General features: G+C 58.1%; 2 protein-coding genes and 1 long non-coding RNA gene across 6 annotated transcripts; 1 reads left to right on the top strand and 2 right to left on the bottom strand.

Annotated features, from left to right (window-relative positions):
- Nucleotides 1-30934: 30934 nt before the first annotated feature.
- Nucleotides 30935-35828, bottom strand: SOX8 (SRY-box transcription factor 8). Its single transcript, XM_027961341.2, has 3 exons — nt 35260-35828; nt 33776-34002; nt 30935-33084 (listed from the first exon to the last, which is right to left on the bottom strand). Exons 1-3 carry the CDS (start codon nt 35679-35681, stop codon nt 32345-32347), a joined length of 1389 nt encoding a protein of 462 aa, XP_027817142.1. The 5' UTR covers nt 35682-35828; the 3' UTR covers nt 30935-32344.
- Nucleotides 35829-47334: 11506 nt separating this feature from the next.
- On the top strand, nt 47335-98734 carry LMF1 (lipase maturation factor 1). 4 transcript variants are annotated; one of them, XM_015104000.3, is made up of 11 exons: nt 47335-47529; nt 53239-53548; nt 57182-57192; nt 73852-74000; nt 83820-83885; nt 86453-86620; nt 96405-96588; nt 97010-97166; nt 97313-97496; nt 98094-98206; nt 98516-98734. In XM_015104000.3, the coding sequence occupies exons 1-11, from the start codon at nt 47337-47339 to the stop codon at nt 98688-98690; spliced, it is 1710 nt and encodes a 569-aa protein (XP_014959486.3). In that variant the 5' UTR covers nt 47335-47336; the 3' UTR covers nt 98691-98734. The 4 variants fall into 4 exon arrangements, with proteins under 4 accessions (XP_014959486.3, XP_027817133.2, XP_042096455.1 ...); XM_027961332.2 differs by having other exon boundaries at nt 47341-47529; nt 97013-97166; XM_042240521.2 differs by lacking the exons at nt 47335-47529; nt 57182-57192 and having other exon boundaries at nt 53342-53548.
- LOC132658554 (uncharacterized) lies at nt 73851-112409 on the bottom strand. Its single transcript, XR_009598364.1, has 2 exons — nt 112297-112409; nt 73851-84966 (listed from the first exon to the last, which is right to left on the bottom strand). It is a non-coding gene; the product is annotated as an uncharacterized LOC132658554 (long non-coding RNA).
- Nucleotides 112410-139562: the final 27153 nt, after the last annotated feature.

Here is a 139562-nt window from a genome sequence, read left to right as displayed (position 1 = left end):
AGACGGCATCACCAGGTGCATCCGAAATACCATCGCTGCCGTGTGTAATTAACGCTGAAACTATTAATGTGATGGCTTACATTTTCCTCATTTATTTTTCTAAAGATTTTTTGAAGTGGACCACCTTCAAAGTCTATTTGAACACTGCTTCTGTTTAATGTTTTGTTACTTGACCAGGAGGCATGTGGGATCTTAGTTCTCCGACCAGGGATTGAACCTGCACCCTCTGCAATGGAAAGCAGGGTCTTGACCACTGGGCCCCCGGGGAGTTCCCACAGATGTTCAAACCAGTTTTACTGAGATATAACTCACATACCATACAGCTCACCCACTGAAAGTCTGCACTTTGATGGCTTTTAATATATTCAGAGCGATGGAGCCATCTCAATTTTATTTATTTTTTACTTTTTAAATACTTTGTTTGTTTGGCTGTGCCGGATCTTAGTTGCGACCCACAGGACCTTACTCACCAGGGATCGTACCCAGACACCCTGCACTGCGCTCTGCAGCGTCTCAGCCAGTGGACCACCAGGGAAGTCCCTCCACAGACAGCTCTGGAACATCTTCATCCCCACAAAGAGCAGCCTTCCCCAGAACCTGCTCCCCTCCCAGCCCCGGCACCACTGAGCCACGCTCTCCCCTCATGGACACGCCTGTTGTCGATGCTTCCCATACGTGAACCGCAGTCTTCCGCATCCGGCTTCTCTCACTGAGCGTCGCATCTTTGAGGTTCACCGTGGGGTAGCCTGTGTAAGAGCTCCATTCCCTCTTCTGGCTATGTAATGTCCCATCACGTGGGCTGCCACTTTACATTCTTGCCCTCGGTCTTGCAAACCTGGTGAGCATGTCACACGGACAGTTCGTCTTGATGTGGACAGGCCACATCGCGGGGCAGTAGCCGAGTGGCCCCTTCAAGTTCTGACTGTCCAACGGCTGACCATGCTGTGCCTTAGACTGCACCAAGACGAGGCGAAGTCAACAGCTCCTGTCCTCGAAGAGGTTCTCCGACTGGCTCCTTGCCTTTGGTCTTCTAATGTAACAGCTTGCGTCTCTGGGGGCAGGTGGGCGGGAAGCCTGTCGCGTCCTTTCAGGTGAGGGGTCCTGACCACATTGCCACGCTGCTCGAGAGGGGCTGGGGCACGGGACGGTGCGCCTGGACCAGAGGCCACTGCCCTGTTCCTGAGAGACACGGATACTGCCCACACCTCTCCTCCGAGGGCACCCCCTGGGCCTCAGCCGTGTCCATGGGGACATCAGCCTCAATGCCCCAGGGACGGTGGCTTCTCAGGGGTGCCTGGCTTCCCGGTTGGTGAGCTGATCCCAGGTAAGCCCTGGCCCACAGAGTCCCTTTACCTGCCGGACGCCAGCATGTCCACCCACACACCCTGCCTGCAGGCAAGGCCACTGGAGCGTCCGCATCTGGCTGAGACCCGGGGGTGCGCACACAGATCCTTTTGCCCCTGGCCCCCCACCATCCCAGCACTTGGGTCTCCACTGAGTCTGGATCCCATACTGGCCCGGGGGCTGGGTGCTGGCGCCCCTTTTACAGACAGGGAAACTGAGGCTCGGGGTCAGGTCAGGGTCACCCCCGCTTGGTGGGGCTGCACTGACTCAAACCCAGGGTGTTTGGCTCCCATCTCCTCTGCCTCCCGATTAATACTCATTGTGACCACTCCTCACATGTGGGGTCTTGTCCTGCCCTCAGCAAGGCCAGGGGTCGGTGCGGCCACTTCACATCTGAGGACTGAGGCTCTGAGAGACCCGAGGCCCCGGGGACCACCTAGGAGGCGGGTCCCCGCCAGCTCCCCGCCAGCTCCCCGCTCGGTGGATGGACAGCCCGCACTGTGGGGCGGGGCACATTCCACAAGGAGGAAACCGAGGCCTGGCGAGGACCCTGCAGTGCCCAGCAGGCTGGTCTCCCCTGACATTAGCCTAAGCCACCCCTCAGGGCAGCTCCGCAGCTCCTCAAGGAGGCCTGATGTCTGCAACCGGTCCCCTACTTGGCCAGGCAGTGCACAGGTTCAGCGGCCTCCGGCCCCAGCCAGCGTCTCAGGGCTGAGGGACAAGGAGGGTCTTATCTGAGGCCCCTGCCCAATCCAGACACCCTGGGGTGGGCCTCCGGGCTCCCAGCTGCACCACGCTCCCTCCAGGAAGCAGAAGCCTGGGTCCCTGGCCCGGGATGTCCTGACGGAGGGCCCTCACGCACCAGGAGGGGCTGCCTGCCCACCAGCTCTGTGTCCCCACCCCCAGCCCCACAGAACTGGGAGCTGGGCACCCGTGAGTCACCCCATGGAATTCCACCGCACGTCCAGCAGGGTGGGGCCGCTGGGCCCCGCTGCTCTTGTTAGAAGCAGAAGGAACGTCGGATAGAGGTGCCCCGGCTGCTTGCCAGCTGGACTCCAGGGTGTTTTCCAGGCAGATTAGGAAGTGAAATTGCTCCTCATGCAGCCCTCTGGGGCTGGATCAGGGGAGGCATGGCTGGCCCCCAGGGAGGGAAACGAGAGCCCCCCATGGACTCACCTTTACTGGGGCCCACTGGCTGCACCCCCTGGACCCCGCTCCCAGCATCCTGCTGCTAGGAGCCGGGTGCTGGGCAGTCAGGAAGCCCGCCACACCGCGCCTGGGCAGGAGGGACAAAGGACACCTTCCAGAGTGAGGCCCATCTGGGCAGAGCTGAGCCCAGGCTGGAGCAAGGGTGGGGCGGGGGGAGGAGGAGGTCGTAGGTCAGACCCTGAGGGAGGTGCAGAGATCCCAGTTCTGGGGGCAGGAACCTAACCGATGAGCTCAGGCTGAGCTGAAGAACCACGGAGGGATCTGAGCCCCCTGACCAGACCTGGAGGGCTGGATAGGGTGCAACACAACGCCCACTGCCCATCCCCCAAGGCGGCCTTGGCCACCAGAAACCCCTGCGCACCTTGCATTCCAGCCAGGAAAACCCCGCTTCCCTCTCTCTGCTGGGGTTTGCCCAGAAGCAGAAGTGTGTTCAGGTCACCTGGGAGCCTGGTGAGGGTCACGGCGGGGTGAGGGTCATGGCAGGGTGAGGGACACAGCCTTCTGCACCGCGCCCCCGACAGGCCCCTGGGCACAGAATTCACTGCTGGAAGTTCAGGGAACCCCCAACACCACGGCTCAAAGTGAAACCCGCGGGTCTCGACGGCAGAGCCGATTCATTCTGGGTGGAGGGGACACGGGTCAAGGATCAAGGTCTCCATGTCTCTGAACCTGCGTTGGCCTGCCTGCAAACCCTGGAGTCCAGTTGGCTAACTGGGTCCCTCTCCCAACTTGGGGGCAGTGTCTGCTGGGTCTGTCCTCTACTCCCCTGGCGCCAGGCCTGCCTGCTGGGGAGGGGCTGCGGCCAATTAATCTATCAGTTCCTGGTGTACCCTGGCTCCAAGCCCCAGAGAGGCCAGTAGCGGCTCACGTGGAGCCCGCGGGTGGGCTGATAACCCAGCCACTTCTGGGACGACCCTGCCAGCGGGCTGGAGCCGGGGCCAGAGTTCAAACTCATTAGCACATGCAGAGCTCAAGGCGGGGCCCAAGGATGCCCTAGAGCCCTGACCTCCCAGGTCTCCTTGGGGAAGGATCGAGGCCCTCCTCTCCCCTGCAGCCCTCCTCCGAACCCCCGGGTGCGCAGGGGGTTCTGGTGGCCAAGGCCGCCTTGGGGGATGGGCAGTGGGCATTGTGTTGCCCCCCTTCCAGCCCTCCAGGTCTGGTCAGGGGGCTCAGATCCCTCCGTGGTTCTTCAGCTTAGTCTGAGCTCGTTGGTCAGGTTCCTACCCCCAGAACTGGAGTCTTTGCACCTCCCTCGGGGGTCTGACCTATGACCCCCAGCCCCACTCTGCCCCACCCTTGCCATCAGGCCCTGGGGCCCAGCCACCCTGAGTATCAGCCCCGCCAGCTCATGCGGCCCTAGGGGTGAGGCCAGAACGCGGACCAGGGCTGCCCCGGGGCCCCCACGGCTCACCCCCCAGCCTCCACCCCCGCGCCTGGAAGGCCCCCCAGAGACGGTGCTCTCAGACCCAAGGTGGCGGGAGATGTCTGCACACAGACCACCCCCCCAGCTGCTGGTCCGCCACACGGCAGCACACACACTCCACACGCGTGTGCATGCCCTGCTCTGAGCACAGGGTGGAGAGGAGCTGCCGAGACCCGCAGACCAACACCCTGCACCCGCCTTGGGAGTCCCGGTGCACAGGCTGTTTCTCTGGCCAGGCCAGGGGGCCTGGCGGACGGGAGGTGGTGTGTTGCCCCCGACCCAGTGAGGAGCCTGAGGGACAGAGAAACTGTCAGAGCACTGCCCTGGGAGGTGAGCCTGTACCTTCAGAGGGTCTCTAACCCAGGGCGGGATGCCCTCGCAGGCTGGCCACGAGGCTGCCTGGGGCTCTCACACACCCTGGCCCCAGACCTGTCCATATGCAGGGCAGGGCAGGTGTCGGCCACACCCTGGGGAGGGCTGCTGCCCCCACAGACTTCCAGGGCACGGGGAATCGCGGCCACGCCCCCGGAGGCCGCCCCAAGGGCTGGTCCAGGACAGCTGCTGGCATCCCTCAGGCCGTGTCTGCAGGTGGGCCGGCCCCGCCCTCGCACACCTGGACTCCAGGTGACCTGATTACCGAGCTCACACACCCTTGGGGGGCGGGCCACTGGGCTCCACTGTCTCAGCCAAACCGTGGTTCCTCCAGACCACAGTGAGACAACCGTGAGCATCTCAGGGGCCCCACCAAGAGTGGCAGGGTCCCCACAATTCCTGAAGATGCAGTTAGAGAGAAGGCTGTCCAGGCGGACCCCAGCCCCTCCCGCACCTTCCTCCTGGGACTCAGATGGCTCTGCCGTCCATCCATGTGGGTGCAGACGGCCTCAGCTGGCAGGCTGGGGAGTGGGGAGACTGTGGGCCCAGCCGTCGGCACGCCGGGGGCCGAGACGCCAGCCCGGCCGGCCGTTGCCCTGTCTGTCGCCGGCCCACGGTGCGGCACGCTGGGGCTCAGCTGCCTTCTGAGAGCGGGATCCCCTGCTTGCTGGTTTGTGGCCGCCTTAATCCCGCACTAATTAGATTTCTGCGTTGGTAGTGAAAGGGCCCCGTGCGTGCCAGCCCCTGGGTAGCCCAGCCCGCGGCTTGTTTTGCACAGAATTTTAATTGTTTCCAAATTAATCCTCAGACTCAGTGAGCTCAGCGCAGATAAGCCGTCGCAGGGAGGGAAGCGGCCGCCTTCCCAGCTCCCGGCTGGGGCTGGCTGCCTCCAGCGGGGCGGCGAGGGGAGGCCGAGCCTCGGACATGACGCGATCACCCAGAAATGTCCAGGCCTTCTCTCGCCTCCGCGTCCGAGGACACGGCTGGGCTGCCCGGCCCGGGGACTTTTCCTTCTGTTTGCTCTTGGCTCAGCTCCTCTCCTAATCCTATTTTCGCCAGTTTCTATCCAATTTAATACAGCTTCTGTAAGTCAAAATTAATTACCCTGTGTGCTTCCAGCCCTCCGTCTCCGCTCGCTGTTCCGGGGCTAGGCTCAGAAACGAGGGGCTTGGAGGGCAGGCAGGTGCGGCAGAGGAAGACAGCCCCACACCTGGAGGACACTTTGGGGCCCCACTTCTGCCCCAGGGAGCTCCGCCAAGCTGAAGGGGCCAGGTCCCAAAGCTGCATCGAGAAGGACCAGCCTCTCTCTCCAGGAAGACTTCCCTGACCACCTCGGCCTCCCTCAGCTCCGCTGACAGCCACGTGTGCCAATACCGAGCCTGCGCTCCCCACTACCCTCAGGGAAGGACCCACGAAGGACTCACCTTACAAAATGTGTCCATTACAGTCGGATTAAAAGGAATAAAGATGCCAAAAGCATAGAAGACAGAAGAAAAAAACAGATAAATGACTTCGGCAAACTAAAAACTAGCGTGCTGAGAGATCCCTGGCGGCGTAAGAATCCACTTGCCAATGCAGGGGGCATGGGTTCAACCCCTGGTCCAGGAGGGCACCCCGCGCCACGTAGCAGGTAAAGCCATGCCCCACAACGGCTGAGCCTGCGCGCCGCAGCTACGGAAGCCCTGAGCTCCGCAACAAGAGAAGCCGCTGCAACGAGAAGCCTGTGCACAGCAACCAAGAGCGGGCCTCACTCACCACAACTAGAGAAAGTCTGGGTGCGCAGCAATGCAGACCCAGCACAACCGGAAAATAAATACGCTAAAAAAGCAAACCACTTGTGCTGCAAAGGCACCACCAGGAGGAGAAGGCAACCTGCAGGTCAGGAGACGCTTGCGCATCAGGTTTCTGATAAAGGAGTGGTAAAGGAGTCTAGAATACACAGAGAGCTCAAACAACGCAACAATAGGAAGACAAACCGCCTACTTTAAAAAATGCGTAAAGGATTTGAACAGACATTTCTCCAAAGGAGATACACAAGTGGCCAGTGAGCAAATGAAAAGATTCTCAACATCATCACTCACTCAGAAAATGCAGACTCAAACCACAACAAGATACCACCTCGCACGCACTAGGAAGGCCAGGATCAAGAAACAAAACAAACCAACCCCAGAAAATGACGCGTGTTGGGGAGGATGTGGTCGTGGAAGCCTGTGCCCTGCTGGTGGGGACGGGAACGGCGCGGCCCCAGGGAAGACAGCTACGGTGCCTCCTCCCGAGGACAGACGCGGAGCTGCCATGAGACCCACGATTCCGGGTGGGCACCCGATATGATGGGAAACATGTCCACGCAAGAACTTCTGCACACTTGTTCATAGCGTGATTCACACCAGCCCAAGTGATACAATCCAAACGTCCAACAGAGGAGTGGGTGACCCTAAAGTGGTCCATCCACACTGTGAGTCTGATTCAGCCACAGAAGGAAGCGCTGATACACACTACGCGCAGGTGATCCTGAGAAACATCCCACTCAGTGACACAAGCCAGACACAGAAAGACGCATACTGTGTGGCTGCCCCTCCATGAAATGTGCAGAACAGGCAAGTCCACCAAGACAGAACCCGGGCTAGTGGTCGTCCAGGGAGAGGGGCTGAGGGAGCGCCGGCCGGGGGTGGGGGCTCTCCTCCAGCGAATGAGGAATCGTTTCGAAACTGGCTGTGATGCTGGCTGCCTGAATCCAGGATCTGTCCTGAGTGTCAGAACCACTGAGTCTTACACTTTAAACTGGCAAATCTGATGTAGATGAAGTATGTGTGCGTGCGATCGTGTCCAACGCTTTGCGACCCCATGGACTGTAGCCCACCAGGCTTCTCTTTCCATAGGATACTCCGGGCAAGAGTACTAGAGTGGGTTGCCAGCCCTCCTCCAAGGAAATCTTCCCAATCGGGGAATCGAACCCGCATCTCTTGCATCTCCTGCATTGGCAGCTGAGCTCCTGACCACTGCACCACCTAGAAGCCCACAGGTGAAGTACATTAATAAAAGGATTAATAAGAAATGAATAATGAGTGGAGAGAGGAAGAGGAAATGTTGAAAGAAACCAACACGTTCAGGGAGTGCCCAGAGGCCCCCAAGGCAGGTTGAGCTGGGTCACACCCTCTGCTTGGAGCTTCCTGGTGGGCAGGGCAAAGACAGAAACACACTCACAATGATGCCCTTTGCTTCTAGGCACTTCTCTTGTGACGGTCAAGTCTGACCCCAGCAGAGTGGGCAGGAGGCTGGCTTCACAGCTGAGAACCCCGAGGCACACCCAAGGTCACGAGCTGGCCAACAGCAGAGTGCAGGCAGGCACTCCGCACAGCCTGCAGCCGCCCCACCTGCCCGCTTGTGTCCATGGAGGTGTGCGTGGTCACCACCAGCAAAAGGTGCCACATGGGGCCTTCCCAAAGGGGGTTCTGTAGCCTGTTCTTGAAGGAAGTGGGGGGGTCCACCCCTCACAGGGTGACCCACCGGGACCAGCCCAGTGTCCTTTGCACAGAGGGCAGTGGTGGGAGCACCTCCAGGGCTCATTACAGATGGCTGCTGGCCAGAGAGGCTGCTCCGGTCACCACCGTGACTAAAGCCTAAAGAATGCTTGAAGCCTTGAGGCTTTTACGAAACGACGGCTCCCGAGGGTGTTTGGGAGCGTCTTGGTCCCTGGGTGGGGAGACCCTGGCTCCTGAGGTCATTGGCCGGGCCCCTCGGACGTGCACACAGAAGGAGAGCAACCCATGGATCTGAGCAGCCCTCCAGACGTGGCTGTCTCTCCAAGGCCCCAGGCCCTGGGGGCATCTGGGCTTGTGGTCTCAGTGGTGTCTTCCTCTTCACCACTTTTCCCTGGCAGAGGCGGGAGCGGGCGCCAGGAGGCCACAGTTCCCACGGCCAGCGGCCCCTCAGAGGCCTCCCCAGAAGCCCTGGCTGGGCTCCCCCAGAGGGGGAGACTGGGGTCCCCACAGTCTGCACTTCGCCCGCTCTCTTTACTGGGGCCCTCAGCGCAGGACTCTGCCCCATCTGCAAATGCCCGGCTTTGTGGTCCCGCAAGTGACGAGCTGACCTCAGGTCTCCAGCAGGGCTCGGCTCAGGGGCAAGGGCCCCGCAAACCCCAAGGCCCTTTGCCAAAGGGAGCCACGTTGCCGCCTGCACCCCGCTTCCCCCTATAGGACCGCGGCAGGAGGGAGCGCCCAGCCCTGCAGCAACCCCGCCTGGAGTTTAGACAAGTGGTCAGGCCTGACCTCTGATGACCAAGCTCTGAAGGGGCCCCCAGGGTGGACGGGAGGGCAGGAGGCTCCCCAGGGTGCGGCAGGGTCTACCCTGGGGCCTGTCCAGTTGCTGGTGGATCCCGGGCGCCAGGCTATAAGCCCCAGTCTCCCCACATGCACCATGTCTACAACCTTCGCCAAGGATTCCGATCCCCTGGGTTAGGGTCCACCCCATTCAGGCATAACCACCACTTGGCTTCACTATTAATGCAATGACTGTGTTTCCAAATGAGGCCCACCTGGAGGTCCTGGGGGTCAATGCTTCAGCACAGGGATTCAGGGACACAGTTCAGCCCTTAACACTCCTGCCAGAACCCCACCATCAACACGACTTGCATCTGGGGAGTGGCGTTCATCCAACACCACTGCCGGCCTGCGTGCAGACTCTGGGCGTGAGTACAGCTCTCCCAGGCTTGGCGTGGGGAGCAGGGGGCGGTTGAGCCATGATTCCTAGGGGTGCCAAGTCCCCATGGGCCACACTGGGACCAGAGAGCATCTGGGTGGGCTCAGTGTCATCTCAGGGGTCTTCAGACGTAGAAGAGGGGGACAGGGAGACGCAATGCCGTGAGAAGGACACAACGGGCCATTTCTAGCTGTGAACGTGGAGGAGGGGCCGCGAGGCAGGGACGGAGCGCCTGCAGACGCTGGAGAAAGCAGAGCGCATGTTCTGCCCTGAGCCTCTGAGGAGCCTGGCCTGTAGACACTCTGACCTCAGCCCCTGAGGCCCAGGTGGGGCTTACGACCGCCAGCCTGGGAGAGAATGAGCTGCCGTCCTAAGACACTGAGTGTGGTGGTTTGTTAACCAGTGCACCCCTGCCCACCGAGGCCCCAGGATCCCACAACCGGGCCCAGAGCCCTGAGCTACCACGCAGATCCAGCAAACCAGGCTCACAGCATTCTGAGTGCCGGCCGAGTGCCACGGACAGTTCCGCAGAAGGACAGCCACACCCCTGACGCCATGGAAGGCCAGGCCCCGTGAGCGCCATCTCGGTAAGGACAGTTCACCTTGCTGGTGACAGCGGCTCTGAATGTACCTGTCGTGGCTAGGGCCTGGGGCCGCTTTGGGGGCCCTGGAGTTCATGGGGCCCATGAGATCCCGACAGGGCTATGTGCCCTCCTGTACCACCCCGGGCCCTGGAGGCCTCTATCCTCCACCAACCCTGGCCCAAGAGCCAGCCAGCCCAGCTGCTCCGAGCAGATGCGGCTGCAGAGGGTGGGCCCAGACCCAACACACATGGCCCCGAGCTCTGGCCATGAGCAGCACCCCAGGGCAGCGGCCACCAGCAGGCAAGGGCACTGTCTCCATCGCTGGGACTGGCGGAGTCAAGCTGCCCCAAACTCTAAGCTTGGGAAGCATGCGCTGTGCTGCAGGCCAGCCCCCTGCTCAGACAGGAGACTGAGGCTCACAGGGGCCACCAGGTCAGAGGTCCACCCCTGAATCCCCAGCCCCAGGGACAGCTCAACCATCCCCTCATGTGGACAGACTCAGGGAGCGGCCACGAGGCGGGGAGACACCCACAGTGTTCAGACTGCTACTGGGTGGGGTGTCTGGACCTCGGCCCCCACCTCCCAGGAGCTGGAAATAGCTGCCCAAGAACTATCAGGCCTGGAGGAACCCCAGGCCCCTGGCCCGTCCCCAGGAAGCACAGCTCGGGTGGGTCTCCAGGGCCCACCCCTTATCAAGTGAGCATGATAAGGGGTCCTCTCCCGGGGACCCCTCCAGACAGCCACTGCCCATTCCCACAGGCCTCACCTGTCCCACTCACCACCCCGTCCTCCTGGGTAAGGTGCCCAGGGCCTTACATTGCTCAGAAACAGAGTTTCACCCAGACCCAGGGCCCTCCTCCCAGCCCAGCTCCTCAGAGCCCAGCACACAGTAGGGCCCCCTCAACACCTGTCACACGCAGGCAGAGGGAGGGTCTCCTGGCCGCTGGGACTCTGAGCAGAGCTGGACTGCTCCCCTGGGCCCCACCAGCCTGTGCTCCCCGCCATCGGCCAGCTCCTTCTGGAGCCGCTGGAAGTCAGAACAGCCCAGGAGAAGCCATTAGGGGTCCAGACACCCAGTGGGTCTGGGGTAGGCAGGGCATTCGAGTAGGAAGACTCTGGCACCTGCTTCACAGGCAGAGGAGGATGCAAAGGGAGTCACGTTGTATCTGCTAACTGCATGGGTCCCTATGTGTGTGTACATGCGCGTGTGCACGAGAGCACGGCACTGTGTGTACACACGTACGCAGGCGAGTTCAGCACCGGATCTAACTTGGGAGTGCTCTGGAGAGCTTTGGGAGCCATGGAGGACCCAGCCCAGCCCCAGGATCCCCGTGGGCTATGCCCACATGTCCTCTGTAGACACTGCTGGTACCTAGCCCCTGGCCTGGGGTGGGCTGGGCGGGCCCCTGGGCCCTCAGCCCCTCAGCCGTCCCCCTGCCTTCTCTGTGGCTGTGGGAGGGCCTGTGGGGGGGCAACAGCACAAACAAAGCCAGGGAGGTGGGAGCCAGCTCGGCCTGTCCCAGGACCGGGCATGTGCTTCCGTCCCAAGACCCCAGGTGGCCCCTTGCAGCGCTCTGCGGCGATCCCAGGCTGCCTTCCCAGAATGTGGATTCCGGAGCAGCTGTCCAGCTATCAAATCACCTTGGGAAACACAGACGGAGGCTGCCAGGCCGTGCCGGTAATCTGTGCCTTCCCAGGGACATGGTGGCCACCGGGGAGCCCTGAAGACTGATTTTCCACTCGATTTAACCAGCCCTCATCCCTCCCAGCGTGGCCCCCACTGTGCTCAGGCAGAGCTGCACTGGGCCTCCCCAAACCCGGCTCCGCCTGCCTGTGGGGGCTCCTGGGTGTCAGCAAGCTACCCTCACCCCAAATGGGCCCCATGCTGAGCATTCAGGGGCCTCCGTGAGAACCCGACTGGCCAGCAGGTCTGTGCTTCTTGCAGTGTGTGTGGGCCAGAAAGAGAACTCCACCAGCGTCATGAACCACCTCTGGAAGACTCCTTTCTAGCAGCCTTGAACTCAAGTGGACCATCTCGAGGACAAGCAGGTCCCAGGCGGCCATGGGTCCAGCAAGGCAGACAGCACTGACAACGTCCCCCTCGAGCGAGGTCACATCCGAACAGGTGTTGGGCAGGCAGATCAGGTTCACTGGCGTCTTTCAGCGCCTACGACGCTCCCAGCTCCGTGCCACCCCGTGAGCAGCTTCAGGCAGAGAAGCATGTCATCCCTGAGGCCCAGAGGCTGGGGTCCCTTCTGAGGTTGGGCTGGGGGCGGGGGCCAGATGAGCCCCCAGATTTTCTGACCTGGGCTGGAGGGCGAGTGAGGTCACAGCCCAAAGGGGAGGGAGCCAGGCCCCTGACCTCACGGATGCCCAGCCAGTCAAGCACGGAGATGGCTTCTCAGGCTTCTGCAGAGCCCTCGGGGGCCAGGTGCCTGCTCACCCTCCCCCAGCCCTGGGGCCATGGGAGTCAGAACAGAGTCAGCCCCCCAGGAGCCTCCCCTGCCGTGCGGTGCGGGCAGGGAGCCGGCGACAGACAGAGGCAGACTGCAGGGATGCGGCCACCAGCCAGGAGCACCACAGACGTCCCAAGACCAGGCAGCTGCAGGAAACCAGGGCAGACGCGGGCCAGGAACCCAGGATCAGACAGGCTTAAAACGGGAACATACTCTACTGCACTCTGGACGCCAACTCAGAAATCGACGTGTCAACAGGGTCGAGTTCTTCTTGAGGCTCTAGCAGAGAGTTCTCCCAGCTTGTCCAGCCCTGGTGGCCCCTGGTGGCCACGCGGCCCCAGCCTCTGCCCCGCCCTGACGCAGCTGTCCTTCCTGTGTCTTCACAGCGTCTCCCGTGGCAGGTGAGCCCGGGTGGTGCGCTGTCCTGCGCAGACGGAGCCCACTGCCCATGGCTCTCAGCTGCTTGCTCGCCAGCACTCCAGGGGTCACGGTCCTCCTGGAATCCCCGTCTCCAGAACCAGGCTGGGATGTGCTGGGCTCAGACCAGCTCCCTTGACACCTGGAGACCAATGAGGGGAGATGCTGGCTGGGAGACACACTCAGAGCTCACTGGCCGCACCTTTCTGATCCCTCTCCCATGGAGGGGAGGGTCTTCTGCCCGCGGACAGGCCACGTGGACACATCACCGCTACCCCAGAGCGGAAGCAGCCGGGGAACCCACCGCGCTGCGCGCTCACCCACATGCTTGAGAGCACGCCCGCGCGGTGGCACTGTCAGGCGCAGGAGTGTCCCAGGGGCTGCCCTGCTGGTTAACAGCCTTGTTTTAAACTCAGGGTTAATGCTACAGTCCAGCACCCGACACCTCAAACTGACAACAGGAAGTGCTTCAAGGTCCCTCCGCGCCCGGCCTTTCTTATGGCCTCACACTCAAGATGCTGGATGCCCCTGCCCGCCCCACCCCAGGGAGGCCAAGGCGGGTGGACATGCTGGACCTGGACGCAGGATGGGGCACTGGTCGCCTGGAGACCCAGCCTCGGCCGGGCCGTGCTGGCCGTCAGCCGTGCCTGAAGCTGCTGCTGCTGCAGCCTTGTCAGGTCTGGAGCAAGCCAGTTGGGCGCCCCGCAGCCAGGCCAGGGCCCCACCTGGACAGCCCCATTCCTCCCTCTGGAAGGACAGGAGACCCGCCTGGTGGGCGTTGCGCCCACCTGTTCCTGCACAGGTGCCCCAGGCCCGGCCCTTGACAGTCCAGCAGTGGGCACATGACCTGCAAGTACGTGGAGGACAGGGCTCAGACAGACGCAGCGCCCCTGGGCTTCGGGTCTCCCTCAGCCAGCATCAGGGTGTCCTCTCATTCCCACAGAGCCCCTTCCACGGCTCCTGTCTGGACACCTGCTGGGCATCCAGCCACAGACTGGGCGTGCACACGCGCCCCAGGATGCCTCACGCCCTCCACGGGCCTCCTCTGCTCAACAGGACCCATGACCCCCCCTGCCCTCATCCCCGGGGGGGAGGCTCTGCCCTCAACTTCCTCTCCTTTTATTAAAAGCACAAGCCAGGGAATTCCCCAGGGGTCCAGCAGCTAGAGGACTCTGTGTTTTCACTGCTGAGGACACGGGTTCGATTCCTGGTAAGGGAACTGAGATCCCACAGGCTGCACAGTGAGGCCAAAATAAATAAATAAATCAGGCCAGACCACTTGCAGAACAGGCTCTGGGTTTGCCATCTGCCCGGTCCATCAGGAGCCCCCAGTACCCCTGGGAGGCAGCTCCAACCTCACCTGGGGGTCCTTCCTGCCCACAGGCCCCAGTGCCCCTCAGAGCAGCCCCTGGCCTGCCCTGAAGAATGGTCTGTGAGCAATGAGGTCCTGCCTCCCTTGGGCAGGCTGATGGGGGTTGCGTGGGGAGAAGGCAGGACACCAGCCAGGATGCCCCGGTCACAGGTGGACCCGGTAGCCTGGGGGACGGGTCCTGCGGGACCAGGATGAAGACCCGTGCCCAGGGTCTGCAGGCCCAGGTGGAGGGGACAGGAGACCCTGGGGGCTTGGGGACCTGCAGAGCTTCATGGGTCCAGGAGCCCCCCCAGGGCCCCAGGGAAGTGGGCAGTGGGGCCAGGTTCCCTCACTGAAGGCCTGGAAGAGCCCGCAGCGGTGGGAGGAGGGCGTGAAGCCTCCCAGGGAGGATTGGGGATGGCCAGCTGCCCCCTGTGGGCTGCACTTGGGCCAGAAGGGTGTCCCCGCCAGGCTCTGGTTACCTGGCCTGGCAGAGCTGCCCGAGGCTCCGGGCACGTCCATCCTGCTGGGCATCCACGCTCTCCTCCCTGTGCTCGATGCCGCTGGAGCTATTTCAGGCGCCTGGTGAAGACATGAGCCGTCTGGCCAGACGGAGCCATGCCCCCGCCCACGGGGCCCTCCCTGCAGGGGCGTCCTGGCCTGCGTGCTGTGGTGACTCACGCCCGCCATCGGCCCGCTGGCCGGCCCCCAAGAGCTGCTCACACAGGCCCACAGCAGGGAGTCCCCAGTGTTGAGGACCACCGGGCAGAGGCCACCAGGCTGCTCCTCTCGGGGTCCCAGGCCCAGCCTTCTGCCCCCAGGCACCAACACACGTCCCCAACAGATAGAAGAAGTCATATGTGCAACAACATTCTTCATGCTCCCTCGGAGCCACCCCCCACCCACGCAGCACACCATCTTGCTCTGGGCCAGCTCTCAGACTGCCCCCCAGTGCTGGGGGATTGAGTGAAGGGCCCACCGCCAAGGTCCCAGAGGCCAGGACAGCCGTGGTGAAGCGTCCCCTTGGATGAGGTGGGCGTGGCCGGCTCCAAGGCCGCGGCCACAGCGGGAGGCTCGGGCACGGAGGCTGGCCCCCAGCTGGCCACCGCGCCCCAGGGGCAAGGCCGCAGACCACCAAGGCTCTACGGCCCTCGGGCCAGTGTGAGCTCACATCGGCGGTCCCAGGACCCCAGCCCTCACGGGCACCTGGCCGGGAAGTGGGTGCGGGGGAAGGGCCCTGGGGCTGAATCTGAGGTGCCACCCTGCAGGCCAGGCCCTTCCCCACACACGTGCCTGCTCCCTTCAGAGCGACCCTGAACCCGAGCTGGCCAGAAGCCCTGAGCTGGGTGCTGCGGGCACCAGCACCTCCGATCCCAATGAGGGGTTCTGTCCATAGCAGAACTCAGAACCCGCACCTCCCCCATCACCTCTCCTTTCTCCCCACTCCGTTTTCTGAGACTTCAGATATGCACAGAAGCCAGAAAAAGAAATTTCTTCTGCCCAATTCAAGCTGCAGTTCCCGTCCTACCCCTGATGTACCAGTTACTGGAAAGCAATTCCACAAACGCCTTTCTGTAAAGGACGTGTTTTTGGCCAGTTTATACAGCTACCCTTGTTCACCCAAAAATCTGGAAGCTGCCTTCCGCGAGCTGGGCCCTCCCCCTCGGATACTCAGGGAGGTGTTTCTGCGTGAAATACGGGCCTGCTCTGAGGCAGAAGACGAATGGGCGCAGTAAATTCTGGGGTGGAATTTGTTTAACCTATCACCCCCATCACCACCCGCCGGCAGTAAGTGTGACTCTGGGCGGCTGGAGCACCGATGTATTTTTATGACACTTGGCAAGGCCACTCGGGAGGCTGGAGAAAACGCGCCAATCGGAGCTGCCGCAGAGGTGGGCGCGCTCCCCAGCTGGGTCCTCACCCAGAAAATGTCCTGAAGCCTCACAGACTCTGCAGCAAACCTGTTCATTCATTCATGGCCGACTTCCCTCTCTAGCCAGGCAGGCTGCTGCTGCTGGACAGAACCAGGAAGACACTGCCCTCAGCCCAGTTCCCCAGCCCCCTGATGTGATGCGACAGGCCCCAGCAAGCGGGAACTTTAGTAACAGCCCAGCAGGAAGGCTGGAGGAAGAAGGAGGGGCCTGCCCTTCAAGTCATCCTGCCAGGTGCCTTCACAGGGAGTGAGCCCCCTGTCTTTGGTTGTAAGGAAGGAGAAGCTGGGGAGCCCAAAGAGCAGGCTGGGCCAGGTGAACCTGGGCCTCTCCAGAAGAGCCCTGTCTCGCTGCTCAGACATGGCGCACTGCACAGGCCTGTGTCTACAGCCATGGGGCAGCGCTGTGTCTTCCTGCCCAAGGCCAGGACTCAGGAGATGGTGGGCAGGCTGTGAAGGTGGGAATTTGACCCAATACACACATCCATGACCCTTGCCAAAAGGCCCAACTCACCACCCTACAGCCCTGGGTCTCGTGAGACAGCGACTTTCAGCTCCAAAGCACAGTTCAGGCCTGGGTGACATGGCCTCCAGTCCCCAGGGGCTGCTGTGGGGCCTGGACCCGCAGGGCACTCAGGAAAACGGGAACAGTTTCAGCTCCAACACCCTCCAAATATCGATGTTTAATCATCTGAGTCTTAACTGAAATAAATTAGGAAAATTCTCCCCCACTTTGTTTTGCAGAGAAAAGGAATCGATGGATGTGAGATGGGGGAGGGGTGCCCCATGCAGGTGCTGCAGCCCCATTTCTGCCCAGCTCAGAGCCCCCAGTTCCAGCTCAGAGCCCCCAGTCCCAGCTCAGAGCCCCCAGTTCCAGCTCAGAGCCCCCAGTTCCAGCTCAGAGCCCCCCACTCCAAGTTCAGAGCCCCCAGTTCCAGCTCAGAGCCCCCAGTTCCAGCTCAGAGCCCCCATCCCAGCACAGAGACTCTTAGCACAGAGACCCCCATCCCAGGGCACAGACCCCCATCCCAGGGCACAGACTCCCCATCCCAGGGCACGGACTCCCCATCCCAGGGCACGGACCCCCCCATCCCAGGGCACAGACCCTATCCCAGCTCGCGGACCCCCCATCCCAGCTCATGGACCCCCATCCCAGTTCATAGACCCCCCCATCCCGGGACACAGACCTCCCATCCCAGTTCACAGACCCCCTATCCCAGCTCGCAGACCCCCATCCCAGGGCACAGACCCCATCCCAGCTCACAGTCCCACATTCCAGCATAGAGACCCCTTCTCTGCCCAGCCAAAGGACTCTGTCCAGCTCAGGCCCGGGGCCTCTAGCAGCATTTGCGTGGCCGTCCTATGGGCTCCCCCTACCCTGAAGGCCCGCTGGGCACCACCTCTGCTCTGCATCAGTACTGACCCAGGAGTGGGGGCCCTGGCGGCCCACAGGCAGCTTGCAGAGCCACTCACGCCTGCCATGCTCCCTGGGCCCCTGAAATGTTTATGGAAGACTGGAACCCACTCTGGGCTCCACATTTACATCAGGAAAAATAACTTTTTTTTTTTTTCTTCATGAAAAGTTCGTTAAGGGCTTCTGGAGGAAAAGAAACCTTGAGTCCTTGGTATTCAACTCACCAGGGGTGTGAACCGCACCGTTGTGCCCGCCACGAGGCCCGACAGGCATCGAGCCAGGGCGGAACATTCCGGGGCGGCTTCTCCTGGAGTCCTGATGCCAAGGTCTGGTTCGGGGGAGGGCCAGTGTGAGACCAGGCACCGTGTGTGTCCACGCCAAGCTCCCTGCAGGGAGAGGGGGGCTGCACAGGCAGCCTGGAACCCCGATGGGCAGATGTCAAGGTCACAGAAGCTTCTGGAACCCCTCCCAGGGTGTGGACACAGCGGCCTGTGTTATGCTGTGCTTGACCTGCAAGTATTTCAGTGGCTTCTGCTGGCTCAGGCCGCCAGAGCAAAGCCCCACAGATCTGCTTGACAGCAGTAGAGTGTCTCCTCCCAGCCCCGGTGCTGGGCGTGGAGACCAGGTCGTGGGCAGGGCTGGTCCTCTGGCGGCCTGTCCTCAGTGAGCACAGGGCCGCCTTCTCCCTGGGTCCCTGGGGTCTCCCCTGTGCCCTTCTGCGTCCTGACCTCCGAAGGACACCGGTTATGTTGATTAGGCCCCCCTAACAACCCCAATATACCTTCTCCACCTCTCTAAAGGGCCCGTTCTCCCAATACAGTCACGTCCTCGAGGAACGGGAGCCAGGGATTAACCAGGAACTTGAGGGACACGCCCTGCCCATGAGCGCTTCTGTCTCTGACAGTCACCTGGGGAGGTGATGAAGACAAGTCACGTCTCGAGGACTTCCCTGGTGGTCCCACGCTTAGGAATCCGCCTGCCAATGCAGGGGACACCAATTCGGTCCCACCAATTTGATCCCTGGTCTGGGAAGATCTAGATGCTGCAGAGCAACTAAACCCGTGCACCACAACTTCCTAGCCTGCGCTCTAGAGCCCCTGCTTAGCAAGAAAAACCACAGCAATGAGAAGCCCACACTCCGCAGTGAAGAGCCACCCCCGACCACCCCGCTCACCGCAACTAGAGAAAACCCTGCACAGCAACATAGCAACAAGGACCCAGCACAGCTGCAGATAAATAAGTCGTCACCTCCTGGGTGCTCAGAGCTGTGCAGGCGCGTTACCCCCTCAGCCCTACCAACAGGGCACCAGGATCCCCCACGCCATGGACATGGGGACACACTCCCTTGTCCAGGGGTCCCGGCCCTCTGCTATGGGAATCCCAGGGAACAGGCAGGACCACAGGGTGAGGGAGAGACTGGAGATGACTCTTAACTCACTCTGTACCCCCGAGGATTTCTAGGGCCTGCGCCAGGTGCCACCCCTCTCTGAGCCTCAGTGTTCCCATCTGTAAAGTGGGTGCAACCAGCATCGCCCCACCTGGAGGTCACAGGCATAGGCGCTTTGGCCGGGGCTGGAGAAGGTTTCCTGTCTGGGGCACCTGTCATCACCATCATGGATCAGGAAATCACATCCAGGTGCAGAGGCAGGTGGACAGCACGCGGCTCCTGTCAGAGGCTGCACGCAGATGGCTGTGAGTAACCCATGCCCTGGGAAGCGGCTTCTCCCCAGGAGGGCTGCTGCCTGTGCCCACCCCTGCCACACAGGCCCGGCCCGTACACCACAGAGGACGGCCTCCCAAGATGTCACGGGCTCTGGGCTTCCAGGGGCCACTGCCTGGGGCCAGCGCTTCCCTGGGGACCAAGGCCTTCCCCCATGGAGCTGCACCCGCCTCTGCCTGTTACTGGGGTCTGACAGCCAGCACGTGGTGGGAGGGGACGCTCTGCGTGGGGCCCTTGGCGGGAGGCTGCCATGTGCTGCTGTCTGGGGAGCCGGGCGAGCGGGGCTCCGGGTGACCAAGGGCCACTGCAGTACCTTCTGGGCCAGTGTCTGGGCTTCTAGCCCTGCCTGGCGGTGCGAGGGGCCCGTCTCGGACTCCTGCCACCGGCAGCACTTTCCATGAAGCCTGGGAGTCTCCCTGGGGCCCACCCCTGCCCCAGAGAGTGTGCGACTCGGGAAGTGAGCTCTGGGACCCACGGGACGCGTGGACGAATGTGGGCGCAGGGGTGCCCGAGGCCCTCGGGGCCGGACGTGGAGACTCCAGGGTAAGGGACTGGTCTGGCCCCAGCCCCGCACTCTGAGCCGCATCCTTGGTGCTGGGCAGGATCCCTGGGCACTGGCCGAACCCGGAGAGGCCAGGCCCCTCGTGCGCCTCTGCAGCCCCCTCTCCACGCTGGCTTCTCCACACCCCCGGCCTGGCCCAGGCCCCCGGCCCCTCCTGCTGGGCCCAGCTCCGACAAAGACTCACTTCTCAAAGCCGCCCCCTGCCCTGGGGTGGCCCAGCCTGCGTCCGCTGCTTGGGGGACAGAACGCTTATGCTCCAGTTCCCTCCTACCTTGGAGGAACCCCTGCGTCAGGCCAGCCGGGCCCCTGCTCAGCCAGGGTGCTTCTCTCCTCCCCAGCCCAAGCAACCTCACTTGGGTCTTTCAGTCTGTGGAAAAGTTCAGATCTGTCTTTAAGCGACCACAGTGCAAGCGCTCCGGGTGAGTCAGCCCCACACCTGAGTCATCTTGGCTGCCACGAATCTTTCTAATTTATCGAAGTGAGATTCCCGTAACACAAAATTAACCATTTACAATGAACATTCTTGACGTGATGCGGCCACCACCTCCATGCAGCTCCAGGACATTCACGCCCTGCCCTGCCCAGCCCCCGGGGACCACGGACCCACCCTCTCTGCGGATCTGCCCACCCTGGACGCTCCTCGTTCAGGAATCTCTCACCATGCGGCCTTCTGTGTCTGGCTTCTCTTGCTCAGCATCGTGTTTTCTAGGCACGCTCCTACCATAGCAAGTGCCCACGCTCCCTCCCCGTTCGGGGCTGAGTGAGGCTCCGCGTGCAGGGGGCCACACGTCTCCCCCTTGGCCTGGCCGGTGTCATCCGCTGTCCCGGGGCCACGGCAGTGCGCAGGGCCGAGCCTCCCTGCGCGGTCCTGGCCCACAAACCCGGCCGGCGTGCACCACGTGTCGGCTTTGCGCCCGTTTATCCTCCGCACGGGCTCTCCAAGAACAGGCTGGATTGGAATCATTTTAATCAGCCCCCGGTGAGGCGTATCAGGGCTTCCGAGGTGGCTCAGTGGTAAACAATCTGCCTGCAATGGAGGAGACGCAAGGGATGAGGGTTCAGTCCCTGGGTGGGAAAGACCCCCTGGAGGAGGGCACAGGAACCCACTCCAGGGTTCTTGCCTGGAGGATCCCATGGACAGAGAAGCCTGGTGGGTGACAGTCTCTAAGAGTGGGACACGACTGAGTGACTGGGCACACACACACACACACACACACACGGTGTATCGGGGTCCTGAGGGCTGTACTGGCTGCTCCGCTATGCAGAGACACCGATTCTCTGCCTGCAGAGGCCACACATGCCTGCTGTCCCCACCGAAGGGCAACCCTGGTCATTCCAGAAGCAGGCTCTGAGTCCTATCACCTGATTCCCAGGGAGCCCCCAGGTGAGGAGCAGGGCCCAGACAGGCCGAGAGCCATGTCCAAGGCCAGGCAGCTGGCCGTGAGCAGAGCTAGGAGGTGAGCCCCCAGCCCGCCCAGCGTCCGGCGTCCCTCTCTTCTCTCCTGAGCTCGGCTTCCAGCTGACCATCTTGCTGGCATTCCAAGGAAAATCAGACCCTCCCGGGTGGAAACAGCGTCTGTCCAAATGAGTTTTCCGAGTCTGGTTTACAGCACTCTGAGAAGCTCCAGGAGAGAAAATGTGGTTTTGATTTTCTGGGGCAGCCAGACCCCCGAACTCAGCCCCTGCAGCCCGAGAGTCCCTCGCTACTTCTCAGCCAGACGCAGTCGTCACGGGGGGAGCTGTCAACAGGCAGCCCCTCCCCGGGGCCTGGGGCTCCTCCAGCCCCACTTCAGACAGAGCCAGCAGCTGAGCTCAGACCGGCCACTTATCGAGGTCACTGAGAAACTGGGGCAGGGAAGGAGTTGACCCCATGGGGCTTCCGGGAGGTCAGGCTGGGGTCAAGCTGCTGCCTCCGGCCTGGGACAGCCTGGCCAGGTGGTGAGCTCCCCGGCACAGGCAGGATGCCAGGGCAGCCGGGCGTGAGGACAGAGGGGAAGCCCTCCCAAGGACCTGTGCCTACTCTTGTCTCATCTGAGTTCAGGAGGTGTCGCTTGTGTACACCTTTGGCTGGAGGATCCCAAGTCCAAAGACAGCAGGAAGGGTCTAGCCACCCAGAGTCTATGTTGGTGTCCCCAGGGGTTCCTGCAGACTGTCCCAGGCCAGGCTCTTGGAAGCCCACAGGAGCAATCTGGGGGAATCCGGTGGGCTCCTGGGACTAAGGTCACAAGAAAAGCCCTCCTTCTCGCAGGATCAGTCCCCTGAACCTACATCAGCTGAAGGGCAACTCAAGAGGCCTCATCAGGCACTTTGTGGTGTGAGACCCCATTCCCCATCGACAGAGCAGGCAGACCCCCGCCAGGCAGGGAGTCTGAGTGATGTCACGAGGGGCGGTGGCCAGAGCTCAGCCCGCGGACCTCCCACCCAGATGCTGTCCCCGGCCCACCCCGATGGTCAGCTCATGTGCCTGTATGAGGCGCTGAGGTCAGCAACGACCACAGTGGGCTCCCCGCCGCCCTCTCGGGGCGCATGGCGTGCGGGCATGACGGAGTCCCACCCTTCCTCCCGGATGCTGAACACAAACAGGTAGCCCCCTCAGTCCCCTTAGGTCTCCTGGGAAGCGGACATGAACATTCTGGCTCCAGCTGAGGCAGCTGGCTTCCTGCTCCTCCACCTCTGTCCTGGGTGCAGGGCCTGCGGGGTGCCCGTTGGGCTCTCCCTCTGGACTCACCCCCCACACACACCTCCTCCGCCGGCCCCGCAGGCCCCGCCCACCAGGCCAGGCCCCCTGCATGCCGCTTGATGCCCAGTCGGGAGCCAGTCCACACAGCAAGTTAATTGTTTCCACGGTTAGGAGCCCCCCTTCCACCAATCTCCCTCAGAGAGCCCCCCAGCCTGGTCCAGCGCCTCCAGGACCCGCGCTGTCTTCATTCCGCCGGCATTTCTTGAGCTTCCTCCCTGGGGGGCCCCAGCCTCGCTGTGCGGGCCCCAGCACCGTGGCTCTGGCCTCTCCACCCTCTACGACTGCGCAGGAATCTCACGTTTTAGTCCCGTTTAGGCTCCGTGGGGCCCAAGCCTCTGCTCCTTCAAGCTGACCACCTGGCTGCCCACGGGAATATCGCTCCTCTCGTCCCCTGGTGGCTCCCTCGGCCCCCGCGGTGCCCAGACAGGTGGACCCCGGTGCCCATTGCCCAGATGAGTAACCGAGTCTGAGCCTCTGGGACACCCCCGGCCCGGGGCGGGGGGAGGGGTGCGGGGGGCGAACCAGCAGGGAACAGAAGCGGCCTCTGGCGGGGGTCCCAACATCCTTCCGGATGGCGGGGCGGACGGGGTGGGGGGGGGGGCTGCATTTTGCAGACGAGCTTCAGGGGCTCCACACCAAGGAAGATTTGGGTGGGGCCTCTCCCGGGCTTCATGCAAATGCGCCTCCGCCGTGCTGTTTAGTACCGGCGCGGGGAGCAGCCGCGCCCACACTCCGGATCTGCCGCGCCCGCCGCCGCCCACGCGCCCTGCGGAATTAGCTCGCAAATGGGAGGAACAGGTGACGGGCGCCCGCGTGGGGGAGCAGCCCCGCCGAGCGCACACACGCTGTGCGGAGCTGGAGGCGGGAGGGGGCGAGGGCCCGCGACCCCATCGACCCAGCACCGTCGAGAAGGAGTTGGTCTGCTTTCCAAAGGCACCGAGCGGGCTGCGTCGTGCTTAGCAAGAATACCGCTTCCCTGCCAGATGGGAGCAGGACGCCCGCCTCCCGGAGCCCCAGCGCCGGCTTCCTCCGCGACAGCGCCTGCTCGCTGCAGGCGCTCCCGAGGCGATGGAAGCCCCCGCTCGGCCGGCCTGCGACTTCCATCTGCCCGCGGGCGGCCGGGCTGGTGTTCCAGGGGAGGAAACACTGCCGCCGGCGCTTCCCGCTCGGGTACTGGCGCCGGGGCACCTCCCGCCGGCCCGGCTCCAAGTCCCGCAGCCCTCGGTGTGCGCCCCTCACCTGGCCGGCTCCCAAGGGCCAGCCTGAGCATCCAGACGTGCCCACTGCGCTCCCGGGGCATGCAGAGGGATCCAGAACCTTCTTAACTAAGACACCAAGAACTCGTCCCCTGCGGGTGATGCCAGCGCAGGGGGCTTATGGGCAGGGGCACCTTGGGTGGGACTTAGGGAGGCCGAGCCTGGGAGCAGCGCCTTGGCCCACAAGCCCCTCTGTCCAGCTGCCGGGGCGAGGGCCCTTCCCCTTCCCAGCCGGCCAGGGCCAGACAGCCCACGCCTCTCGGAGTGCAGACGGTGCAGCGTCCATCTTCACAGCAGCAGAGCCTGGCCTGTCCCGCCCCCGGGGCCTGCCCCACTTTCTTCCTCTGCCTGGGGCTTGGCCTGGGCGGGCCAGCAGGGTGCCTGTGAGGAAATCACAGACCCTCAGGCCTTGGCTGAGATGGCACAGATCCGCCCAGCTCACCTGGATGGTGGCGGCTGTCCTCACGGCCCCGCCGCCTCCAGCACACCCGCCTGCCCCCCAGCCCTTGTGAACGGACACTTCCCCAGATCCTCACGCAACAGAGCGCGGAGATGTCGTCCTTTCACGGGACCATGCTCATGCGGATTCCTCTCTGGGGCCTCAGGCAGCTGTGCAGGGCTCCCGGCCTCCCCAGCCCCCAGCAGAAGAAAGATGCCCGGGACACCCGGGAGTGGATAACAGGTTCTCCTCACCACTACTCACCTGTCTTCAGCGTAGTTTCTCTCCATCTGCTGAGTAGAGTGGAACCTTCCAGAATGTGGAGACTTGGTGATGTGGGCTCCCCAACTCTGGGGAGAAAAATTTCCAGAGACCCCACTTCCCATAGAGAGGTCAGCAGAATTTGGGGTTGATCTTGGAAGAAATCCTTCTGTGTGTTTTTCTCACTGCCCTGCCTTTAAAAACAAGAAAGCGAAAACCCTCATCCTGGAAGTGAACGGAGTCTTGCGAGATCCCTGCCTCTCGGGGCCCGCCCCAGAGGAGCCCGACTCCTTGTCCTAGCTGAGTTAGACCACAACGTGTGGAAAGACATTCCCTTCTTTACTTGAAGGGCATGTGGGAAGCTCCCCGTCTACCCCGTTAGCATGAGTGCTTTCCTCGGTGTGCACATGCCTGGAGCGGGCTGCCATGCCACAGGCTCGCTGCGGGAGGATGGAGCCCGTTTCAGGGGATGAGGCCCCGGTCCCCATGTCCTCTCCAGCGCTTCATGTTTTCCCTTCTCTAAATATTGGCCTTTCTGGCAGGTGCCCTCCCCACCCTTGCCCCGCCATGGCCTCTGGAGAAGGGAACTCAGCACCTGCTTAGATGTCTCTTGATCATTCGAGGTCTTGATTATCAGTGTTCCTCACCATTCTCTATTAAACAGCTCAGAGCAGGCCAACCCCCTCCCCCCAAAACAACCACTGTGCGAGGACCACCAGCCTACCACTCAGGGATGGGCAGGGTTCCCAGGGTTCCTTTGTGTCTCTGGCCCCATCAGCCACCCCTTTTCACTCCCTGCTAGGCCTGTACAGGGAGCCGTCGTCTGAGACGTATTGAAAGAGAAACAGCCTGGCTTCCTGCCCTTCTAGGGCCACTGGGCATTCATCTGGCTTCAGGCTTTGGAGAACTGAGACTTGCCCCATCTTCCCCCATTCATTCATGGATTCACAGTCAGCAAACACTCCCTGAGCATCTGGTCTGTGCCCAGAACAACCTAGGTCAAAGGTGAAGTTCAAGCACAGCCAAGGCTCTGACCCTGTTGAGCTCGTAAGGCCACCCAGGGGCTCACTGCCCGTGTTGAGATGGGGTTACCCCTCTCCTTGCCCCCATCCACACTCCGAAGTGTGTGTCTTCCATAGCAGGGCAGTGCGTGAGCTCCCACATCTGTCTGTTGGGTGACCATTGTTCAGGTTCTCCAGGGACAGAGGGCCTCCTCGGACATGTGACAGTCAGTGTTGGGAGAAACCGGGATGAGTTGAGACCCAGAGCTGTCAGGGGCTGCGCCTGAGTCCTGGCCGGGAGATTTCTACCTGCCCCAGGCATGGCTTGGGGCTGTGTCTCCTCAGTGCTGCTGCCCACTCATGCCCAGCAAGAAAAGAACCAGCCAGATGGGCCCCTGGCACTGAGTGAGTGTGCATAGGGTGGTACCATTTACAGGGCCAGCCCTGCCCAGCAGGCTGAGCCCCTGGCTGAGGTGTCATCCTAACTTCACCTCGGATCCACTCTGGGGGATGTGTTTAGTGGCTGCTCTGAACCCAGTCCTGTGCTAAGCACTGTCCACGTGCATCTCCCATGCCTCTGAGCCCTGTTCTTGGGGTGGTCCACGTCATCCTTCTCATTTTATAGCGGGACCGCAGAGGCCAGAGAGGCCCTGGGCGGGGGTGAGGGGCAAGCTCCCTGACGCCAGGCACCGGACCCCGCCGTGACGACCCTCTCTTCCTGTCTGGGGAAGGTAGACGCCTCCAGTTTCTAGAGCCAGGGTCACCCAGGCCCTCTCCACGTTCATCTCATCCCTCCCTCCCCCTCCTTTAGTGAGCCGATTTCTCAGAGGACCCCAGTGGCCCCAGAAAGGGGGGAGAAGGGAGAGGAGGCCCCCTTTTTGGGGTAATGCCCAGAGGGTCCAGGCCACCTCAGTCCCACACTCATGTCAGAGGGGACACACATCTGACACGACTGTTGTTGGGGGGGGGGGTTGTCCAGAGGCCCTGCCGCCGCCAACAGGACCAGGTCATCTGGAAGCAGGTGTGGCCTCTGCTCTATGCAGCCCTGATCTGGCAGAGCCCCCACCCTCAGAGGCAGCCAACACCCCACCTCCGCCTGTGCGGGGGCAGGGGGTGTGGCAGGGGGCTGACCCTCCCTCCTGTGAAGGTCTCAGGAGCCCAGGAGCGCCCCCCCCCCCCCCGCCCCCCGGCCCGGGCCTGGGCTTGAGTGCTGAGACCAGGGACGCAGCCTTGGGCTTTCATTCTCCGTCAGCTGGATCATGAGCTGGGCAAGCGGTCCCAGGGTGGTGCCACCTGTCCCTTAACATCCAGGGGACAAACACTTCTGGCCCCCCACACTCCCATCACCTGCGCAGGGAGACCCCTTTCTTCCCACCCCTGAGAAGACACCTCACGAGGCACAGGCCATTCTGTGAAGGAGCAGGGGGCTTCTAGCAATTACCAGCTCCAGACCCCTGGGGACCGGGTGCATGGAGGGGCCAGCTAGCCTCCTCCGCCCTCCCCGGTGCACTCCTAACTCGCAGGCTGTCTGCTTTGCCCTCCTGGAGCAGCTCAGCTTTTCTGGGTGGGAGCGCTGGGTCTGTAGGTGGCACTTTTTTTTCCTGGTGACGTCTGAATAACCATGACAGCGGCAGCGGGCGCTGGTGGAGCCTGGCTCTCGGGAGAGCTGCTTCTGGGTTTTCCAGGCTCCCTCTCCCCTCCGCGCTCGCCCCCTCTCCTGTCTTTTCCCCCTCCTCTCCTCACCTGTCTCCTCCTCTTTCCTCTCCTCTCAGTCTTTCTCCTTCTCCCCCACCCCCACCTTCTGCTTCTCACAGTGCAGGGAGTGGGATTCACCCCCTGTGCTGGCCTCTGTCCCCTGGGCCGGGAGTTGAGTCTGGAGGCCAGGACGCCCACCCCAAAGTCCCCTCTCCCGCCAAATATTTACGCTGTGTCTGCACACAAAAATTAATACATCGATTTTGTCAGCCGATTCCCACTGCCCGCGTGGCCACCACGGCAGGGCCCACGATGCCGCCCAGGCCGGCTGGTCGCGCATACAAAGCACCCGCCCGGCCATTATGATTCCGGAGCTGAAATCCACCCCTGCGTGCATCTCATCGGTCATTCAGCAGCCCTTAATGACTTGTCAGTTCCTTGCCCTGCCATTTTCTGTCTAATTAATTCTTTTATTGTGCACCGGATAAAGCAAGACAAAGGCCTCCCGGCAATAATGATTCATTAAAATGCAGCGCCTTCGCCTGCTCTTGGCCCCGCACCAGCCCGGCTGCGCTCCACCCGGCCTCCAGCACCTTAACCCTTTGCGCGGTCCGGCGGGGGGCGCCCTGGCCTGGGAGTGGGTGACCTGGGGAGGGGCCTCGCGAAGAGGTCTGTCCAAGGACCTTGTGCTTTCCCAGGGCAGCTGGAGCCCCGAGACCCCCACGTTCTGGCCTCAGCACCCCTGGGACAATGGGCTGAAGAGAACTGGGGGGCGCAGGGGGACGTCTATGGCTCACCGGACCGACCCCCCCCATCCTGGGACAGCCCTGCCCAGGCGGGCGGGAGGCAGGAAGGCGTCCTGGCATCCACCAGCCGGTCTGGGGCAGAGCTGAGGAAGTCACTGGGTGCCTGTAGGGGGATGAGGGGAGGGAAGACCCCAGGGGCAGTATGTCCGCAGGAGGGGGCTAGAGGGCTCTGGTCCTGTTTGTCCACACGCTGGCCCCGGCCTCTCTGAGTGCACCCTCAGGGCACCTTGGCAAGGCCGTCGCCACCACATGGTCATGGGCACAGAGGGCAGAGCTTCCAGCCCCCGCACAGCGACCTCCCTGCAGGCACTCAGAGCAGCAGGAGGGGTCCCAGAGGCGGGGGCTGGGAGCGGGCATCCCAGGCCCCCCGCCTTGGAATGCACATTCTCTGCCCATTTCATTTTCACTTGATTTTTTAAAGCAGCAAATCTGCCTTATTCTGCCGATGAGCATGGCGCCACATGGTGTGACTGGAGGTGGTAATGGCTCCAGAGGCCGCTCTCAAGCGTCCGCTCAGGCCCCAAACTTGCTGGTTCTGCCCAGCACGTCAGGATGTCACTTCCATCTTACAGGTGAGGCTGGAACCAGCTGGAAGAGGCACGAGAGAGGACAGCCTCAGAGCCTGGGTACCCGGCACGTGGTCCGGGATGGATGTGCTGGGCCCTCGGGACCAGGCCGCGGCGCTGCTCCCTGCTGCAGGACTGTCCTCGGTGGCAGCTGGGCCGTGGCCCCGGGTGTATTTCTGCCTTCTGCTCCTTCCCTCCATGGCTTTTCTCCTTGGAGGGCCCCCATGCCCTATCGGGGTCAGAGGCCTGAGTTTGGGGGCGGAGTGTGGCTACACGCCTCCTTCCTCGAGAAGGAACCCTCACCCTAAGTGCCTGGCAGAGCACCTCGTCTGCCCTGTCTCGGGTCTACACTGGCCCTGGGGTGAGGGGGTGGTACTTGGCACTGCTGGCTTTGTGGCGTCCAGACTGGGTCGTGGTCAGCACGGGTTTTCCATGAAGCCTGCTGGAATGTGTCCATGGAGGCCATCCACACAGGGCGTGAGGGCTTGCCCGGTGCGTGGTGGCCCTAAGTCACCACCTGGAGACACTGTCTGCCCCCGCCCCTGCCCCACCTGACGCCATGGACCAGACGTCGGGGAGGAAAGAGTGGCTCCACACCAGGCCAGGACCCTCCATCTGTAATGTCCCGTTCAGGCTGCTGTCCCGTTAAGTGTGGCCCGAAGTCACAGCAGGCTGGGTGGGTCCCGAGCCCAAGCCTCGGGATCTGCAGGTGAGCAGGCCTTCAGGCCTTCCCCAGACAGCCGCCCAGAGGGCCCAGGCCTGCCTGGGAGCTGAGGCCACATGGGCTGTGAGCTCCCATCCAAGCAGGAAGTCTCCTTCTGAGAGCCGATGTCATTCCAGGAAGGGGCCTTCCTACCTCACCTGAGCAGGGTGGGGTCGTGAAGGCCAGTTCCCCTTTCTCCTTTCACAGGGCACTCTGTTCAGCCGACACCAGAGGCAATGCTCTCGCTTCTGGTTGAGGAAGTGAAAATAGAGGAACTTCTGCCAGGCTGGCCATGGGGTGGGCCAAGGGACCAGCCTCCCGAGAATAGGACTCCGGACCAGCTCACAGCCTGGCTCTCCTGGACTCAGGGCAAGGCCAGGCGAGGCCAACCTTGAGGGAACGTTGTTAGCCAGGCTCTTGTCAAAAACCCTTCACCAGGGACTTCCCTGGGGGTCCAGTGGTTAGGACTCTTCCTTCCACTGCAGGGGGCTCGGGCTCCCTCCCTGGTGGGGGAGTTAGCATCCTGATGCCTTGTGGGATAGCCAAAAAAGAAAAAAAATTATTCTCCAGCCTGAGAACCAGGACAGGCCAGGGACCCCTCCCAGCAGCCCTGACCTCTCGGGTGTCCACCCTGGATGCCTTCTCAGAGTGTCACTGAGTGGTCCGGCATTTGGGGAAACAAAGATTCCCATCACTTCCAAGGCCCTTGGCTGTGGGCTCAGCCTGTGATGTTGGAAAATGCTCCCGGCGGGGGTGGAAGGTGAGCCACCAGCCCAGCCCCCAAAGAGGGGAGGGGGCCCCTGGAGGGGCAAGGACACAGCGTCTCCAGGCCCTAGGCCAGGCAGGGGTGGGGACTCACCTCTGAGCTTCCGGAGCTCAGAGGTCTGAAACTCATGGGAACCCCGCCCAGGGTGAGTCGGCAGGAGAAGACCAGGCCCTGGGGAGTTAACTTGCAGGAGCCCCTCCAAGTCCAGACAAAACCAGCAGAGCCGCCAGCCCTCGGGAACCAGGGCTGTTCCAGAGTAGCACAGGGGAGGCCTCCTTTCCTCTTGTCAGCAAGCTGGACGCTGGGGCCTTCCTCAATTTGGGGCATCGGTGTGAGGGCTTGGAGGGCCATATGGACTTGGACAGCCCTTGGCCGGGCCCAGGCCGGGCAGGGTTGGCTCCGTGAAGGCAGCCGGCTGTGAAGGCCGTGGGCATCCGTGAGCCTGGCTTTCTGCAGCCCCTTCCCAGACCCGCCTCACCCGGGAAGCTTGGCACACACTGGCCTCACGAACCCTCATAAATCCGGGCAGCTCTTCCCAAACGCTGCTCTTGGCAGGCCCTGGACGCAGCTCCCCAGCGCGGGGCGAGGGACGCGCCCTGGACTGCAGCCACGCGGGCGGCTGGGCTGGCAAGGGGATGGGGTGTGCGCCCCCCTGCCCGCGCCGCCCCATTAAAATTACAGAGGCAGCTGCCTGGCGTATCTCGGTTCTCATGAGAAGTATAATCTCCCTCTCAACCCTCTCAACCCAGCCGAGTCTGCGCAGCTCAGAAGTGGGCGCCTCTGGGCCTGCGAAGCCCCCACACGAGCCGCGTGTACGGGAAAGACCCCTCGCTTGTCGTCGCTCCCACAACCGTCTCTGCCTAGAAACCCTTTCTGCCCACCAGACAGCCCTGCCCAGAGCCTGCGGGGCGGCTTTTATCCAGCTCCCGGCCTGGCTCCGAGCCAGCACCCGAAAAATGCCGTCAGCCACCCAGAGACCAGCTCTGGGATTCGCCCGGGAGGAAACCGCCGCCTGAATCTGGCTCATCTGGACCGGTTTTGCCTCCTGAGGAGCCCCCCCACCACCCGCAGGAAGATGGAGGGTGGTCTGGCCAGCCGGCCTCTCCCCGGGGAGCCTGGGGCTAACCCTCACAGAGCCCCCCTTCAAAACGGGACCCCCTCGGTCTTGGAGACCCACAGCTCCCAGGCTTACAGGAAGCAACACACAAAATGCAGCCCATGTAGATAAAAAGCATTTTTTAATTTTTATCAAATCAATCTGTACAAAAGTTAGCGTTACTTGGTCAGAAAGGAGCGAAACACAGCAGGTAAGTGACAGCGAAAGTTCAAACTTGACACCAAAAAATAGATTGCATAAAAACGAGTTTGCTGCAGCCCCCTGCCCCCACCCCCAGGAAGACATATGCAAAAGAAAAAAAAACTTTCTGTTCTAGAAAAAGGTAGGAAAAAGTAGAAAAAGTAAAAAGAAGCAACATCTCAGATGTACTTAAATTTACAAAGTTTTAAAGGCACAATTTTCCAGGAAGTAGGCGGTTATCATCGCTCAGCGCACAGCGGAAGCAGAACAGGTAAATCCGGCATTTTTCTTCTAAAACTAAGAATCTAAAAACGCTTAGTGGAAAAGGTTCTAGTTTCACAGCTTGTAGGTGGCGCCTGGTTCCTAAGAGCCGAGATTAATGCGTTTCTGGAGCCACCGAGTCCCAGGAAATCCCCGCCTCCACCACTTGGCACGGCCGCTGGCAGGGATGAAATTCAGTGGCACTCTGCCTCCTAAACCTTGACTTAATGCCCGTGCCAGGGGTACCCTGACCTGATCAGAGAAACCACAAGACAAGCCCCTTCTCCTGCCTCGGGGCTCCGGCCATCTCCGGGGGACCCGGAGCTGGGGCCCTGCCACTCGGAGCAGGGACCCCCACCCTCTGCCCCGCCCACACCTCACCCTCAGCTCTCCGGCTTCTGTTTCATCTTAAACTCTACTCTCTGCACAGATTATTTCATTAATTAAAGATAAAATAACACAGAACATAAATACATTTTAACAGCTTTCAAAACAAATCAAACACATTGAAGCTTCAAAAATAAAAATTAAAAAAAATAATAAAATAAAAAGAGAGAAGTGTTAATCACAGCCAAACCTTGCTTGGAAGAACCCTAACTACAAGGAACACCTCCAGTCTAATGGGCTGGTCCCAGGAGGTGATCCCTCAGACGCCTCCCGGCCACGGGAACGTCATCCGTGGGCCCTGCGAGTTCTCAGTACCAAGGCTGGCCAGGTTCTCGGAGCTCGGGGGGCCCGGAGCCCCCGTGCCTCTTCCCTCTTTTTGTCTTTTGTGCCGTGGCTGCCACTTTGCAGCCACAGAGAGGCAACACCCAGGCTCCCATGCCTGCTTCCAAGCCGCAGTCCCCGCAAAAAGAGAGGGAAGGGAAGGAGGGCTTTGTCTGTGGATGGGGGTCTGGGAATCTGGAAGCAGAGGGGGCTCATTCACACAGCCTGGCTCCTCATGGACCTCGGCAGGCACTTGACGCAGCCGCGACTCCTGCCCTCGCTGCACCTTCCGAGCCCCTGGAGGCCTGTGTGTCTCTGCCGGGGCGAGGAGGTCCTCGGCTGGCGCCCCTCCCGCGGCCGCACCCTCAGGGTCTGGTCAGGGTGGTGTACACGGGCTGCTCCCAGTTACTGGGGGGGCTGTGGGCGGGTGGCACAGACAAGCCCCCGAGCAGAGGCGAGGCGTAGGGCCGGCGGGGCGAGTGGAAGTATGGGTACTGGTAGAGGCCAGACGGGTAGCCAGGGAACGGGCTGTAGTAGCCGGGCGCCTGCAGGTCGGTGTAGTCGCACTGCGAGCTGGTGAAGGAGCTGGCGGCCGCGGCGGGGGCGGCGGTGGTGACGCTGGCCTGCGCGCTGTAGGAGCCGTAGTCGGAGTGGCCCGGGGAGCCGTGCGACTGGTCCCCGTAGTGCCCGGGGCTCAGCTGCTCCGTCTTGATGTGCGGCCGTGGGGGGCCTGCCTCAGTGGGCGACGCGGAGGCCGATGGTGTGCCCTTGTGAGCCCACACGGGGGATGCCCCGATGCTGGCCGCCCCAGAATGCGAGTAGGACGCGCCCCCATAGGAGCCGGCCGCCGCGGGCTGGCCAGGCTCGGCGGGCAGGGCCGAGTGGCCGTTGAGGGGCAGGTACTGGTCGAACTCGTGGACATCGAAGGTGTCCATGTTCCCGATGACCTCACTGCTCAGCTCGGAGATGTCCACGTTGCTGAAGTCGATGTTCTGACGCCCGCTGTCCACCAGGCGGCGGCCTTCCAGCTTCAGCTCCTGCTTGCCCCCATGGTGCAGGTCAGTCTTGGGGGTGGTGGGCGGGGTGGGCGGCCCGTGGGTCTGCCCTGGGGACAGAGCACATTTCAAGGATGAATGCCCCTTCTGTAGGGGGCGGCTGGGCTGGCGACACACACATGGGAGGAAAACCCGCCCCGCTAACTGCCGCAGGTAGGAATCAACGGCTTTTTGTTCCCGTATATTTCCCAGAAATTCCAGCAAAGCCAGACCCAGACCTCACTCCGCAGCCAAGGAAATTCCGTTAAGCACTGTTCTAGGGGAAGACCTGGGGCCAGGGAGGCCCCGTCGTGACCACCAAGGTGGGGGTGGTGGGGAGGAGAGGAAGCGCCCAGTCCCCCACCCATGGCAACCACAGGGTCCACACCAAACCTGTCTCCCCAGGCCCACTGCTTTTGCCAGCTCGACTGAGACTGCTCAGCTGGCCGGGATTCCACCCAGGTCAGTCTGATCCTGAAACTGAGCTGCTGACCACCAGCCCAGCAGCATGAGTGAACCCGAGGTCAGAACCAGTAAAAAGGCCAGGGGAGCAGAAAGGCCTTCCTGAAGGACAGAAAATGCCCAGGTCACAGGGCACTGGGCCAGGATGAGCTCTGAGGCGCCCAGTGTCAGAGGAGGCCGAGCAGGCCCCGTGGGTGTTGGAATAGCTGCCTCTCGCGGCTATGGGGCTTTCTCAGGGGACCCGGGGAAGGCCTGGTTCTCTTGAGGGCTGTGACCTGCTCACTGGCCCCAGGAGCCCACCTGTGTGGTCACTGTGATGGTGCGCGTCCCCCAGGCCGGCGTCGGTCTTGTACACGCCGCCCGGGTGGTGGCCCAGCTCAGCTCCCGAGTCCGAGTCGCTCTGGCCAGTCTTCACGCTCTTCCTGCGGCGCGGCTGGTACTTGTAATCCGGGTGGTCCTTCTTGTGCTGGACACGCAGCCGCTCCGCCTCCTCCACAAAAGGGCGCTTCTCACTCTCACTCAGCAGGCTGCGGGACAGAGGGCAGGGGCGGGATGAGCAGGCAGCCGACACCGCACCGATGAGCCTGGGAGGTCCAGGGGAGCTGTGTGCCTGCCTGCGCCTCTCTGGGGGTGGGGGCCCTAGGCCGTGCGCCCCTGCTCCGAGGATGGGCGGGAGTAAGCCCGGGGCGATCGGTGGAATGAGCCAGGAAAGACTCAGGTCCTCTCGCTTCCATCTTCCCCCTCTTACTTCCCCTCCCTGAGCCTGTTTGTTCCCTCCCTTTGGGACTTTCTAAGGCAGGCGGGTGCAGAGGCCAGGACCCAGCTGAGCATACACTTGGACAAAGGGAGGCTTCCTGGGAGCCAAGCTGAGACTCCGGACAGCTTGGCTTCCCAGGGCTCCAGAAACACTGGCATGACCCAATGGTCCTCACTGAGGCTCACACACCGGCCCCTCATACCCTTCCAGAGCTCCCCTCTAACTGCCTGTGGGCCAGGGTCTGGGGGCACAGCACCAACTGGACAGGGGCAGGAGCACAGAAGACACAAACACAAGGTCTGAGTGCCCACTCGCAAGGTGAGGGGCAGGAAAGGGGACCAGTGCCCTGACCCCAAAGCCGTCCACTGTCAAGCCCAATAGAGAGCATTTGGTGGGGGTGGGCTGTCCCGAACCAACAGCAGTACTGTCGCCGAGGCCCACTACCGCCGTAGGGCAGCTACTTTCTACAGAATGGCCAGACTCATCACGCCAGCGCGGGCAACCGCGCTGAACACCCTCTGAGTTCTCCTCTGCCCCCGCTGAGGGTGCAGAGGTTGAGAAGAGGGAGAAGCTGCAGGGAGATGCCGGCGGGCAAACCACACCCTTCCATCTGCCTCTAGACTCCTGCATTGGGGTGGTTGTGGCGTCATTACCAAGGAGAGGGCACCTCCAGAGATGGGTCCTGCTTCTACAAAGAGGCCACTTCCCACTGGGAGGGACAGGCCTCCAGGCTCTGGGGCCATTCACAGCTGAGGTCCCCTAACGCAGCCTGCCAGTCATGGCCTAGAGGGGCTTGTTTCTGGACTCCGGGCATGTTCTCCGGCGCACACTCCTCCCGCTGCCCTCTGCCTGCCCAGTCTGTCCTGTACCCCGCACCCGACCCGGCTGGCCAGATCGGGTTTTTCCACTAGGACTCGCCCTGGGAACAGCCACTGGGAGAAGGGCCGAGGCCGGGCGCTGCGCCACCTCCCAGCTCCAGGCACCCCAGGGCCCGGTCCCCGCCCCCAGCCTGAGGACAGGCACTCACCGCCACAGCTTGCCCAGCGTCTTGCTGAGCTCGGCGTTGTGCAGGTGCGGGTACTGATCCGCCAGCTTGCGGCGCGCCGCCTGCGCCCACACCATGAAGGCGTTCATGGGCCGCTTCACGTGCGGCTTGGCCTTGAGCGCGCCGCCGCCGCCGCCACGCACGGGCATGGGCACCAGGCTCCAGTCGTAGCCCTTGAGCACCTGCGACACGGCGTCGCGGATGCAGGCAGGGAAGCGCTCATCCGCCGCCTCGGCAGCGTCGCCCCGGCCGCCGCCCCCCGCGCCCGCCGCGCGGCCCAGACCCTCGGAACCGGTGGGCGAGGGCGGCGCATCCGAGTCCGAGTCCTCCACGTGCGACATGGAGCTCGCAGTGCCAGACGGGCTGCAGGGCGGCTGGGCGCGGGCCTCGCTCATGTCCAGCATCGGGGCCGCGCGCGGAGAAGCGCGCACCAGGGAGGCGCACCGGGTCGATGGCCGCTGCGCTGCAGCCGCTCTGGGATCCGAAGTTGCCGTGCTGTGACCCGACCCCAGCCCGCTCACAGCCGCCACTGCCGCCGGAGATCGGTCCCCGCGGGGCGACCCGCAACAAGTTTCTTTAAGCAGCGGCCACAAGGCTCCGCCCTCCGCCCGGCTCCCCATTGGCCGGCACGCACCCCACTGTCGCCGGGGGCGGAGCTTGGCCGCCCCCCGCCCCCTCCCCCCACCTTAAAGAAAGCGCCGCGATTCCCGCGGCGCCCCCGCCCGCCCCGCCTGGCGCCGCACCACGTGGGGCCGGCGCGCCCGGCAGCCGAGGATCGGAGGCCGGACTGTGCATCACGCCGCGGGCCCCTCTTCCAGAAGGGGAGGGAAGGGGAAGGGGGCAGCGGCGGGGAGCGCCGGGCGCTCGGGGCGCCCTGGGCCTGCCGGGGTGCTCGGCGGCGCTCCCTCTGCTGGCGCGTCCGGGCCCCGGGCCCAGCCCCCAGCTCCCTGCCCCCGCTGCCCGCTGCGCGAGGAGGCGGGCCCTCAGAAGCCGCCCCCGCCACCTCCCTCCCAGGCCTGCGTCGAGCCCCGACGTCTTGCCCACAGGCCAGAGGCGCCGGGGTCAACTGCCCGCCAGCCTGCGGCCCAGGGCGGTGGTCGGCTCCCCGCCCGCAAGGCCGGCGCGAAGTGGAGGAGCCTCCCGCGCGCCAGTCTGCACGCCGCGCACGTCCAGGTAACGCGCGCTCAGGGGACACGGCTCGGAGCTGGGCGACCTCAGGACCGGTCCCGTCCCGGCGTGGAAAGTGCGGCGGGGGCGCGGCCGCGGGAGCAGAGGCGGCCAAAGTGGGCGGGAGCGCTGGGCGGGGCCTGGGCTGACCCTCGCTGCCGAGTCCCTAGGGCGGCCTGGCGGATGGCGTGGCCGGACGCGGGGGCCCAGGGCCTTTCCGGACGTGATCCGGGGGTTGGGGGCACCGGGGCCGTCCGGCGGGGCGGTCCTGGGTGGTCTGGCGGAGGCGGAGGTCGCTCCGGGCGCCTGGAGTGGAGGAGGTGGGCGCGCCAGCCAAGGAGAGAAGGGGGCGGGGTGTGCCGCCCTGGTGGGGACCGCGGGGTCGGAGAGGGGACATTTCCCCGGAGGCAAGCGCCGGGCCGCAGCTCCGAGTCCCCGCCCGAGGCCGCCCCCGCGAGTTGGCGGCGGGCCCGGCGGTCCCCGAGGGCGGCTCGGATTCTTTCGCCAAACCCGCCCTGAGACGACGGACCAGCCGCCCAGGCTTCGCCAGACTGCACCCCTTGGGCAGCCAACTCTGAACGCGCCTGTCTCCGAACTTGGGGCCCGCCCGACCCGAGTGACCCAAGGCAAGGGTGCCCAGTCCGCAGCCACGCACCTCCAGTTCGGGTCATGATTCCCTGACTAGCAGCGGTGCAGCCTAAGGAGTGGAAGGGGCTGGCGGTTAGCTCCAAATTGAAAGTCGGTGATGCTTTTACCAATCTGAGGGCTGCCGCTGAGCCTCTGACCCTTGCAGGGAGAGCCTCTTGCCCTCTCCCCACTCCCTTAGCCAGACGGTGCCCCCAGTGCCTGGTCCCTCCCCCTTCCTACCCACAGAGCCCGAGCATCTGGCCTGTGACCCCCTTAGAAATGAGGATTCTGCACACTTGGCCTTGGAGAAGACCTAGTTTCAGGCAGACGCCAATAGGGCGCCGGGGGCTGCCTGGACCCCACAGCCTCACATCTGGAGCCGCTGGCACTAGGGCCCAGAGGCAGGTCCCCGCCACCTTTGGGTCAGGGACGGGCTGCCCCACTTGACCCGGGTCAGTGACCCTGACCTCCAGTCTCCCAGGAAAGCACCCTGAGTGAGGCGCCTTGCTCTAAGGGCGCTGGAGAAGGCCCCAACGATGGAGGGAGAGCCGGCCTCCAGAGGGGCCTGTCCCTGCGCTTCCCCTACCGTCGCCTGCCCATCTCTGCAGAGTCACATTCCGCTTGTCATGGTGGCTTCCCTCCTGAGGCCCTGCCCTCCTCTTAGGGCCCCACCCTACAGCCAGAGGCCCAAGCCGGGGGGTGGGGGGGGGGTACCCCAGGGCAACCGCTGGACTTCTGGCCCATAGGGACCCAGGCACCCTGTAGACATGGGGTTGACGTGGGGGGAAGGCAGCGGGGATGACAGACCTGCCCTAGGAACCGGATCCCACCCCCCTGTACTGGGTGTGCCCTTGGGCACCAGGTCTGTGTTTCCATGAAGAGGAGAATGGAGCCCAGGCTGCGCTGGGCACACTGGGCAGGGTGGCCTCTCTCTGCTCCCACCGACCCGTGGAGGGGCGCTGCACAGCTAGGACACAGACCAGTGACCACTGGGGCCCTGGAGGAAAATAGTCTGAGCTAGAGGAGCCCAGTGCCTGACCCAGGCCACGGCATGTGGCATGTGGCCACCCTGGGCGCCCCCGGGCTGCAGTGGCCGGGACCGACACAGTGCTGTGGGCAGCTTGTCGCGTATGTGCAGGTCACCGTTCCCCGTGACGGGGCAGCAGACCCCTGCCCAGGCTCGGCTCGTCCCGGCTGCTGACGCCCAGGAGTGCCCCCAAAGCCCCCTGGCTGGCGTGAAGGCTGTAAAATTCTCCGGGTGCGCTCCAGCCCCACCCATGGTGCTGACCTGGGTTCGTCTCCTGAGCTGCCAGGCAGCCCCTGAGTGGACCCGGGATGAGGCCTGCAGAGGAGGCGGGGCCACAGCTGGTTCCTGTACTGATGAGGCACCCACTGTGTGCGGCGGCCTTTCTGGGCAACACACAGTCCCAGCCCAGAAGGTGCTGGCGTCTGAGAAGGGCCAACACACCAAGCTTCGAGAACTCACCATGGGTGGGCATGGGTGTGGGCGGGGTGGTCCAGGAAGGCAGCTCTGAGGAGGTGACAAGTTGAGCCCTGAAGCTTCTGACTGATCAGAGAGGAAAGAACATGATGGGGAGGGGACACGGAGCATGTGCCAAGGCCTCGGGGCAGCAAAAAGCACCAGTGGTCTGTGAACACAGCGAGGTGGGGGCGGCTCCCAGTTCCCCTCCTGGCCCCCCGCCTTCTCTTAGCTCTTCCTTCCTGTCCCGCCCACCCCAGTCCACACACTGCACCTTTACGGAGTGGGCTGTGCCGTTTCAGGGAGATGATCTGAAAGGCCAGGTTTGGAGCAGCACCCTGACCCTCGACCACCAGCCTGGGAACACTAATGTAAGCAAGGTTTCTGGGCCTGCATCCCCTGGCAGAGGCTCCAGGGCCCTGCAGAAAAGTGAATGTGGGCTGCCACGCGCCCCCGTGCCTATGAGGCCTGCCAGCGGAGGGCTGGAGAGCTGCAGGGCAACCCCTTCCAGGTCCAGAGACCCCCCCAGCCCACCCACCGCAGCTGCCGGACCTGCTTGGGAAGTCCCTGTCTGAATGGGCTGCTGAGGGTCCCAGGCCACTGCAGAGAAGGGCACCCTGCCTGTCCCCGCCCATGCCCTGGCTAGCTCTTCTCGCCGACGGTCAGGGAAACCATGTCTGTAGTTGGCCTGGGGGGCCGGCCATGTGGGCCCCTGAGCTCCAGCGGCCGTGTTTCCTCTGTGTGTCCGCAGCCCCGGCCTGGGCCTCCTGGCAAGCGGCCCGAGGCAGTTGGCATGCCATCCTGAGAACCCCAGCTGAACCTCAGGGATTAATTGGTACTTTTAATTACTGGCCGGGCTGCAGACACCAAACGCCCAGGCCAGATATGAGGGGGCAGCTCTGAGCAGAGGCCTCGTGGAGGCAGCCTCATCCTAGCCCACCAGGTCCTGGAGAGAGAAGACAGGCACCCCAGGGCTCCAGCATCCCTGGTGACAGACCCTTGGAGCTCGGAGCCAAGACTTATGCTCAGCCCCCTCCCCAGCATCGTTGCCAACTGCTGTGGAAGTTCTGGTCTGGGTGGAAACTGACCCCTGGGTTGGACTGGTGTCCCCCCGGGGTGGGTAGTGGTGGCCCTCGTCACTCTGTGTGGAGGACTCGAGAAGGTCACACCTGGATCTTCCCGTCTCTGCCCATAGGGTAGGATGTTCGGGGCTTCCTGTGGTTGGCGCCAGTCCTGAGCAATCGCTGCTTCCGACGGGCACCTCTTCAGGTGCCTCCCGGCCTCCAGGCACAGGGCCCAGCCCAGGCTACCCCTCTGTGCCTTGTCACCAGCTCCAAGGCCTCCTGAAGAATAAACCCACAGCATCTGGGTGTGCCTGCCAGCTGCCAGTGGGAGCCCCGTGCTGTGGCCGTTCTTCTGTGGGGAGGGACGATGCTCAACCCAAGGAGATGGGCCCCCGCGCTCAGTGTCTGCCCGGTGAGATGCGTGCACAGGTGTGTCGGGACAGCTGCGGTCTCTGCTCCGCCTCCGCTCACCACCCCCCAACCCTGGGTCCCCGAGCCTCCGGCTGTGCCCGTCCATCTCTCTCCAGCCAGCAGGCTTGGAGCTGGCTCCATCCACGGCCGTTAGGTCTCCGATGGTGGGAAGAGGGTGATTCTGCTGCCAAAGCCGCCTTCAGGCAGGGTCCCTGGGGTAGAGGGAGCCCCAGGGGGTCTGGCCAGGGCCGGCAGCATCTCTCCTGGAGTAACTGGGCGCCGAGGAGGCATTGGGATCTGCCTGCCTCTGGACGGCCCCTCCCATCAGCTGGTAAATCTACCCCCTGTCCCTGCAGAAGGGCTCTGCTTGCCACTGGACTCCTGGATCTCCGGACCCCAGCCCTATTCTGGGCCCTCGCCCCTGGGACCCCAGAGATGGGACTGGAGGGACTTCCTCAATCCACCTGCAGGAGGGGACCAGTTGAAACTGACTTCAGAAAAACAGCTTTCTGAGCCCAAACAGGCTGCCAAGAGCTATGCTTTTCCCTCCAAGCTTGACTTTCTGATTTAATGAGGCTTCTTGTCCAAGTTGGGCTTCCCTTGAGGCTCAGCTGATAAAGAATCTGCCTGCAATGCGGGAGACCTGGGATCACTCCCTGGGTTGGGAAGATCCCCTGGAGAAGGAAAAGGCTACCCACTCCAGTATTCTGGCCTGGACAGTTCTGTGGACTGTATAGTCCATGGGGTCACAGAATCAGACACGACTGAGCGACTTTCACTCACTCACTTGTCCAAGTTGGGCTTCCCAGGTGCTTCAGCGGGTAAAGAATCCTCCTGCCAATGCAGGAGACCCAGGAGATGCTGGTTTGATCCCTGGGTTGGAAAGATCCCCTGGAGAAGGAACTGGCAACCTACTCCAGTATTCTTGCCCGGGAAATCCCATGGACAGAGGAGCCTGGTGGACTACAGTCCATGGGGTCACAGAGTCGAACCTGACTGAGCAACAGAGCACGCACTTTGTCCAAGTTGAGCCGCTCAGCACCAGCCTGTGTCAGGTGAGCCTAGGGTGGGCCAGCATGGCTGGAAGTAGACACGTCACAGAGAAAACCCCCTTTCCTAGTAAGGGGCTCCTGCTGGCCGGGCCCAAGACACCTCTGGAAGTTTTCACAGACCCACCAGTGTCCAAGGCAAGTTAAAGCACACTCTGTCACAGATTTTCACTCAGGTGTTTGTCTTTCTGAGCACGGTGAAGGGGGTTTAACCACGGTGTTCTCCAGAGGAAGATGCTGGGGGGTTGCGGTTCTCCTGCAGGGAGATGGAAGGTGCTCAGAAGCGGGCGAGGCAGAGCCTTGCCTCTGGGGCACCAGGCTGAGGCAGAGCCCTCGGGGCGTCCGGGTCTGGTGGGGCAGCAGCCGGCTCACCCACTTCCTGGTGGGACGCATGCAGGATACGAGCGGCAGCCGCCTGCTCCTGTACCCGGGGCCCCAGGACTGCGAGATGGGGGCCAGCTTTGCTGCTCACACTGGTGGTCACCGCCCAGTCACCTGGTGTCAGCTTGAGAAGGAATCGGCTCCCTGGCCAGGCATGAGTGGGGTGCCAGCCAGTCATCAGAGGAGGTAGCTGGAGGCCCGGGGGCAGATGGATCGCAGCCTCCTAACGGCTGGGCCGCTGCTCCCTCTCCGAAGCCCCTGGACACGGGGCCCTGTGCAGGCTGTGTGGAGCTGAGTGCCAAGGGGCCTGGATGCACCAACTCCGCAGGCTTTGACCATGGAACCCCTGGACGTCCACTGGAGAATCAACCTGAGAGGTTAGAGGCAGTCTCCCGCAGCTTTCAACACTGTTGTTGAGAAACGGAGAGCCCCCGCGGCCACTGAGCAGGTCTGTGAGTTTAGATCGGGGTGAGTGTCTTGTGTTTCGTCACAGTGTTTCTGCAAACACTTCCAGGGCTTCCAGGCCAGACCTGCGTTGGTGCTGGGACAGCAGATGACACTCATGGGGTCGGCCCTGCAGAGGCTTGGCCTGCGAAGCATTCCAGGAGGTGTGGCTGGAGATGTTCCAGCCGGCCTGTGAACGGGAGCTGCAGGCTCGTCCCCGCCCGGCCTCCTGCCCTGGGGGGCTGTGGGGCTCCCCCAGGGGGCATCAGGGGCCCTTCAAGGAGGGTGCTCCCAGCCACAGGTCCTGATGCCATCCTCTGGCCTCTAGCTCGGGCAAGTTCTGGAATTACTCTGGGCAGCACGGGGCCCGTGACACCTGTGGGAGTGACCCTGCTCCGTAGGATGCTGGGTGTGCCGCGGACAGCACGCCACGTGTCTTGCGTCCTCCCTGTGAACTCCGTCACAGGAAGCTGGCTGCTCTCCGGGCACGTCGCCCGTGGGCAGGTCCACTGGGCGTCCTGCAGGAGAGCCCATGACAGCAGTGCTGCTCGCCCCTTCCAGAGATGCAGACTCTTTCACCACTGGGCGAGAGTCACAGGAAGGCACAACCAGGCGAGGGCTGGCCCTGGACACAGGTCCCCCCACCCAGCCCTCAGCACCCCAAGGTCTGGGCCACATCAGGGGCCCTGGAGGCAGGTCCCTTCAGGAGCCAGGCAGGGAGGTGGGCGTGGAGGCCGCTGTGGGGGAGGCTGTAAGGCGCCTGAGCCAGGCGGCTGGGGAGCCCACTGACAGTGACCTGTGGCTTTGAAGCTGTTTGTTATGTGGCATTACTGTAGGGTTTGGTAACTGATACAGTCCCATGGGCCAGATTCACCTATGGGGGTCCTGATTGTGACCTTGGAGGTTTCCAAGACTTTTTCCCATTCAGAATGTGATTCCACAAGAAGAGCTTAACTGTCTGTTCTCTTCCCTCCAGGGCTGTACAGCCAGAGAGGGTAACTTTCTGCCCATTCTGCCTGGCAATAGTCATGTCCCACCGCCCTGCAGGGCCGCCCAGGGCTGGGCTCCTCTGGGGGTGCAGGGTAGACTGCCCGAGCCACAGGGACGGGAGACAGCAAGCCAAGCAGAACAGCCGCCTGTGAGTCACCGTTCCAGAACCACCACAAATGGCCCGCACCTGCTCGCCCACCCCTTCCCACACCTGCCAGCCTCACCAGGGGCTTTTGGCCGCTGGACACAGTGGGGCTGGCGCACACTGACCACCTCCAGAAGACAGTGACAGATGTCAGCGCCAGCAAGTCCTGCCCCTCCTGTCAGCAGATGTCAAGATATGAAAAATTGGGGTAAATGAAGGGTGCACGATTAGATTCGGGTGCAAGCTGGGTTCTTGTGGGTGCCAGAGACAGCTGCAAAGGCATGTCAGGGACAGTTGCCCTGATGCAGTGGGGGCTGCCCAGCCCGGGTGCCCGGGGACAGCTGGACGAGGTGCCGACGTGGCCCGCCCTCCGTGGAGCCGCCCTGCAGCTGCTGGGAGCACCGCCAGGCATGAGCCTTGTGCCCCGGCTCCGGGCCCACCCCAGGGTTCCCAGGACCCCAGCCTATCTCGAGCTGATGGCTCTTCTCAGGGGGCCCCTGTTCTCTTCTCCCCTTCTTTCTGGGCCCTTTCTGGTTCTGTCCAGGAGGGGTTGGCTCCAGATCTTCCTGCAACCAGCCCAGAGGGCAGTCAGGCCTCTTCTCAGCACCTCTGGCCTCTCTCGTATCTTTTTGACTTACTTTCATACAGTTATTTGCTTGTAAATGTGGGTTCAGGAGCCTCTCCAGGCCCTGGCTTTGGCGAGCTCCATCAGTGCTCGTGCAGGCGTGAGCTGGAGAGCCAGAGAAGGCACCTCAGAGCACCATCCAGCACCAGGCCCGCGGCCTGGCCCGCGGTGCAGAAGAAGGTTTGTTTTTGAGTGGGTCACAATAATATCTAATATCATTTTACAACTGTTAGCCACTCCCAATACTTTGGCCACCTGATGTGAAGAGCCAGCTCATTGGAAAAGACCCTGACGCTGGGAAAGATTGAAGGCAGGAGGAGAAGGGGACAACAGAGGATGAGATGGTTGGATGGCATCACCGACTAGATGGACATGAGTTTGAGCAAGCTCTGGGAGTTGGTGATGGACAGGCCTGGTGTGCTACAGTCCATGGGGTCACCAAGAGACACGACTGAGTGACTCAGTAACAACAATATAGATCAAGATATGTTTAGTATAAATGACAAGACCTATTGTGACTGGTAAAGCAGTGCCTTTTTAATTGATTCTGAAACTAGGACCAGAGCAGTTTTTTTGTTTGTTTTTGTGAAACCCACATAGTGTAGAAGTAAGTATGTTTAGGCACACAATTCAGTAGCATATTGTACACTCGCCATGTTCTGCACCACCTCTCTATAGAATGTTTCCCTCATCCCACAAGGAAACCCTGCCCCTGTGAGCAGTCTCACCCCCCACACCACTCCCTGGGAGCCCCTGGTCCACTTACTTTCTCTGTGGATGGACTTCCTCTGGGCGTTCCATATGAATGGTCTCGTATAATACGTAGCTTTATGTGTCTGAATTCTCTCACTGCACACATTTTCAGGGTCCGTCTATGTTGTAGATACACCAGTACCTATCTCTTGTTTTATGGCTGAATAATACACCAGTGCACATTTTATTAAATTCAGGTTGAAACAGGCGAGAACTTGACTCTGGCTGGCCTTTCTACGGCCAGGTCCTGCTCGACAACGTTCATTCCCATGGAGGTTCTAGACTCTCAGATGGACTGGACCTCTGTGGTCAGCTCAGGAAGGAGGACCCTGGAGGGGACATGAGAACATGAGCTCCAAGAAGAACTCTCTGGTGGCCTCGCCCACCCTGGGCAGACCCGAAGAGGGAGCCCAGAGCCCCGGGAGCTGGAGGCTGGACAAGGGGCCCTTTTCTGCTCTGCACAATGTCCCATTGTGCCCTTCTGAGGGGGGGGACAATGCAGCGCCGGCCAGGGTAGGCTGAGGACAAAGAGCCCTTTGTGGTTCCATCCCCACCTGAAAGGCAGCGCCTGGGGTCCCACCTGACAGCAGCGTGGCCCTCCTCGCCCCCGGCCCCTGCGCTGCTCCCACCGCTCAGACCCCTCGGTGAGGACCCAGGGACGCTGGACCCTCCCCCGCTCTCCCCAGATGGCTGCATGGGCTCATCGCCCACTGCGGGGGGTGACAAGGCAGGATGGGGGAAGTGCTGTGTGTGGGTTCCTGTGGAAGGACCTGGAAGCAGGGCCTGAGCAGGTCCTCGGGCACGCGCTTCCCTGCTGGGCGCTTTCCACCTCGCGGGTGACTGCACCTCTGTAGGAACTCTTAGAGGTGCTACTCTACAGACGAGGTCTGAAGGCTTTTCATGGAAAAGAAAAGGGAGCCTTTTAAAAGAAACACACACGGTAAGGCGCACGTGTGTACGGACGCTCAGTCATCCAGTTGTGTCCAGCTCTTCGCAATCCCATGAGCTGTAGCTCCTCTGTCCGTAGAATTCTCCAGGCACGAACACTGGAGTGGGTAGCCATCTCCTTCTCCAGGACATCTTCCCAACCCAGGGATTGAACCCGAGTCTCCTGCATTGCATGTGGATTGTTTATCACTGAACCACCAGGGAAGCCCAGTTCAGCTCAGTCGCTCAAAATGCTATCAACACCAACAGTGGAGGCTCGGGCGGCGGTGGCGGGGGGGTGGGGGGGGGGCGGTCCAGAAGTTGCTGATCAAGCGTATCTGGGAGAGCCTCTGTTCAGAGGCAGCCCCTCTCCTCATGGAGTCCACATGATGGGTGGTGAAGATGGAATTAAACAAGCCAGAAAAAACTGGTCATTTGACCACATAACTATTGGTAACACACCAAACACTAGGAACAAGACATAAAAAACCCTGAATGAGCATTTGTAACACACATAGAAGAGGATCTTTCTTGACAAAATTCACCACACTCATCTGGGCATGTGTGGGGGGCATTTCACATGGTATGACTAGGTGGTTGTCCCTCCTCGCCTAGACTGTGAATTCTTTCAAGATCAAGACCTGTTTCATATTTACCTTTGAATTCTCAGTGAGCAACACAAAACTGCATATGCCCAGGGAATAATTAGTTACAATGAGAGCCATACCTCATGGACTGTGATCTGTTTATAAATTGAGGACACTGTTCTACTTCCACTTCGGAATGGAAAGATAGTCTAAAATAAAATCTCAAGCAATATGTGTGTATGTGTTCGCCACTCAGTTGTGTTTGACTCTTTGTGACCCCATGGACTGTAGCCTGCCAGGTTCCTCTGTCCATGGAATTCTCCAGGCAAGAATACTGGAGTGGGTTGCCATTCTCTTCTCCAGAGCATCTTTCCAACCCAGGGATCAAACCTGCATTGCAGGCAGATTCTTTACCATCTGGGCCACCAGGGAAGCCCTAAAGAGGATCTTTAATACATAAAGAGCTCTAACAAGTGAGTAAGAAAAGCCCACACCTGTCTCAGTCGTTTCAAGTGCTCCACGGTTTGCCCAGTAACCCCAAAGGCTCTACGCCTGCCCTTCAGCACACCTCTTATTTGCTCTGAGGAACGCCTGCGACTCCACCTGCTCAGAGGCACCTCTCCTGTGTCCTCAGAAGGTAGCATTGCTGCTGTCCTCACTGGGGTGATGCTTGGGTCATTCACTGGTCAGTAAGTTCTTCCCTCCTCTGAATCCTCAGCCCACCACTGTCCCCTGTGGCTGGAGGGCCAGTAGGAGCACTGACTGTCTAAGGGGGCTTTGCTGTCCAGTTCAGAGCTGTGGGCTTGGGGCCGGGGGGAGGGCAAGGAAGCTGGAGGGTCTGAGATTATTAGGGTCAGCCGCAGCCCACACTGTCCCTCACTAGCTGTGTCAGGGTCCCCCCAGCGCAGAGACGGCGCGCTGGGCAGGAGACGCCTGTGCCGCACCTGTACACACCCCTGGAGCCCTGGGGCGAAGCAGCTGCTCCAGTCGTCCGCACACAGCCAGGGCCCGCGGCGGGAGCGCAGGACCCACCGGCAGCCTCCGATGCCCACATCTCAGCCACTGAGGACGCGGACCAGGCCTGCGGTCAGATTCGTGCTTTCCAGTCACCTTTTCCACGTTGCATTTCTGCTTCTGAAGTGCCTTTCTGCCCTCTCTACCGTGAGGGTCCCGGAGGGCGGGCGCCTAGGCAGGGGACTGCCCAGGAGGCCCCTGCAACGGTGGCCGAGGCAGTGAATGAGCAGGCGGGTGGCGGGGGTGGTGCCCAGCTCTCCAGGCTCCCACGCGCTCACGCTGCGGGGCCGGGGGAGCGCGCTGCAGCGGGTCAGGAGCTCGCCCCCGGCCGGCGAGCCTGGCCTCAGGTGTGGGCGGGGCCTCGCGGCGGGGCGTGACTCGCGGCGCCCCCGCGCATGCGCCGTGCTGGCCCAGCGATGGCGGCGCCCGGGGAGTCGCTGAGGAGACGCAAGGCTGGGGCTGGGGACCCGGAGCCCGAGGCTTCGGCGGGGCAGGGGCGCGACCTCAAGGGCCGCCCGGCCCGCCTCCGCGCGGGCACTTTCTGGCTGACCAGGATCGTGCTCCTGAGGGCCCTCGCTTTCGTTTATTGTGAGTCCGCGGGGCCAGGCCCCTAGCGTGGCCCCTGCGCGCGCGCCCGCCGCCACGCCCAGGGCGCCCCCGGGGCGTGCTCGCGGCCGAGCCGCGGGGTCCCCCCGCCGATCCCGCGCTGACCGCAGCCGAGGCGGTGACTGCGGCCCCGCAGCTTTGGTGCCGGGGCAGCAAGTGTGGACTCACCTGCGGGGCGCGGCCCGGGCCGGGCGGGAGCAGGTGGAGAGCCGCGCGCCCCGCGCCGGCCTCGCCCACAGGGCCGCCCCCAGAGTGCGGCGGGGCGCCCGGGCCCCCCAGCGTGTGTGCGCGCCCCGCCCCGGGCCCCGCAAGCCGAGGGGCGCAAGCCCCGGGACCAGCAGTGGCCCCCGCCGCCAAACTGAGCTCGCGAACGAACGTGGCAGCGCGGGGCCGGCGGCGCTGGGGGCCGCCGCCGGCAGAGTGGCCTCGGCCCCTGGGCACCCCGGTCCCAGCGGGTCCGGAGGGCGCTGGGCACCGGGCGTCCCCGCGTCGTTTCTGAGTCGCTTCCGCACACGCCTTCGAAGGGGCCGCGCGTGCCGCTCTCTGCCCAGCGACCTCTGCCAACCCGAAGTGGGCACCTGGGGCCCGGTCCGAGGGGGGGCGGGAACTCAGCCGCGACTCTCGTCTGTTCTCCAGTGCTCTAAGTTACTGTAAAAATAGTTCTTGCTGCTATGCTCTATCCTCCACGGGATTAAACAGGCATTCTAAACGTTTGAGCTGTCACTTAGGGAAAGATGAAGTCAAGACAATGTTAATCTGCCAGGCTTTAATAGACCTTTAAACCGGCGCCGTTAACGGTGGGAAAAGCCCGCTGGCTCCTCGCGCAGAGAGCACAGCTTATAGAACCAGCTCTGCCTCCAGGGAGCCCGGCTGGCTTTGAAGGAAACCGTTCTGAACCGCTGGATCAGGCAGATAATTTAAGCCTGGCGCTGAGCACAGAGTGAATTGCTTTGGCACATGAAATTTTTCTCCACCTACCTTTTCTCACTATGTGGAGTAGTATTGGAGTTTGTCAGCCGCCCTAAGGAACCAGTTTCCCATCCTCGGCGAGGAGGGTCCCTGGTTGAGATGGCTGGCAAGTAGGCAGCACCCTGGGTTGGTCTCTTCTGGAGGCTGCAGGTCTCCTGGGGACTGCCAGCAACCTCAGCATCTCTTAAATCCCAGGAACTTCCCACAAGGCCATGGGGTCCACACCTTCCACCTGATGTTGAGTGTAACCCACCAGGAGGCTCAGTGATGGGCCTTAAGCTTCCGTACCCCCTGCACAGCTGTCGGGGTTCTTAGTGCCGTTGTCCTGCCTGTCTGTGCGTCTCCGTGGGAGCTCCTGCAGTGGGGATGGTGTGTAACACCTCTGGCCTCTGTCTTCCGGGAGCGGCTTCTCCTCCATAAACTTCCCTTGACTGTTTTCAGTCTCTGTCATTGCTCTGTGCCACCGCAAGATGCTTTTCCACCTGTGTGCTCACCCCTGCACTCGGCACCCCAGCCCGTGGGTGTGACACTCAGGTCAGAGACTGCCCACCTGCGAGGCCCCTAATCTAAGCCCCAGGAACCGGGCAGCACCTCACACCTTCTAGCAAAGGGAGGGCCACGCCTGTCCTGGCTCCCGGGTCACCAGTCTGCTCCTGCTGGCGGGTACACCCTGTGGCCAGCCATGCCCCCTACAGGCAGCTCCCCCTTCTTGGCAGCCCTGTCTTAGGTCACGGCGGTCCGCAGGTACCCTGGGAAGAGCACGGGGAGCCGGCGGGCAGCTCACCTCCTCCAGGCGCTCGATGTTGGCCTCCAGGCAGGGCGTGCAGGACCTCAGCTCACTGTTCTCCTCGTCCAGCTGCTGCAGCCTGGGCACAAGAACTAGGCTGGGACCCACGGAGCTGTCCCCGACCGCCACACACGCCCACACAGGGGCCAGAGCTCCTCACAAGCCAGGAAGGCGTCCACACCTCAGGTGTGGGGAAGCCTCACGTTTACAGAAAAGCTGTCACCACCGAGCGAGTCCCTGGACCCCGAGCCCCTAGCGGCTTCTCGAGGCGTCCGTCACACTCACACCGGAAACACGGGTGACCAAGCCACGGCCTCGACCCAGCCTCCCCCTGGCGCCCCTTCCCGTCGGGTCCCCGCACCGCAGCGCCGTCACGGCTCCTCTGTCCCCTCGGGCTGCGGCATCTCTGGGCTTCCCCGCTCTTCGTGGCCTTGGCGTTCTGAGCAGGCCTGGCCCTGTGTGTGGTGGATGCCCCTCAGGCTGGGCTCGTCTGGGGTCCTCCGGTGACTGGACAGGCTGCGGGTCTGGGGAGAGCCCTCCTGGGGCCGGGGAGGAGCTCAGCTCCTCCCCTGAATCCTCGTTTAGCTTCAGGCTCTGGCCTGAGCTGGGGGTCACAGCGGGTTGGTGATTCCCACGGGGTGCGTGTTGGGCCCATCGGGGGTGTCTGCACAGACACGGGCCTGGAGTCTGCAGCCTGGGCAGGAGTCTCACGTCTGAGCCTACCCCACTTAAGACTCCGGTGTTTCTCTACAGAGCCCTTTGTCTTTGACCTTACATTTCGTAGCTTTTACTCAGAACGATTCCCAAAGTCAATCAGGCCAGCCCTCCCTCCTGCCGTCCATGCCGCCCGGCCGCGTGGTGCGTTGGCAACAGAGTTGCACTCGCGTGTCCTGCTCTGCGCTCTAGCCTGGCATCCCCTGGGGTCCTGGCTTGGTTGTTTTGATAGTTTAGATGAGGTTCCTGTTTTGTGATGTACAGTTTTATGGGTTTTGACAGATGCATAGTCGTCCATCACCCCAGGACTGGACAGAACAGTGCCATCCCTTCAGAGTCCCCCGGGGCGTGTCACCAACTGCTCCCCACACCAGTGCCTGGCACGCTCTGACCGTGTTTGGCCCCGGGGTCCGCCTTTCCCGGGAGCCTTTGGGTCTGCTTCCTTTACTCAGCAACACGGCCTGGAGGTCCTCCCATGCTATTGAGTGAATCAACATTCCATCGATGCTCCCTAACGCACCACAGTTTGTTTACGTATTCCAACACTGAGGGACATCTATGTTTCCAGTTTTAGCAATTATGAACACGTAGGCTTTTGTGTAAATCTAAGTTTTCAGTTCACTTGGGTGAATACCTAAGAGTATAATTGCTGGGTTCTTGGTAAATCTGTGTTTAACTTTATGAGAAACTGCCAAACTGTCCTCTAGAGTGACTGGACCGTGTGTGTCCCACCAGCAGGGAATGAGAGTTCCCCTTGTTCTGAATCCTCTGGAGCATTTGGTATTTTCAGTTTCTCGGATTTTGGCTGTTATGATAGGTGTGTGATGATATTGCATTGTGGTTTTAATTGGCGTTTCCCCAACAGCAAATGATATTGAGCATCTTTTCATGTGTTTATTTGCCATCTGTGGATCCTCTGTGTGAAGCAGATGACTTTCAGCCTCTGCCCAGATCTTCTGCCCTTTGGAAACCTGGGTTGTCTGTTTGCTTGTTGCGTTTGAATGGCGCTCTGAGTATTCTGGACGCAAGTCTCTCATCAGATGTGTGAGCTACAGATACGCTTCCTAATCTGCAGCTCATCTTTTCATTCTTTTAGAAATACCTTGTACAGAGTAAAACTTTCTCAGTTGGTAGAGTTTACTGGCTTTTCCTTTCATGGATCATGGTTTGATTGTTCTTATCTAAAAACTTATTGCCAAACCCAAGTCACGTCCATTTTCTTCTATATTTTCTTTTGGAAGTTCTATACTATTATGTTTTACACTGAAGTCTCTGGTCCTTTTTGAATGCATTTTGGTATAAGATGTGAGTTATATATCAAGGTTCTTTTTTTTTTGCACGTGATGGCCAGTTATTCCAGCACCGCCTATTGGAAAGACTGTCTTTCTCCATTAAGCTGTCTTTGCATCCTTTGGGTAGGCCTGCTTCTGGGCTCTGTACTCTCTTCCATTGATTTATATGTCTGTACTTTGGCTAATACCACACTGTCTTGATGACCGTAGCTCTGTAGTAAGTCTTGAAGTCGAGTAAAATAAGGCCTCGAACTTTGTTCATTATCAGAATTATTTTGGCTATTCCAGTTCCTTTACTTTTACAGACACATTTTAGATCCGCTCATCAGTGTCTGCGAGAACTTTACTGGATGTTTTGATTGAGATTGCGTTGAATCTATAGATCAGATTGGGGAGAAATGACTGTAATAATGCTGACTCCTCCAGTTCATGAACACAATGAATCTTTGTATTTATTTTGATCTCCTTAGACTTCTTTCATTATGTTTTGTAGTTTTCCACATACAGATTCTGTGTATATTTTGTCAGTGCTTTTAGTCTAGACCCTGTGTTTGGTGGCTGTTGTAATTTTTTAAAAATTCAGATTACAGTAGTCCGTTGTTGGTGTGTAGTGATACAGCTGACTTCCGTTTGTCAGTCTTGTATTCTGTGACTTTCATAAACTCACTTATCAGTGCTATGAGGGCTTTTTTTCTTCTTTTCAATTTTGGTTGATTTGGGGGGATTTTCTACAGAGGCAGTCTATTAATAGAAATAGTTTCCTTCCTTCCTTTCTGATCTATATAACTCTTATTTTTTATACTTGCCTCATTGCCCTGGCTAGAATTTCCTATGGAGTGTTAATAGGAGTAATGACAGAAGAGATAGTCTGGCTTTGTTTCAAGGCTTCAGGGAAAAGTATTGCCATTAATCTCTAAGTGTGAACTTGGGTGTAGGTTTTCTGTAGCCATCATTTACAGACTGATGAAGTAGCCTTCTATTCCTAGTTTGCTAAAAAAAAATTTTGTCACGAATGAATAAATTCTTTCGTGCACTTTGCTGTGTGTCTGTTGATGCTATCATATGGTTTTCTTATTTAGCTTGTTAGTATGGTGATTACATTGGTTGCTCTTTGAGAGCTGAACCAGCCTTGCATTTCTGAGATGAAATTGGTTGGTTATGATGTATTATCTTTATTTCTTCCTTTGTGAGTTTTGGTAGTTTATATATTTCAAGTAATTGGTCTGTTTCATCTAAGTCATCAAATTTCGGATCTAAGATTTGTAGTATTCCTGTATTATCTTTTTGTCTGTGAAATCTCTAGCAGTGTCCCTTTTTTCATCCCTGATATTGGTGTCTTCTCTCCTTTTCTTGGTTATTCTGACTAGACTTCTATCAATTATATTCTTCTTATCGAAGAACGATAAAATTTTGATGGTTTGATTTTCTTTTTCCTGTTCTCGATTTCATTGAAGTCACCTCTTTTTTAAAATTTCTTTTCTGATGTTTGTTTTCTGTGTAGTCTCTTTTTTCTGATTTCTTAAAGTAGAAGTTTAGATTTGAGGCCTTTCTACATTTCCGACGTGTTTTAGTGTAGATTTTCTTTAAGCAAAGTTCATTCTGGGACGGTTACCTAGCCATCCCACGCAGCCAGTCGCGTCTTTCGTATGACGCGTGCGTGTTGGACATGCACATACGCATCGTGTGCAAGCAGGAGCAGCACACACAGGCACGTGCACACGCACCTGTGCCCTGTGACTTTCCGGGTCGGGTCTTCGACCCTCTCCCCAGGCTTGTGGAACACCCAGACCCCTCGAGTCCACACTTTGATTCTTAACCGCTGCTCAGACCCTGCCCAGCCTCCTCCCGTGGCCAAGCCCCGCACGTCCAGGAAGCGTCCGCAGACGGCTGTGCTCCTGCTCACGCTGCTCCGTCTTCTCTTCCTTCCAGTTGTGGCATTCTTGGTGGCCTTCCATCAGAACAAGCAGCTGATTGGAGACAGGGGACTGCTGCCGTGCAGGACGTACCTGCAGAGCGTGCAGCGGCACTTCGGGGGGCGAGTCAGCTGGGACGCCCTGAGCTACGCCCCCACCATCCTCTGGCTGCTGGACTGGTCTCACATGGATGCCAACCTGGACGCCCTGGCTCTCCTTGGGCTGGGCATCTCCTCATTCATCCTGGTCTCCGGCTGCGCCAATATGGTCCTCATGGCTGCCCTCTGGGTCCTCTACATGTCCCTGGTCAACGTGGGACAGATCTGGTAAGAGGGTGGATGGGGCACCTGGGAGGCAGGCATGGTGACTTGGGGCCCCAGGGGCGTTATGCGGAGCCTAGCAAGGCCTCCTGGCTCCAGGAGCGAGTGAGCAAACTGTCTTCTTATATGAGTTCAGAAAAGACCACCTGTTTTCTTAGGCTGTGGGGGCACTGTTGATCGCATTCAGCCCAAACCCAGGAGCCTCCTGCTTTGGGAGTAACTTTGATTCTGTTGGGAGTATCACGGCCGCACCTGAGACCATGTTGCCCTCCTCCTGTGCTGGGGGACTGTGCGATGGGGGGAGTTGAGTGTCCTGGGGATCAGGGACACTGAAGAGACGCAGAGCCAGAGCTCAGGGACTTCTGCTGTGTAAAACACGAGTGACTCACAGGGACTGACCGGCCCAGTGCTGTCCTGCTCAGATGCATGGGAAGCCTGAGTTGTCCCTTTGGCCCCAGGCTTCTCGGTTAGTGTCAGCTCCTCCAGAGGCTGGGTTTCTGGTTCTGTTATCTGTGCTTGGCTGTGGCAGGAATCCTGAAGGGCTTCTTTGTTGTGCTTAAGGCGGCGTGTGGCCACCCTCCCCGCTCCCCATCTTCCCGGCCCCCACAAGGAAGAAAGGATTATCTCTGGAAACTTGGAGCGAGGTTGGGCGCTCCGGGAGTCCCTTCCTGCAGAGGAAGCCGCCTTGGCACTCGCCTCTGGCAGAAGGGACGAAGGATCGACTTCAAAGGGCTGGGAGCTGGTGCCCGAGGGCTGCAGAGGTGCGGAGGGACCCCTGCATCGTGGCCGCTAAGGAGGAAAACTTTATCTTGGCCTGAGATGCCAAGACATCCAGGCTCTCCTGCCTGCAGCCCCGGTGTAGATGGATTTGATGTGGAGAAGTGGATTTGATGCTGTGGATTTTTGAGGTCTGGGCAGCAGCGCAGTGCCATCCCCACCGCACGGCTGTGCAGCGGGGCCCTGTCCCCATGGGCCTTGCGGGAATGGTGGCTCCCCACTGCCCGTGGTCATCGGACGTGGCACGAGCCTTCTCTGCTCCCGCCGACGGCGCTGGACGTGGCCTTCTGTGCCAAGGTGACTCCTGTGTTCCTCGGCCTGGGGAGGAGGGGCCTCCACCCACTGGCTACGTGGCCAGGCTGCTGCTTTAGCTCCTCTGGCCTCCCCGTCCGGCGCTGCTCCTGTTCAGCTGTCTACAGGGGCGCTCACAGGCTTAGCCTGAAAGAACCCGCTTTGTTAGAAATTCCCGTCCACCTGCTTCCCGAGTGGAGAAGTGCTCCTCTGCACAGGCAGGAAGTGGGAAAGTTATGCAGATTCAACGCGGCCCCCCCTCGCCCCCTGCCACCAGCCAGGGGAGAGCAGATAAAATATTTATCCCTGATGCCCTCCTACAAAGTGAAACATCGCCGGGAACCCGGTTCAGTGTTCCAGTCACCTGGCGCAAAGGCCTCTGGGTGACTCGAGGCCAAGGGCTGCATACACAGAAGTGGGGTTGGGGGCTCCCGCTCCACAGTTCTCTGCCTTCCTTCCCGTGGAGATGAGTGGTCAGTGGCCTGTGGGCCACCTTCGGTGGCAGTGGCAGTGTTGTCTCTAGCAGACAGTTGGAGGTGAGGCGCTAACACAAACCATTTGGGAGCAAAATTGGAATCTCTTAGAATAGGGTGCACCTGAGTTTCTTTAAAAACCAGAACAATAGACCATCCCCCAAACTCGTTCTGTGAATGGCCACCTCTTCTAACATAAGTTCCAGCTGTTAAAAATACAGTAAAAGCTGTAAAAGTCTAATGAATACCTTTTATCTTTTCACGTAATTAGATGTAACTACCTATATTTAAAAACCTTGTATCAGGCAGCCTTGAGATTTAAAATTCAGAGTAGGTGCAGATATGAGAAGGTGTTTCCTAGCGCCCTCAGCAGAGGCCCGTCATCAAATCCACAGAGGGCTGCTGCTCTCGCGGCCAGGCTGTGGGCGGGGGCCGGGCCGGCCAGCGGCCCTGTCAGCTCCCAGGCTCCTCCAGCTGGTTCTGAGGGACACCGCTAGCGTCCACTCTGTGAGGTTCGGACAGTCAGCCCCTTCCTGTCCTCTGCTCACCAGTGTCACTTATTGGGAGAACTTACTTCTTCCATCAGGCGTGTGACTGGCTGTTGTAAAGGGTTTACTGTGGAAGCTCAGGCTCCTGCTCAGCAGAGAGCTCAAGCCGTTTCCTGTCTTCCTCCTCCAAGCGGTGTTCCCTGTGGGAAGCCCGCCTCTCTCAGGCTGGATGGATGAGCACCCCAACTGCCCCTGGCCTCATCGCGTGCCTGGTTGCCAGGCTGATGGGGTCTGTGTCCTACCTTCTCTGGGGGAAGGTGCCTGGTGTAGGAAACAGGCGCTTGGGGTCCCCTCGGACCTGCCCTCCCCTTATTGGGGGCTTGCAAATCTCGGACTCCCTGTCCTTTCACGTGTCAGTACTTCATCGAACAAATGTCTGTCTTAAAGCATCTCTATTTACAAACCGCGAAGTGTGACCATTTAACTTGTGCAAGAATAGCCACCATCTGCCTCTAGAACGCCTCCTCAGCCTGCGTCCCCACCCACCCTCGGCACCGCTCTCCGTGTCCTGTCTGTGCCTCACACGGCTGGGGACACCTGTGGCCTCCGCGTCTGGCTGCCACCGCCGAACAGGCGTGTGGCTTATCCGTGGTGCAGCCAAGGCCAGTGCCTGGTCCTCTCACTTCCTGGGCCCTCGCTGAGCCGGGCAGTCGTGCCCTTTATCCCGGGGTCTGCGTGCTGGCGTCGTGTTGACTGGAGGAGAGGATTCGTGGTGTGAGGAGTGTCCTGGGTCCACTCATGTTACATCGTGGGGCTCCCTCCCGTGACCTGGGGCTCACACACGTGTGTCCTCCCCAGGGCCCCAGCTCCCTCAGGGAAGGCATGTGTGACACGCCCCCCCTAGGGCTGCCTCTCTGATACTCTGCTCAGCGGAGCGGGCTGTCATTTGAAGTGAATGATTCTGGGATAGGACATTTTCATGGTGCTTGAAGGAAATCTTTGCAGTGAAACCAAGCGCAGGTGATCTTTGAACGGGGATCAGAATTGCATGCGCCCCGTCTACACAGGCTTCTCACCAAACCTCTAAGAAAAACCACTCCACTGCAGAAGCAACAGCCCAGCTGGCGCCAGCTTGTTCCGGGGTGAAGAGCGTTACATGTACTTCTCCAGACATACTTACTCATCCCCTGCTGTGGGCACAGCCCTGCAGAGCGACTGTGCGGTGGGGCCAGTAAGAAACTCCTGTCAGTGACGGTTACCTGGGGACCTAAGGTGTGCCCCAGGTTCAGTAAACAAGGGCAGGTCTCCCCTCACCTCACCTGCACTCAGACGCCCAGGGCAGGTGCGCCTCAGCGAGCCCTCCACTCAGACACTTGAGTGCAGACTTTCCTCAGGTTCACCTCCACTGAGACCTCTGAAGGCCGCTCTCGCCCCAGCTGCCGCTCCGCCCTGCCACCTGAGGGCCCTTCTTCCTTGTGGCCCAGTAATGTGACCTCTGACCTCTGTAGCCTATGCCCGTTCTGTTTGGAGACGGGGTCAGTCTTTTGCAGCTAAGGCGATGCATTAATCAGAAGCTGTTTGGTGACAGCTTTTCTCCTCTTGTCTTTCAGGTACTCCTTTGGTAAGTGGCGGTCACATAATCTGGGTGTCGGCTGCGCACGCCGGCGGGTCTCGTCTCCCGCGGCTGCACCAGCTGCCTCGGGCCTGTGTCCTCACCCGTGCTCTCTGCCTGATGAGGCCAGATGCCGCCTCGCACCTCCACCCATCACGCCTCCCGTGCTGGCTGAGGGCACCCAGCGGGCGTCCAGGACGTCGGCACTGGTGTTCCTGCTAGTGACTGGAGGGCCACAGTGCCCTGCAGGCCGGCCCTCACTCCCCAGCGTGCATGGAGACACCCCAGAAGGCGCAGGATTCCTGGGGCCTCACGGGCTTGGGTCTTCCTGGGTTTCTGCTGGGAGACTGCAGGTCCTGCTGTGCTCTGCGGGTAGCACCACCCCACGGGCCCCTGAGTTGGCAGAAATGCAGGGCTTGGGGAGTGCGGCCAGTCTGGACCCCAATCCTCTGAGCTTGGGAGCAGAAGCAGGGGCTCCCTGTGGCCCTGAGGCCTGCACTGGGTGGTGGTGGGGGCGATCTCCTGTGCTGGCCTCACCTCGGCATCCAGGACCACCCTCGTCATGCTCTCTGTCTGGCCTCTGTCGGAGGTCAATGTCTTCAGCTTCACTCCTCAAAGGTCACTCCCTCACCAGCAGAGCAGGGCCACCTGCGATGAGCAGGACAGGGGACCTGGAGCTTGTGGCCTCGAGCAGGGACTGCATATGGGCTCCCTGGACTGTCTCGCAGCCATTACTGGGACATAGTAGCACCCAGCGTCTCTCTTCAGTTCTGTGTGGGTTCCCTTTGGGTTCTGTCCAGTGGGCTCCCAAGGGAAGAATGGCCGTGGGGCGGGGCCGGCGCTGGACAGAGGCCCTGGGTGAGGATGGAGGCGGGGGTGTCGGGGTGGAGACGTGGGTGGGGTCTCTGTGAGTGTGAGCGCTTCTTGAAGGCTGGCGTGGGCATATGGTCCTCTGAGGGAAGCCTGTCCTCCTTGGTTCTGAGGATCCAGGAGGAGCTGGGTGTTGGGGGGAGCCGGAGGAGGAGCCATAGATTCTTCTGTGCACTCGGGCCAGTCCTGCTGACCCCAGGCCTGCACACGCATGTACAGGGGACACCAGGCTGCCCAGCCAGAGTGGACTGCCAGGGGCTGCCCGCACAGTTGAAACAACAGACGTGCTCTCCCATGGGTGTCACGCCCTTACCCACAGCAGGGTACCAAGCACAAGGGGATAAAGGACCAGGGCCGCAGGGGAAAAAACTACAATGTCTGGAATAAAAGCTCACGGGTAGGGCTGGATACAGGGGGCGGGGTCAGGAATAAATGGAGGAGGAGCCACCAGGCCAGGGACCTGGACTGAGGAGCAGAGCCCAGCCTTTGGATGGGGGGAACAGGGAGCCTCTAAGGGCGTTTCACCTCGGAGGACAGGTGCAGGGGGCCAGGGGGCACTATTTGTGGAGGCGCATTCCAGGGGCAGGGGTGGCAGGAGGGGAACCAGCCATGCCCAGGACACAAAACCTGTGTTTCCTCCTCTCCTGCTCTAAAACACAGGACAGGGGCTTTCTTGGTGGGCCAGGGGTACAGAATCCACTTCCCAATGCATGGGACATGGGTTTGATTCCTGGTTGGGAAACTAAGATCCCACATGCCTTGGGGCAGTGAAGCCCATGCAACTGGAAGGACTGATGCTGAACCTGAAACTCCAATCCTTTGGCCACTTGATGTGGCTGACTCACTGGAAAAGGCCCTGATGCCAGAGAGACTGAAGGCAGGAGAAGGGGACGACAGAGGATGAGATGGCTGGATGGCATCACTGACTCAGTGGACATGAGTCTGAGCAAACTCCAAGGGATGGTGATGAACAGGGAGGCCCGGCGTGCTGCAGTCCATGGGGTCACAGAGTCAGACACAACTGAGAGACTGAACCGAGCTGACTGCAGCTAGCGTCTGTATGCTGCACCAAAGGTCACAGCCAGATAAATAGATTTAAAAAATGAAGTACAGGAAGGTTTAAAGCGAAAGTAGCCACGTGTCTCGCAAGGAGGCGCCTGTGACAGGCAGGGTGGGGGCAGGACCCTCCCCCTCTGCGGAGCGACTCGGTGTGAACTGCGGGTAGTTTTGAGAAGTTAATGGTGGACATTGTATCCCTACTAAAGTGTACTTGCAGCCGGGGCACCAGTACTCAGCGCCCATCCAGGGGATCTACAAGGGCAGGACGGGGAAGCAGGGACAAGACTGACGTTTACAGGGAGCAGGAAGTCAAGTGCAAACTAACGGGCGGTGCAGCAGCCGTGCTGAGGCACTGGGCAGCCTGCGGTCCGCAGGGCGGCGGCGCGGGCCACAGCCCACGGAGGGGGCGCGCTTCTGGGTGATTATTTTTACCACAGTAGCTGCTGCTTCTCTACACACAGTGTTTGACACCATGAAAGATACTGGAGATGCACAGCCCACAGAAATGGGCCTGCTGCAGAGTGGACACACCTGAGGAAAACACCAGCAGCCCTGAAGATGTGGGCCTGAAAGACAGTCACAGCCTGAAGGTGGGAGTCACGCTGTATCAGGCGGGAGTTTCTAGGACTTAGGCCCAGGAGGCAGCATCTCTAGTAACCCTGAGAGAACGCCTCCAAGGGGGCCAAGGCAGTAGCCAGGTTATGTAGAAGTTCTGCAACAAAGGGCTGGTAGTATAGCTGAGAAGAGGAGAGAAGCTAAAGGCAAAGGAGAAAAGGAAAGATATATCCATCTGAATGCAGAGTTCCAAAGACTAGCAAGAAAAGATAAGGAAGCCTTCCTTAGTGATCAATGCAAAGAAATAGATGAAAACAATAGAATGGGAAAGACTAGAGATCTCTTCAAGAAAATTAGAGATACCAAGGGAACATTTCATGCAAAGATGGATTCAATAAAGGACAGAAATGGTATGGACCTAACAGAAGCAGAAGATATTAAGAAGAAGTGACATGAATACACAGAACTATACAAAAAAGACCTTAATGACCCAGATAACCACGATGGTGTGATCACTCACCTAGAGCCAGACATCCTGAAATGCAAAGTCAAGTGGGCCTTAGGAAGCATCACTACAAACAAAGCTGGTGGAGGTGATGGAATTCCAGTTGAGCTATTTCAAATCCTAAAAGATGATGCTGTGAAAGTGCTGCACTCAATATGCTAGCAAATTTGGAAAACTCAGCAGTGGCCACAGGACTGGAAAAGGTCAGTTTTCATTCCAATCCCAAAGAAGGGCAATGCCAAAGAATGCTCAAACTACTGCACAATTGCACTCATCTTACCTGCTAGCAAAGTAACGTTCAAAATTCTCCAACCCAGGCTTCAACAGTATGTGAACCAAGAACTTTCAGACGTTCAAGCTGGATTTAGAAAAGACAGAGGAACCAGGGATCAAATTGCCAACATCTGTTGGATCAGAGAGAAAGCAAGAGAGTTCCAGAAAACATCTATTTCTGCTTTATTGATTACACCAAAGTCTTTGACTGTGTGGATCACCACAAACAGTGGAAAATCCTTCAGGAGATGGGAATACCAGACCACCTTACCTGCCTCCTGAGAAATCTGTATGCAAGTCAAGAAGCAACAGTTAGAACTGAATATAAACAACGGACTGGTTCCAAGTAGGAAAAGGCTGTATATTGTCACCTTGCTTATTTAACTTATATGCAGAGTACATCATGAGAAATGCTGGGCTGGATGAAGCACAAGCTGGAATCAAGATTGCCAATTGAAATATCAATAACCTCAGATACGCAGATGACACCACCCTTATGGCAGAAAGTGAAGAGGAACTAAACACCTCTTGATGAAAGTGAAAGAGGAGAGTGAAAAAGTTGACTTAAAACTCAGCATTCAAAAAATGAAGATCAGGCCATCCAGTCCCATCACTTCATGGCAAATAGATGGGGAAACAGTGGCTGACTTTATTTTGGGGGGCTTCAGAATCACTGCAGATGGTGACTGCAGCCATAAAATTAAAGACGCTTGCTCCTTGGAAGAAAAGCTGTGACCAACCTAGACAGCATATTAAAAAGCAGAGACATTACTTTGCTAACAAAGGTCCATCTAGTCAAAGGTATCGTTTGTCCAGTAGTCATGTATGGATGTGAGAATTGGACCATAAAGAAAACTGAGCGCCAAAGAATTGATGCTTTTGAACTGTGGTGTTGGAGAAGACTCTTGAGAGTGCCTTGGACTGCAAGATCAAACCAGTCCATCCTAGAGGAGATCAGTCCTGAAGGACTGATGCTGAAGCTGAAACTCCAATACTTTGGGCACCTGATGCAAAGAACTGATTCCTTAGAAAAGACCCTGATGCTGGGAAAGATCGAAAGTGGGAGGAGAAGGGGACGACAGAGGATGAGATGGTTGGATGGCATCACCGACTCAATGGACATGAGTTTGAGTAAGCTCCAGGAGTTGGTGATGGACAGGAAGGCCTGGCGTGCTGCAGTCCATGGGGTCACAAAGAGTCAGACACAATTAAGCGACTGAGCTGAACTGAGTCTGAATGTCAGAAGATTATTGTAAACTAAAGAAAACCAGATATGCCGAGTTCAGCGCTTCTCTGTGTGGGAAGACGCATGAGTCTGCACGCACGGAATCATTCCTTGCTGGGCACCTCAGCTCTTAGCGCCAGTGTCCCGAGTTTCCACATCCTGAGTATCCTCGGGGCTCACCAGCTCATGTTGAAGGGGTGCAATCGGTGAGGACTGTGGACAGCCTTTGTTTACTGAGCTGGCAGGAAATACTCCATTTCTCAGTTTCCTCTTCTTGATCTGGAATTTGACCAATATTTGGGAGACATTACATGACCAAGTTTTGTCCCAGGATACTGGAGGCTCGTCCTGAGTCAGGCGAAAGTTCCTGTTGAAAGTTCCAGCTGCTAATTTCCAGGTTAGGCCCTGTTGATAATTAAAGATTCTCTGGATCCTCCGTCTTATTACTTACCACTATGATCCAGGAAATGTTTTCCCTTGTTGCTTCTTCCCGTGCCTGGGAATCACACTATCACAATTATTTTACATGAGTCCTAAATGTGATCTGGTTCCCCAAGCTGTTCAGCCGTCCTCAGTTTTGTTGGCGTCCAGGCTACACAGTGGGTGCCATAAGAGACAAGGTCCAAGTAACGCCACCAGCACCACTGACGAGTCACCGTGCAGCAGGGAGACACGGAGCACAAACAGTTTGGACACAAAACGATGATTCGTGTAACTAGTTAAAATCCAGTCACGATAAACCATGAAGTCCACAGGAGAGCCAGCTGGAAAGCGAATTCTGGCAGGATCAAAAAGAGAAAGATAAAATGTTTTCATCTTTGTTTACAAAGGCATATTTTATCAACTTGTAGTAGGTCACAGCATAAGAGAACAGGCTTTACTGAGAACAAAGTTTTAAGCTGGTGTGTTTTCCACGACGGAGCCGACGGGGGTGAACCGTGTGAGTTGTGCCGTGTGTTGTGCACGTGAGCTGAGAGCACAGCGGATCCTCCAGGCAGCATCTCAAGTGGTGAGTCGCAGTGTTTAAAACAAACACAAGTGGGCTGTGCCGGAGGCCATAGTGGGGCGGGCAAGGGTCTGGCGGGGAGCCTGGGCTGCGGACCGGCTGAGTTGGGTCACCTGCCGCTGGGTATCTGGTGCAGAGCAGCGCCCGCCCTCACTCCCACCTGTTAGGTCTGCCCCCAGGCTGGCCAGGCAGCCGCAGGTTCATGTGGCCTGGATGCTTGACCCCCGTTCCGTCACAGCAGCACTTCCCGCCAGCCGTTGCAAATTAAAGGCTCCCTGTGACCCTTACCTCTCTTAAATTCATGCTTTAAAAACAGCTTAATGAGGGCTTTACTGGCCCAATTGGAAGTTTGTATTAAAACCCGTCGGTGCTGGAGTGGAGCCTGCCTGCAGGAAGCGATTAGCCAGTCTCGAGTTCAGAGCTGCTGTGGCCACAGCAAGGCCACCAAAGCGTTTCCAGACCCTTGCCAGCCAGCTCAAGCTTTGCCTGCCCCTCACATCAAGCCCCATGTCCCAGAAAGCAGTTTCTTGTGATTAAATTTCCCAGGATCAGAGGCAATTGAGGACACCCTGCCATGAGCTCGCTCTTCCAGGGAGCCCTGCCTGCGCTGTCCCAGCCCTCTGACCTCCCAGAGATGTGGGTGCTGCTGGGCTGTGTGGTTCTGGCCTCATGTCTGGTCGAGTCCTTGGAAAGGACTGAGAGCCTGGGTCAGGTGACTCGGGGCCGCCGTGGACCCAGAGGAGCTGGTGGTTCCCAGAGGGAGGCAGGAGGCGCCACTGTGTCCTCACCGTGCGTGGCCGGGAAGGGGCCCTCCTCGCTGGGGTCCCAGCACCACCTGCCCATCTGGCCTGAGCCTCCTCAGGCTGCTCTGGGCCTTGCTCTCTCCTCTGTGTCCCCTCCCGGCCACGGGGAGCACAGTGCGGGAGACCCGCTGCCCAGGGGAGGGGCTGGGGTGGGAGAACCAAACTCTCCACCCCATGTTCAGCACCTGCCTGACCTCCGGCCTCACCTGGAGCCCGCTCAGCTCTGCGCGCAAGCGTGGACACAGCTTGTTGGCGTCCCCACACGACCGTGTCGGGTCCCGCCTTTCTCTTTTCTCACTTGGCAGAATCTGGTGACTGTCACTTAGTGGAACCAAGAAGAAAATATATTTTGAAGGCTTTTTTCCTTGTTCACATAATTATTGAGGCTTTAGTTTTTCTGAGTTTCTCCCGTTACATCTCGTTACCCGTTTGTTTCTAGAACAGAAGCAGAATTCTAGAATATTGAAGAAACCCTGAATTTGAGGGCTTTTGTCTAGAATCTTCTAAATTGCCTCGTACTTTTATTCAGTCGCGTAGATGTTGGGCCAGTGTTTCCTTTTCAGTTCACAGTATAGCTGATGATGAGCATCGCGATGGGCAGAAGGCTCCTGGGTGCCAGCGCCCAGGCTGTCGAGGCAGGCTCATCGGCACCTGGTTCCTAGAGGCCTGTGTCTGGTCTTGCAGCCCCAGTATGCTTGCTGACCAGCCGCCCTCCCCCTGCCCCCAAGCCCAGCCCCACGCGGCTCTCCCGAGACGACCAGAGCCTGTGAGGCCCCTCCGCCTCCAGTAGCCATGTGGCTCCTTTCAAAGAACTGGTTTTATTTATCAGATTTTTTAAAATGTGTTCTGGCTCATTAAATTTTACTTTTTATAGGTCGCTTCCTCCTGGGAGGAAGGAATTTAGTATTTTCTAAGATCTTGAGTTGATTAACTCATTATTTGTCCATTCTTCTTACCTGAAATGAAAGCGTGGAGACAGGCGGTCACCCCCCTGTGACTGGTCCTGGGCCTCTGTGGGCTGAGGCGCGGTGTCCCCGACAAGGGGCAGACACACAGCTTCATAGCCTTCAGGTGTCGCTGCCTCTTTAGCCCAGGTGCTGTTTAAAGAGGGTCAGAGACTCCAAACGCTTAAGGCTTTGTAGGTTATCTCTGGTTGGTCAGGTTTTGATTTCGTTACACTGCAACCAGAGTATGGCCTGAAGATCGTTCTTTTCATTATTTTTTAAGTTAGGTGTGTGAGGGGATCAGAAATTCAGGATGTATTACACAACCTGTAATACAAACAGCTCACCGTGGTTTTCCTGCGCTCACCCCATCCTGTTCTCGGGGTGACTCCATCTCCCCGAGCAGTTCTGCCTTTTGGGTTTCTGTTGGGTTTATCCAGTATTGTTTCCGTCGGGTTTACCCGGTCGTGTTTCTGTCGCGTTCCCGTAGGGTTTCCGTCGGGCTTGCCCGGTCGTGTTTCCGTCGGGTGCTTCTGCTGCGTCGCCTCTGGACGCCGTCCACGCACTTCCCGCTGCTCTTCTCCCACCTCCCTAGCGCTCTTCCCCCATCTCAGGTCAGCCGTCACAAGTGTCATTACGTTAGTATTTGGTCTTTACATCGCAACCATGTAAACATTGTTGAGTGCTAAGCTGATAGTGAAGTATAATAGTTTTCTCTAGTAACTTTTTTTGCCGGGATCCGCACAGCTTGTGGGCTCTCATTTCCCCGGCTGGGGATTGAAGTTGGGCAGTGAGAGCCCAAAACCCTAACCACTGGACGGCCAGGGCACTCCCTGCCTGGCTCTTCCTCTGCTTCTTCATCTCTGATCACGCTTCACTCAGCAGCTCTTCCACACTGGCCAGCGCAGCGGCTCGGCCTCTCCCGACACTGTTTATCTCACTGTTGTGACACAGGAGAGCCTGTCAGCGCCCCTCAGCCCACAGAGGCGTCTGCTTGCTCACTGTCACCATTTGGAGCGCGAACTTCCAAGGCCTTGAATTGGGGTTGTGGGCAGCTGGACGTTCTGTCCGACCAGGCACCACTGATGACTCGCTGCCCTGTTCATCCCAGAGCCCTTGTGGTCTGGGGGCAGGAGCCTCACTGTGCCGGGGTGAGGCCAGAGGCGCAGCACGTCCCCACCGCCTCCTCCCCGGGGTGTCTTGGAGTGCACCCTCAGGGTCGTTTTTAAGAAACCCTTTCTTTGATCAGATTTGCACAGAACAGCTAAAAGCAGCTGGCGAGATGGCCCTTGTCCTTGTTTCCTCAGCATTGATCGTCACCTGTCTGAGGCGAGGCCAACAGGCAGGCTTCATTCCCATCACCCCAGTGCTGCTGCCGTGCCAGGGACAGGCCTGTGTCCTGAGCCTGGAAGGCTCTGAGGAGCGAGCGAAGGCTTTGGTCTCAGTGAGCCCACTGCGGCCTGCAGAGAAGGCCCTGGTCTCTGAGCCCACCGCGGGTGCTCCAGTGTGTCCCTGGAGCATCTGGCTCCACGCCCCCGTTGTTGGGCGCGGGAGGAACACAGCGTCGGCAAGCCTGCCCTCCGCCAGCGCAGGGAGAGGCGTTGTTAGGTCGGCCTGGGTTGGCAGTTGTGCACCAGTTCCTTTTGATATCTTGAAACAGCGATTTTAAATGAGGAAGCTGTGCTTTGCTGCTGTCACAATAGCAGCTCTTGTCTGGGTGGGCCCGCTGAACGGAGACCGGCGCCAGCACAGTTTCCTCCCGTGAGCAGCTCCCAGCGTGTCCAGCAGGCCTGGTGGCCACAGCCTCCACTTACCGGGGAGGGGCCACCTCCTTAACCCAGGGTTCTGCACTCATCATGGGATGCTGGCTCGTCTCCAGTTCATGTCCAGTTGATGGTTTTCCATTTGGCTTCAGCCTCAACGCCTGTCTTTTGAGCATTCAGAAGACAGACTGGATTCAGGGGTGAAACCTGCGTGGTGTCCATGGACCCAGGTGGGCCTCAGCAGGGACTGCTCTCCCCCTCTGGCCTCCACCCCCACTACCTGTGACGTAGGTCTTTGGTGGGTGCCAAAACCCTCCCCACAGCGCGTCAGCCTGGTTCCTGCTGGAGCGCGTCTCAGCTCCGAGCCTGCAGGGGGCGTGGAGCTCAGGTCCTCTGAGTGGTCACGGGCAGCAGCGGGCAGCCCCCTAGACAGGAGCCTCAGTGGGGCTCCGGGCACCTGGCTCAGAAGCCGGGCTGGTGGTGTGCTTGTGCGTCATGTCGAGAGCCCCGAGTCCTCGTGTCCTGAGTGTCTGTGGAGCAGCTGCGCTTGCCGTGAGGTGTCCGGAGCTCAGGGGCTGCCTCGAGCTCTGCACAAAGGCCAGGTCTTGGGCTGGACCCAGATGGAACACTGGGTGGAACCCCTGCAGGCAGAGCCCCTGAGCAGCAGCCCAGTCGGCAGTGGGATGGGCCACAGCCCCAGCCACGCATTGTTGGGGGGCGGCTGAGGCAAAGCCCCCAAGTCCACCCTCCAGGCAGCTTATCCTGATGAAAAGCGTCAACACGGCCTCAAAGAGATCTGACGTGGCTTCCCCGTCTGTTCAGAGTCCCTGGAGACTTCCGCCCAGCCCCTCCATGGACATCTTACTGAGCCAGCCCTGGACACTGCAGCTGGACTGGAGACTAAATTGGGCTTGTCTGCTGTTTTCTCAGGACTGGGCAGGCTGGTGGCCGCCCCTTTGGAGCACGTTGTGCACCTCTGGTGGCCTGCCCCCCAGCTCCTGCAGCAGGACCAGAAGGTGGGGGTGGGCGCCCCACTTTGGGGGCGTCAGAGGCTCCGGTGGGGAGCTGGTTGCATACACGCTGCTTCTGCTCTCGTTACTCCGTGATAAGGGTCGCTCAGCACAGTGCTGCTCAGCGTGCAAGGCCACGTTCTCGCCGTGTTAGGCAGTGTGCCCTCTATTCCATCTTGCCTCTAGAAGCTGTTTTGAAATCCATGACCAAGGAGTTAACCAGACTTACCTCTGGGTGAGCAGGTCGCTTCCTGCTTCTTTCTGGTTCTGAGTTATCTTCGCTAAATGTTTTTGCTTTCTGTTAAGGATGAATATGTTAGTTTTAGTAAGTTAGCTTTAATAAGTGAAATCAAAGGTGAGTGGATGTGAGCTGGGCCAGGGTTATCCACAAGAGCTTCTAAAAGCCCTGTTGGTGGTTGTCCAGGCTGAAGGAGTGTCTTCACCTCACAGGAGGGGCTTCATGCCCTGGAGCGAGTCTCAGAGTCTCAGCAAGGAGGCGAAGGTGGAGCGCAGGCAAGGTTCGGGCCCCACCGGGGTTTGGGGCGGGGCCCAGCATCCTGGGATTTAGGAGGGTGCAGGTCTTTGGGGCTGGAAGGTAGCAGGGTGTCCACCCACCAAGTAGGACCCGTCTTTGGCCAGTCCCAAGGTTGGCCTGCTCCTGGGACCGCTGCCTGGCAGGAGGTGCTGCCCAGGGATGCCTGGATCCCACAGATGGGCCATCCTCCCTGGGGACAGCCCTTACAAGAGAGCCCTCTGGGGTGGAGTCGAGCAGGCAGGATGGGGCTGGGACAATCTCAAGGTCCGAGCTCCCAGACACCCGGCAACGGGCGCAGAGAGCTCCTCACCTGGCTGCCTCCTCCTTGGTGCCCGAGGCCGGGGCTGGGGGCAGGGACCACAGGGACCCCGCCAGGCACTTGGCGCTGCATCGGCACCCGGTAAACTCAGTGCTCTTTTGCCTACGCCTGTGCCGTCTGTCGGAGAAGGCAGTGGCACCCCACTCCAGTACTCCAGTACTCCAGTACTCTTGCCTGGAAAATCCTATGGACAGAGGAGCCTGGTAGGCTGCAGTCCATGGGGTCGCTAAATGTCGGATATGATAGAGCAACTTGACTTTCACTTTTCACTTTCACGCATTGGAGAAGGAAATGGCAACCCACTCCAGTGTTCTTGCCTGGCCCAGGGACGGGGGAGCCTGGTGGGCTGCTGTCTGTGGGGTCACACAGAGTCGGACACGACTGAAGCGACTTAGCAGCAGCAGCATGCCGTCTGTGCTGTGTCTTGGGTCTGTCCTTTTTGATGGTGAGGAATCTCCTTTCATCTAAGGAAGAGCTGTTTGAGCTCTTTCAAGAGCAGCAGCGGTACCCAGGGATGGAAGCACAGAAGCTGGGCCCCGACCTGCAGGCAGCCCTCCAGCTGCAGGCCTCCCGTACCCTCCGTGGCTGGGCCCCTCCTTCCTGTGCTCCAAGTGTGTGTATGTGGCTTTGTCCGGAGGCTTGTGTGGTGGTCTGTTATTGATACATCCATGCATCTCAGGCCTTAACTTGGTGAAAAGCACCGTCCAGAGTGGAGGGAGTGTGTCTCTCCGTGGCCCATTACACACGACAGTGAGGTAAGGGCCGTGCATTCCCTCCCACCCCCACCGCTCTGCCACTCGGTTCAGGACCCGCAGTTGGGACAGCCAGCACCAGGAACGTTTGGCTCCTCTTCAGTAACTGGAAAGCTCACTTCCTCTTGTTCCCTTCTGAGAGTGCCAGGATCAGCCTTGCTGTCACAGCGCCCGTGGCGGCCTGCACTGGAAAATATCGGGGTGTGTGAGCGGCAGCAGTTGCTCTGGTCTGGGAGCCGGCGGCCCTGGGCGGTGCCCTCTGTCTCACCTGCACCCTGAGCTGGAGCAGAGCCCCTGCTGTACAGAGAACGGAGCGTGCCCCGGGCCCTGCCCTCCTTCCCGCGAGCCCCCGCACGGCTGTGCTCTGGGTGGGGGGCTGTGGCGTCGCACACTCAGGGCAGGCTCTGCTCACACCTCACTCCCGCCTCTGGCGGCGCTGGCACTGCCCGAGTGGAAACACAGTCAGAGGCGCTCGTCACCCCACGTCCGCCTCCTCACGGAAGCCATCGCTCTGAAAAACATATCTCTTGCTTTGTTCTGGAATAAGTTTTGTGTTTAGAGTTACACCTGAATACTTTGTCCAGACTCAGCACCACAGCCCCAGGATGGTGACTTGCAGCTGTCCCGTGAAGCGGACACTGCAGATCCGCGCCGACCTCCTCCAGCAGCGTCTCAGGGCGTCGGCCCCGCTTGGCCAGCGGGCCTGGCCTGCCCAGGCTGGAAGCGGGTCAGAACTCGCCTCGTGTCCGGTGGCCCCAGTGTAGCACCACCCCCCTCTCGCGAGGAGTCTGACACGGCTCTCTGAGACGAGCTCCAGCTAATTTCCATGCACAGGAAACAAAAGACAAAGAAACAGTAAGGCACCGTGCCCTCCAGCCTGATATATGTTAAATGTTTGGAATATATTAATCCTGAGAAATCTCTGTTGCCAAGTCTCATTTCCGGTGACAGGAAGCATTCCTGTGTTTACCCCAAGCCTGCAAAGCCAGCCAAGGTCATTACTATGGATCTTGTTTTGGGCTGGCTGGTGACACCTGCATGGACCAGAGCAGCAGGGGACACCTGGGGCTCTGAAGTCTGGTTGCCACAGCAACCGAGTATTAACCAGCACCATGACCAAGTGTAGCGAGAGGAGGGTCACCGCGCAGGTCACACAGGTCACTTCCTGTTCCTTGCAGCGCCCAAGGATGTCCGTGAAATACAGACTGGAAATTTGCTAAATGCTTCCTAACTGGGAGCATGCAATTTAAAATTATTTTACTTAAAGCGTGAAGCCTTTAACCAGTTCTTTCAAATTCACCATCCAATCTCTGGCTGAAATCTTCACAGATGTGAGAAGTGACCAGGAGGCTCCTATCCCAGGAGACCTGCCCAGCTCACCCTGGCTCCAGAGGATTCCTGAGCAGATGGGGTCCTGGGGGTGGGGGGACTAGACTGGAGGCCAGGCCCAGCTTGGGGCAGTGGAGGAAGGGGGAGTGAGCAGGAGCGGCTGCACATCTGGGCAGGCAGTGTTAGTACCTCTGGGGCCTGACAGTGGCCCAGGCTCCCCAAGGACAGGGCATCTTTGCCGGCAGTTCCAATAGCTGGAGGGGTCAGCGGACCTAGGCAAGGCCCCACACAACACGGGGCCTCTGGGAGGGGTGTGAGGTAGACGTGAGGGGCTCCTGCCCTCACTGGACAGACTCGCAGCCGCCTGGTGCCCCATCCAGGCAGGAACAGACAGACACGCGTGTCCCCTTGACATGCGACGGCTGGCAGCTATTTGTAAACACCAGCGGGAGACTTTCCCTCAGGTTCTGTGTGGCCTCCCTTGTGCTTTTCACCTGGTCTCATTTTGTATTTTGTCTCAACTGAGAAGGGAGGCTTGTTAGTCGCGTGTTGGGCAGGGAGTGCTGAATGGACGGCGGTGTTGGCAGGGGTCCCGTCTAGGTGAAGGGTGGGTGGACGCTCAGTGTCCAGCCAGCCGCCATGCCACCCACCCCCCTGGCCAGACACTGCACAGTGAAGCTGTCCTTCACTCCGGAACTGTGCTCCTCAGGGGGGCCCGCCTGCTCCAGCCCCTCCGTCTCCCGGCTGACCTGCAACCCCGGCCCCCTCCCTCCATCCCCTCGAAGGAAGTGTGGCCTCAGGACAGAGGAGCATCCTCAGGACGTGTCCCAGGTGTGAAACGGCCCTTCCTTGGCATCAGTGGCAGCGGACGGCTGCTCTACCTGGAGACCTGCAGCCCGGCGCCCCAGGGAGGTACCTTCGCCGTCTCCTGCTCCTGACCTTGAAGCTAATGGGCTTCCTGCTCACCCCACGGAGGGCACTGTCATCTGTGAAGGATCCTCACCTGCTGCACTTAACTCCTCTCCTAAGTAACTGTCCTAGTAAGTTCCTAGGCGGCTGTGAGGCTTCAGCTGCTCTCGGAGCCCTGGGGCAGCCGTGGCCGCTGAAACCTGCTTTAGGTCACCTTTCTTCCCTGTGTGTGCTGCCGGTAACCCTGGGTGACTGACCACAGCACCCAGGAGCCCCCTCTGAGCCCCCGATGGTCAGCAAGCATCTCTCACAGGAGCAGCCTCGTCCCACCCATGTCTGTCCTCCAGCGCGATGCCCACCCCGTGGTGGCCGTGTGCTCTGTGACGCAGGCCACACGGGGGCAGAGTTTCTGACCCTTGGTCCTCAACATAAGAGGCCTGGAGGACAGGGCTGAACGCTGGCACTGTATCCAGGAGCAGCTCTTCGGGGAGCACGTGCCCCAGGCGTGGGGAGTGAGGTTGGCCGAGAGGCTGAGGGCCACATTCAGCCCACCGTGGGCCTCCCTTGGCCGCAGGCAGCCCCGGCAGGCATGGGCCAGGAGAGGGGCACTCAGAGCTGCGGTCTGCCCACCCACAGCCAATCTTGCCCCCAGGTGCCCACAGCTTGCAGGGCAGGGAGTGTGTCTGCACTCAGAGCTGGAGACCACTGTCAGCGGCCGGCCTGAGCCCCGGTCAGGACGGGGCGGGATGACACCACGTGTCCCTGTTGGGCTGTCCCTTGAGACGGTGGGTAAGCGGCTCCTTGGGAAAGGGGGACCACGGAGCTGCCCACACTCTGCTCTCCCACGTGCAGGGTAGGGTGCCAACCCTCAAGCTCGCAAGGACACCTCCCACACATGCTGGGCCAGCCTGGGCCGCGTCCGGGAAGCGAGCCCAGAGCCACAGCGGTAGGAGTGTGAGCTGCGGGTGGTGTGGTCAGGTAGGTTCCTGGCCGCTTGCTCACCGCAACCCCAAAGCCCCTGGCGGGAGGTCCCCTGCTGCAGGCGGAAACTTCCAGCCCTGCGACAGGCCTGCGCTCGGCGAGGGGCGAGGGTGCGCATCTGGAGGAGGGCTGTCCCGGGCTGCGGAGAACAATGGGGCTCCTTGTGTGCGCCGCAGCTGCTGACCCGGCAGAGGAAGCAGAGCAGGTGGGTGCCGGCGAGCACTGACGGCAGCAGGCCTCGGCCTGGAGGGCGAGATGGGGTGCCCACGCCCCGCAGGGCGAGGCAGGTTCCGGGAGCAGGGAGCAGGCGGGAGGGCAGGTGACACGTGCATCCCTGGGGGGGGCAGCAGGCCCGTCACCTGCTTCCCGGCACTTAGCAGCTCTCTGGGCGCCGCCGTTCGCACGTCGCTTTGATGGGTGTCACTCAAGCAGCACATTAAAATTCTGTGTGTCGCGTTTGTGCAAAGTGAGGTGACAGGGAAGGCAGGCCGGGCTCTGGGGACCCCCTCCGCCCACCCACGTGGGCTCTGCGAGCTGTGGAGGGCCTCCAGGGAGGCGGGAGGCGAGCCCCTCAGGTGGGCACGCGCTCCTCTGGCCTTGCCCTCTCCGGGGTCTGCCTGCTTGCTGGGCCGAGCAGAGGCAGGTGGGGCCGAGCGGCCTGTGAGGGCCCTTCTCAGAGTGAAATCCACCCAGAGCCACGTTACTGCCACTCCACGTTCTGCTGCTGTAAACCGCAGGTTATAAAATGCCCCCGTGGCACTGGAAAGCAGTCCAGATTTAATGATCACAGCCTCTCAGGACTACACCAGAGAGGCTGTTGAGAAAGGGACACTTCGTGCGTTGAGAAGTGCAGGTCATCCGTGTCCACGAGGAGGACAAGACCTGGACGTGAAGTGGGCGGCTCCGGTGTGCAGACCCTCGAGGTTCTACACGAGGAGGCCCTTCCTGCCATCCTGGCTGCAGCACCCGGGGGGGCAGCGGGTCCCTCTCCCCTTGGCCAGTCACCCTGGGCCCCGCTTTCCTCTCCTGATCACAGAGCCCCCGTGGGGCTCCGGGGCCAACCTTGCTCAGCTCCCTCCTAAGAGCATGCCTCCCCAGCACCATCCAGGCTGCTTCTGCTTCTGGACTCACCTCCAGATGGCGTGGGGCGCACGCTGCTGTCCCCAGAGCTTGCAGAAGGCCTGGCTGAGGCGGGTGGGGCCGCCCCCCAAAGCCCGCACCGCCTCTTCCAGGTGCCGCTTTGCAGCAAACTCGCCCACTTCATTCCAAGAGGAGAACTGAGTTTCAGAAATCCACAAAGCGAATGAGAGTCAATGGGATTTCTGCCTCCATATTTTACTAGGAAAAATTTCAAGCTGCCAAGTTTCAAACAGTTGTGCAGGGAAAACCCACAAACCCACCAGCTCCACCTGCCCTGGCTGGTGCTTTACTCATTGGCGTCGCCGTATCTGTGCGTTTCTCCTCTGAACACTCAGTGCGTCTCAGAGGGAGCAGCGCAGACGCCCAGCCCTGAAGGCTGGGGTTCAGAATTCATTCAGGTTTGTCTGGGTTTTGAGAAAGATGTTCACAGACACTGAGCACTCGGGCATGCTGCCCACATCCGCGTCCCTCACACGGGCTCCCGGTGGGAAGAGCGACCATGCCCCCACCCGGTGGGACCGGGCTGAGCCACGCAGAGCCTGGACCAGCCCACCCCCAGCCGGCTCCCCCCTCCCCGGGGCAGCCCGGATCGCGGTCTGCTCTGCGCTCAGCACCTCACAGGGCCGTCCAGTCTGGGCTCTGCCGTGGGCACTCCAGGAAGCTGCTGCTCACGCGCTCTCTGTTCCTCAGGATGGGAGTCCCAGCTCCTGGAGACGGGCTTCCTGGGGATCTTCCTGTGCCCTCTCTGGACGCTGTCTGCGCTGCCCAGGGGCACCCCCACTTCCCGGGTCGTCGTGTGGGGCTTCCGGTGGCTGATTTTCAGAATCATGCTTGGAGCGGTGAGTACAACCTTCACCCGTTAACGTCCAGGGGGGACGTGCTCTCCTGCCACTTCCCTGAGGTCCACGGGCCTATTTCTGAGCCTGTGACTCCCCTGAGGCCCGGGGGACAAACAACACTCAGGGAGGCCCCCGTCACCCCTGCCTCCAGCCCTCCTAGGGTGTGTGGAGTGTCCGACCCCACCCCAAGGAGGCCTCCCGTCTCTCCTCCCGACCTGCCCGTGTGGCTGGTGTTGCTTCCGAAGGCCGCATGCTCAGCGTCCCCCTTCCTGCCGCACGCTCCTTGTGGCCCTCGGACCAGGCCCCTGCCCGCCACGCGGCCGGCAGAAGAGCACGTCTCGGTTTTAGCTACACCTGCGAGCTTCCAGAAGCGTAAACTAGGAGTGAGGGGACTCACCAGGCAGAGGCCGCGTGGCTCTGTGGTTGGTGCCTCCCTCCTCTGCCCTGTTGTTCTGCTAGAGTCACGCCGTCCAGACGGGCTGGCGTCTACCTGCTCCAAGCTGTTCCTCGTGGGCAACCACGTGCCTGCAGGGAGTGGGGCCCGTGCAGCGGGCGCGTCCCTGCCCCCTGGCCCTGCAGGCCCCCTCAGAGCCACAGTTCTCCAGGCGTCAGCAGCCGCTGTGCCTCGGCGGGACTCCGTGCCCCTCCTCAGCCGTGTTCCATTTACTCGAGGGCGTCTTACACGAGAGGGGCCGCATCCCTGCAGCACAGTGTCCTCCACGCCCTCCGTGTCCGAAGCCCTCGTTCCTGCCGGCCGCAGCCAGCGCCGGTCCTCCAGCAAGACGTCATGCCCCCAGGACGAGGCCCACGCTCTCAGCTCCACACCGCCCCAGCCCCGACACCAGAGGGCTGGCGCGGGCTCCTGACCCAATCAGGTAGGAGCGGCTGCGGCACTGGGGAGCCCGCGTCGGGTGGCTGTGTGTCCAGGCCCCAGGGTGAGTGCGGTGCTTCTCACCCACACGCACCTGGAACGTGGACGTGGCCCGCAGGCCCCTCTGATGGAACGGGACCAGGAGCCATCCTGAGCGCACAGGCGTTCTCAGCTTCAAGTCTGTTGAAGCAGTTCCTTGCCCACCTAGGACTCGACTCTGGCTTCTCTCTCAGCTGGCTTTAAAACGCATGAAAACGTACGCAGCATTTCAGAGGCCTGTGTCAGGATCTCCTATGATGGCAGCCTCGTGTGTGGCACTGAAGCCAAGGGCTGGGGTGGAGCCCAGCCAAGCGGGTGCAGAGCCAAGGGTGGCGGAGCCGTCAGGCCGCTGAGCACAGCTCGCTGCTGAGCAAACTCCCACGACGCCTCGGAGGCGGTGAATTATTAGCATGTTGTAAAGCACCTTTTATGGAGTTTTGATTGACAGCGAGCACCAGCTGGATAAAAGATTATCAGGTGCACTAAAAGTTTTAATTAGTTGACTCTATCTGTACCCTGGATATTATTCGCCGTCCTTTGTAGGAAAGCAGAGCGACAGGGCTGGCTTAATGCAAAGGAGGGGCGGCAGCAGGGGTCTGTCCGTGGGAGCTGGGCAGACCCGGTGCCTTACACCCCGGGACCAGCCCGGCAGGTCGTCCTTGACAATCCTGGTCTCTGCCAGCATCTCGAGGATCCACGTCACACCGTGCGGTACAGCCTGAGGAGCCGTCAGCCAGGGCGTCCGTGGGAGGCTGCTGAGAGCCGGGCGGGGCTGAAGCAGCAGGGACACGTGTGCAGGTCTCCGTGCCGTCTTTACAGCTCTCCTGAAGTCTAACGTTTTCTTCAGAATACAGCGTTAAAGAGAAGTAGCATGAGTGGCTTTGTGCGCGGGCAGTGGGCACTGGGAGGGCCCAGGGGTGGGTGTGCGGCACTGACGCGAGAGGGCCAGCGTGGCTGAGCTGCCGGAGGAGCCGAGTCAGGAAACACACAGAGAGCGCCTCCACCGAAAACCCCAGAGCACTCCACTGAGGAGCTCGGTCAAATAGCTAAGGAAGAATCGATATAAACCCACCCACACTCGTTCAGAGAACACGAGAGGGAACCCTTCCCAGCGCACTCCTGAGGCCGGCGGACAATGGTATTTCAGACGGAGGTTCCAGAGCAGTGTTCCTCAGGGCACAACAGAAACTTTCCAGGAAAGGTCAGCAGGTGATCCAGAGTACACAGAGGGGTCAGGTCCACACGGGGTTCCCAGGATGCAAGGCTGGTGGGACGTGAATTCAGTTCAGTTCAGTCGCTCAGTCGTGTCTGACTCTTTGCGACCCCATGGACTGCAGCACGCCAGGCCTCCCTGTCCATCACCAGCTCCCAGAGTTTACTCAAACTCATGTCTACCGAGTCGGTGATGCCATCCAACCATCTCGTCCTCTGTCATCCCCTTCTCCTGCCTTCAGTCTTGCCCAGCATCAGGGTCTTTTCAAATGAGTCAGTTTTTCATATCAGGTGGCCAAAGTATTGGAATTTCAGCTTTAGCATCACTCCTTCCAGTGAATATTCAGGACTGATTTCCTTTAGGATGGACTGGTTGGATCTCCTCGCAGTCCAAGGGAATTCACCACGTTGCCAGGCGTAAGGAAGAAAGAGATCAGATGACAGATTTGTCTCATACGATGTAGAAAATGCATCGGACAGTGTTAAAACACTTACTCACAATTAACAGAAAAGTTCTCAGCAAACTGGAAATAGAAGGAAATGTCTTCTACCTGATAAAAGATAACATACAAACTGCCTGCAGCTGACATCAGACTCAGTGGTGAAAGACTGAATGTTTTTTCCTGTAAGCTTGGGAACAGGGCAGTGCTGGCCACACTCCTCACGGCTACTCGGCAGTGCATTGAAGATCTTAGCTTGTCTTTAAAGAAAGCAAAAGCAGTGAAAGCCCTGAGGACTGGAAGGAGGAAGTGAAATCATCTGTGTTCATCCCACACATGGACGATCACACGGGCTGCAGAATTAGGGAGTGAAGCTGACCCACTTGCAGGACGTGGCCAGTGTTTCCACCTGCTAGCAACAACTGTCAGGAAACAAAGTTACAGATATACCCTAACAACCATACAGTACTTAGGAAGTACTCACAGAAGTGTGACACTTGGGCCCTGAAAACCCCCAGACGGTGCTTGGAGGAGCCCTGGACAAGGAGGTCTTCCTTGTTCGTGCCCAGCAGTCAGCTGTCCCCATACGGTCGACAGATTTCATGCAGCCCCAACGTAATCCTAGAAGAGTGTTGTTCTTGTTTTTCTTTTTTCCAAAATTGGTGAACTGATTGTTTGGTGAGCACGGAAATGCCCAGGACCGAGTCTTGACTGGGAGTAAAGCAGTCGGCTTCATGCTGCTTATGGGTCCCAGACGCTCCAGGGACCGTGGCCCTCGAGGTGCCAGGGAGGTGCCGGCGAGGCTGCAGCGACGGGCGGGTCAGCGCGTGCAGGCGGTGCCAGGGAGGTGCCGGCGAGGCTGCAGCGATGGGCGGGTCAGCGCGTGCAGACGGTGCCACACTGATGTCAGGCGAGGCTGCAGCGACGGGCGGGTCCGCGCGTGCAGACGGCGCCACACTGACATCAGCGTCAGGTCACATTTGGACAAGGCAGCGAGTCAGGTCGGCTACGGCAGCCAGGAGCTTCCACGAGAGGTGCTGGGTGTCCACGGGGCGCACGAACCCCCGCCCCCACCACACCTCCCACGACAGGCGGTTTGAGGTGGACAAACGCATAAAACCAAGACACCCCTCGCAGATAACGTAGAACATCCGCAGTCCCGGGAGAGGCAAAGGCTGCTCAAAGCACAGAAACCACTAACCATTAAAGAAAAGACATGGATTAACTGGACAATTAAAATCCTGAGCTCTTCAAAAGACACCACTGAGACATGGCAAGCCACAGGCTGGGGGCTCACTCACCACAGCGGGCAGAGCCTCCGCGTGCGGCCCGGGAAGGATGCGGCCTCCGCTGACGACGGGCCACTCAGGAGAGGCAGAGGTCTGGGCAGGCGTGAGCACAGCGGGTGTGCACAGGCCGTCCCTGCGCTGGGCACCCACCAGCCCCACAGAGAGCAGAGCCCCACACACTCCAGGGCTGGGCTTTCCTGGGCGGAGTAGCAGGCGACGCCACGTCCTTCAAGCCCTGGGAAGACCGACCGGCAGCCCCGCCAGGTGCCGCCGCTTCCCGCCTGTCTCCCGCACAGACTGCAGGCCTGGCCTGTGCGTCGCAGGTTCTCATCTTGTTTTTCGTTTCCGTGGACGTGGAGGTGACATGATGGCCCCAAACTGTCCTCACGGCAGCTGGGGGTCAGGGGTGTCACCACAGGTTGGGGCTGCGGGCCCTCTTCCTGTAGGAGCCTGCCTTGGGGCGGGGGCTGCCTTGCAGAGGTGTCCAGGGCCCACGAGGACAGCAGCCAGAAGGCGCAGTGTCGCCAGAACAAGGGCCGTAGGAACCTGTCTGCTGCTGGACGGCAGCGGGGGCGCCCTGCTGGTGGATGTTGGGCGAGGGCGGGGAGGCCGTCCGGCTGCCGGGTGTGGGCGGGGGCCTGTGGGCCTGCGCGGCACTGCCTAGGTCGTCAGGGTCACGGCACTGCCTAGGTCGTCAGGGTGGCTGTTTTTCCCGCGTGTTCTCTCTACAGTTCTGCCGTTCCCCAGGTACCACACTGTTTTTATTATTGCTTCACATTTCAAGAGTTAAGAACTTCAGACCCTAAATTCTCACTAAGCAATATCACCCCTAAAGTCAGCAGTTTTCACCGAGAGTTGCATCTTTGCTGTGGCCAGAGCAGGTTGTGGTTTTTTGCTGTTGTTTTGTTTTGTTTTTTACCATGCCACACAGCTTACAGGATGTTAGTTCCCTGACCAAGGACTGAACCGGGGCCCAGAAGTGAAAGCACCGAGGCGTAACCACTGGACAGGGAAGTCCCTGATGCAGGTGGTTTTTACGTGACATAAATGGAGAGGTCGCAGCATGAAAGGAGACCGCGGAGAATCAGGGCAGGAGCACAAGCCTCCGGGCCCCCAGGGGCAGCATGAGGATGCGCTTTTCTGTCTGTACCGGGCAACCCGCCCGTACCTGCAGGCTGCGGAGGGCAGCCTGGGCCTGGTTACTGCCGCCCACAGCTCCAGCCTCACACCTGCACAACACCCTGGGATCCCCAGCTCTTTGTGTGCAGACCACACCTGTCTGGTTAACACACAGAAGCTGCATCTAAACTGGAGAAAGAGACGCCCCCAGGACCGGCTGTTCTGAGGCCAGGACGCAGCAGGGTCAGCCGTGATTGAAGGCCCACGAGAAAACACTTTCTTCAGATAAAGCCAGTTTTGTCTGAGACTCAGCCATAAAGTCACCCGGACTATCATGATAGTTTTGGGCCAGTAAATTTGACAACACAGATAAAATGGACAAATTCCTAGACAAATGTAGCTCATCCAAACTGAGACAGAAGGAAAGAGGAAATCGAAAGGGCTTCCTATCTGGTAAATAAATTGGATTTGTAACAAAATGTAAAAAACCATTCCAGAAAGAACGTGTAGGCACAGATGGCTTCAGCAGTGACATCAAACATCCAAAGAGGAAGTAAGGGCAGTCCTACACACACCCTGGAGAACAGCAGAGGTGGGGCCGCTCCCCAGGTCCTTTCACGTGACCAGCAGAACCCGAGGAGGCCAGCGCAGAAGGAAAACCAACCGGCATCCCTCACGAGCAGAGACACGGGGACTCCGAGCCAAACACCGGCAGATCGAGCCCGGCCACGAGAGAGGCGTGGCTTACCTCGGAAACGCACTTCAACACAGCAGCAGAACGAAGCTGAAGAGCTGTTTGTCCGTCTCAGCACAGGGCACACCGAGGAGCCCACGCAGGGTCATCTCAGGCGGGGCTCCCGTGCCGTGATGAGGGAGAGCATCAGTGCGTGATTAGACAGGCCTGCTGCCTCTGTGGTGCTGCTCTCCAACAGTGTTGAAATCCCAGTGCAATAAGACAGGAAAAAGAAATAAAGGCACAAAGATTCCAAAAAAGGAAGTGAAACATTCACAGATGTGATTATACAAAACCCAGGGAATCTTAAAAAGCAGCTACCAAAGTGAATACATTAATTTAGCAAGGTTGCAGGATACAGTCAATGTGAAAAATGAATGGTCCATCATAGAAGTCATTTGAAAATAAAATTCTGAAAATACTATGGGCCATTGCTTGAAAACTCCAATGCCTCATAATAAATCTGATTAAGGATATAGAAGACGTGTTAAAACTGCAAAACATTGCTGATACGAACGTAAACGACCTACGTAAGCAAACAGGCGTCCCCCACGCACGGGGCAGAAGACTCAGTGTTGTCAAGATGTCTTTTTCACCTGGATGTATATATAAATTCAGAGTGATTTCTATTGACATTTCTAAAGACATGTCAATTCTAAAATTCACATAAAGAGAATCTTGAAAAAGAACAAAGTTGGAGGACTCACACTTCCTGATTCTTAAGGTTAATTTAAACTGAAGTATGAGGTTGATCTAAACTAGAAAAATAGATCTGTGGAGGAGAGGAGAGTCTGGAGAGAGACCCACCTCTGCTGTCAACTGACTTTGAGCCAAGTTACCAAGTCAGGTTAAGGGGAAAGGAAAGTCAATTTTGCAAACAGTGCCGAAATCACTGGGTGTCTGTGTAGAAGGAGAAAATGAGCTGAGTGCCATTTCAGCAAAGAAGAGCAGATGCTCAGTAGGAGGAACCTCCTCTCCAGCAGTCAGTCCCTGCAGTAAAATCTTATTAACGTAATAAAAGAGACACGGGGATGCAACACACCCCTCCCCCCAAGAACAAATCAAGTAGGCATCGCAGCCACTTCCTTGCGGAGCCTGTGGTCTGTCACCCCAGCTCCAGGGAGGCATCCTGGGACCCTGAGGAGCACTGTCCAAGGACTCTGACCTCTGCCCAGCTGCACCCCCTCACAGCAGCCCCCCTCCCTGTCCCTGGTCTCTTAGCAGCCACAGCAGGACCGTGGTGCCTGGACCTGCAGTGGTGGGGGGCCCTGGACCGTCCCCCAACCCGCTCCGCAGCTCTGGCAGGTCTGCCCCTGACAGAAGTCGTCTGGGCGGTTTTCACAGGCTTCTGGGGTTTGGGGAGGGGGCATGATGAGCCCTCCACCAGCATTATCCACAGTTTCCCTCCCTCCCTCCACTTTCAGCCCAGAGGGTCCCCCACGGCTGACACAGTGACCCCCACCCGCGCGCTGCCTTGGTGAGCTCAAGGGGCAGGTTTCTGTTTGACCCCACCTGGGATTCTGAAAGCAGACACTGCGCCGTCCTGGAGAGAAGGGGCCCGTGGTGGCCCTAGATTGGCTGCAGCCCCTTCAGATGTGGACTGTTCAGTCCTGAGACCCTGAGCAAGCCCGAGTGCACTCAGGTTCTAAGCGCTGAGCTGTGGCCCTCAGATGCTGCGCCATCAGGAGTCAGGACACGGGGCTCCCCCACCTGTCGCAGAGCACATGGGGTCCCATGGGTCAGCTCTGCGGCCGGAGGAGATGCAGGGCGCTGCCAGATTCGATCAGAACTGAGGCATCCCAGCCTGCATGCCCACAGCTGTGGGCACATCCCCGACCGGCAGGCCTGCTCCAGGGAGAGCCGGCCCCCTTCCTGCACCTGCAGATGGGCTGTGTCCACTTGTGGGAGGAGCAGGCAGAGGGCTGCCACCTGTGCTTACAGATGAACAGCGGGGTTCCTGGAGCAGACTCTGAGGGGAGAACGGGGTGCAGGGCACGTGCAACACTGGGGCACTGACGAGGGAGCTGGTGCTGGCCCGGGACCCGAGGCCGTCACCCCTCCCACCACCACAGGCCTGGGAGCCCCCCACCCAGTTTGGTGTGGGGGGACTAATGTAGTATCAAGAAAGTGATGTTCTGTGGCCGAAGGCCTTTCTCCCATTTCCAAAAGGAGATTTTCAGAAGCGAGTTCAGGGACCTGTGAGCTTCAGAGAGAAGCCCCTCTGTGTCCCCTGGGCACTGCCCCCGCCCACTGCCCATGAGGTGAGGCCTGGGCCCCCTCAGCTGCCCCAGAATGTTCCCAGGTCCTGGCACTTGCCCTTTCCCCAAGGAGAGCAGGGGCTGAGTGGACAGCTGCAGGTCACTTGGTGTCTTACTGGCCTGTCTGTGCCATTTTTTTGGAATTAATTTTGGGCTGAAAAAGGCTCAAAGAAGGCTTTGTTCCTTTGACACTTACTCTGGAAGAAAAAAAAATCCGTGGAAAATCTGACATCTGCATTGTAGAGAGAAATCAATAGATGGGAGGAATATAATTATCCTCTGCTCCCAGAAGAACGTTTCAGATTTTTAAGTGTCTCATATCAGCTTAGAATTTGAATGACATTTTAATTATTTTGTTTTTTTTCTTCTCTGCCTGGCGTGAATCTCCAAAGAGTGCCACTCTCGGGTTCCGGGGGATGTAGGGAGCGGAGCCGTGCTCACGGGGAGCGTTGTGTGAACTGGCACGTTGTCCTCAGGAGCCAGCGGGGCGTTTGGCCAACAGGATGCTGGGGTCTGCAGCGCTGCTTCTATGCAGATGCAGCCGAGTCTAGGGTGTCCATGCTGGGAGCTGTCTCCTCAGCGTGTCCGTGATCTCAGCAAACCCCGTTTCCAGAGCCTCGACCCTGCCCCCTAGAGTGACCTGTCTCGAGAGTCTGCAGACACAGCCAGCAGGTCCTCGGGCGTGGCTCCACCTGTCTGCGAGGCTCCCAGGCCCCTGGGGGGGTTGCCAGACAGCCACCAGTGAGGATGGCGCCCAGGACAGTTGGGTATTGTGGCCTCCGCGGGACACACATAGGAACTCACTGCTGGGCCGCACAGCACTCACACCTGGCCTGTGAGCTCGGCCAGAACGCAGCCACTTGGCCTCACCGTGGAAGCCGCCGGTGAGGCTGCTGCAGGGCTTCACTGTTTGCCACGTCTGTTCCGGGGGCCACGGCACCCCTGCCTGCCACAGGGGCCCAGGCCGGGAGCTGGCTGTGCCCTCGGCCCACCCTGCGGGCTCCATGTTCCCGACCAGGCTGGAGTGGGGCACATCTCATCTCCTGGGCAGGCATCCCGCCTTGCTGGCCAGCACAGGTCGGGTGACTCACACTGTCCACTCCTGGCTCAGAGCCCTCGACTGTCCCAGAGTCCTTCCCATACAGGCTGCTATCTTCGTGACGCAGTTGTCACCTTCCAGGGCAGCCGTCCATTGAGACAGACAACAGGGCTGAACCTCTGTGTCAAGCAACAGCCTCACTCCTGCCAGGGGACAGATGGCTGCTGACCACGTGGGGGTCAGGTGGAGCTGTGACTCCCAAGGGCCGGTGAACGGGATGAGTGGCGGGCACGGGAGCTGACGGCCCTCGTGGCCGCTGCAGAGCAGCATGCTGGCCACTGCCTGGCGGGGAACTGGCGGGGCTGCTGGGAAGCTCACCCACAGGAGCCCCTCTCTGCAGCGGGTTGCCCGGTGGGCTGGGCAGCACAGGAGTCCCTGAGCCCGAGGTCTCCCGCATGCTGTGTTTCCCGTCGCGTCAGCGGCAGGTGGATACTCTCTCCAAGGCCCAGTGGGACATTGTCCCCCCTCCATCCTCCTTGACATTTCTAAGTCAGGCTGTGTTCTCGTGCTTTATGAATTTGCCTTTTCTAAAACCGCACAGTTGCATTACTGTGATGATGCTCAGAGTCTAAAAGCTGGGTCTTAATGAAACACAGGAGGAATTGACGTTGTAAAAAGGAGAGTGTTTCTTCTTCCTGCATTTGCTGTTACTCCTGAGACGCTGAGTGTTTCCTCCAGGAACACGGTTTGCAGTTTCCCTTCTGCATCACCCCTGCATATCTGTCCAGGGGTGGCTCACGGTCCTCTCCATCCTTTCAGGGCCTGATCAAGATCCGAGGGGACCGGTGCTGGCGGGACCTCACCTGCATGGACTTCCACTACGAGGTGAGCAGGGTGGCCAGGGGTGGGTGGCGGCGTGGGCGCAGGCTGAGCCCACCATCCCCTCAGGACGGGCCCTCCAACTCCCTGCTGCTGCTGCTGCTGACCACACTCAGGCTCACGCTGGGGCCTTTCCGTGATTCACCTGAGGGCATCTGGCCTCAGAACAACCTTCTCCTCAGTGGTGTGGGCTCAGCCTCCTTTGCCTGAGCTCCTCAAACCAGCCCTGTCTTTCTCACCCGGTCTGGGCACCACCTGTCAGGCGGGATGTCTTCCTTCCCCAGGGCGGCTTCAGCCTGCTCCCTCCGAGGGGGTGGGAGGTCCCAGCGCCCAGAGTGGGGGCTAGAGGCAGGAGCTGGGGGTCCCAGAGTCGGGGTCCTGACGCCCAGATGGGGGGCTAGAGAGGCAGGAGCTGAGGGTCCCAGAGTCGGGGTCCTGGTGCCCAGAAGGGGGGCTAGAGAGGCAGGAGCTGAGGGTCCCGGCGCCCAGAAGGGGCCTAGAGAGGCAGGAGCTGGGGGTCCCAGAGTCAGGGTCCTGGTGCCCAGAAGGGGCCTAGAGAGGCAGGAGCTGAGGGTCCCAGAGTCGGGGTCCTGGCGCCCAGACGGGGCCTAGAGAGGCAGGAGCTGGGGGTCCCAGAGTCGGGGTCCTGGCGCCCAGAAGGGGCCTAGAGAGGCAGGAGCTGGGGGTCCCAGAGTCAGGGTCCCGGTGCCCAGAAGGGGCCTAGAGAGGCAGGAGTTGGGGGTCCCAGAGTCGGGGTCCTGGCGCCCAGACGGGGCCTAGAGAGGCAGGAGCTGGGGGTCTCAGGCCCCGGCTGCTCTCATGACCAGGACGTCATCAGCAACAAGCAGAAGAGCGTCGTGGCCGCTGGGCTCCTACGAGACCCACACGAGGTCGTCACAGCTCAGTGTTCGGAGGCACAGAAAACGACCCGAGGAGGAAGGGGCTGGAAGAAGGGGGAGACCTGGGAAGCTGGGCATCCGAGTTCCTTTACTGTTCTTGTGACTTCTCTGTGGGCTTCCCTGGTGGCTCAGCGGTAAAGAATCCGATGCAGGAGATGCAGGTTTAATCCCTGGGTCGGGAAGAGCCCCTGGAAGAGAAAATGGCCATACACTCCAGTATCCTTGCCTGGGAAATCCCATGGACAGAGGAGCCTGGCGGGCCGCAGCCCATGGGGTCACAGAGTTGGACATGACCGAGCAACGAAACAACTACTTCTCTGTAAGCTGGAAGTCGTGTCCAGCTGAGAAGTTAGCAGGAAGACACTTTCCCGGGGGGTTGGTGGCCCTTCCCCGGGGCGTCGCACTTGGAGCCCCGACCTCCCTGTGTCCAGCGGGACACCGTCCCCTCCAGGGCACCCGGGCCGGTGCACTCCGACCGGCGTCTCCCTGTGCCCAGCGCACACCGGGCGCCTCAGCGCCCACAGCTAACCTGCGAGGAATCACGCCCGCGGCGGGGAGGGAGAGGCTCAGGCCGCAGCCACACCCAGGGCCGGGTGCACAGGCCGCATGGTTGGCAGCTGTAGGAGAGCGCGTCCTTTCGCTGGCTCTAAGCCACGCCCGGGGGAGTCACCGCCGCCAGCGCTGTTTATCTCCGGCCCAGCCCTTCCCTCTGCAGTGTGGGGGTCCTGGGTTCAGTCCCTGGGTTGGGAAGGTCCCCTGGAGAAGGGAAAGGCTCCCCACTCCAGTGTTCCGGCCTGGAGAATTCCGTGGACTCTATAGCCCATGGAGTTGCAGAGAGTTGGACCCAACTGAGTGACTGTCGCTCACTTGCTTCCTCTGATGGCGGACAGCAGCCGTGCTGTCTGTGTGCGTGCACGCGTGGGCCGTGCATGTGCACAGGATAGGGCCTCGAAGGCGGAGTGCACAGCAGATCCCGGTGCCCCTGTCGGACCCCCTCTGCACAGACACGGGGAGGCACACTCTGAGGCAGTGGGGCTGTGGGTCCACCGGGTCTGGGGCCGCAGAAGCCTGGTGTCCCGCCCGGCACTGTGCCCTTCACGGACAGCTGGATGTCCACAGCGGCTGCCCCAGCCCCACACGGTGTCGGCACAGCTGGCCGCTCTGTGGACGGCTGCGTGTGCAGGGAGGACAGGGCCCGTCAGCTGGGCCCTGGGCGCCGGCGCCATGGCTGAGTCAACACATGGGCCTTGGGGACCTGCCGCGCCCGCCCACCCCGCACACATGTGGAGGCTATTCCCAGGAACACACACATGGGGCCGGGACCCCGTGCCCCGAGCCTGCATGTCCTCCGAGAGGAACTCCACGTGAGCTCCCACCGCCCCGCCTCCTCCCCGCACCCCGTCCCTTTGCGGGGGGCTCGCCAGCGCCTGAGCGGCTCAGCGCTGTGACCACAGGGGCCCCCCCTGCCTCTGAGCACCTGGTCACCAGGGCCCTCGGGGGTCCCTGAGGGGTCGGCGTCAGAAGTACGGGAAGTCTAGGAGTGCCAACTCGGCCATGTGAGCTGTTGGCGGGGTGCCTCTCCGGCCAGGCTGCCAGGGGGCGCACAGGGTAGGGTGTGGAGGGAGGGTCCCCCAGGGGCCTCCAGGCACAGCTCAGGGCCTCCCTTGCCCACAGACACAACCGGTGCCCAACCCTGTGGCCTACTTCCTGCACCGCTCCCCGTGGTGGTTCCACCGCTTCGAGACCCTCAGCAACCACTTCCTGGAGCTGGTGGTGCCCTTCTTCATCTTCCTCGGACGGCGGATGTGCATCGTCCACGGGGCCCTGCAGGTCCTGTTCCAGGTGAGCAGCCACGCCCACGGAGAACCTGAGCTCCCACATCCCATCTGCCGCGCCTGTGAGGGTGGACCCTCAGGGGCCCCGTTGCCCCGAGGACCGTGCCCCCATCTTCCTGCTCCTCGGCGTGGGGGCCGTGTGCCGAGCTGCCCCAGACGTGAGCTCCGTGGCGCCGGGGCGGGAGGAGACCCACACCAGGCGGGAGCCTGTGGCTTGGTTGGTTGCTTACTATGGCTGCTTCTACCAAGTTCTCTTGTTTCTTGTTTACTAGAAGTTTTGTGTTTTTTGTTTTGGGTATTTTTAGTCATGAGGGGGTGAGGTTTAGCAAAAATGCAGCCACAGTCAGTTGCCTTCCTAGAATGAATCAAACTCGGTTGTGCTGTGTATATGCCAGCACGTTGCTGGGTACACTTGCTGCCGTTTTGTCTGGGTTTTTCACACTGTCAGTGAGGTTCGTCGGTGCTTTTCCGTCCACACTGGTTTCCGTCCACACTGGCCGTGTCTGGCTCTGCTCTGGGTCTCGCTCTCACCCTCAAAGACCAGATGGAACTGTTGCTCCAACATCCCCACTCGGCCCGGGCCGGGGGTGGTGGGCGGAGCGGGATCTGTGTGGCCACTGACAACCTTTTTGGCTGCCAAACATGAAGGGTCTCTGTTTTCTGTAGGCTTTTTAATGGCAAACATTTTCCTTGGAATTTGTCCATTTTATCTGCTTTCAGACGTCCTGGTCAAGGAACAGGCTGTGGTAGTCTCCTATTTTGCAGGCCAGATTTGTGTCCTTTCCTTGGGAGTTGTCACTCATGGTGCTCAGAGCAGATTCTTTTCCAACCAGCCTTGTGCTCTTCCAGTGAAAAGTTCCTGTACTTCAGCAGGCGCATTTATTTCCACAGCCTTGTTTTCTCTTTTCCCTTGTTGAGCTCTCCTCTGAGGTTTTTCTCATTCCGTTACTTTCCCTCTCCTGATTACCAAGTATACTGTTTCTTCAGGCGGGCACGTGCTGAATCCCTGTCCTTGCCTCCGTGCTGGTCCTGTGGCTTCAGTATGCCATCACGGTCTCCCCTACCCACCTGCTTTTGCTGCCAGTATTTTAAGCTCTACTTTGCTTTTAGTCAACCGACTTTTTAAGAACAATTTTAGATTTACAGAAAAACTAAGCTAAGAGTACAGACTGGCCCTTGCAGACTGGCGTCTCTACTTAGTGATGTGCAGCTGAGGTTGCTTGTGTCCTTCTGTTGGTAGAGAGCTCATCTCCTGCTGCTGACTGATATTTCCCTGTCTGGATGCACCACAGCTTATTCCGGACTCGGCTCTAGGGCAAAACCCTGGCTGGCCGGTGACCCTTACTCCCAGCAGCCTCTGAGGAGGGACACCCCCAGGAGCCCAGGGGTGCTCCTCCACGTCCCTGCCGTGCACACACTTCAGCTCAGGCAGAGGCTCAAGCACCCTTGAGGTCCGGCAGCATGGACACAGCCTCATGCTGGACAGTCCTCCCCTGGCACAGGATGCCCAACTGCTGGCTCCCCTTTGCCCTACCGATGGAGAACATGGGTCCGGCTCCCGAGGCAACTCGGAGGACCCGCCTGGGGCACAGCCTCTGCGGGAACCTGGTCTGCTCAGCCTGCATGCTCACCAGGGTGACCATGAGTTGCTTTTGAGGCTGTGGGGGCATTAATGAATTGCTGCTTCAGCTGCTTTCACCAGCCTGGGACCACTGGAACCCTCACAGGGCTGTAAACGTGGCAGGGGCCCTCCTGGCATCCCTCAGGCTTCACTGACTAGTTTCTCTCCAGAAATCTGAGCCCAGCTCTGGCAAGTGGTAAGGAAAAGCAAATGGCCATGTCAAAAAAAAAAATAATAATTGAAGGAAGCTTGGGTTACTGGTGCAGGTAGAAGGGTTTAGCTACTTAAAAATAGGGTTTGGGAAGGTATTTATGTTGAAGTTTGACCCAGCAGCCTCAAAATGCCTTTGTTGGTTCCCAGTGCGTGTGATGTCTCGTGGCATTTTAGGATGAGGACCCTCCAACTGGACTGGCCTGGCTGAGTGTGTCCTGGGCCAGGGTGCTGTCACCTCTACCGTGGGGGCCATGCAGACTTGGGGGCTCAGGGGTAGGTGGCTCCCAGGCCACACGGCTGGATCTCCACCCAACTCTGGGTCTGCTGCCCAGGTGGACAGTGGTAGACGGTGGTGGCACAGGGACACTGGGCAGAGAAGAGCCAGAGCTGGACCTTGAAAGATCACGCCAACTTGTGGCCCTGGACGTCACTCTCAAAGGCCAGCCATGCACTCGCCTTCTGTCCCCCAGGGCCCTGGGAGCCTTGTCCAGGCACGTCCCAGCGTCATCTTCCCCCATCCACATGGTGCCCAGGACAGGCCCAGGCTGCGGCTCTGCTCTGAGGCCTGCTCTGTTGCCCTCCTGGGGCCAGGCCTCAGCTGTCCAGAGTGGAGAGGATGAATGGCCCCCGACTCTGCAAGGCTGCCTCCCGGGCACACGGCCCTCTGCAGGCATGCCACTGGGTGCTGTGGGTTTGCACGTTGCTCTCATCTCCACGCCCGCGACCCCGAGGGTCCCTGGCTCTGTTTGTTTCCGTTTGTTCCCCGGGAAAGGGCTGAGGATGTGAGCACTCGCACCTCCTCCCACGCTCAGTTTGCACAGCTGTTCCGGAAGGTTCTGCGAGTTCTCCAGAGACGGCCTGTTGTCTACTTGGGGAGGCGCACCACCCCCACCTCGGACCCCCACGCTCTGCCAAGGAGAGACCCTGCAGGGCCAGTGGTCAGCTTTTGCTGTGGGCCCAGGGGGACCTCCTGTCCTGACATGAACCAGGCCCTCACCAGGCCCATGGCTCCTGGTCCACACAAAGACACATCTCACATCCCAGACTCCCGTCCTGACCTCCCACCACGTCCAGCTTTTTCTTAACTCCATGACATCAGCCACAGCCCAGGGGACATCACTATAGCTTCGGGCACAGAGAGCGGCCCCCACCAGCCTGAGTGACCTCTCCACAGCTGGGGTAACAGTGTAGCTGCCTGGGGCTTCTGGCCACAGAATGTCACCTACCAGCACCCTCCCCCTCCTTGAGGGGCATCTCCTGGGCCCAAGGCCACACCTCACAGCTCATCTTCCCACTGGCCCCTGGCGCAGGGTCATGGCCAGCGTGTGCTGGACAGGGGTGCCGCGACAGCCTCCTGAGTCCTTGGGGCTCCCCCTGCCGTGTTAGAAATAGGCCTCCATCCCCAAACGCTCTGGTGAACCTCATTCTCTGGGTCAGGCCCCCCAGCTGGGCACAGAGTGGAGTGACAGGGAGGGGTGTCTCTGGGCCCAGGGGACCCACTGAGGCAGGACTGGGGTGGGAAAGCTAGGCACTGCTCAGAGGTCGTCAGGGCCACACATGGACTTAGGCTGCCGAGTCCTCACGCAGCTGGAACTTCGGGGCCTCAGGAACTTGCCAGCCAGGGCGTTCTTGGTTGTGGCCTGTAGACCAGCACCCGGGGCCTTGCCTCGCCCCCCAACAAGAGCCCCTCCTGCCACATCCAGACGGTCATGGACACTCAGGTGGCTGTGCCAAGGAGGGAGCGTCCTCATCTCCTGGGCTCCAGAGCTGGGGAGCCTGAGCCAGTGGCTGGAGGACCGCGCCCAGGGCAGGCTAGCCAGACTCTGGCCGTCGTGGGGGCAGCTTGTGGCCCTGGCCCTCCTACAGCTGTCAGGAGAAAGGACCGCCCTGGCGCTGGCCCCACACCACTCCTGCAGCTGAGTCTGCAGCCGGGACACCGAGGTCACTGAGCAGAAGGCTGAGGCCGACCAGCAAAGCCTCCTCAGAACACAGAACTCAAAGCCCCAGCCAGCAAGGCCAAGGTGCCGAGTGGACGCACTGACCCAGGCCCCGGAAGGCTGCATGGCCCCAGGCCTGTGGCCCCCACAGCTCTGGCTAGGAGCTCCAGGGCTGCACGGCGATGGCCTCTCTCCAGGGCTCACATTGGTGGGGCAGGGCTTCAAAGATGGAGAAGTCCCCCCTCAGAAAACACGGCCTGAGCTGACTCCAGGGGTCCCAGCCCCACCTGTGCTGAGCTGCCCGACCCCTCCCTAGGGTGCTTCCTTGGTCCCCAACGGCCGCAGTCAGACCAGCCATGTTTGCCATGAGCAGGTGGAAGAGACTGTCGTCCCCCAGGGGTGGCCTGGTGTCTGTCTCTCCAGGAGGGATTGGGTTACAACCAGTGAGACGACGGGGTCCCAGACGAAAGCTGGGGGGGTGTGTGCAGCGTCACTGCTGCTGGAGCCACGCCAGCTGAAGCCTCGCGCCCGTGCTGGGCCGTGGCCCTCAGGTCCAGAGGCGCCCAGGGCCCCTCCAATGGCTCTCGTTCCAAATGGAAAATAACTGGCTTGGAACAGAAACGAGGGGAAGAAAGGCCCCCAGGGAACCCTGCTGGGCACGTGGGGTCTTCCCGTCACAACGGCAAGTTCTCCTCACTGTTAAAGCTCCAGCAGCCACGACCGTGCTGCGCGACTGCCTCATTTAAGCAGCCCGCAGGCTGCCGTGTCCACCCCTGCCTGCCGGGATGCGTGTCCTGCCCGCCCACTTTCCCTTTGTGTCCTGAAGTTTTCTAACATTTCTTAGCAGAGGCTGCTGGCAAGTGACTTCCTTTCAGCCCTCTGGGGTCTCTGCTGGGGAGTCTGGGGGCCCTGAGCCCCACCCCTCTGGCCATGACTCCTCCCCTCTGGCAGCCTCTGTGATCTTTTTCAGTTTTTCAGCCTGTTGATTGTGTGCCTTGGGTGTGGCTTTCTTCGAGTTTATCCTGTTTTGAGATTTCCTAGGCTTCAGTGATCTGTGTGTAGTTCTTTTCACTGAGACGTCCCTTCGTGTTCCTCTGCGCCCCTCCCCTCCCGGGGTTTAGGTCACTCGTTTGCCAGGCTGGTTGGCTGCGTACCCCAGGCCCTGCTCGGGTCCGCTCCTCCCAGTGCCTCACTGCACAGAGCTCCTGTGGTCCTGGCTCAGTCACCGACTCCTCCTTTTACAGCGTCAGTTTTGTCAAAAGCCTATCCAGTGAATTGTTTTATATGTTACTTGTTACTCTCAAGTTACCACCCAGTTCTTTGGCATTTTCATATTTCTCTTACTTAGGACTATCTTAAGCCCCTTAATTTTTGACAGTAGCTGTTTTCACATTCTTAGCCACCGGCTTCAGCCCGTTTCTGGCTTCTGACTCTGCCCTGGGCAGGTTTTTTTCTGCCTGTGCCTTCAGGCTACTCAACACTTCCCGTCTGTAACCTCTCGGTCAGTGCTGGATGCCAGTGTTGCGGATTCTCTCCTGACGGCCGCTGATTCCCTTACAAATCGCTTTCTGAACTTCCTGGACACACAGTGTCTCTCCACATGAGTTCCTAGGACTCAGGGGTCTTCCAGACCCAAGTAAGGTCAGTGAGGACACACCCTGGGTGGGTCAAGCCCTTTCCCCGGCCTCACAGAGGAGTCCCCATCCTCCGAGCTCTGTGGCCAAGGGAACCGAGGCGGGACCGCAGCTCTCGGCTCCTGAGCCCCCTGCCCTGTGCCCACATGGCAAGCCAGCCCCTCCAGCTCCCGGCATCTCAGACGCTTCGTTTTTCCAAATGCAGTCACTTGTGCGGCCTCTGAGCATAAGGCAGACAGCCCCGAGGGGCAGCCCTGCTTCTTGGGGTGGAGGCGGCAGTGGTGGGGTCTTGGGAAACTCGGCTCAGCAGGGCAGAGGAAGTGTGCGGGGAGCAGGGGCGATGCCGGTGTCCCTGGGCCTCGCTCTCGATCCTCGTCCGTGGTAGGGGTGGCGGGTCCTGACACCGCCAGGCCTCGTGCTCAGCTCGGCTCTCAGGAGAGACCCTGCGTCCTGATCACCCTTCTCCACGTTCCTGCTGCCGCCCACCTCCCTCTCATTCGTGGAGCTGAGTGGGGACCACTGAGGGGCTCCGAGCTCAGTCGACAGATGTCCTGCCTCCCTGGGCTGCCTTCCTCATTTTTCTTTCCTTTTCTTCTAACTTTTTGACATTTTTCAGGCTAAAGGCTTAACACTGTTTTACTTTTGACTCATCCTCGGAAATGGGAAATGGCCAGAACACGTGTGGGCTGAGGCCTCGCTCCAGTGAACCGTCAGGCACCCTCATCCCAGGCCGCCTCAGGCCCGAGAGCGCCGCTTGCTCTGGCCTGGGAGCCGGCCTGGGCGCTGTCGGCCTTGCTACATCACCTCCCTCAGAGGGCCGCCTGCGCCTGCGCCACATCGCAGACGGCCCCACGCAGTCTCCCAGATCGCGGTCCTCACGGAGCATCGTCCCTTCTGCTCGCCGGTCTGGGCTTCAGCGTGGTGCGTGTACATGCGAGGGTGCAGAGGAACAGACGCTGCTCACTGCTCGGGGTCCTTCAGGCTGGCAGCATCCTGCCTGGGTTTCTCTGGACGCCTCTGGGGTCTCAGGAGCCCAAGTGGCCGGAAGGCAAGGCTATGGCTCAGTGAGGGTGCGGGCTGCACCAGCCACGCCCGGGAGGTCCGCCCTTGGGCCACCTGAGGTGAACGTGGGCAGGCGGCTCCAGGAAGCCCCCAGCTCCCCTGCTCCGCAGCGTGTCAGGGGCAGTTTGAGTGTGGCGGGAGTGGTGGGACTGGTGGCTTCTCCCAGAGCTCTGAGCACACGCCACCCGTCCACTGCCCCCGGGGCCCGAGCAGGCACCAGGCTCGAGGGCAGTGTGGCGGTGGACGGGGCCGGTTGTTCCCCGAACCTTCTCGAGGGCTGTGGGACACGGGCAGGGCCCCCAGGGCCAGACCCAGAGGTTCTTCGTGATGGAGGCTGCGGTGCGCCAGGGGCTTCTCCCCAGCTCTGGCAGCCGTCGCAGCCGAGAACTGGGCAGTAAGCAGAGGGCTCGCCACCCACGTGGCCCCACAGCTGCACCCGGATGGCAGGCCCCCGGGGACCGGCCTGTCCTCACCCTCCATCTCCAATGCCAGTGGCCTTACTGCGCAGCTGAGCCGTGGAGAGAACGGGCCCCACCCGGCTGCCAGCCCACCCGCAAGCACAATGCACTGGCGGGGCTGTCAGGAGGGGCTAAGGGACAGCTCCCCTAAGCCCGTGCTGACACAGAGGAGGGACCCGAGGAGCATCTAAGGACTTGCTGGTCTGGAGACGAGGTCTGCCCAGGGGGAGCTGGGCCCGGGCCACACGATCCCTGCCGCCCCAGTGGTGGTGGAAGGCCTGCCGGCAACTCCAGCCCAGACCCTCAGGATCCTGTGGTCTCAGCAAACCCCAGGGCAAAGCCCCGTCAGCCCTGAGCGGCCCTGCCAGCTCAAGACCAGAGGCCCAGGGACCTCAAGGGGCTGGGCGTGGCTGTGGGAGAGACCACCAGACCAGGGCAGGTGCCGGTGGGGCCACTTTGGGCACCAGGGTTAGTTAACATCCTAGACAGTGAAACGTAGAAACTATTTTTAGGCTCAGACGCAGGAAAACTAGCTTTCCAGAGTAATGCAGGGAGAGCTCTCCCTGGTGGGCCAGTGGTTCGGACTCCGCTCTTCCACCGCAGGAGCACGGGTTCGATCGCTGGTTGGGGGACTAGGACTCCCCCTCTGCGCAGCGCAGCCAAAAAACCCCAAAGTAATCCAGGGAGAGCTGTGGCTCCGCATCTCACATCACGCTCTGCGAAACCCCGTCATGGTCCATGAAACTGACTGGCAGACACCCAGCTCCCCACTAGACCTGGGTCCGGCTGGCGTCTGAGACCACATGTTCTCCCTGGTCACCAGGATGGAGACGCAGCTTTAACGACAAATCAAGGAGTGCGTATCAGCTGAGCCTCACCTGGCCGCACAGATCTGGCCTGGGCCTGTGGTCTTACCTCCCCCCTCAACACTCCACTCAGCCCTGACCCATGAGGCAGAGGAGCCCACGGGCAGCAGATACGCACGCAAGCGACCTGGGTGGGCACTCGGCCACTCTGCTACTTGGGTGCTGTCGGCTGGTCTGGGTCTGACTGCTCTGCAGAAATGGGACCATCTGGTTGGACAGCGACCTTGATGAAGTCCCCCTCACTCCTGTCATCACCAGGGCGACCGCGCCGTGGTCACCGCGGGTCTGCAGTCGCTGAGAGCCTCTTGCCACTGAGGGTCTGTCTCCTTGCCGGTGCTACGGATCCCCATTTCCTTCTGCTTTGCTGACCTGCAGCTCCTGGTGTCGTTTCCCCTTTTCTGAGATGGTGTTTGAGGCGGTGTCTCCCTGTAGACACCCCTGCGTGGACCGCCCACAGCTGAGACCCCTGTCATCCCAGAGCCCCTGCTTCCTTGCGGGTCTGAGCCCCACCACCCCCAGGGGCAGAGCCTGGGCCAAAGAAGAGCCAGTGTGACCCTTATCTCACACCTTCCCCAAAAAGCTAATTTGAAATAGATCCGAGACCTAAACATAATAGCCAGGCCTGGAAAGCTTTTAGAGCTTTGTATCTCTGAATGAAGAAAAGATTTCTTAGATGGGATGCAAAAAGCAAAATTGTAAAGTTTTTTAAAAATGTAACTTGGACTTCCTGAAAGTGGAAAATGTCACCTCTTTGAAAATCATATAATGAAAAGGCTGCAGCTGGCAGTCTGCGTGCTGACAGGACAGGCTCCGCCAGGACCTGCACTCGGCGAGGCGCTGGGGTGTCCGGGTACAACCCTCACCCTCCCTGGCCTCCAGCCAGCCCCCTGCTGAGTCACCTGGAGCCTCCTCCCCTGTGTCTGTCGCTCCTGTAGGGAACCAGAGGCTCTGTGCGCAGTTGGCCTGGGGCCCTGTGCTCAGAGGTGCCTACTGGGCACACGGGCAGGCATGACCCTGCAGCCAACTCCTCCCCCCTCCCGGCCACACCCTCGACAGCCAGGTCTGCACTAAGTAGAACGTGCCACTTTCAGTCTCCAGAACAGCTGACAGACATGCGGTCACCAGAAGGGACCCTGTGGAGCTGCTGGCTGGGAGGCAGCCCCGGGACGCCGGCGGCACCGGTGGACAGACCAGGGAGCGGAAGCCCCTTCTGCCCCGCACGTGGGGGACCTTAGTTCTGACACATTGTCTGGTCAGTGCCAAGCCCAGGGGACTGAGTACCTGTGGGCTTCCTGGACCCTGGTCATCCAGGCTCACAGGGACGACACTCACTGGGTCCAGCCAGGCCCATGGAGGCTTCTCAAGAGGGGCAGTGCCCTGACTCTCGGGCAGCCACCCGGCAGAGAGCACTGGGAGGGTCACGAAGACAGGGTCCGGCTAAGTTGCATCCAGGTACAGGCCGACCTCACAGGCCCCCTGTCCTGGGGGAGGCTGGGCCCAGGGCCGGCCTCGTGCTGGTCACTCGGTGGTGAAAGCAGGGCCAGCGCAGGTGCCGGCGCACTCCCCAGTCCTGGCCCGGGAGCAGCAGGAGCCCCTCCAGACCCCACCCCCGCGAGGGGCGCGCCGCGGGGCCCCGGGGCTGGCTGGCGAGGGGGCCGCGCTGGGCCTGCCGCTCACCGGTCACAGTGACGCTGCCACAGACACAGACTCGTCCTTTCCCGGCTGTGAAGCTGAGAACCCCAGCAGCCTCCGCGCGGGGGAAAGGCCAGACTCGGGGTCGGCAGGAGGGTTCTCACCAGAGGCACAGGGCAGAGCCCACCTCTGAGGTCGTTTGGGACATGGGCATCCCTGGGCCAGTCTGAGGGAGGCAGGGTAAGCGGCCTGGGTGGGGTCGGGGGCCGGGCCCCTGGGATCAGCACAGGCTTCAGGAAGAGCGCGACCCCGGCCCGTCCGTCACCACAGCTCGTGAGGTGCAGCGGCTGGAGCCTGTCTCCCCGCAGGTGGTCCTCATCATCAGCGGGAACCTGAGCTTCCTGAACTGGCTGACCATCGTGCCCAGCCTCGCCTGCTTCGATGACGCCACCCTGGGCGGCCTCTTTCCCTCGGGGCCTGGCCGCCTCAAGGACCAAGTCCTGAAGATTCAGGAGGAGGAGGCCCGAGGGCCCGGGGCCCTGAGGACACGCGGTAGGTGACACTGGAAGGCGGGTGTGGCTGGGGAGCCTAGGTGGTCTCCGTGTCTGGTGCCAGTCAACCCCTGAGGCTATGGCACCCAGCCCCGTGCCCACCCCAGTGGCCTGGGGGACAGAGCAGTGTCTCCACTCCTGGGCAGGGTCACTTTCGCCTGTGTGGTATAGATGGTATGCCCTGGTCCCCGGCACCGTGACCTCAGATGCTCCAGCCCAGGTCTTGGGACAGCTTGGGGGCTGGAGGGGGGCTGAGAGGAATAGCCGTGTTTCCACATCAGCCTGGAAGGGATCCTAGGCTCAGGGGAAAGGCAGCTGCATGTGGTGGGAGCCCTTCCCGGACTCCCCGAGGGACCAGCTGTACCTCTCCTGGTCTCCATGGGCCCAAGGGGCCGCAGCCCACCCACTGTGCCCCCTCCCAGCAGGCCGCGTGGCACGGGGCATGGTCAACCTGGCACTGGGCGTTCTGGTGGCCTGGCTCAGCATCCCTGTGGTCCTCAACTTGCTGAGCCCCCGGCAGGTCATGAACAGCTCCTTCAACCCCCTCCGGATCGTCAACACATATGGGGCCTTCGGCAGGTACCTCAGGGCCACTGAGACCCCAGGGGAGATGCACATATGCGGCCAGCCCCTGCCTGCACCCCCAGCCTTACCGTGGCCTGCTCAGGCCGGGGCTCCGGGTGGGAAAGCTCAGCCCTGACTCAGCCCCTCCCCGTCCCCGCCAGCATCACCAGGGAGCGCACGGAGGTCATCCTGCAAGGCACGGCCAGCGCCAACGCCAGCGCGCCCGATGCCACCTGGGAGGACTACGAGTTCAAGTGCAAGCCTGGGGACCTGAGGCGGCGCCCCTGCCTCATCTCGCCATACCACCACCGCCTGGACTGGCTTATGTGGTTCGCGGCTTTCCAGGTAAAGCCCTTGGTGGGGAGGCCCCGCAGACACAGGATGAGGCAAGGGAGTCCATGCTGGGGCGTGGCCCACAGGAACCTGCCAGGGTCCCCCCAAGGCTCTGTGGGTGCCCAGGGCCGGGCCTCCCTGACAGCTTCTCAGAGTGCTTCCCCCAGAGCAGACAAGGCAGGCATGGCTAGCAGCAGGGCAGCCAGCATCCACAGGGCCTTCGCTCAGACCCGAGCAAACCAGCAGGACTGTGACCCCCGCCCAGGACAACAGCTTCCGGGAGGCTCAGTCACGTGTCTGAGACCCCTGGTCCTGCCAACGATGAAGCTAGGCCTGGCCCCGCTCCACCCAGGTCCCCGAGGACAGGATGAGGGGGGGAGGCGCCCAAGAGAGCAAGCAGGCGGCAAGAACAGGAAGGGCCAACACCGCGGGGTACAGGCCCCCAGGAAAGCCCCACCCAGGAGAGCTGACCACCACGCGTGCTGAGTCAGGGCTCCCAGGCCAGCAGCCTGAAGGCTGTCAGCCATCAGGAGGGAGGGGCGGGGTGCACACACGCTGGGGCTCCCGGCTGTCTGCACCCTGAGTGCCCCGTCCTCTCCTCACCCCCAGACCTACGAGCACAACGAGTGGGTCATCCACCTGGCGGGCAAGCTCCTGGCCAACGACGCGCAGGCCCTGTCCCTGCTGGCCCGCAACCCCTTTGAAGGCCGGGACCCCCCCAGGTGAGACGCCCCTGCCAGACAGGCCCCCGCTGCAGCCTCGGCTGCCCCTCAGGGCTTCTCCCCTAAATGCAGAGCTCTGCCCTGGGGGCCAGCCCGGCCCAGAACCAGGCCTGAACACAACAGTCCCGAGGCCCCACGCAGCCACTGAGGACCGCGGACTCCGTCTGCGGGCCCTGAGGCTTGGCCCTTCTGCTCCCGAGCCCCCCTGCCCACCATCACAGGCTGGGCCTCTGGCTGCTCCTGGCACAGCCCAGCTCTGCACCCAGGGCTGCCCAGGGCCCGAGGCTGCCCGCTGCCCTCGCCTTGCAGGTGGGTCCGAGGAGAGCACTACAGGTACAAGTTCAGCCGCCCCGGAGGCAGGCACGCGGCCGAGGGCAAGTGGTGGATCCGCAGGCGGCTGGGCCCCTACTTCCCGCCACTCAGCCGCCAGGACCTGAGGGGCTACTTCACGTCCCGGGAGTGGCCGTACCCGGAACCCGAGTAGAGGCGGGCAGGGCTCACGGCAGGAAATAAAGCAGGAAGACAGCGGCTGGCTGCTCTGAGTGAGGGGTCTCCGTCCACAAGGACACGCAGGAAGCAGGGCTGGAGAGGAGGGGCTGCTGGCCCGGGTGGGGTCCACGCCTCCTCGTCTGCCTGGGCCCCACGTCGCTGCTCACCAGGGGGTCCTGAGGCGCCCGCCCTGGCCACGCTCCCGGTCAGCAGGCCCCGGACACTGGCGTCCCAGTGCTGCCCGCACGGCCTCTGCCCCCAGCCGTGCCCGCAGCACCCACTCTGGGTCCTTGGCACTGGCGGGCTGGTCCTCAGCCCAGCGTGCCGTGTGCCAGTGTGGCTGGGAGAGAACCTCACCTCTCCTCTCTCCTCCCGAGTGGGTCCCCACTGAACGCAGGAGGTGCCTGGGTGGGAGAAGCCAGGCCTCCCCTCAGAGCCCACACACCCCTGCACCCACTCTCCCCTGCAGTGACCAACGCCCAGGGGTGTGGACAGGGCCTCTGTCCTCCTTGGGTGGGCTACCCCCACCAACCCTGATCAAGGTCCTCTCCCTACATGTGACCACGCTCCCCATCTCACGCTGGAGCCTCCTGCTCCCTGACCCTAACCCGGGAGGGAGTCCCAGCAGAGCGGTCAGCCCCGGCCTGGGCGCTGGGGTGCAGGGTCCCCAGGGCAGCCACTCTGTGGCCTGCTTGCTTCAGGTGGAACTGGGTTAATGGTGTGTTGCTTGGCAACCCTCCTGGGCTGCAGCCCAGAACCTCCACAGCCTGACGTCAGCGGTGAGTGGACACCTGCCCCCCTTGCCATCCACGGCGCCTGCCGCAACGCGGAGGGTCCCTGCGAGAACAAGCTGGTCTAGGCCAGGAGGCCAGACTGAGGTGGGCACAAGCGTGAGTCTGTGCAGAGCCCCCCTGCCTGCCTGGGGGCCGGCCGGCCCAGGTGCCAACAGAGAGGCCGTGTTCTGCTCGCAGGCAAACAGGCGCCCTGTGTCTACCACGGGACAGACGGGGCCTCAGACGTGGAGCCTGGAGCCAGCACGTCTGCCCACGATGGCTGCATGGAGCTACCGCGGCCCGCCGTGCCTGGGCCCCTCCTGGGGGCCTGTCCCCCTCCTGGGGGCCTGTCCTGGGGCCCTGCCCGTGGGTGGGAGCACCAGGGGTGCCCCTGTGGGGCCCAGGACGGGCAGGGGGCTTGAAGAGACACTGTGTCTTAGCTTGGGGTGGCCCCCTGGCCCCAGAACCACAGGTGGCCTCCTTGCCAGGAGACATGGTGGGTCCCTGCCCTGCCAGCCCTGCCCACCACACTCTGGGCTCAGCGCCACCCGGAGATCAGGACTGGGAGGCCACAGGACTTGGCACCCCTGGTGTGGGCTCTTCTCTTGGCCTCGGTCCAGCCATGCTGGTCCCAAGACTCCTGGGACCTCTTAGGACACACGCGGGTGGTGATGCCCAGACCTGCAGGCTGGGCGGAGCCGTGGGGGGGCCATGGACAGGAGTGACAGCAGGAAGGTGGCCCGGGGCCCGGTGGCACCCTCTCGCCCCAGGGGACGTCCCAGGTGCAGCCAGGGTGGGCACATGGCCCACTAACAAATCAAGGGCCCCATCAGACCTGCCCGTGCCTCCAGAGGCTCGGGTCCCTGAGGGGTCCGCACTGGTCAGAAGCGGCCCCACCCGACCTTCAGAGCCTGTCCTGAGACCCACACCCTCCTATCGAGGACAGTCAGACCCCATCCTCCTGCAGAGCCCTCCCATGGCCCACCTCACTGAGCCTGAACCTGGGGTCTCCACCCATCACCTTGCCCCTCCCCTGTGTCCTCTCACCCTGCTCGCCCACCAGCCACGTGGGGCCGCAGGGCCTCTGCACTGGGAGCTCGCGGTGCTCACGGCGCTCAGGGCCACCTTTCCTGCCTTTGCTCGACCCCAGCTGCTCCTGGTCACACATGGGTTGGCGGGGGCTCACATTGGCCCCCCAGTGCTGGATACACTATTGACCTGATGCGAGAGAAAGGCCCAGACACACGTGTCTGCTCCAACTCAGGCTGCCTCTGTCCAGTGTCAGGACAGTCAGCTGTTGGTGGGGAGGTCGGCGGGGCAGGGACACGAGGTGGGGGCTTGGCTCACCCCTCCTGGGACAGGCGACTGAGTCCTGGGGGTTCTGGTGGGTGAGGATCCGCCCTTCTCAACAAGCTCAGATGCAGGTTGGGAACTGAATTTCTATCAGGCACAGGCTGCTGCACAGGGTCCTAGGTTCACCTTCTAAAACCAGGAGTCCACTCAAGGCAGGGGCAGAGGTATTCTCAGAACACAGGAAGGGGTGGCCTGCTCACAAGAGAGGTGAGCAGAGTATGGCCCGGACATTGACCCTCTAGGGGACTGGAAATTTAAGGTCAGTTCTTCCCACCCACTCTCTCGAGCTACCGCCTCATGGAAACCTCTGCCTGACAGGCTGGCCCTCACTGGGACCCCCGCCCCATCTGGAGACTTCTCCCCTGCAGAGCGCTCTGCCCCTGTGGCTGCCACAGTCTGAATGGGGGTCTATGTGGTGACGGTCACAACGCCCAGGCCCAGCCCCACACCTCCCCCCAACTCTCCAACTCGAGGGCCCTGCACTCAGCCCTCTTGCTCCAGGAACAGGACTTGGGCCTCTGGTCACCAAGCAGCAGCTAAGCTCAGGTGACCCACTGAGTCTGGCTGGTGGCTCAGCTGGGGGCCTGTCTCAGGGAGGACCCACGGCCTCCCTCTTGCTCAAGGATGGAGCAAAAGGCTCAGCACAGGTCCTGTCCCCGTGAGCAGGGTGTGTGAGAGCCTGCCTCCATCAAAGGGGCTCCGGGCATCATCCCTTCGCCAGAAGGTCTCTCTCTTGGAGATGATAAAGCTGAGGTCAGGCCCACCCTCAGTCAGATCCAGTCCTCCTCTCCCCAGGCTTCCGCATCCACACAGGGATGGCCCGACGTTCCGTGCTCTTAGGCCGCCGGCTCTGGAGGGACAGGGTCGGCAAATACAGCCTGTGGCCCCACAGGGGCAGGACCATCTCCTGAGGCTGTCAGTTTTTAGAACAGCCCGTGGAGACGTGGAAGCCTGAGCGGCCCTGAGTGCCTGGCTACCTGCCTTGACTGCCCCGCTCGAGGCCGCCCAGGGGCTGAGGCCTGCTCCCCGCGACGTTCGTTGGGGGCTGTTCTTGGCCTCCTCATCCCTGCTCTCTCAGCTGCCGCTCCGGCTTCTCAGGTGAGCTGTCCTGCTCCGTCTCCCCCGCGCGCTCCTCCTTCCTGCCACCTTGTCCATCCTGCTCCGTCTCCCCTGCGCGCTTCTCCTTCCTGCCACCTTGTCCAGGACTGCCTGTCGTCTCCTCCTCGGGCCGCACGCTTACTGCCTTTCTTCCTGCTCCCCCGATTTCTAAGCACAGCTGAGCACCCTCACACGGTGGCTGTGCTTGCAGGGCTTCGTGAATTAGACCGTGGTCTCTTCTTAACGCAGCGAACAGCAGAGGCAGGGACTGAGATGCTCACATGCATGGACTGGGAAGGCAGCCTTTTACCTGGACTTTTATCAACCTGTTTGTCACTCCCAGCGCCCCTCACCCCCCACAGCTCCAGCGTGCTGGGTCAACACCCCTTTCAGAAGTGAACAGATTCTGGTATGAAGGACACTTGAATTCCAAGAAGGCTACTTGCGTCCCTCTGCTGAGAGGTTCCCTTGCTCAGCATCATGACAACCTGTCCCCAAGATCCACTCCCCCCCTATATCCTGCAGCCTGACGACACCATGGCCCTTTGCACTCAGGGACTCCGTTCCAAAGGTGGAACTCACGTGTCAGAAAACTTAACGTTTAAAGTTCCTAAAATAATCAACAGAATTGACCAAACGGTAGCTTTTACTGACAAAAAGAGAAGATAAAACAACTAAAATCATAAAAGCTAAGTGGGACATGACCAGCTACGTCACAGACGTAAGAAGGATGACAACAGAACAGCACGAACAAATGTGGCCAACAAATCAGGTAACCCGGACGAGCCCAATTCCTGAAGACATGAAACGCTCAACGTGACTCAAGAAAAAAGAGGAAATTGAAGAGATCTCTTGCACGTAAGAAGATTGAATCAGTAATCAAAACTTCCTAGCAGAGAAAAAGACTGAAGCAGATGGCTTTGTTACAGAAAAGTTAACACAAATCCTTCCCAAGCTCTTTCCCAAAAAAGAAACGGAGGGAACGCTTCCTAACTCATCTTATGAGGGCAGTATTACCCTGGCAACAAAGGCGCGCAAATACAGCAGTATCCTTTATGAAGAAAGATAGTTCTGTTACCAGAATTATTTATAACAAAAATCCTCAACAAAATACTAGCAGAACAAGTCTATCCGCATATTAAGGGAATTATATGCTGTGACTGAGTAGGATTTTTCCCAGAAATGCCAGAGTGGTTCAACGTAAGAAGATCCATCAATGTAATACACCACGTTAACAGAATGTGGTGGTGGCGGTGGTTTAGTCATCGTGACGTGTCCGACTCTCGTGACCCCATGGACTGTAGCCCGCCAGGCTCCTCTGTCCATGAGATTCTCCAGGCAAGAATACTGGAGTGGACTGCCATTTCCTTCTCCAGTAACAGAATATAGGTGCAGAAAAAAAAAATTCTTTCAATTGATACAAGAAAGTCATTTGCTCCCATGATAAAACCACTCAGAAAACTAGGGAAAGACGGGCATTTCCACACATAACAAACATTCATGAAAAACCCCACAGCTAATGTCATCCCCAGTGGTGAGAGACTGTGAACTTTAACACCGAGACCAGGACGCCCGTGTGCTCCACTGATATTCAACACTGCAGTGGAGATTGAGCCAGAGCAATTAGTCAAGAAAAATAATTAAAAGGCTTTGAAATTGGAACGGAAGGAGTGAAACTATATTCACAGATGATATAATCTTATATATAGAAAAGTCCAGTGATCCACAAAAATACTACTGGAGCTAATAAGCTAATTCAGCAAAGATTCAGGGTGTGAGATCCATATGCAAGGATCAGATGTGTTTCTATACCTGCAATGAACAACCTGAAAAAGAAACTAAAGGAACACTGCCACTTACAGTAGCATCCAAAAGGGTCAAACACCCGAGAATAAATGTAACCAAGGAGGTGAGCGACTTCCGCAATGAAAAGTACAGAAGTGAGAAGCGTCTGGGGCCCTGGGTTTGATGACTTAATCCTGTTAAGATGACAGTACTAATCAAGTATCTACTAAGCTGATGAATCTCTATCAAAATTCGATGGCCTGTTTTATAGAAATATACAGGTCAATCCTCAAGTCCACATGGAATTGCAAGGGCCCCAAATAATGAAAACAACTTTGAAAAAGAAGAAAGTTGAAAGGCTCACACTTCCTGATTTTAAAACTTAATACAAAGCAATCAAAACTGGTAATAGCACAAAAATAGACACATAGATCAACAGAATAGAAAGCAGAGCCTAGAGAATCCCTTACACGTTTGGTCAAATGGTCTTTGACAAGGTGCCAAGACCATTCAGGGGAAAGAGGATAGTCTTTTCAAATGATGCTGGGGAAAATGGATCTAAATGCTAAAGAATGAGGTTAGGCCCTTACCTCACACCATATTCAAAACTTAACTCAGGGACTTTCCCTGGTGGCCTAGGGGCTAATAAGACTCTGTGCTCCCAATGCAGGTGGCCCAGGTGCGATCGCTGGCTGGGAAGCTAGGTTTCACAGCAACTAAGTCCTCATGTGACAACTAAAGGTCACATGTGCCGCAACTGAAACCCAACGCAGCCAAATATTTCTTTTCTAAGTACCAGTACACACTGCAATGTGGATAAAACTTTCAGTTCAGTTCAATTGCTCAGTCATGTCCAATTCTGTGACCCCATGGACTGCAGCATGCCAGGCCTCCCTGTCCATCACCAGCGCCCGGAGTTTACGCAAATTCATGTCCATCGAGTTGTTGATGCCATCCAACCATCTCATCCTCTGTTGTCCCATTCTCCTCCTGCCTTCAGTCTTTTCTAGCATCAGGGTCTTTTCCATTGAATCAGTTCTTCACATCAGGTGGCCAAAGTATTGGAGCTTCAGCTTCAGCATCAGTCCTTCCAATGAATATTCAGGACTGATTTCCTTTAGGATCGACTGGTTTGATCTCCTTCCAGTCCAAGGGACTCTAAAGAGTCTTCTCCAACTCCACAGTTCAAAAGCATCAATTCTTCGGCACTCGGCTTTCTTTATAGTCCAACTCCCTCATCCATACATGACTACTGAAGAAACCATAGCTTTGACTAGATGGGCTTTTGTCGGCTAAGTAATGGCTCTGCTTTTTAATATGCTGTCTAGGTGGGTCATAGCTTTTCTATGAAAACATTATGCCCAGTAAAATAAGCCAGACAAAAGGATCACCTGTTATATGATTCCTTTTACAGAAATATCTAGAACAGGTAAATATAAGGATAGAAAGCTGACTAGTGGTTGCCAGAGGGGAAAATGGTGGCGGGGGCAACTGCTAATGGTTCAAGGCTTCTTTCTGAGGTAATATAATACTTTGAAACTAGATAGAGATGATAACTGCATGACACTGATATACTAAATGTCACTGAATGTTCACTACAAAATGATTAATCTTAATGTCAATTTCATCTCTATTTTTTTAAATAAAACGAAAGAGAAAACCTTGTAAGTGTCCTGAGACCCTGCCCCACGGGCTGGGAGACCTCACGCTGCCATGTGTGTGGGACACATGGCACAAAAGGGTGGGGGGAGGGCAGGTTAGGTGCTTCGTCCCTTTACTGCTGTGCACACAGGCCTGGATTCACTCAGGCTGAAACATGAAGCTGTGGTTGGCGGGTGGGATGGAAGGTGGGTGTCCAGAATCAGCCTGTGACCACACTTGGGCACTGATGGTCTTGGAAAGACAGGCACACACGCGACTACCAATTAGCTGAGGAAAGACAAGCAAATGATAAGCGCAGTCATGGCTGCGCGATGCCAGGCCAAGGAAAGGCGGGCAAACAGAAGGGCAACTGTGGCTACGCGGTGCTGGTGATTCTGAAACCTGCGTCTGCTGAGGCCACTGACCCCCTCTTCCCAACTCAGGTGAGATTCTTAGCAAGGCCTCGGGGCGGAGCACAGCTGGATCCTCTGCCCGCTCTCTGCAGGTGTGTGGCCACCTCATCCACTGGGACTGATCTGACGGGTGAGCAGCAGCTGACCCTGCAGCCTCCGGGCTGTGTGGTTCACCGTTCCAGGGGTCACACCTGCTCAGGGGTTCGCATGGTCCACATGATAACAGCTTTATCATACATCCTGGGACCTCGTGGTCTCAGCCCACGCTGCTCTAAACTGCCTTGACATCTTTAGCACATCCCTCACAACAGGCTGAAGCTTCTTGTTCTAACACAGGCAGACTTGTCTCATCGCACTTCACAGACACTGGTGCTTTTTACAAATTGGAACAACCCAGCATCTAGCCTGTCGGCACCATCTCTCAAGAGCATTTTGTCACGTCAGGCCTCCATGTCACATTTTAGTAGTAATATTTACTTAATATTAATTAAATATTAATTTCGTTCTCTTAATAATAATTAAAGTGTTTGAATATTGCATTTGTCATGGTGATGTGTCATCAGTGATCTTTGATGTCACTACTGTTAATTGTTTTGAGACCACAACCTGTACCTTTATGAGACTGTGAACCTAACGGATCAACATTTGTTTCTGACCTGCCATCCTCCCAGCTCTCTTTCTCTCCTTAGGACTCCCTGTTCCCCGAGATACAACAATACTGAAGTTAGGCCAATTAATCAATCCCCCTACAATGGCCACTAAAGTGTTCAAGTGAAAGGAAGAGTTGCACATCTCTCACTTTAAAGCAAAAGCTAAAGATGACTGGACCATGAGGAAGGCTGGGTGCTGAAGAACTGACTCTTTTGAATTATGGTGTTGAAGAAGACTCCTGAGAGTCCTTTGGATGCAAGGAGATCAAACCAGTAAATCCTAAAGGAAGTCAACCCTGAATATTCATTGGAAGGACTGACGCTGAAGCTAAAGTTTTTTCCAATATTTTGGCCACCTGATGCAAAGAGCCAACTCACTGGGAAAGACGGGGCAGGAGGAGAAGGGGACAACAGAGGATGAGATGGTTGGGTGAAATTACCGACTCAGTAGACATGAGTTTGTGCAAACTCAGGGAGATAGTAAAGGACAGGGAAGCTTGGCGTGCAGTCCATGGGGTTGCAGAGTCGAACATGACTTAGTGACTGAACAATAACAAAGATGATTAAATTTAGTGAGGAAGACAAGTCAAAAGTCAAAACAGGCCAAAAGCTAGGCCTCTTGCACCAAATAGCCAAGTTGTGAAGACAAAAAGTTCTTGAAGGAAATTAAAAGTGCTCCTTCGGTGAACACATGAATGATAAGAAAGTCAGCCTTATTGCTGATGTGGAGAAAGTTTTAGTCTAGATTGAAAATCTGACCAGCCAGAACATTCCCTTAAACAAAAGCCTCATGCAGAGCAAAGCCCTAACTCTCTTCAATTCTGTGAAGGCTGAGAGAGGGGAGGAAGACGCAGAAGGAAAGCCTGAGGCTGGCAGAGGTAGGTTCGTGAGGCTGAAGAAGCTGCCTCCATGACAAAGAAAAGTGCAAGGTGAAGCAGCAAGTGCTAATGCGGGCGCTCAGCAAGGCATCCAGAAGACCTAGCTGAGCCAGTTAATGAAGCTGGCTACCCCAAATAACAGATTTCTCAATGCAGACAAGACAGCCTTCTATCGGAAGAAGCCACCTAGGACTCTCAGAGTCGGAGAGCAGTCAGGGCCTGGCCTCAAAGCACAGGCTGACTCTCTTGTCAGAGGCTAGGGCAGCTGGTGCGTTTGAGTTGAAGCGAATGCTCACTGACCATCTGAAAATCCTAGAGCCCTTAAGAATTACGTGAAATCTACCCTCCTGCGCTCCATAAATGGAGCCACAAAATCTGGATGGCAGCACATCTGTTTACAACATGGTTTACTGAGTATTATAAGCCCACTGTTGACACCTACTGCTCAGGGAAAAAAATTCCAGTTCCTTTCAAAATATTAATATTACTGCTCACTGACAATGCACCTGGTCCCCCAAGAACTCTGATGGAGATGAACAATGAGATTAATGTTATCTTCATGCCTGCTAACTCAACATACATTTTGCAGCCCAAGGATCAAAGATAAGTCATTAATTAAGAAACACATGTCCTAAGGCAGCGATACCTTGGATGGACCCGGGCAAAGTCACTGACAACCTTCTGAAAACCATCCTAGATGCCGTTAAGAACTTTTGTGACTCAGGACTCATCGACACTAAAAGGAGTTTGGAAGAAGCTGACTCCAACCCCCGTGGGTGGCTTTGAGGGCTTCAAGACTTTAGTGGAGGAAGGCATTGCTGACGTGGCAGAAACAGCAAGAGAACTAGCAGTGGAGCCTAAAGTTGTCACTGAGTTGCTTCAATCTCCTGACAGAATTTTTAATGAATGAGGAGTTGCTGCTCATGGATGAGCAAAGAAAGTGGCTTCTTGAGACGGAATCAGCTCCAGTGAAGATGCTGTGAATACTGTTGAAATGGAAACAAAAACTTTCAAATAGTACATGAACTTAGTTGATAAAGCAGCAGCAGGGCTGGGGAGGACTGACTCCAATTGTTAAAGAAGTTCAGCTATGGGGTAGCAAAGAGTCAGACACGACTGAGCAACCGAACAACTATGGGCACACTGCTCTCAGTGCCCCTGCCTACTGCAGAGAACTCACTCAGAAAGGAAGAGTCAGTGTGCCAGACGTCAGCATCTGCTTTTAAGAAACTCACAGCCACCAGCCTTCAGCAACCGCGACCCTGCTCAGTCAGCAGATATCAACACCAAGGCAACTCACTGAAGGCTCAGATGATGATTAGAGTTTTTAAATGGAAGGCGTGTATGCACACTGCTCTTTAAACAAAAGGCTATTGCACACTTAGTAGACAACAGCACAGTGTAAAGGTAACTTTTGTATGCACTGGGAAGCAAAGACGGTCATATGACTTCGTTATTGCACTAAAGCTTCCTGCTGTATGCTGGAACCAAACCCACGGTGTCTCTAAGTTGTGTCTGTAGTTTGCATGCAAATAGTGAATGGTGTTCTTTCTTTTCTACCCACCTGAAGCTTTTGTTTTCTTTTTTATTCATTTATTTTGGCTGCACAGTGTGTGGGATTTTAGTTCAGCCCTAACTATGGTTTTTCCAATAGTCATGGTTGAATCATAAAGAAGACTGAGCACCAAAGAATTGATGCTTTTCACTGTGGTGATGGAGAAGACTCTTGAGAATCCCTTGGGCTGCAAGGAGGTCAAATCAGTCAATCCTAAAGGAAATTAGCCCTGAATATTCATTGGAAGGACTGATGCTGAAGCTCCAATACTTTGGCCACCTGATGCAAAGAGCCAACTCAGTAGAAAAGACCCTGATGTGGGGAAAGATTGAAGGCAGGAAGAAAGGGGATGACAGAGGATTCGATGGTTGGCTGGCATCACCGACTCAACAGAACAAGCTTTGAACAAGCTCCGGGAGATGGTGAAGGACAGGGGAGCCTGGCATGCTGCAGTCCATGAGGGTGGCAAAAAGTCAGACACGACTGATCAACTGAACAACAACGGACCAGGGATCAAACTCAGGCCCTTGGTGGTGACAGCGCCAAGTCCTAACCGCTGGACTGCCAGGCAATTCTCTCTTTCTTGTCTTTTTGCGCTAGCTTCCAGGTTGAGGCCCACTATCTCTCTCTGTGATATCTTTCTTCTAACCGAAAAGTTGTCCCTTTAAAATCTCGCTACAGTGAGTTGTTCTACTGCAGAAACCCTCTGGCTCAACCCATGCAAAAATGCTGGAGGACAAAAAATCAAATTTTGTATCTGAACTCACACACACAAAATTCAGTACCAGAGGAGGTGAAAGGCAGAACAGTGTACCCCAGGCTGCAGGGAAGAGGCACCTAGTCCTGATGACATGGGGACTCCCACCAAAGACCTCTGCATAAAACAAAAACCCTTTCAGGACCAAACATTAGAGAACAAAATCACTGAAACCCACTCTGGTTCCTTGAAAATATCAGTGAAAGGAGACTTCCCTGGTGATCCAGTGGTTAAGAATCCACCTGCCGGTGTAGGGAACACAGGTTCGATCCCCGGTCCCGGAATACTCCGCATGCCAAGGAACAGCTAAGCCCTTGAGCAACAGCTGTGGAGCCCGTGTGCCCTGAAGCCTGGGCTCCGCAATGAGAGAAGCCGCTGCAACGGGAAGCCCACGCATCACAGAGAGCACCCCCCACTGCAACCGGAGAAAGTCCACCCACAGCAGCAAAGACCAGGGCAGTCAAAAGTGATAAACATTTTCGAAAAGAAATGAGTATCTTTGCTTTTTAAAAAGCTTAAAAATGTATCAGTAAAAGGGATACACTTCTAGCCACAATGAACAAGCAAAAAAGGAGACAAAACACAAATTACAGCATCAAGAAGAAAAAGGGGGACATCACTACAGATCCTATAGACACCGAAAGGATAAGAAGAGAAGATTGTGAGTTTTACTCCAATAGACTTTACATGCCAGTTGACGTGAAAAAGAATTCCATGAAAGTACCCGTACTAAAACTGACTCACAAAGAAAGAGAAAACCCTAACAGTTCCATAACAATTTTTTAAAAATGAATTCTTAATTTAAAATCTTCTCACAAAACTTCAGACCAAGATGGCCTGATTAGTATGTTCTATCCAACATTTAATGAAAAAAATATCATCCTACACAAACTTTCATAAAATAGAGGAAGAGGAAACACACACTACTGGTCAGAATATAAAAACGTACAACCACATGAAAAACAGTTCGGCATTTTGAAAAAACATTAAACATGTACTACCATACGGCCCAGCCATTCCTCTCCTAGGTATGAAAACACAGAGACCTGTAAGCAGGTCCTTAGCAGACTTGCTCATAATAACCACAGAGCTGGGAGCAGCCCAGGAGTCCATCAGTAGGCAAGTGGATGAGCCCATAGTGCCGTAAACACACAACAAATAATTCTTAGCAATAAATGGATCAAATCATTGCTACAAACCTGAACCTCGAAAACATGCTGAGCTAATACACACTGGAATACACACTGTATCATTCCATGTATACAGGGCTATCAGGTCAGTCGCTCAGTCATGCCTGACTCTCTGTGACCCCATGGACTGCAGCATGTCAGGCTTCCCTGTCCATCACCAACTCACAAAGCTTCCTCAAACTCACGTCCATCAAGTCGGTGATGCCATCCAACCATCTCATCCTCTGTCATCCCCTTATACAGGGCTATAGGGAGGGAAAGAGTCTCAACTACAGGGACAGAGAACAGGTCAGGGGTTAACCCCACGGGGCGGGTTGGGGAGGGGCTGACTGGGAAGTGAAACAAGGGAGTATTTACAAGAGCTGGAAATGTTCTGTCTTAATTGCAGGGTAGGTACTTCAGGGTTTCTCAGAAACCATCAAGCTGTACACTTAACATAGGTGCATTTTGTTTTATGTAAATTATGACTGACTCCGTGGATAAAGCCCTGATTTGTAGTATTTTTTAATTTCCATGATTAAATACTCTCACCAGATCACTCAGCACAGAGCTTGGGAGCAGTGAGCATGGGCAGTCTTGTGTGGCAGTCAAGCCAGCTCCAGCATGCCACCACTTATCCCTCGGTCAAGTAAGAAACCCTGGAACCTCACTACAGCAGGCTAAAATGAGACTTTCAATGCCAGGTGTTGGTGAAGCCAGAGAGCAGTAGAAGCATTGGTCCCCACTGGAGACTGGTGACGTCTCCTAAGGCGGATGCTGTACACACCAGGACCCAGCAGTGCCATGTCTGAAGCATCACAACAGACGTGTAGACAGATGTCCCTGTGCACTACAGGCAAGCACAAGAGGTCACAGCAGCACTGATGGGTCACTGAGGACCCAGACGCCTCTCAGGAGCGGAGAAATACACACGGGCCTGCACGTGCACGATGGGACAACTGACGGCACTCGAATTCTGCCGCACGATTTCACGTACGACTCGACCCCACGGGAGCACAGGCCAGTGCAGATAACACTGGGGGGCGCCTCCTGGGGCAGTTACACCCACATCCTGTTTGTGAACATTTTCTGAGCTCACGTTTTGTGAACTTCCATATGTGTTCCAATCCACAATTAAAATGCTTTCTACAGAAAAATGCTCTCGTCATAGTGTCAGACCTTTTAGGCCGCATTTACTGTAAGAGTCTGGAGCTGGTGTTTGTCTTTTCCCAGACCGTGTGTGCCCACTTGACTCCGGGTAGGTTCCCCGAGCACCTCTCTTGTGTTCTGACCGACACATTTTCCCTTTGTTGGTTGCCCATTGTCGAAGGGCTTTGTTCCCTGAGTTCATAAACCTGTTGCGAGAGACTCAAAAGCCCCAGACAGCCCTTCCTCCCTCTCCCCAAGCCCTGAGGACCAGAGCAGGTTCCCAAAGCTTCCTTCATCTACCTGCAGGGACACCGCACTTTGGGGCCGAAAGTCAGGCAAGCGGTGGCACAGAGCCGGCAGAACCAGACAAAGCCTCTCACCTGCCTCTCCTCCCGCGTGGGGCCACGATGCCATTTGTCCTGGAAGGGTCGTCTGTGTGGCAGCCCCGGCTGGCGCTGGCTCGGAGGGGCTGCACCTGGGGCGAGGGCCTCAGTGCCAGCCAGCAGCTGCACTCCCGCCAGGCATGCATTTGCATCTCAATAGGCTGGGCTGGAGCTGGAGGAGCCAGCTGTCGGGGCCTTGGGAGAAACGCGCCTTGTTCCTTTAAGGGGTGGGCTCAAGGCTCTTCATCAAGTGGCCTCCATCTCCCTGCAGTCTTCACACTCACACAATTCTTCTAGACGAAAAAATATGAAGCGCCATTAGCGAGTTATCAGGGGCCAACTGTGTCCCCATCAAAGCCCCTCAGTCCATTGAGGCCGCGTGCAGCTGCAGGGGCTGGCGCCCAGCAAGCAGCCGGCCGGGCCGTCCCTCCGTCCCGTCTGTCCATCTCCACCGGGCACTGCGGCCCCCGAGGCCTTTTACCGTCACATCCAGTGGAGTGGACGGCACGTTCAGAGCTCATGCGTTGTCCTGGGGGACCAGGCCCTGCCAACACCAACACCCCCAGACAACTACCCAGATCCAGCGGTCCCATCCTCCCCCAGCTGCTTCCAACCCAGTGCCACAAGCACACCCCTTGCCAACCATGGCCCTGGGGCTTTAGCACACAGGTCCACCCAAGAGGCTGTCCTGGGTCCACCCTGGTGTGTCCTTCACCGCGGGTCTCAGGTCAGGCATCCCCAGGCCTGGGGTTCCCTGCTCCTCAGTCCCCACACAAGGGGATCAACTCCACCAGGGACGGCCTATATGTCGGCAGTAGCAGATTGAGTTTGCTGTTGTTAGCTGCTAAGTCATGCCTGACTCTGCAACCCCACGGACTGCAGCACCCCGGCTTCCCTGTCCTTCACCACCTCCACTGAGTCAGAGATGCCATTTAACCATCTCATCCTCTGTCACCCCCTTCAACTGCACGGACCTTTGTTGGCAAAGTGATGTCTCTGCTTTTTAATACGTTGTCTAGTTTTGTCGTAGCTTTCCTTCCAAGGAGCAGCATCTTTTAATTTCATAGCTGCAGTCACCACCCATAGTGATTTTAGAGCCCAAGAAAATAAAATCTGTCACTGTTGCCACTTTTTCTCTATCTATGTGCTATGAAGTGATGGGACGAGATGCCAAGATCTTAGTTTTTTGAATGTTGAGTTGAACAGTGTCTCCCAAAATTTACATCTACGCAGAACCTCAGAACATAACCTTGGAATAGGGGCTTTCCAGTTCGATGAGCTAAGAGGAGGCGAGGCTGGGCCCAGGGTCCTAACCCCAAGGGGAGATGGCACACAGGGGACGTCACCTGATTTCAGCTGTCCAGGTTGTGGGGACCTGACTTAGCAGCCCCAGGACACCAGCACAGCCACCATCCCACCCGAGTGCAGGTGTGACGGGAGCACTCCCTCCCGGGCTTCCTCTGACCTCTCTGGTTGGCCCTGGGGGCACACGCTTGGCCCCGGCCTCACTGGACACACCCAAGTCAGATGTAGGAACAGCTCTCCTTTGATAATTTAGATGAAATGAACCAAATCCTCCCAAACCACAAACACCCAAACCTACTCAAATGTAACAGGTACTGTATAGTCCTATAACTGTGAGGACATTGAATTTGTAGTTATAACTATGAAAGAGAAATGCCCAGGCCCAAGTGGTTTTACTGGTGAATTCTAGTGGTGGTGGTTTAGTCGCTCAGTCGTGTCCAGCTCTGCGAACCCATGGACTGTAGCCCACCAGGCTCCTCTTTCCATGGGGATTCTCCAGGCAAGAATACTGGAGTGGGTTGCCATGCCCTCCTCCAGGGGATCTTCTTCACCCAGGGATCAAACCTGGGTCTCCTGCATTGCAGGCGGATTCTTCAAACATTTAAGGAAGAAATAACAGCAGTCCTACCTGATCTCTTCCAGAAAGTAGAAAAAGAGGGAACACTTCCCAGGTCAGCTTTATCCAAACCAAATTAAGAAAGGACAAATAAGAAAATCAGAGACCATGATCCCTCACAACACAGAAAACAAGCCACCGATCAAGTGGGCTCCGCCTAGAAATGCATAGCGGCTTCGAAACTCAAAAATCAATTAAAAGACCAAATAAGAGAAACCACACAATCCTATCAACAGAGGCGGAAAAAACATCAGACAAAATTCAGTATCTATTCACGATAAACAGCAACCACCTCTCAGCAAATTGGGACGAGAGGTTCCTGAGCCTGACAAAAGGCGTCAACACAGCCACCACCCCTCAGTGGGGAGAGCCACACAGCAGTCAGCTGGGGACTGACCCCTGTTTGGAGGAGCTGGGGCAGGGTGGGAGGGGGCAGACAGTCCAGAGAAGGCCGGATGGCTACCAGTGCCAAGTGGGAGAAGCTGGCAGACAAGCACCACGTCCTGCACAGAGTCACACCAGGGTCTCCTCCCCAGGGCAGGGGCCCCAGCCCGGGAGCCACCCCCGCTCCCCCGGGCCCAGTGCTGAGCCGCGGTCAGGCCCAGGGTGGGCCTGCAGATGCCCCCGCCCCTCAGAGGCCGGGTCTGAAGGAGCTGCTCCTGCATGTGAAGCCCCCAAGTCCAGGTTCAGCCAAGGTGAGTGCTGGCCCACCACTGCCTGCCAAGAGCTCCCAGGAAGGAGTGTCACCATGTCAACAGGACCCCCAGACTGTCATGCTGACCTCTGGAGGTGAGAGGCTGGCACTAGGCCCAGAGACCCGCTCCCCGACTGACCAGGTCTGGTCTAGGCAGCCTCCCCACGCCTCATTCCACCACCATTTTGACAGCTTCATGGTGATTTTCGTACTCATGAGCCGAGTGCCTTTGTGGGGCTACAGTGCGTCCCTTGGAGCTGCCTTGACCGGTCTGTGGTTCCGGACCTCGGCCTCACTCGTACCAACGTCCAGCGCCCGTGGGCAGAGCTGGACCAAGGGACAAGGGCCTTTCTGCTTGCAGCCCCACGTCATACAAACACCAGGTAGAATTGAGGGGAAGCGGCCTGGCCATCCCCCGTGGAGGTTCTCAAACCACTAATCTAATCTAACCTATTTCACATGGGTCTTAGATTCTGCCAGTGAGGAAAAGCCAAGGGAAAAATAACAAAGAACGAGACGCACACAGATGTGTTTCCTGGTCCTGCTCACACAGGAGAGGAGGAGCCTGCCTCCCCTTGGCTGTTTCCCCACAACCCTGACTCAAACCTCTTCTGCGCTGATGCCAGCTATGGTGTCAGGGCCCGCTGCTGCCTCTGACGCTGGGGTCCTACCTCCAGTCTCTGTCCCGTGGAGACGCCTCCAGACAGCCAGCAAGGAAACCCTGGGTGGTCCAGTGGTCAGGACTTGGCCCCTGGGGGGCAGCCAAACCTGCTGGGGGTCTGCCCCCAACTCGACCCCACTCCAACAACCTCCCAACCTAGAAGACCCCAGACAGTCCAGGCCCCCCTGCCCCAGCACACACCACTGCCAGACACCCCCCCACAGGCCACGCCCATCACCGACCCTCACCTGCTTCCCTGCCCAGCCTCCCACTCCCTCCTCCAGCCTTGCCGCCACCCCAACCTAAGCTTGCCCCCCAGCACGGCCAAGCCCCGAGCCTGAGGCCCTGGGCCCCGCTCCCTCGCCGGCCTCCACCTCCATGTGGCCCCTGGGAACCAGCCCGACACCCGGTCAGCACGGGTGTCACCCGACCCAGCCCTGGACGTACCTACCCGTCCCCTGGAGTTCTCCCCCCTCACCCAGGAGCTCACAGCCAAGCCCCCCAGGCACAACCAGGAAGGAGTCCACCTACCGCCCGCGGATGACCGTGCTCAGAGCCACCTCTGAACCGCTCCCTTCTCCCTCCAATCACTCTGGGCCCTGCATGTGCGCGGGACCGCAGGAGGACGCGCGAAGGCGCTGTGGCTCCCCGGGCCACTCCCCACCGGCTCCAGGTTCCCACCTGAGCCGGTCGAGACGCCCCCACACGAGGAGCACGGCCCCCCGAGGGAGCACGTGCACAGCACCCCATGGGTCTGGCCCGGCGAGCTAGGCAGGGACCGCCACCCGCGGAGCCCGGAGGTGATGGCAAACAGGTGTGACTCAAGCCGAGCTGCGGAAATCTGCTACACAGCCACAGAAATCGAATCCCACCAAGTGGAAGTGTTACAAAACTGACCAGAATGCAACAAGGCCACAAGTTATGAAGTATCAAAAAGAAGACAGAAAGGGCTTCCATGTGGAGATTTTTTTAAATTGCTAACTCCTGGATGAGTGGGCGAAAACAGCTAAAATTACAGAATTTCTAACAAGAAATAATGATGTGAAAACACTACATACCAAAATCTTTGAAATACATTTAAAGCACTGATCATAGGACAATTCGCAGGATTAAACATTTTTATTTAAAAATATGAAAACAAGTTAAATTCCCAACCCAAAAAAGCTTAGAAAAAGAACTGAGTAAATCAATAAAGAGCATATGAAAGGAAACACTAAAAAATGATTACAGATATGACAGGGTAAGTAACAGAAAATCGCAGTCATGATTAGTAAACCAAAATCCTAATTTTTAAACTAACAGAACATGTCATCTATTCGTTACCTTAATTGAGAGAAGAGGAGAGCGCCAGATACACAAAATAAGAGGTAATAAGGGCAAATAATCATTGAAACAATAGGAATCATGAAAAGAGGCCACTTTGCGTCAGGCTCTACAAATGAGTCTGAAGACACAGAAGAAATAGGAAATGTCCTGGGAAACACACATCCAAACTGACACTGTTAGACATGGAAAATTCAGACCTTTTTCCATGGAAAAAAAAAGGTACCATAAACCACCCCAATCCACCCTACCCTCCCCCAAAATTAGGCATAGATAATTTCACAGATAAGTCCTACCAAATCTTTCAGGGCCAAATGGTCTTAAAGCTTTACAAATCATGCCACAATGTTGAAATGAGGTGGTAACTTTTATATTCTTTTTCTAATGCAAGAAGAAAACTGGTAACCTAACCACAATAAGGACAGCATAAAAGAAGACATTTACAAAGCAGCATTACTTACTAATACTGATGTGAAAGCACTAACCGAAACACTGGGCATCAGAATGCAACGCTGTATGGGGAAAATAAGACACCACACCAAGGGGGATTTATCCCAGTACTCCGCAAAGTTACCACACTGTCAGAAATTTGATACAGAAAATTCACTATACAGGTACATTTCAGAAGAAAAATCATGTGATTATCCCCATAGGTGCAAAAAGAGCACTGACGGGGACTTGCCTGGTGGTCCAATGGCTAAGACTCCGAGCTCCCAATGCAGGGAGCCCACGTTCGATCCCTGGTCAGGGAACTAGATCCACGTGCCACAAATAAGCCTGGGCACTGTAACTACTGAGCCTGTGTGCCATAACGAAGACCCAGCACAGCCAAAATAAATAAATATTTTTTTAAAGCCCTGACAAAATTTAATTTTCTATATAGAATTTCTGATAATGAAGTAACTTTGGAATGTTGGGAAAAATCCGCCTGGGTTGTTCAGTTCAGCTCAGTTGCTCAGTCGTGTCCAACTGTTTCCAACCCCATGGACTGCAGCACACCAGGCTTCCCTGTCCATCACCAACTCCTGGAGCTTACTCAAACTCATGTTCATTGAGCTGGTGATGCTATCCAACCATCTCATCCTCTGTCACCCCCTTCTCCTGCCCCCAATCCCTCCCAGCATCAGGGTCTTTTCCAAACAGTCAGATTTTCACATCAGATGGCCAAAGTATTGGAGTTTCAGCTTCAGCATCAGTCCTTCCAATGAATATTCAGGACTGATTTCCTTTAGGATTGACTGGTTGGGTCTCCTTGCAGTCCAAGGGGCTCTCAAGAGTCTTCTCCAACACCACAGTTCAAAAGCATCAATTCTTTGGCACTCAGCTTTCTTTATAGTCCAACTCTCACATCCATACATGTCTACTGGGAAAAAAAAATCCATACATGGTTTTCCTCAAGCAGTGTTGTATCCTGATGGCCAATCTTTCAGTTAGTGCTTTTGCATCAAAATTCAACAACTAGAGGGACTTCCCCGGCGGTCCAGTGGTTAAGAATCTGCCTTGCCATGCGGTGGACCCCTGGTTGAGGAACTAAGATCCCACATGCTGTGGGGCAACTAAGACCAGTTGCTCTGGAGCCCGCACTCCACAACTAGACTTCATGTGCCACAGCAAAGACCTGACCCAGCCAAATAAATAAATATTAAAAAAAAATTCAACAGCTGCAGGTGACAGCTGCATTGGACAGCAGGCTTAGCCCTAAAGAATCAATGGGGAAAACAGACTCAAACGATAAGTGAGTTCACAAAGGCATGAAATTAACACACAGAAATCCAGAGTTTTCTGTCCACACAAAATAACCAATACATACCCCCCACCCCCGCCACCCCATCAACCTCGGAAACCAAGGAGATGAAACACTTGAGAATCAACCTACAAGTGTGCAGAAGTCATTCTGGGACAATTAACCAAGAGCTTCCAGACGTTCCAGCTGGATTTAGAGAAGGCAGAGGAACCAGAGAGCAAATTGCCAACATCCGCTGGATCATCGAAAAAGCAACAGAGTTCCAGAAAAATGTCTATTTTTGCTTTATTGACTATGCCAAAGCCTTCGACTGTGTGGATCACAATAAACTGTGGAAAATTCTGAAAGAGATGGGAATACCAGACCACCAGACCTGCCTCTTGAGAAACCTGTATGCAGGTCAGGAAGCAACAGTTAGAACTGGACATGGAACAACAGACTGGCTCCAAATAGGAAAAGGAGTACGTCAAGGCTGTATATTGTCACCCTGCTTATTTAACTTCTATGCAGAGTACATCAGGAGAAACACTGGGCTGGAAGAAGCACAAGCTGGAATCAAGATTGCCAGGAGAAAGATCAATATCCTCAGATATGCAGATGGCACCACCCTTATGGCAGAAAGTGAAAAGGAACTAAAAAGCCTCTTGATGAAAGTGAAAGTGGAGAGTGAAAAAGTTGGCTTAAAGCTCAACATTCAGAAAACTAAGATCATGGCATCTGGTCCCATCACTTCATGGGAAATAGATGGGGAAACAGTGGAAACAGTGTCAGACTTTATTTTTGGGGGCTCCAAAATCACTGCAGATGGTGATTGCAGCCATGAAATTAAAAAGATGCTTACTCCTTGGAAGAAAAGTTATGACCAACATAGATAGCATATTCAAAAGCAGACACATTACTTTGCCAACAAAGGTCCGTCTAGTCAAGGCTATGGTTTTTCCTGTGGTCATGTATGGTTGTGAGAGTTGGACTGTGAAGAAAGCTGAGCGCCGTAGAATTGATGCTTCTGAACTGTGGTGTTGGAGAAGACTCTTGAGAGTCCCTTGGACTGCAAGGAGATCCAACCAGTCCATTCTGAAGGAGATCAGTCCTGGGTGTTCTTTGGAAGGAATGATGCTAAAGCTGAAATTCCAGTACTTTGGCCACCTCATGCGAAGAGTTGACCCATTGGAAAAGACCCTGATGCTGGGAGGGATTGGGGGCAGGAGGAGAAGGGGACGACAGAGGATGAGATGGCTGGATGGCATCACCGACTCGATGGAAGTGAGTCTGAGTGAACTCCGGGAGTTGGTGATGGACAGGGAGGCCTGGCGTGCTTAAATTCATGGGGTTGCAAAGAGTCGGACACGACTGGCTGACTGAACTGAACTGAACTGAACTGAGCTGAAAGAAGTATGAGTACAAACTTCAGATTAGAGAACACCTAGTGTTGTTTGAGGTTAACATCCCGAGTTTGCCTTGTGCTTCAGTTTTAGGAGAATGAACACCTCGTGTTTAGGAAACACACCCCTGGAATATGTTGGGGGCGGGCACCATAACGCAGCTTAATCTCTGAGGACAAACACAGGAAACATTGACTTTTGGGTGAGCTGGGAGAAAGGAATGCAGAATTCACCATACTGTTTTTGCAACTTTCCTCTAGATGTGAGATCATTCCACAATAAAAAGTTAAAGAACTGAGTTACAAATACCCACCCTCTGTGACCCGGCACTCCCCTGCAGGAACTTGGGTCACACTTGTGCCTGTGAGTGCAGCTTCTACAAAGATATTCTCTGTTGTGTCCAGACTGTGTTACCAACTTTTAATGTCACTAAATTATGTCCACAAAAGACAGGCCTTGCAGGTGGAGTCAACCCCTCACAGAAGGTTCAGAAGGGTGTGTGTGTGGAGGGCTCTGCGCACACAGGACACCCAAGACACAGAGAAGCAGGGGCGCCCATTTCTTAGGGAGGAACTGGGAGCACTGGAACACAGAGCTCATGTTTCAATGCATAGCCCTAAAAATTAAATACTTTAAGATGTAAATAACATTGATACCTTCAAATACAAGACAATATAGCTGGCACCCTGCTATGGGCTAAACTGTGTCCCCCCAAAGTAGATGTTGATATCCTGACCCCAGCATCTCAGAAGGTGACCTTGTCTGGAAATGGGGCCTTAAGATAAGGCCCCCCGGGGGCCTCCCAGGTGGCGCAGTGGTAAAGAATCCACCTGCCAATGAATGCAGAAGATGAGGCCCCCCTGGAGGAGGGCAGCCCTGATCCCCTAAGACTGGAGGCCTTACAGGAGGAGTGTCAGGAGTGACACAGCCTGAAACCACCCACCCCGGCCAGGCAAGATAGAAATGACCTGTGAGAGTTCTCTTACAGCAGGAAGTCCTGGTAAGGAACACGGAACTAATGAGTTACCACCAAACAGAATGATTTGGGAAAGGTCAGAAGGAGAGAGAAGACAGCAGCCCACAGGTCCTACAACCTCCCAGAGTCCTTCTCGCCGGAGTCCACCTTGGCTGAGAGACACGTGCACCGCCAGGAAGCGCCCCAGTCAGGATGACTGGACAGACAACCTGGAGAGACTGGGCGCCACGCTTCCGAGCAGCGCTCCTGCGCCCAGGCACCCCTTCCCAGTAGAGCCTCTGGCTTTGCCAGCACATGGTTTCCCCGGGCAATTCATTCACCAAAGGTTAGACAAGCGCCCACTCTCAGGCTGTGCAAGGGGTCCCCCTTCTTGCAACTGGAGGAGGAGAGACACAGCCAGGGCGGTGTGAAGATGAGACCAACACTAAGGGCCGTGGACAGCCCTAGAAGGTGGACGAGGCAGCAAGAGCCTCCCTGGAGCCACGGAGAATGGCCTGATCTGACCTCTGACCTCCAGACTGGGAAGGGACGCGAGCCCCGAAGCCTGTGGCGTTTTTAGGCAGCCCTGGGAAAGGAACAGACCCTGAAAGCAAACAGGTTTGAGTCCAAGGTGCAAACATCCAAGGGACCCATCAGCCAGACAGGGAGCCCAGGGGCTGAGACCGCCCCTCCCGAGTCTGCCCCGTCACAGGATGCAGACTCAGCTGCCCTGCGGCCAGAAACCACCTCGGGCTTGTTAAGTGCAAATGTAGGCTCTTTCAAATGCTAATCGGGATGCGCAGGGGGCCCCCAAAAGGAAACCAAGAAATGGGCCCAGCAGGGCCTGGAGCAGTTAGGAGGGGTGAGCAGGGACAGGCGGCGGCAGACAGGAAGTGCAGCTCGGCAGACTGACACAGACGGACGGACGGGGTCAGTGCGCTCCGTGCCGCTGGAGGCGCTGCGGTCCAGACCAGAGAGCCCAGGGGACAGTGACAAAGCGCCCAGCAGAAAGCCCAGTGACCACAGTGTCCACCTGCAGAGCCACCCCAGGTGACCAGCGCTCCTGAGCAGAGCTGCGTCCGCTGAGAGAGGCCGGGGGTCGGCAGGGCAGCCACTGGCCCGAGGAGCCAGGCAGGGCCCCACCTCAGGCACAAGTGCAGGAAGAGCCACCCAGCTGCCGCGCCTGGCCCTGCTTCTGCACGTTACTGCCCGAGCCATGCCAACGTGCACACACACAGACACACCACACAGACACATGTACACACACGTGCACAAGCACACGGCCCAGCTTCAAGGGCTCACCAGGCCTGCATCCATCGTCACAGAAATGACCTTCTTCCAATAAGCCAGGCATCACTGTTACCCCAATTCTCAAGAGAAGGAAACTGAGGCAGTGTTGTAGCCACAGGTTCCGGGAAACAAACTCACTCAGGACAATGCAGATAGTGGAGTGCAGTTTATCACACCGGCGGGCCCCAGGCAGAGTCTCCTCTTAGCCAGGAACCCCGACCAGCATTTGCGAAAATCTTTTATACCCCATGTGTACATGTCTGAACCCACCACTCCAAATTCCTTGAGACTTACATAAACCAAGGCAAATACAATCCCAATAACCCCACCATTCACGTGCTATGTGCTCATGTGCTCAAACAGTCAAACAATTAGCCAATAATCAATAAACCCGAGGTTACACTCTGATAGATACAGAAAAATGTATGGCCTGTCTGGAGGAAGGGGTGATTAGTGTATGTTTTCTCTTAGGCGATGAGTAGCCTAGATACGACCTTCAAGGTTCCCCTGCCTGGAGGGGGTCTTATCCTTCTGTTGCTGTTTTCATAGGCACTAAACACAGAGCTCAGAGGCCATTGGAAAGGTGCTAAGCATGATCAGCATGAACAGGCCTAAGGCGGAGTCCCGGCCCTATGAATTCCTTCTTCAGCAGGTGGCGTGACTCTATCCACAGCAGATGGCGGCGGAGCCAAAGACCCCATGGTGGTGGCAGGGGTACACCCTCACTGTGCGGGTCCTTCCCGCCTCTGTATTCACTTATTCCAGACCAGCTCTGTCCTCTCCAGGCGAGGCAACAAGGCAGGTCCTCACGAGGGACGGATGCCACGGAGCAGGGGAACAGACAAGTGCTCTGAGTGGCAGGACCGGGATTCCGTATCGAGGACATGCGTCCCACACAGAGGCAGCAACCAGAGCGAGGCTGTGGAACTGGGGGCAATCAGAGGCACACGGGCATGAACTCAGTTTTAGTCCAAGTGGCTACAGACAGAGGTGCATGGACAAACGTGTGTGCGCACCTTCCCACGTCCCTGAGCTCCTCCAGAGTCCACCTCCCACTGGAGGGCCCCAGGCTCCTCAGAGCGGGACGAGGAAAGCAGAGCTCGGACACCTGTCACCCAGAAAGGAAGGGGGGCTCCCACTGGCCAAGGCCCAGACGCCGGGGCAGGAGCAGGAAATAGGACATTGAATGAACGAACGAATGGAGACTCCAACGAGGAGCAAGACCTCTGGAGTCCACACAGCCAGAAACAAGCCACGTGGAAGCCACAGCCTCCTGACAGGCAGTGCCAGGCAACGACCCTCCACAGAGGCTCGCACGTGAGCCCCCTGTCCTGAGGCAGTATCAGGCAGGCCCAAGTTTGGGTCCCCGCAAGACTAGGGCCCCCTCCTTCAAACGCTGAAGGTCACCAGATCCAGAGGAGACGAACGCGCCTGCACACTGGCCTGCAGGCCCACACACCTCCCCAGCCAGCACGGGGTCCACTGCGGTGGGCTTGGGGTGCACCAATCTGTCAAAGCATCTCCCCGCCCAAATTCCCTAAAGTACAGATGAGCTTTTATGGTGAATTTGCTTCGATTTTTCCCTAAGAACTTGGTGACCCTCCCTTGACACAGAGAATCTCCCAGGATCCAGAGTGGGGGAGGGCGGCTGCAGCGGGAAGGCGTCAGGGACTCGGAGCCCCAGGCGAGCGCGCTGCTCTCAGGGTGGTTTGGGTGGCCTGCTATCCAGCAAGCTGCTCCCTGGTAGGGCTGCAGTCAGAGTAGTGGCGCTGGGCCGGCCTGGGACAAAGGCCCTCCCTCTCTCCCCGCCCTCTGACCTGCCCCAAAGGGACGCCCCCACCGTGTTTTCTGGGAAGTCTCCATCCTCCAGTTGGTCCCCCACTACATCCAACAGGACCCCTGAGGCACAGTCACCCTCACAATGGCCAGACAGGGGGAAAGCCTGGTGTGCTTTCTGGGCCAGTGACAATGAAAGAGACCTCCCCTAAAACCCAACAGCCCGCTGAGCCCGCCGGCCCCTGGGACTGACCTGCGCAGCCAGGCAGGGCCTCTGGCCGCAGCACCAGCCTAGCCACCCCTCTGCCTCCGGGGGGTGGTCCCCCAGGCCCATCCTGCTCACAGCTGCCTGGTGCAAACTCGCTGCTTCTCTTCTCTGTGTGTATTTTCTCTGGACCCCAACCCATGGGCTCTTCTGCATTCTCTTTGAGATAAAAATCAAACACAAATCTTTAAAGGCCATCTCCAAAAACCACAGAATAGCTGGAATTAAATAAAAATAAAGCTTGTGGTTTTCCTCCCAGGAACTTCCTGCTTATCTGAAATGCACTGAGTCAGCAGCACCTCAGAGCCCAGATGGAGGTTCCTGGGGCCTCAGCCTTGGGACAGGGTCAGCCCCGCAGGTGACCAGCCCCCAAAGTCCCAGGGTACATCAAGGGAGGGGGACAGTGGCCAGACCTGCTGATCCAACACCGACGTATACGTGTGCAGTGTACTCGGGGGGCTGAAGAGTGTCGCCAAATACCCACATTCATTATGATTCATGCCCAGGCTGTTGTGTGCTCTCTCATGAGACAGTCGGTCAGGTGTGGCCACAGAAGAACATCTGGGGAAAGCCAAGTTTATCAAACTCACGGACCCCAGAGATGGAGCCACAGGTGCAGGGCCACAGGGAAGCACAAGAGTGGAAACAGGGGCGGGGGGAGGCCTAGAAGAGCCTTTCTCAGTCCCGGGGGCCAGGGGCTCTGGGGCTGTCCCCAGTTGTCTGATCCCTGGACCTGGGTGACCAAGGGCAGGGGGAATGTTGGCATAGTGTGTGGGGTGGATAAGGAGGTGGGGTGGGGTCTAGAAGCTAAGTTCCTTAAGATGCCAAAACGTCACAGATACAGAAAACTGTAAAACACAACCAATACAACCTGAACATCAGATTATGACACTACATGGCAACAGGGTCCTCGCAGATGGAATGAAGTAAAGAAGCTTTAAGATGAGATCACCCCGGATCAAGGTGGCTCCAAAGCCAATGACTGGCATCCCAACAGAGGAGAAACCACTTGAAGAAGGGGGCAGAGGCTGGAGTGACGTGGCCTCAGGTCAGGGACACCTGGTGCCCCAGGAGCTGGGCAAGCCTGGAAGGATCTCTGCTGCTGCCCCGTCAGCCTCCAGAGAGGGCACGGCCCCGAGACACTGACATCTCTGATTCCAGCTCCAGCCTGCGAGAGAACCAGTGTTGTCTTAGGCCCCCAGTTTTAGTGATTTATTGAGCCCTGAAACCACGGTCTCAAAAACGTTCCTAGGGGTTTCGGCATCATCGTGAAACAGAGTCGAGAAACCAATAAAATTGTCTGTGAAACCTTCCTTTCAGCTGCCAGGAGAACACCTTTGGGATGACATTTAAATTTAGGGGCGGGGGGCAGAAGGAATGCTTTGGTGGGCATTAAGAGTCTGCCGGGACTGGCACCACAGAAGGAGGATCAAAGGTTTTCACCGGGAAAGCCCTTCGTGTATGAACGAGTCCTTCTCACCGCAGCGGCCAACTCCAGGTTCCTCCCAGGCTCCAGGGAACACACACTGGGATCCGCCTGCATCTCAACACAGCACAAAAATCTCCTTTTCCCAGACAATTAATGTAAGACGCTGGGACACGTGGGGCAAGGCACCTGAAAGCTGCTCAGCGTCTCTGCTGAACTCTACGTGGAATTTATACCTGTCTACTGACTGCCAGGAGTAGCTTCACCACCAGCCAAACGACTGCAGCCATGAAGGGCACTCACATGCGTCTAGTGGCAGGCAACAAAACTGCAGGAACACGGGGAAAGGGAGACACCGCAACTCCAAAGTGTCCTGGTGCTCATCAGAGAAAGCCCCATGCGTACCTGTCTCTCCCTGTCCTGAAGGTCACCCTCTTAGAATATATACTCCACACAGCCTTAATAGCCAGGAAGACTCTGTCACACTTTCTGATCCAGAGTTAATAGTGTGACATAAAAAGAAGTTTTATTCTTAGAAAATTTTCCAAATGCAAACCATAACATAAAATTTAATGTGACTTTTCTTTCAAGCCATATTGTCTCAAAGTCCTGACAGAGTCTCCTAGAAATGGGGGCAGGGTACCCATCTGAAAAATCACTCTTCTGGAAAAACTGACTTATGAAAAGATACAGATGCTTCATGCATTTATTTGCATGTTATCCTTGAGCATGTGCACACACGGACACACGCACAAACACACTATGTGCTCATTTGTGTCTGACTCTTTGTGACCCCACAGAATGTAGCCCGCCAGGCTCCACTGTCTACAGAATTTTCCCGGCCAGACTACTGGAGCGGGCTGCCATTTCCTTCTCCGGTGGTCTTCCCAATCCAGGGATCAAACCTCTGTCTCCTGGTCTCTTGTATTGGCAGACGGATTCTTTGCCACTGAGCCACCGAGGAATCCCCATCCCTGGGCAGGGGCCGTGCTAATCTCTGTATCGTTCTGTTTTAGCACATGCGCTAAAGCCAAAAGCACGTGGAAGTTAAAGGAACCCACACCCACATGAATAACTCCAATGTCCTCGCCCCCGGCTTCCCCGATGGTTTCAGCTCCTCCAGACTGATCTCAGCCTGAGTTTTTGTGCAGAATAATCTGACTTCCTTGTACTGATGTGGGAAGAAATAACAGCTGTTTTCACAATTCACCATCCACACATGGTAACAAAAGACAGTCACCTCTCAGAAGCTAGCTTTGCTAAAAGTGGCTGTTGGGAGCAAACTCCTAACTGCACTTTGATGGATGAGACACAGGTTAACTTTGCCAAGGAGAATTTGGGAGAGAAAAGAAAAGACAGACAAGGACTTTCGTGCAGCAAAAATATTCTACAGCTTACAGCTATAAAATTCTAACAACAAACAAGCTTTACTGAGGAGAAGAAAGAAACCACATACTCTCCAATGCAGAGCCCAAGGCCCAGAGCTGTCTCAGACTTGAGATTGGAGTAAAAGCAAAATCACGGAAGAACAAAAGCAGAGAGGCTCAAAGGGAGCCTCGAACATCAGTATTTTCAACGAATAAACATCCGCAGGCACCTGTTTCCTGGGAGCCAAGAGAGAAGAGTAGATACTTTAAAGAAAAGCAGGGAGTGAGGCTGGTGCCGTGGGGACTAAAAGGCAGCTAATTTTATCTGGCTTCTTTCCAATGATAAAATCTAATCCATCATTTTCTCTGGGTGAAAGCTCTTAATGAAAATTTAGAGAGTGCAACTGAAATTTAGAATTCTCCAGGGATTCTGCCGGGAAGATGTCTAACCGCCACACAAAACTTGCTGCAGCTGACTCTGCTGAGAGAACTGGCCACGTGGGAGGCCATGAGGCTGTAGCGCGGCTCCTAGACCTCCGTGCCCCTCGCTGCCACCAAGGGAAACCTCCTCCTCCAGCTAGGGAGCCCAGTTTACTGCTTTCCGCTCAGGGACACCCTGTGGGGAGGGCTGATGGAGACGAAGCCTTTCAGCACAACACACTTGCTCTCTGACAACATCCCCCGCACGCCGTCCTCACTCAGACAGACAGGGAAGGAGTCCCACTAGTCTTCCTCATGCAAATATCACACCTGGCTAGTTCCAGACATTTCCATCACCCCAAAGGAAACTCTGTACCCATTAGCACTCACTCCCCACCCCACCCCAGCCCCAATCTGATTTCTTTTGTAGTTTTATTTCCTTACTTACTTGTGGTTGTGCTGTGTCTTCGTTGCTGCGCATGGCTTTCTCTAGTGGCGGCGAGCGGGTTTAGCAGTTGCGGCATGCGTGCTCAGTCACCCTGAGACACGTGGGATCTTCCCAGATCAGAGATCAAACCCGTGTCCCCTGTTCTAGCTGGCAGATCCCTACCCACTGTGCCACCGGGGAGTCCTAGTCTGTTTCCTGTCCCTCAGTTTGCCTGTTCTGGATGTTTCACACAAGTGAACACATGTCAGGTATGTGGCCCTTTCTGTCTGTTCTCATTCACTGAGAACAGTGGTTTTGAAGTCCATCCACAATGTAGTGTGTGGGCGCTTCACTCCTTTTCACAGCTGGATGACGCCCCTTGTATGGACAACTTCACTCCAATTATCCACCATCCATCAATGGGCTCTTTCTACCTCACAGCTGCTGTGACTGCTGCAAAAACCGTGGGCAGGCAGATATCTGTTCAGGTGCCCATTTTCAATTCTCTTGGGTATGTACCCAGGAGTGGAGTTGCTGGGTCACCTGGTGACTGTGCTTAACCTTCCGTGGGAAGTCCGACTGTTTCCCACAGCTGCTACACCGTTTTACATCCCCATCAGCCATGCACAAGGGTCCCAATTTCTCCACATCCTTGCCAGCACTTGTCATTTTGCATTTTTATTTTATTATAACCACCAGAGAGAGGGTGAGTGGTATCTCATGGTGGCTCAGATTTGCATTCTATCAAGCATTTGTTCGTGTCCTTGTTGGCCATCCACTTATCTTCTCTGGGGAAGTATTTGTGAATCTGCACTTCCAATGCAGAAGGATGCGAGTTCAATACCTGGTTGGGAACAAAGATCCCACATGCCACAAGGCATGCCACCCCCCCAGAAAAAAAAAAACAACAAACTTTACTTAGGCCACAATGTGCAGCATGCAAGATCTTTGTTCCCTGACTAGGGACTGAGCCCATGCCCCTCACATTGGGAGTACAGAGTTCCAACCACTGGACCACCAGGGAAGCCCCCATCAGTGCATTTTTGAACTGGGTTGTTTGTCCTTCTCCCGTTTCCACTCATCTTTCTGTAACCCTGCATGTAGGAGTCCGGGGCATGTGGGGTCCTACTACTCTGTGAGGCTCATAGGGCCCTCCAGTGCACAGGCTGTGGCCTTTGGTCAGTGTTTGGAAACAGAGGGAATGATCTCAGCCTTTTAATGATCTCCTTCCTGGGTGTTCCCTTCTTAAGAATCTTTGATCAAAGGCCATCATCATCCAATATATTTAATATTTTGTTTTCTCCTGGGAAGAGATGGATCCCAGTTATCTCAGAGCAGAAGGAATGACCCAAAGGCCAGGTTAACACCTCAAGCCACATAACACAAGACAGCAATCAGGGCTTCCACATCACTGACACCCAAGCCCACTGCCACCTTCAATCCCAGAGAGGACCTGAAGAACCAAAATTCATCAAAAAAAGCCAGAAAACACATAGCGATACCAGATGCCACCATTAAGCTTTTTGTTACACTAGTGACAAATATTTATTAGTGACAAATATTCTTCTGCCACTTCAAAGCTGCACCACCACGTCCATTCTCTGTGCCACAGGCTCAGTATCCCCTTAATTTTCCTCCTTTGATAAACAGGCAATTCAGATTCGTTTCCACAAAAGCAGGGCCCACATAATTCACAACAGATGTGCCCCAAGCACACACAATGCTAGAGAGTTGTGCTAAAGCCCTTCTCATCTTAACTCTCTTTCATTCTATAGTGTCTCACCCTGGAAAACCAGCTTGATTTAAAGGAGCTCCCCGAAATTCAGAAACTATGTTATCCTGTACCTACATGAAAACACGGGTATGACCTCTCACACTTGCAACCTGAACAGAAGGTTTTCAACAATAAACATTCTAAGCCGAGACTCCCCTGGTGGTCCAGGGGTTAGAATCCACCTGCTGACGTAGAGGATGTAGGTTTGAGCCCTGGTCCTGGAAGATCCCACCTGCCAAAGGGCAACTAAGCCCATGCACTACAATTATGAGGCCAAGCTATAGAGCCCGCAAGCCACAGATACTGAGCTTTTGCTTCCCTACAAGAGAAGCCATCGCAACAGGAAGCCCCCGCTCTCCACAACTAGAGAAAGCCCGCATGCAGAACAAAGACCCAGAACAGTCAAAAATAATTACCAAATTTAAAAGAAAAGAAACATTCTAAGTCATCTCAGCAAACCTCGACCCAATGCATCTGCGCCTGGTTAGGATGTGGCCTCCAAGAGGAGGTGCAGGCATCCTGCACAAGGGTGGCTGCCTGCCCCTCCTGAAGGGAAGGGTCCCTGGAGCTGCCTGAAGCCCCTTGGCTCCCCGTGGCCCAGGCGGTTCTCTCTGAGCCCAGGGAGACAGGTTCAAGGTGTGGGGCTGGGACACGGTAAACTGCCTTTTCTTACGTGAGACATTGTGAACCCACTTCAAACCAAAATTAGAGGGAAAAACTAACATTTTTTTTTTCAATTTTCTGATACGTGAAGTCCCCTAGACCACAACAAATCACCTGCCCTGTAGAAAGAGCACCCCTCCCTTCCCTGTAACCCCTCATCTGCATTCCCTTGGACCTCTCCTCTCACTCACCTTCCCACCTGACAGTGTTTTTGTTTCTGATGAAAAGCCATCACCTGTCTGACCTTCCCACTCACTGGTGAGTTTCTGTGCATATCACACACAAGGGGAGCGGAGCGGGGGCAGAGGGAGGGCGCGGGGCTCCTCAGTCCCGGCTCCAGCCCCCTCTACCCCCATCGCCTCACCCCACTCCCAGGTCTGGCCAAATCAGGGAGCCTCTATGGTGAAGGAGGCTGTAGGGTAGTAACCAAGGTGTGTGGACTGAACTGACAACAGATGAACAGAAGAACAAGTTCATTTGTATGCACATGGGAGCCCCGAAGAGTAGCTGGCTCTATAAGTGGTTTCAATTAGATGCTTATATACCTAACTTAATAGGGGAAAGGGAGCCGGGAGAAAAGCCTCCTTACAGGAAAAGCAAATCTCTTTAGGAAAGACAAATGGGTTTTAAGAGAATAATCAAAACATAAGAAAGTATGTGATAATGTCCCCCTAGAAGGGACTTGGGATAGAACTTATTCCCAGTGTCTCCCAGCAGCAGACCCCCCACAGAAGGAATTTACCACTGCCTGACTTCCCAGAAGCTGCTCTTAGTCAGATGAGGGATGCTCCAAAAAGCCCTTTCTGCATTTGTTGATTCTTGCATGCCTTCAGCTCAAAATAAACTTCACATCAAGGTGCTGTATTTTGTACTGTTTTGTTTTGTTAATGTTATTTTAATTTTTTTTTAAGTTTTATAAAATCTTTATTTGAAATTTTTAAAATTATCTGGCTTCACTGGGTGCTAGTTGCTGCATGTAGCATCTTTAGCTGCCATGTAGGATCTAGTTCCCTGAACAGGGATCGAACCCCAGCGCCCTGCATTGGGAGCGCAGAGTCTTAACCACTGGACCACCAGGAAAGTGCCCAAGGTGCTATATTTTTGGCATGGCACATCCTGATCCCCTTCATGACCCATAACCACACATGTTCGCCCTGTCACCCAGCACCAACCAGGTCCCCTGGGTCAGCAAGAGTCACTGCTGTGTGGGCCACTTGCTTTTCCCTCCAAAGCCAGGTACAGCAGATCCTTTAAGGGCTGCTTGATCTCCCACGTGAGGCTGATTAGAACATAGACCGCATGAAGGAGTCAAGAGGGGAGCGTGGCCCCCCCTACCCGGCAACCTGGGAGCCCACTGGGGAGCAGAGGAGACGAACGGTGTGGGGTCCTCACTCCAGGAAGCCACCGACAGAGCCAAGGAAGGGGGTGGCCAGACACACCAAAGCCTCCCCTCCAGGCCGGGCCAGTGGCCCCTGGTCCACGATGCTCAAGTTCAGGTCACAAGAACACCCTCTGACAGAAACCCTTCGGCAGGCTGCTTCCTGGAACCCTGGCTACACCGATGCTGCTGAGTGGCTCACATGTACCACCCCTTCCCCCACTCACCTCCAGCACCCCATCTCTCCAGGGTTTACTCTTCCAGTGAAACCATGGTTGTGTTCAGAGCACCTGATAAAGTTTTGCAACAATAGCAAAAGGCAAGAATTCTGTCCTGATGTATCAGAGTTTTTCCACTGGGAATAAAATGAATAAATTCCCCTCCTTTACCAAAAAAATATAGACATAAGCATTCTTAAGTTCCTACATAAGACCTGTGCTTGGAAATGTCTATGACCCAAATATTTTGTCAATTCAGTATGTACTGGGGCACCAAAAAAGACCAAAAAAAGACCAAGCAGTGAGTCCTTTCATAATCCTCTGAATTATGTTTTGACATTTGAGTTTACACAAATCTTGTTTGTTTTTACATGGGACCCACTGTATTCCTATATATGTGTTTCTTTTCCAATATGAGAAAAATTACTCTAAGGAGATGAAACAGAATGTCCCACATGTTTTCACAGTCAAAGTCCCACACGTCTCCACAGTCAACGTCAAGTGGTTGGAAAGAGTGGAGCTAGAACTGGTTCTATGGGATGGGGGTCTGGCATCCTCGAGCTGGGTCCCAGCAGTTAGCAGTAGACCCAGTCAAAGCTGTGAGGTCCATTAACAAAATCACCACCATCATCACCATGACCATCATCACAAATACCACCATCATCATCACCACCATCACTACCATCACCATCCTCACCAAAACTACCATCACCATCACCACCATCATCCCCACCATCATCACTACCATTATCATAATCAAAATCACCACCATCAAAATCACCTTGGGCTCACATTTACAAAGCACTGACCACTAGCCCTTTTCATGTACCAATTTATCTAATCTTCACACCCTGTGGGGTTAACCTCAGTTCACAAGGGAAGAAACCATGGCACAGAAAAGCTGAAGCTACACAAAATGGGAGGGGACAACAGCAGAGTGTCCATCCCAGCAGTCTGGCTCCAAAATAAGACCCATTCCCAAAGCGTCAGTTAGACCAAACGTCAGTCTAACTCCCAGACTCCTGGGAGAAAGTCAGCAGAGGGCCATCCTGCTTTCCTTTAACTGTTTCTTTTTTTCTTTTTTTGGTTGCACTGGGTCTTCATCACTCTGCACAGGCTTTCTCTAGCTGCAGCGGGCAGGGGCTACTCTCCAGCTGTGCTGCACAGGCTTCTCATCGCAGTGGCTTCTCTTGTTGCAGAGCTCCGGCCCTAGAGCGTGGGCTCCATAGCTGAGGCCTACAGTTTTAGTTGCCCTGTGGCATGTGGGATATTCCCGAGGCGTCCTCTGCGTGCAAGGCAGATTTTTAACCACTGGACCAGGAGGGAAGCCCTCCTCCCTCTGTTTCTGACACACAGAGCTCTGAGCTCTCAAGCAGTGAAATGGGGTGGTCTCTGTCATGCACAATCAAAGCACCTCTGACCCCCATTAGGAAGGGAGAAAGGAAGCGTGTGGATATTAAAATGGGAACTTCTGGCTGTTCACCCACAGCTGAAGCAATCCAGGTGACCCACACTCAACATTTGGTGTGCTTTTCTGAAGATAAATGACAAAAAGTTCAATTTCTGGGGGTAGGCCTGGTTGTGTTTCTGCTTTAAATGCTATCAGATTCCTCAGATGGGGAGGCCATGGGGCAAGGGGGTGCACACAGGTGGAGGGTCTGGAAGAAGCTGTGAGCCAACTGAAAAAAAGCGATCAGTCAAGAGAGTGTCTGTCAAAGGAAGCAAGAACCTCTTTGACCACATCCTAATGTCCAGGGCAGGGGGCTGCCTAAGCGGGTCCTACAAATGGGAAGACTGCCCATCAGCTGTGTCTGAGGGACAATGGGAAACAGAGACTCACTAAAAACACTTATGAAAAGACAGGAGCCTTGATCCTCACTCAGCATCCTCATTCAGTAAGGATGTGTCAGTGAAGAACCAGAGGCACTTTTTCTAGGAAATAGGCTTTTCCACAAACCAGTGGTCACCAGCACAGTGAGAGGTAAGGACCAGATGGCCATGTGATTCCAAGCCACTCCCACCCCAAGCACTGGGGAGGCGCCAGGGATGACCTTCAGGGGCGCCGCCACCTCCCAATCCAGCCCAACCTACTCAGGCCAGAGTGTCTGCCAGCCCCTGCAGTCACCGCCTCGTCTGTGTGCACACCCATGCTCCCTCTCACCCTCTCCTGCCTGCTCCCCATGGAGCCTCCAGCCCCTCAGCAGGAGCTGGTCACCCACAACTAACACAAATCCACACGTGGACCCTAAAGGGCAAAGCAGGTGAAAGCAGTAGCCCAAGGCCCTGAGGCCAGAGTGAGAACTCCCAGAAAAGCTAAAGGGAGTGTTCTGAAGAGACAGCAGCCTGAACTCACAATCCTACTAGGTCACCTGAGGCCAAGCCCGGCAGGGAGAGAGCCAGGCTGTATGCCCACTGGATCCAGGGAACCAAGTTGGGAGAACATGTGCTCCCCAGACAGAGCCCAACCACTGTGACCAAGGAGCCCCTCACCAAGCAGAGTCTTGGCTCTCCCTGAAATGAGGCCTCAGGCGGGAGGGGCTGCAGGGCTCCTCACCAGCTGCTCCACTAGGTGCTCAAGGGTGTCAGGCCAGCTCCCTCACCCAGCTTTGTTGTTGCCGCCTCTCCGACAGCATGCTCTCCTGGCCCCCGTTGCCATCCCCTCAAGCGTTCACCCCTTTCTCCCTCCTTCTCCCTTTGAGGACTGGAAGGACCCTGTTCTGTGCCTCCAGGCCCTCTTGATCTCAGGAGAAGGAAGCAGGATATACAGAAAGGTCATGATCCGAGCGGCAGTCACCATCCTTGCCCAACTAAGAGAAAAACATCCAACAGACCCCAGTCGATGGGCATCCTGCAAAATCCCTGACCAGCACACCTCAGAATGGCCAAGGCAGTCAAAACTAAGTCAGAGACCCTATTCCAGAGGAGCCCAGGAGATGCAAAGACCACACATGGCAGGCGACCTGCTGCAGGAAGAGGATGCTACCTAACACTGCGCGGGCGTTGGTTCATAACTGTAACAAGTAGAGGCTAGCAACAAGGGATGCGAAGGGCAGGGGGCACACAGGCACACCATCCTTTCTACTTTGTTTTTCTGTAGGCCTAAAAGTGCTCTAAAAAAGGTTACAGTCTATTAATTACCTTTTTTTAAGTAGCAAGATGCCCCCGTAATCACAGCAACCCAGTCTCTCCTCAGACCCCGAAAGTTGAAAGGACTGGGACCCTCGCAATCACCCACAGTCTCTAACACAGACACTGTCCTCTGAGAATCCTGAATATCTGAGCGTCAGCAAGACTGACCAGGCAGAGTAACCCTGATTACAAACCAGGTTTCTGCAAGCTCATTTATCCTCATAAAATTACATTAAACATTTTAAATATTTTATGTTTGACCTTCCTTATCTTTCAACAAAAATAATCAAAAAGCAGCAAATAAATGTGGACAGGACAACAGAAAGAACTTGAGTTGGCCACGTAGTTATAACCTAGCTCTCCTAAGGGATCTGCACCAATGATGGGAAAATAAAGCTGTTTTTCTTTAAACTGTGATGTTTACATGCACTGGATTTATCATCACTGGTTTTAAGTGAAAGCCCTAAGTGTAACAGCTGCTCTATTTTTGTTTCTAAATACCCCTAGATGTGACCATGTAACAGAAACTTGAAAAATTTAGGAGAGTTGAAGAGTCCTGATGCTAAATTTGAAAGGCAGGTCTGGCGTTTGCAACGTGGGGAAGCAATTGGGTAGGCCTGTGGCTCCACCTAGTGGCAAAGGCCAGGCAGGGGACACGGATGAGCCAGCCAGCTGAAGATGGAATGGCCTGACACCACCACACAGTAATGGGATTTTAGGAGCTGCCTTTTTGGGATTTGGGTGAAATGCAACATGAAACTGTGTCTTGGCAGGGCTTCTGGGATCTTCCTCTGAGATCCAGCTCCAAAGACCTAGCTCCACAGATCTCAGCCCAAGAACCGCTCAGGACCTCCAGATACCACAGGGAGCACCCTTGCCGTGTGCTGCCATTGGTGCATTTGACCATTAGAGATGGACAAAAGTGGAACTTGGCCATCTGCACAACCCAGGCCCTGCCCAGGACCAGGCCAGGGGGCTCGAGGAGGGAGAGGCTGTAAAGAAACAAGGAGAGGGGGTCTCAAGGCCCCACCAAGATAGGGCGGTGGTGGACCCCCACCCCCAGAACAGCCCTTGAGGGGGAGACCTGAGAGGGGGGACCTGAAGGGGAGACCTGAGGGGGGGGACCTGAGGGGGGGACCTGAAGGGGAGACCTGAGGGGGAGGACCTGAGGGGGGACCTAGGGGGGGACCAGAGGGGGAGACCTGAGGGGGAGACCTGAGGGGGGATCTGGGGGGGGACCTGGGGGGGGACCTAGGGGGGGACCTGAGGGGGGACCTGAGGGGGAGGACCTGAGAGGGAGACCTGAGGGGGGACCTGGGGGGGGGACCTGAGGCCGGGGACCTGAGTGGGGGTACCTTGGGGGGGAACCTGAGAGGGAGACCTGAGGGGGGGACCTGAGGGGGAGGACCTGAGAGGGAGACCTGAGGGGGGATCTGAGGGGGGACCTGAGGGGGGGCACCTTGGGGGGGAACCTGAGAGGGAGACCTGAGTGGGGAGACCTGAGGGGGGGGACCTGAGGAGGGGGACCTGAGGGGGGACCTGAGGGGGGATCTGAGGGGGGACCTGGGGGGGGGACCTGAGGGAGGACCTAGGGGGGGACCTGAGGGGGAGACCTGAGGGGGGATCTGAGGGGGGACCTGGGGGGGGGACCTAGGGGGGACCTGAGGGGGGACCTGGGGGGGACCTGAGGCCGGGGACCTGAGTGGGGGTACCTTGGGGGGGGGGGAACCTGAGAGGGAGACCTGAGGGGGGGGACCTGAGGGGGAGGACCTGAGAGGGAGACCTGAGCGGGGATCTGAGGGGGGACCTGAGGGGGGATCTGAGGGCGGGGACCTGAGGGGGGGCACCTTGGGGGGGAACCTGAGAGGGAGACCTGAGGGGGGAGACCTGAGAGGGAGACCTGAGGGGGGGACCTGAGGGGGAGGACCTGAGAGGGAGACCTGAGGGGGGATCTGAGGGGGGACCTGAGGGGCGGGACCTGAAGGGGAGACCTGAGGGGGACCTAATGGGGAGACCTGAGTGAGGAGACCTGAGGGGTGGGGACCTGAGAGGGAGGATCTGAGAGGGAGACCTAATGGAGGGGACCTGAGTGGGGGGACCTGAAGGGGAGACCTGAGGGGGAGACCTGAGGGGGGGACCTGAAGGGGAGACCTGAGGGGGGGGACCTGAGGGGGGGACCTGAAGGGGAGACCTGAGGGGAGGACCTGAGGGGGACCTAGGGGGGACCAGAGGGGAGACCTGAGGGGGAGACCTGAGGGGGGATCTGGGGGGGGACCTGGGGGGGGACCTAGGGGGGACCTGAGGGGGACCTGAGGGGAGGACCTGAGAGGGAGACCTGAGGGGGGACCTGGGGGGACCTGAGGCCGGGGACCTGAGTGGGGGTACCTTGGGGGGGGAACCTGAGAGGGAGACCTGAGGGGGGGACCTGAGGGGGAGGACCTGAGGGGGGGGACCTGAGGGGGAGGACCTGAGAGGGAGACCTGAGGGGGGACCTGAGGGGGGATCTGAGGGCGGGGACCTGAGGGCGGGGACCTGAAGGGGGGCACCTTGGGGGGGAACCTGAGGGGGGAGACCTGAGGGGGGGGACCTGAGAGGGAGACCTGAGGGGGATCCGAGGGGGGACCTGGGGGGGGACCTGAGAGGGAGACCTGAGGGGGGATCCGAGGGGGGACCTGGGGGGGGGCCTGAGGGGCGGGACCTGAAGGGGAGACCTGAGGGGGGACCTAATGGGGAGACCTGAGTGAGGAGACCTGAGGGGTGGGGACCTGAGTAGGGGGACCTGAGGGGGGACCTGAGGGGGAGGATCTGAGGGGGAGGACCTGAGAGGGAGACCTGAGGGAGGGACCCGAGGGGGGAGACCTGAGGGGGAGGATCTGAGAGGGAGACCTGAGGGGGGGACCTGAGGTGGGGGGACCTGAGGCGGGGGGACCTGAGAAGGAGACCTGAGGGGGGAGAGACCTGAGAGGGAGACCTGAAGTGGGGGGGGACCTGAGAGGGAGACCTGAGAGGGGAACCTGAAGGGGGGACCTGAGAGGGAGACCTGAGGGGGGGACCTGAGGGCGGGGACCTGAGGGGGAGACCTGAGGGGGGGGACCTGAGGGGGGGGCCTGAGGGGGGGACCTGAGGGGGGGCCTGAGGAGGGGGACCTGAGGGTGGTACCTGACGAGGGTAGCTCAAGGGGGAGACCTGAGACGGGGGACCTGGGGTTAGGACTTGGGAGGATCTGAGAGGAGTGACCTGAGGTGGGACCTAAGGAGGGACTTGAGGAGGGGACCTGAAAGGTGGGACCTGAGGTGGGGGGCCTGAGAGGGAGGATATGGGTTGGGCAGAGGCACCCTGACGGCTCTGTCGTCAGTCTTCAACATTTCCCCTTTTTTCACAGATTCGGGCGGACGGTCTCGCTCACCAGTGCCGCCGTGGGGGGAGGGGGGATGCCCGGCCGCCTCAAAGGTCACCTGCCATAACTTAACAGGAGCCTGAGAAGCCAGGCCAAGGGAACACCTGAGCTTGACAGGTGACAACGCCACCTCCGTTCCGGCCACGCCTCCACAGAGGACGCCGCCACCGCCCAGCTCCAAGATGGCTGCGTCACGCAGAACAGCGCCCTGCAGAAGCCCCGCCCCTCGCCCGGGGGCAGGTCCCCTGCGCGCCCCGCCCCCTCCACGCTTAGACCCGGAAGTGATCTCCCGAGGCTGCAGTGGGCTTTGAGCGCCGCGGGCTGTGGAAGAGCGTTGACGGCGGGGATCACGGAGCAGCGGAGATGCCCGGAGCCTGCTGCCGGGCCTTCCCTCGCGGTGCCGCTCGGTACTGTCTTCACGATAAACACCGCACGTTAACACTAGTAAGAGCGCCGGAAACTTGTTTCGCTTAAGTTCTTTAGCTAAACGCCGTCAGCCTCTGTCCTAGGAAACCTCGTCTTCTGATAGCGGCGTCTGTCGCGAGTTCCCTGTCCTAATCCTGGCCGTGAGGGAAAGCCCCCGAGTCTGCCCTGCAGTCCCAGCGGCAGAGCAGCCAGGGCCCCGCGGTGCGTGGGCTCCTCTCGCCGCTCCGCGCCGCCCGGGTCCTCCGGAAGCCAAGCCCGGAGCAGATTCGTCCTGTGAAACCGAGCAGCGAGCCGCGCACACCTCGGAGCCGTCCCGCCGGTGCCGCCCCGAGAGCTCCGCAGTCCAGGATGCGCTCCTGCGTTTGCTCCTTGCGTGGACTCCCGTTGGCTTGGTCCTTCCCCGTTTCACATGACAGACCTTTCCCCGGGAGGTTGAATTCTAGATTCCTTGTAACTCTGGTGTCAAGTTCTGCAGAGCAGTCTGCATAGACTGCTCCAGAAGTGGCAGACGTGGCCAGGCGAGGGAGCCCTGCGCTGAACCTGGGAGGGGTGAACGATGTCCGCGGTCCCCATGGGAGTCCGCCCCTTGGCACAGGACGGGAGTCCTTTCCGGGGAGAGATCTTTGT

The sequence above is a fragment of the Ovis aries genome, chromosome 24 (genome assembly GCF_016772045.2).
Source record: "Ovis aries strain OAR_USU_Benz2616 breed Rambouillet chromosome 24, ARS-UI_Ramb_v3.0, whole genome shotgun sequence".
NCBI lineage: Eukaryota > Metazoa > Chordata > Mammalia > Artiodactyla > Bovidae > Ovis > Ovis aries.
Note: the sequence above shows the minus strand (reverse complement) of the source record. Positions and strands in the feature narration are given on the sequence as shown.

Bases quoted from the DNA above. Each gene is read 5' to 3' on its own strand.
- LMF1 (XM_015104000.3), top strand. From the start codon at position 47,337: ATGCGCCGTGCTGGCCCAGCGATGGCGGCGCCCGGGGAGTCGCTGAGG. The intron at 47,530-53,238 runs GTGAGTCCGCGG...TCTTCCTTCCAG, and splicing joins GGCCCTCGCTTTCGTTTATT to TTGTGGCATTCTTGGTGGCC. The intron at 83,886-86,452 runs GTGAGCAGGGTG...CCTTGCCCACAG, and splicing joins GCATGGACTTCCACTACGAG to ACACAACCGGTGCCCAACCC.
- SOX8 (XM_027961341.2), bottom strand. From the start codon at position 35,681: ATGCTGGACATGAGCGAGGCCCGCGCCCAGCCGCCCTGCAGCCCGTCT. The intron at 34,003-35,259 runs GTGAGTGCCTGT...TCTGTCCCGCAG, and splicing joins ACGCTGGGCAAGCTGTGGCG to CCTGCTGAGTGAGAGTGAGA. The intron at 33,085-33,775 runs GTGGGCTCCTGG...CTCTGTCCCCAG, and splicing joins CCATCACAGTGACCACACAG to GGCAGACCCACGGGCCGCCC.